The sequence below is a fragment of the Salvelinus alpinus genome, chromosome 35 (assembly GCF_045679555.1).
Source record: "Salvelinus alpinus chromosome 35, SLU_Salpinus.1, whole genome shotgun sequence".
Lineage (NCBI taxonomy): Eukaryota > Metazoa > Chordata > Actinopteri > Salmoniformes > Salmonidae > Salvelinus > Salvelinus alpinus.
In genome coordinates, this window is record NC_092120.1 from 6,537,156 (window position 1) to 6,664,625 (window position 127,470).

Genomic DNA, 127,470 nt, shown 5'->3' on the forward strand with positions numbered 1-127,470 from the left:
CCCTGATCTGTTTCACCTGTCTTTGTGATTGTCTCCACCCACCTCCAGGTGTCAGCTGTTTTCCTCATTAGTCCCTGGGTACTTATTCCTGTGTTCCCTGCTTGTCTGTTGCCAGTTTGTCTTGTTTGTCAAGTCAACCTGCGTGTTATTCCATTCGCCAGCTTTTTCCTTCGCTCTGTTTTTGCTAGTCCTCCTGGTTGTGACCCTTGCCTGTCTGGACTCTGAACCCACCTGCATAAAACTGTAATGGAAATGTCCCTTTTTAGGTAGAAGAATGTGCCTTACTGGTTGACTTCTTACAGAAAACAACTATTTGAATCATTGACACCTCATTGACACACATCTGACTCCAGTACTATATTTCAAGTTGTATGAACAGTAACAAGGAAAATAAATACATTATTTCCAGCACTGAATCTTGTACTGTGAAGTCCATTGTACAAAAGCAAACACATGATATCTGAAGCTTACCCTAAGGAATATAAAAGGTATTGGCGATGGTCCACTGTCTCTATGACAGGCTTATAAACTCAGGTTTTTAAGAAGAGCTGGGAAAATCAAACATTCACCTGGGTTATGTAAACTCTCTAGCCTATGCCTACCTATTAAAACGTTAGGCCCTCCCTCTCAAGTAAGGGGACCTCAGTAGAATGGGCAAGCGTTCTATAAACTCCATGCTATTTCTTCAACCATTGCAAATGTGTCTGACTCATACAGCCTCCTGTTGACACACGTTCCCTGTTTCCCATAGGACGCTGTCGTTGGATTTGTTCTATTATCCAGACAGGAGTGCCATCCCTACTCCCGGTACTTCAGACTTAGGCTGGCTGACTGTCAAGGTTGTCCACCGGCACCGCACTGCCACCAACTCGACCGGACCTGAACATTGGCTTGATTGTGTGCTCAGGACTCAACGATGGGGAAGGACGCCGCAAGAGCAGAGTGGGACAATCCCATGCAATTTGTCCTGGCGTGTGTATCATACGCGGTTGGACTGGGAAATGTGTGGCGTTTTCCATACTTGTGTCAAATGCATGGCGGGGGTAAGCAATATTTATTTGTTTAGGTGCAGCGCTTAGCCTAATTTAGGGTTTCATCCATAATATATTGTACATTTAGGCCTACAGTTATTTTTGATTAAATATCGAACTGCAATATTTTACACTGTGTAAAATGAATGAATACAATTAGTGTTTACTGATTAAAAGTGGTAACGTAGACTATATGAATATCCAGTCAGTGTCCAATTTATTCACCTTTATCTATGCGCAATGGCGCACTGATGTTGTGCGGTTGTAGAATGGGTTAGTTATTATTTTACCCTGGGTGAAACGTTATCAGTTTATTATTAATTTACAGGGAATCGGAACGATTACTGTATTGGTCAGAGTCAGTCACATTGTTAAACATTTCTAGTGAGTGAAGGTGTTACTGTGCAGACTTTTGTTTTCTTCCTCTAAAAGTTAATGGTGCAGGAAATGTGCAATGGTTTTTTAAATGATCTCACTTAGTTGTTAGTTCAATTCATATTTTTCATATTCCTCCCCATAAGTCACCGAGAACCGTTAGTTCACTCAAGAGCCCATTTTAACCCCTAACTCGCCCAGTTGTTTGTCACAGAATAACAATGGATCAACATTTGCTTTTGCATTTCGCTTTTCATGGTCTCAACTGATTGCAAAGTTTTACAATTAGTAGACTAACAGTCAACAGGTGTTTATGTTGTGTTGTTCCATTCATAGATTCCTAGAAAATGTTCACATACAAGACTCTTTGATGCCTCGGTTGCTTTAAGACCAATATGTCCAATCCATAAATACAGGTGTGGTATGCCAGTATAGTTGTTCTGTATTTATTATTGTAGAGTTATTCCCTTAATGTAACTGTCCAGTAACAAAAAAAACAAAAAAAAATATTCTGTTAACTCATACCCAAATAATATTGTTGTCTCATCCTATACTCGTATTTGTGTCCAAAGCATAAATTGAATAAAATACATTTCAAAAACCCAAACGTGTATCTCAAACAGACAGTTTAAAAAATGTTTGCTATTTCAAATCAATCAAATCAACAACAGAAAATGTCACATGCTTGGTAAACAACAGGTGTAGTCTAAAAGTGAAATGCTTACGGGCCGTTTCCAACAATGCAGAGTAATAAACAAGGAATAAATACACAATGAATAAAGATAACTTGGCTATATACACTAGGTACCAGTACCGAGTCGATGTGCAAGGTTACGAGGTAATTGAGATAGATATGTACATATAGGTAGGGATAAAGTGACTAAGCAACAGGATAGATAATAAACAGTAGCAGCAGTGTATGTGATGAGTCAAAATAGTTAGTTAAAAGAGGGTCAGTGCCGATAGTCTGGGTAGCTATTTGGTTAACTATTTAGTAGTCCTATGGCTTGGGGGTAGAAGCAGGATCCTGTTGGTTCCAGACTTGATGCATCGGTACTGCTTGCCGTGCGGTAGCAGAGAGAACAGCAGAGAGACTTGGGTGGCTGGTGTCTTTGACAATTTTGAGGGCGTTCTTCTGACACCACCTGGTATAGATGGCAGGAAGCTCGTCCCCAGTGATATACTGGGCCGTAAGCACTACCCTCTGCAGGGCCTTGCGGTCAGATGCTAAGCAGTTGCCATACCAAACGGTGATGCAGCCAGTCAAGATGCTCTCAATTGTGCAGCTATAGAACCTTTTGAGGATCTGAGGGCCCATGCCAGATCTTTTCAGACTCCTGAGGGGGAAGAGGCATTGTCTGCTGTGTTGAACCATGTTAATTCCTTAGTGATGTGGACACAGAGGAACTTGAAACTTTTGACCCGCTCCACTACAGCCACTTCGATGTGGATGGGAGCATGCTCAGCCCTACGTTTCCTGTAGTCCACGATCAGCTCATTTTTGAGGTTGTTGTCTTGGCACCATACTGCCAGGTCACTGACCTGTAGGCAGTCTCATAATTTTTGGTGATTAGGCCTATCACCGTCGTGTCGTCAGCAAACTTAATGAAGGTGTTGGAGTCATGCAGTCGTGGGAGTACAGGAGGGGACTAAGCACTCACTCATGAGGGGCCCCCGTGTTGAGGGTCAGTGTGGCAGATGTGTTGTTGCCTACCCTCACCACCTGGGGCTGGCCCGTCAGGAATTTCAGAGTCCAGTTTCAGAGGGAGGTGTTCTGTCCCAGGGTCCTGAGCTTATTGATGAGCTTGTTAAGGCTCTATGATGTTGAACGCTGAGCTGTGGTCAATGAACAACTTTCTCACATAGGTGTTCCTCTTGTCCAGGTGGGAGAGGGCAGTGTGGAGTGCGATTGTGTCATCTGTGGATCAGTAGGGGCGGTATGCGAATTAGAGTGGGTCTAGGGTGTCTGGGATGATGGTGTTGATGTGAGCCATAACCAGCCTTTCAAAGCATTTCATGGCTACAGATGTGAGTGCTACAGGGCAATAGTCATTTAGACACGTTACCTTGGTGTTCTTGGGCATAGGGATTATGGTGCTCTGCTTGAAACATGTAGGTATTACAGACTGGGTCAGAGAGAGGTTGAAAATGTCCATGAAGTTACCCGCCAGCTGGTCAGTGCATGCTCTGAGTACACGTCCTGGTAATCCTTTCTGGCCCTGTGGCTTTTTGAATGTTAGCCTGTTTAAAGGTCCTACTCACATCGCCTATGGAGAGCGAGAACACAGTGATGCTGTCATGACTGGTTCAGTGTTGCTTGCTTCGAAGTGAGCATAGAAGGCATTTAGCTTGCTGGTAGGCTCGCGTCACTGGGCAGCCCACGGCTGGGTTTCCCTTTGTAATCCTTGATAGTTTGCAAACCCTGCCACATCTGACGAGCGTCAGAGCCAACGTAGTAGGATTTGATCTTAGTCCTGTATTGACACTTGGCCTATTTGATGGCTCATCAGATGTTGTAGCGGGATTTCTTATAAGCGTCTGGATTAGTGTCCCGCTTCTTGAAAGCGACAGCTCTAGCCTTTAGCTCAGTGCGGATGTTGCCTGTTAGCCATGGCTTTTTGTTGGGATATGTACCTGCGGTCACTGTGGGGACGACGTTGTTGATGCACTTATTAATGAAGCCGGTGACGGATGTGGTAAACTCCTCAATGTTATCGGATGAATCCCGGAACATATTCCAGTCTGTGCTTGCGAAGCAGACCCTGTAGCTTAGCATCCGCTTCATCGGACCACTTCTGTACTGAGTGAATCACTGGTACTTCCTGTTTGAGTTTTCGCTTGTAAACAGGAATCCGGAGGATAGAGATGTGGTCAGACTCCATAGGGAGGGCAAGGGAGAGTCTTGAATGCGTTTCTGTGTGTGGAGTAAAGGTGTTCTAGAGTTTTGTTGACTGTAGTTGCACAGGTGACATGATGGTAAGAATGAGTCAAAACTCTAGGATTCCCTGCATTCAAATCCCCGGCCACGAGAAGCGCCCTTTCTGGATGTGGATTTTCTTGTTTGCTTATGGCCCTATACAGCGTGTTGAGTGCGTTTGAGTGCGATCTTAGTGCCAGCATCAGTTTGTGGTGTATGATTTCATACTACAGAGGAGGATGAGCTGGCCAATCAGCGGTCTAGAGGAGCATGAGCTGGCCAATCAGTGGTCTACTCGCATTAATATTTTTAATGACCGGTATACACCCACAACATTCTGTTGTTGGGGTATGCCCACACCAAAGGAGGTTGGTGGCACGTTAATTGGGGAGGACAGGCTCGTGGTAATGGCTGGAGTGGAATAAGTGGACTGGTATCAAATGCCATTCCATTCGCTCCGTTCCAGCCATTATTATGAGCCGTCCTCCCCTCAGCAGCCTCCACTGGCCCACGCCATTCCAACACAGAAAAGCTGCTTTTTAACATACCTAATTACAGTTTCTGGAAGGAAAACTGTTTCACTCATATTGTAAGTAATTGGAGAGTTTCCTTCCAAAATGCTATATACTGTATATATTTTCAGAAATGTTTGTAAATTAGGTCTTATTGTTTAAAGAACTTATGAAAGAGATTAGTGTGCTATTTCACCATCTAATCAGGGCATGGGCTTGTTCATTGACAGACATGTATTTGTTTAAAATCACTTAATGGTTTCCATTTCAGAGAAACAAATAATCATGTTTTTTTGCAAAACTTGAGAAATAAGTACTACTGCTGGGTTTTACACAGTTAAATGTGACAAATAACGAAATGTTTATTAAAGAACTGTACAAATTATACATTTGTAAAATCAATATTATATATTTTTTTATAAAAAATGAATCGCTATAGTAATGTGACATCTGTATGTAAAATATTTACATTTGACATTTTAGTCATTTAGCAGATGCTCTTATCTTATCCAGAGTGGCAGTTAGTGCATTAAGATAGGTGAGACAGCCATATATCACTGTCATATATACAGGATACATTCCAGCTAAACAATGGATATACAGTGTTTTGGAAAAAATAAAAACATTTGAATATACATCAAAAATATATGAATAGAAAATCTGACAACAGTAATATTTTACACACGAATGAAGTTACCCATAAGCAATAATTATTTGGTGAAAACCACAAATATGAAAAATGTGGGGATATAGCGTTTTGGAACTAAAGTTCAATTATGGGTGATATTTAATTGAATTCTGGAAACACTGGACAGTAACGTTAAGGCAATGCCCCACCAACTTGACACTGACAGAGATAAGATGACGGAAGAAAAATACACTTGAATTACCTCATGAAATGGTATACCTTTGTTATTCTACCTTGTAAATTGCTCTACCCTTGCATACCCCTATGCGGCTCTGGTTTAGGAGAACCTATTCAATACTAATAATCTACAGCAGGCTTACACCTAATGACAGGACTTCAAGCATACAGTAAAATGACATGTAGGACAAACAGTACATCATGAGCGTGGACAAATGACAGGAGGTCCCAAAAAGCCTGTAAAATGTCATGTCCCTCTCATTGTTAACAGATCACAACGTAAAACAGAAAAATGGGACATTAGAGGTTAGGGGTCTTACATAATACATGTTGAGGCCCCCCTTAAGTTCTATATTATGTCATCATTGCGTTGTGCATTATTTATTTTACAGTGTTCAAAAAATGATTTGTCATAGTGTAAATAATCACCTGATACACATCACAATAACGTGATTTTACAATCGTGTTTTTCTTGTGCAACAACTTGAGGAATGTGAGATTACAGTACAGGAAAAGCTATTGATCCCAATAGATCCAGCTATTTCAACTTCCGTCTAATCCTTATCCCATTATACAAGCTGTTTCTGTGTGAACACTCATTCGCAAGGGTTCATTACAGTCCAAGGAAGGTAGCATGAAGAATCTGAGAGCTAGAAGCATGGAATCTTCCATCTAACTGCTAAATTAGGGACAATGACATGCTTTTTAACACCATTATGTTCACCCACTGAATTAATTAATTAATTAATTAAAAAATGAATGGACGGATGGATGAGTAAATTAATGAACGAGTGAATTAATGAATCGCAAAACGGTTCCAGTGCCTGACCCTTCTCTAAACTCGCTTTGACTTTGTGTTTGTGTCACTGAGCATGTCATCCTGCTCCCCTGTCCCTCCTCACCCCCTGCCCCCTTCACTCTCTGCCCCACTGCCTGCTTACTGTAATTACTGTTGACGACTCAGACTAGCAGACTGGAAATCACAGTAGACAGGTCACTTTGCTTTCAGTTCACGGGGTAACCCAGGCCAGACTGTTTTTTTGTGATTGCCATGAATACTGAGAAAGTCAGAGAGAACAGAACCCAGTAGAAACATGAATAAAGCTTTGTTTAGATGTTAGACTTGATCAAAGAATAATGAAGGAAGCACTGCACTGCACCCTTTCTTTCCATTAATATATAGGGAGAAGAAATATGCAACAGAGTACAAGGACCAAGGCCACATTCATTATGTAAATGAAATAGAACTGTTAAAAATGAGAACACATTTTCTGGGTGTCATATGAATCTGAAGCTCAGTGTGTGTTTTTGTTTCTGCTACTGCAGGTCTTTTGAATGGTCAAATATACTGTATGTGTGTCCTTTTTCTGTCCTCAGGTGGGTTCCTGATCCCATACCTGCTTATGCTGGTCCTGTTAGGGGTACCCCTGTTCTACATGGAGTTAGCCATTGGCCAGAAGATGCGTCTGGGCAGCATTGGAGCATGGAGAGCTATTAGCCCCTATCTGGGGGGAGTGGGTGAGTACTGAATATACAGTACCAGTCAAAGTTTGGACACACCTACTCATTCAAGGGTTTTTCTTTATTTTTACTATTTTCTGCTGTAACGATGTGCGCTGAGAGTTGGGAAGCAAGTTCAGGGAGTGAGTGTTTTAATAAATAAACGCAACGTAAAACAAGTAACACGAACATTTGGTAAAAACTCAACTCGTCGTGTTTGGAGGACAAAGAATGCTGAGTTGCATCCAAAGAACACCATACCTACTGTGAAGCATGGGGGTGGAAACATCATGCTTTGGGGCTGTTTTTCTGCAAAGGGACCAGGACGACTGATCCGTGTAAAGGAAAGAATGAATGGGGCCATGTATCGTGAGATTTTGAGTGAAAACCTCCTTCCATCAGCAAGGGCATTGAAGATGAAACGTGGCTGGGTCTTTCAGCATGACAATGATCCCAAACACACCGCCCGGGCAACGAAGGAGTGGCTTCGTAAGAAGCATTTCAAGGTCCTGGAGTGGCCTAGCCAGTCTCCAGATCTCAACCCCATAGAAAATCTTTGGAGGGAGTTGAAAGTCCGTGTTGCCCAGCAACAGCCCCAAAGCATCACTGCTCTAGAGGAGATCTGCATGGAGGAATGGGCCAAAATACCAGCAACAGTGTGTGAAAACCTTGTGAAGACTTACAGAAAACGTTTGACCTCTGTCATTGCCAACAAAGGGTATATAACAAAGTATTGAGATAAACTTTTGTTATTGACCAAATACTTATTTTCCACCATAATTTGCAAATAAATTCATTAAAAATCCTACAATGTGATTTTCTGGGGAAAAAATTCTAATTTTGTCTGTCATAGTTGAAGTGTACCTATGATGAAAATTACAGGCCTCTCTCATCTTTTTAAGTGGGAGAACTTGCACAATTGGTGGCTGACTAAATACTTTTTGCCCCACTGTATGGAAGGTAATAAGGGAGGTGATGGAGTGCAGGTGAGTCTAACGATGGTGACAGGTGTGCGCCATAACGAGCAGCCTGGTGACCTAGAGGCCGGAGAGGGAGCACACTAGTGAACACTATAATAGTGAAGACATCAAAACTATGAAATAACACATATGGAATCATGTAGTAACCAAAAAAGTGTTAAATAAATTATTCAAAGTAGCCAACCTTTGTCTTGATGACAACTTTACACACCACATCTTCACCTGGAATGCTTTTCCAACAGTCTTGAAGGAGTTCCCACATATGCTGAGCACTTGTTGGTTGCTTTTCCGTCACCCTGCAGTCCAACTCATCCCAAACCATCTCAATTGGGTTGAGGTCAGGTGATTGTGGAGGCCAGGTCATCTGATGCAGCACTCCATCACTCTCCTTCTTGGTCAAATAACCCTTACACAGCCTGGAGGTGTGTTTTGGGTCACTGTCCTGTTGAAAACAAATGATAGTCCCACTAAGCGCAAACCAGATGGGAAGGCGATGCTGGTTAAGTGTGCCATGAATTCTAAATAAATCACAGACAGTGTGACAGCACCACCACACCTCCTCCTCCTTGCTTCACGGTGGGAACCACACATGCGAAGATCATCCGTTCCACAAAAAAATTCCATAAATGAACTTTTAACAAGACACACCTGTTAAATTGAAATGCATTCCAGGTGACTACCTCATGAATCTGGTTGAGAGAATGCCAAGAGTCTAGGCAAAGGGTGGCCACAGAATCTCAAAAATAAATATATTTTGATTTGTTTATCACTTTTTTGGTTACTACATGATTCCATGTGTGTTATTTCATAGTTTTGATGTCTGCACTATTATTCTACAATGTAGAAAATAGTAAACAATAACCCTTGAATGAGTAGGTGTGTAACGGCAGATTTCCTCCTCTTCGTCTGAAGAGTGTAGCAGGGATCGGACCAAAGCGCAGCGTGGTTAGTGTTTATCATGTTTTAATAATGACAAAAACGTGAACACTACAAACTACAAAACAATAAATGTGAAAAACCGAAACAGTCCTATCTGGTGCATAGACACAAAGACAGAAGACAACCACCCACAAAACCCAACACAAAACAGGCTACCTAAATATGGTTCCCAATCAGAGACAATGACTAACACCTGCCTCTGATTGAGAACCATATCAGGCCAAACATAGAAACGTGAAAACTAGACACACAACATAGAATGCCCACTCAGCTCACGTCCTGACCAACACTAAAACAAAGAAAACACAAAAGAACTATGGTCAGAACGTGACAAGGTGTGTCTATACTTTTGACTGGTACTGTATATATCATTCTTTCTTTATTACTTTTAATAATATTTTTGGGGACAGTGGACACTGCACGTGGAGTGCTACACATGTATGGGTGCACACTGCCATTGAATAAAGTACATACATTTGCCTTTAATTTATCACATTACACACATTTTAAAAATGGTTTTGTTACATTTAGGCCAGTACTTTTGTGTCAAATGTACAGTATTGGGGAAGCTACTTTAAAAATATAGTTTATAGTTTAAGCTACCAATTTCTTCACACTGGAATAAAAATATAGTTTACTTAACTAAAGTTACTTTGAAAAAGTAGTTCACTACATACAGATTATCATACGTAAATCTAAAATGTCATCGACTTCAAATTGCAAGAACAGATCACTTTGGGGTCATATGTTAACAAAATGTGTAATTTAGCTTATTAAACACAAAAACTATGCTTCAAGTGAGAATTAGGCAGGTCTGACCCCGAAAAAGGAAGGAAAGTATTGCCTACATATTGTCTATTCTTTTTGTAAAAAATGTAGTATGTAGTTTGTGTAGTTAACTACACCGCTACATGGCAAAAGTAATTAACTAGAGGGTTCTACATGGAACCCAAATGGGTTCTACCTGGAACTAAAAAGGGTTCAACCTGCAACCAAAAAGAGTTCTGCTATGGGGACATCCAAAGAACCCTAAAATGTAAGCTACTGTAAAATGTAATTAAATTACTAGTTGAACTACATGTAGTTTACTTCTTTCCAACACTGCAAATGTATTTCAACAACCTAATATAAGTATCCTTATCAAAGATGCAAATGAGAAAATATCTGCTTATAGTTTAAATGTATCTGTTCCTCTCTCTGCTGGTTCCAGGTCTGGCCAGTGTTGTGACCTCCATGTACCTATGCCTCTATTACAATGTCATCAATGCATGGAGTTTCTGGTACCTCTTTCATTCATTCCAGGTTAGTTCCAGTCTCACAATAGCAAAATGATCTTTATTTTCAATAGAGCAATTCAAAGTATTTGACCTCCATTCAGATGTATGATGCGATCATAAAATGTAGACAATCTTCAATATCTTGTTATAATCTTATTACAAGATGTATCAACAGGCTCACTCAGCTTAGAGGTCACACTATTGGTCCTGTGCAGACTGTTTTGTTTGGAATCTTAGAAGATGCAGTTCATTGCTCTAGTGCTATCTGTAATGTCCTGTGCCTGACCTGACCTGTGCTGTTTCCTCCCACTCTGCTCCAGTCGGTCCTGCCATGGGCAGAGTGCCCCGTTAACAGCAACCTGACTAGCCATGTGGAGGAGTGTGAGCGGGCCACGCCCACACAGTACTTCTTCTACAGAGAGACCCTGGACATCTCCGGGTCCATTGAGGAGAACGGAGGGATTCACATGGGACAGGCGCTCTGCCTCCTGCTGGCCTGGATGATTGTCTACCTGTTCATCGTCAAGGGGGTCAAGTCCACCGGGAAGGTGAGAGGTCAGAGATCAGCTCGGTAATGATGGACAGGGTCAAGACAGTTATGGTACCCTTATGTCATGCTAGCTGAAGATCTAGTGGACATAGGTCACTATCGTCTCCTATGTCACACAGGCAACTGCCAAAATAAATGAAACACCAACATAAAGTGTCTTAATAGGTTATTGGGCCACCGCGAGCCAGAACAGCGTCAATGCACCTTGGCATAGATTCTATAAGTGTCTGGAATTCTATCGGAGTGATGCAACACCATTCTTCCACGAGAAATTCCATAACTTGGTGTTTTGTTGCTGGTGGTGAAAACGCTGTTGCAGGCCTCGCTCCAGAATCTCCCATAAGTGTTCAATTGGGTTGAGATCTGGTGAATGAGATGGCCATGGTATATGGTTTACATCATTTTCATGCTCATCAAACTATTAGGTGCCACCTCATGCCCTGTGGATGGGGGCATTTTCATCCTATGGGGGCATAGCCATGTTGGCCAAAATAATGGCCTGCCCAGCATTTTTATACATGACCCTAAGCATGATGGGTTGTAAAATTGCTAAATTCACTCACCTGCTTTCAGTATACTTTGTGTCCCTCATTTAGTCAAGTGTTTCCTTTACTTTGGCAGTTACCTGTATTTTTACTGAGCAGAGGAAAACAGTCAGCTGAGAGGTGACCTCGATAACAAAGGAAAAGGTCAAGAAAGTTATTCGTAATGGCGAGACAAGGTACAAACAGTTCAATATTCTATATGGTCAGTGTCACGGCCGTTGTAAGGAGGAGACCAAGGCGCAGCGTTGTATGCGTACATTCTTATTTATTATAACGAATGAACACTGAACAAACAAACAAAATAACAAAACGAACCGTGAAGCTATATGGATAGTGCAGACAGGCAACTAAACATAAAACAAGAACCCACAAACACCAAAGGGAAAATGGCTACCTAAATATGATCCACCAATTAGAGACAACGATAAACAGCTGCCTCTGATTGGGAACCATATCAGGCCACCATAGACATATAAATCACCTAGACCTACAACAACCCTTGACGTACAAAAACCCTAGACAATACAAAACTATGTACCCCCTCTAGTCACACCCTGACCTAACCAAAATATAAAGAAAACAGAGATATCTCAGGTCAGGGCGTGACAGTACCCCCCCCCCCCCCCCAAAGCTGCGGACTCCCGGCCGCAAACCTGAACCTATAGGGGAGGGTCCGGGTGGGCATCTACCCTCGGTGGCAGCTCCGGTTCTGGACGCAGCCCCCCTTCTTTACGCTGATCCCTCCGCCTTTGTAGCACCGGACCGTGGATCATCGCCGGAGGCATGGGACTGCAGATCATCGCCGGAGGCACCGGACTGGGAACCATCGCTGGAGACCCCGGACTGGGGACCGTCGCTGGAGACCCCGGACCGGGGACCGTCGCTGGAGGCTCCGGACCGGGGAACGTCGCTGGAGGCTCCGGTTAGGGGATCGTCGCTGGAGGTTCCGGACTGTGGCCCGTCGTTGGAGGTTCCGGACTGTGGCCCGTCGTAGGAGGTTCCGGACTGTGGCCCGTCGTTGGAGGTTCCGGACTGTGGCCCGTCGTTGGAGGTTCCGGACTGTGAAACGTCGCCGGGAGCTCTGGACTGGGAACTGTCACCGGAAGCTCTGGACTGGGTACTGTCGGCGGAAGCTCTGGACTGGGTACTGTCGCCGGAAGCTCTGGACTGGGTACTGTCGCCGGAAGCTCTGGACTGTGGAAGCACACTGGAAGCCAGATGCTTTGTGCCAGCACTGGTGGTACCGGGCTGATGACACGCACCTCAGGGCGAGTGCGGAGAGGAGGCACAGGGCGTACTGGACTGTGGAGACGCACTGGAGGCCTGATGCGTGGTGCCGGAACTGGTGGTACCGGGCTGATGACACGCACCTCAGGGCGAGTGCGGAGAGGAGGCACAGGACGTACTGGACTGTGGATGCTCACTGGAGAACTGATGCGTGGGACCGGTACCGGTGGCACCGGGCTGATGACATGCACCTCAGGGGGAGTGCAAGGAAGAGGCACAGGATGTACTGGACTGTGGAGACGCACTGGAGGTCTTATGCGTGGTGCCGGAACTGGTGGTACCGGGCTGGGGACACGCGCCTCAGGGCGAGTGCGGAGAGGAGGCACAGGACGTACTGGACTGTGGAGGCACACTGGAGCTCTAGAGCGTATAGCTGGCACAATGCGTCCTGGCTGGATGCTCACTTGAGCCCGGCAAGTGCGAAGAGCTGGAATAGAGCGCACCGGGCTATGAATGTGAACTGGAGACACCGTGCGCATCCCTGTGTAACAGGGTGTCTGGCCAGTCACACGCTCCCCAGCATGCCCACTCTGCAGCGCTCTCCATGCTAGAACCTCTCTCCGGAATCTTGCGTTGAACTCCTCACCCGGCTCCCTGACTGGCTCTGGTTCGCTCCTCGGCTCCGCCGACTGCACCATGTGCCCCCCCCCCAAAAAAATATTGGGGTTTCTGTGGCCTCTCGTGCTTGCCTCGTTTGTATTTCTCCTCATAATATCACCGTTCTGCTTTCGCTGCCTCTATTTCTTCCTTCGGAAGGCGATACTCCCCAGCCTGCGTCCAGGGTCCTGCTCCATCCAAAATCTCCTCCCAGGTCCATTCCTCCTTAACACGCTGCTTGGTCCTTTTATGGTGGGTTCTTCTGTCACGGCCGTTGTAAGGAGGAGACCAAAGCGCAGCGTGGTATGCGTACATTCTTATTTATTATAACGAATGAACACTGAACAAACAAACAAAATAACAAAACGAACCGTGAAGCTATATGGATAGTGCAGACAGGCAACTAAACATAGAACAAGAACCCACAAACACCAAAGGGAAAATGGCTACCTAAATATGATCCCCAATCAGAGACAACGATAAACAGCTGCCTCTGATTGGGAACCATATCAGGCCACCATAGACATATAAATCACCTAGACCTACAACAACCATTGACATACAAAACCCTAGACAATACAAAACTAACGTACCCACCCTAGTCACACCCTGACCTAACCAAAATATATAGAAAACAGAGATATCTCAGGTCAGGGCGTGACAGTCAGATAGTTGTCCATCAAGGCATTGCGAATAAAACAATCAAAGTTTGTGGCTGCAGAGTTTGCCAACTCTGAATGATGGTGCAGGGGAAGGGAAGCAGATTACAATGGATCTTTACTGAACTGAGGAAAACATCAACTGAGAGAGTGAGGGGGCATCATAGGAACATTTTGAAAACCTTGGCCTACTTCATTACAAAACTATCTAGAGTGGGAGTCTCTGAGGAGACAAGCCAGGGTGAAAGTAAAGGATGCTGTGTCAACACAGACAGAGAACTGTTTTCTGGTCTGCTGTTCACAGTGGATTCATGGCAGAACTGGTGTTATGGGCATGCCCTGCCGTACCTCCTTGCCTGTCCAAATAAAATATTGAAATATTAATAATTTATTTGACCGAGATGCGCACAGACACAAAGACGCATCAATCTCAGATAAAGTATCCGAGCGAGCGAAACAGCACCCCTCTATCTCCGTACAGATTTTGGCGAGAGTGAACCCTCTGGATAAGAGTGTGTAAATGTAAAAATGTAGCAGATGTATCTGATGCTCTCTGGACAAAAGAAGTATGGCATGCCTCACTTTTTCTGGCCAGACAGCATCAGATACATCTGCTACATTTTTACATTTATATTTGAACATTTTTGTCATTTAGCAGACACTCTTATCCAGAGTGTTCACTCTCGTCAAAATCTGTCCTGAATAAGCCCAATGCGTTTCTATAGGCATAATATGCAGACCTAAGCTTGTAGCCTACATTCCTTTGGCAGAACGACTCGCATTGTTAGGGTGGGTATACAAATCTCTGATTTCAGCCACTTGCGAATTAGAAAGGAAAGTTGGCGGGTGCACAGTGCACTGTTCAGATGCTGGCTCCCCCTAAAGTAAATTGATGTTTTGCCAAAATTACATAATTACTCCTGTCTAAATAAAATCATTCAAAATACTTTACCAGAGAGCTTGACTTAGCCACAGAGGATCATTAGTTCTTCATTTTTTTTAAATCTATCTGTGGATTGTTTCAAATCACAAGGGCCTATGCCTATTTGGGAAGCCAGCAATTTTGGCAGCGCGCATGGCAATACAGTGCCTTGCAAAAAAAAAATTGCAAGACATTTTTCCTTTTTTGTTGAATTACAACCTGTAATTTAAATTGATTTTTATTTGGATTTCATGTAATGGACATACACAAAATAGTCCAAATTGGTGAAATGAAATGAAAAAAATGACTTGTTTCAAAGAATTCTAAAAAATTAAATATGAAAAGTGCTGCGTGCATATGTATTCCCCCCTTTGCTATGAAGCCCCTAAATAAGACCTGGTGCAACCAATTACCTTCAGAAGTCACATAATTAGTTAAACAAAGTTCACCTGTGTGCAATCTAAGTGTCACATGATTTGTCACATGATCTCAGTATATATACACCTGTTCTGAAAGGCCCCAGTGTCTGAAACACCACTAAGCAAGGGGCACCACCAAGCAAGCGGCACCATGAAGACCAAGGAGATCTCCAAACAGGTCAGGGACAAAGTTGTGGAGAAGTACAGATCAGGGTTGGGTTATACAAAAATATCAGAAACTTTGAACATCCCTCAGAGCACCGTTAAATCCATTATTAAAAAATTGAAAGAATATGGCACCACAACAAACCTGCCAAGAGAGGGCCGCCCACCAAAACTCACAGACCAGGCAAGGAGGGCATTAATCAGAGAGGCAACAAAGAGACCAAAGATAACCCTGAAGGAGCTGCAAAGCTCCACAACGGAGATTGGAGTATCTGTCCATAGGATCACTTTAAGCCGTACACTCCACAGAGCTGGGATTTACGGAAGAGTGGCCCGAAAAAAAGCCATTGCTTAAAAAATAAAAAAGCAAACACGTATGGTGTTCACCAAAAGGCAAGTGGAGACTCCCCAAACATATGGAAGAAGGTACTCTGGTCAGATGAGACTAAAATGTTGCTTTTTGGCCATCAAGGAAAACGCTATGTCTGGTGCAAACCCAACACCTCTCATCACCCCGAGAACACCATCCCCCCTGTGAAGCATGGTGTTGGCAGCATCATGCTGTGGGGATGTTTTTCATCGGCAGGGACTGGGAAACTGGTCAGAATTGAAGGAAAGATGTATGGCGCTAAATACAGGGAAATTCTTGAGGAAAACCTGTTTCAGTCTTCCAGAGATTTGAGACTGGGACGGAGAGTCACCTTCCAGCAGGACAATGACCCTAATTATGCTGCTAAAGCAACACTCAAGTGGTTTAAGGGGAAACATTTAAATGTCTTGGAATGGCGTAGTCAAAGCAACAGACCTCAATCCAATTGAAAATCTGTGGTATGACTTAAGGTTCACTGTACACGAGCAGAACCCATCCAACTTGAAGGAGCTGGAGCAGTTTTGCCTTGAAGAATGGGCAAAAATCCCAGTGGCTAGATGTGCCAAGCTTTTTGAGACATACCCCAAGAGACTTGCAGCTGTAGTTGCTGTAAAAGGTGGCTCTACAAAGTATTGACTTTGGGGAGGTGAATAGTTATACACGCTCAAGCTTTCTGTTTTTTTGTTTTATTTCTTGATTGTTTCACCCCAAAATATATTTAGCATTTTCAAGGTGGTAGGCATGTTGTGTAAATAAAATGATACAAACCCCCAATAAATCTATTTTAATTCCAGGTTGTAAGGCAACAAAATAGGAAAAATGGCAAGGGGGGTGAATACTTTCGCAGGCCACTGTAGGACTAGCTGATTATTGAGTTGCGGATGTCGGTGAAAAGCATCTAAAATGTGTGAAGATAATGTGTCTTGGGTATAATTGAAAATGTTGAGACAAGAATAAGGGGACGGGTGTGTGGCGAAAATATGGGCATCTGCGTCTCTCTCCAGAATGCATGCACTCAGCTCTCAATAATGTGCTCCAATGTCTCCCAACAATTCTTGCACATTCATTGTTTTATTATGTGAATTGTTTTCCCTATGTTTATTTTGATCAATTCCTCATTACATACAGTATGTAACAAGTAGGCCTAGTCAAGGTGCCGTTAATCCCCTGTCATTTGGTTATGAAAGGGGTTCACCTAGGGGTCATGATAGCGGCTGTACCAAATGTTTGATGTATTATAATAATTGATTATGTTGTATTAATGTTGTATTATATGTTGTACTTATGTTGTATTAATAGAAGGGGAGGGGTTATAAGACCCCTCCCTCCTTACATTTATAGAGTCCTAGACTACAGATTAACAATATATATATATTATGAGGTTTAATATTGTTCCAAAGTACTTTTCTAGTCTACGGGTGGGTGCTGCTATGGTGACCAGTGAGCTGAGATAAGGTGGGGCTTTACCTAGCATAGACTTATAGATGACCTGGAGCCAGTGAATTTGGCGACAAATATAAAGCGAGGGCCAGCCAACGAGAGCATACAGGTCGCAGTGATGGGTAGTATATGGGACCTTGGTGACAAAATGGATGGCACTGTGATAGAATGCATCCAATTTGCTGAATAGAGTGTTGGAGGCTATTTTGTAAATGACATCGTCAAAGTCAAGGATCGGTAGTATAGTCAAAATCTGAATCCCCCTGCTGTTTCGCCCCTCTCTAGGTGGTGTACTTCACAGCCACATTCCCCTACCTGGTCCTCATCATCTACCTCATCCGTGGGGTCACCCTTCATGGAGCCATCAACGGAGTGAAGTACATGTTCACGCCCAAGGTATGAATGATTAGATGAATGATTAGATGAATGAAAGAACATTATTGATCAAATACAATACAATTTGATTGTTCACATACACATGGTTAGCAGATGTTATTGCAAGTGTAGTGAAATGCTTGTGCTTCTAGTTCTGACAGTGCAGCAATATCTAACAAGTAATTTAACAATTCTACAACAACTACCTAATACACACAAATCTAAGTAAAAGGATGGAATAAGAATGTGTACATATAAATATATGGATAAGCAAAGACAGAGCGGCATAGATGAGATGCAATAGCTCTATGTTTTCACAGCCAAGGTATGGTAGCTCATGTACATTGTTCTGTTATGTTTAATCCTGCTTTACATACAGTGGCAAGAAAAAGTATGTAAACCCTTTGGAATGATCTGAATTTCTGCATAAATTGGTCATAGAATTAGATCTGATCTTCATCTAAGTCACAACAACAGACAAACACAGTGTGCTTAAACTAACAACACACAAATTATTGTATTTTTCTTGTCTATATTGAACACATAATTTAGACATTCACAGTGTAGGTTGGGAAAAGTATGTGAACCCCTATGACTTCTCTAAAAGCTAATTGGAGTCAGGAGTCAGTTAACCTTGAGTACAATAATTGAGATGAGTTAGTTAGACCTGCCCTATAAAAAACACTCACAACATTTGAGTTTGCTATTCACAAGAAGCATTTAGTTTAGTTTAGTTTATTAATTTGACCATTTAAAAAAAACAAGCACACATAAAACTTAAAAGCCATACATGCACATGAATAAAATCATTGAGGATAACACAATAAAGTCTGGGACTTATTTCCATTGTGGTCCTCTTGAGACAAGATGGCTATACAAGATCGAACACAGTATGGCAGTGAAATAATAAAACAAAAACATAAAAGAAGAACATCTCATCGTTCCAGTTACATCATAGGGGTTATTCATATGGGCACAGAGGACATCAAACATATTTGCCTGAATGAACCATGCCTCGAACAAAAGAGATCTCAGAAGACCCAAGATTAAGAATTGTTGATTTGCATAAAGCTGGAAAGGGTTACAAAACTATGTCTAAAAGCCTTGATGTTCATCAGTCCACGGTAAGACAAATAGTTTTTAAATGGAGAAAGTTCAGCACTTTTGCTACTCTCCCTAGGAGTGGCCGTCCTGCAAAGATGACTGCAAGAGCACAGCGCAGAATGCTAAGTGAGGTTAAGAAGAATCCTAGAGTGTCAGCTAAAGACTTACAGAAATCTATGGAACATGGTAGCATCTCTGTTAACGAGTCTACGATACGTAACACACTAAACAAGAATGGTGTTCATGGGAGGAAACCACGGAAGAAGCCACTCTGAAGTTCGCAAAAGAGCATCTGGATGTTTCACAGCGCTACTGGCAAAATATTCTTTGGACAGATTAAACTACAGTTGAGTTGTTTGGAAGGAACACACAACAATATGTGTGGAGAACAAAAATGCACAGTACACCAACATCAAAACCTCATCCCAAATGTAAATTATGGTGAAAGGAGCATCATGGTTTGGAGCTGCTTTGCTGCCTCAGGCCCTGGAGAGCTTGCTATCATCGACGGAAAAAAGAATTCCCAAGTTTATCAACACATTTTGCAGGAGAATGTAAGGCTATCTGTCCGCCAATTGAAGCTCAACAGAAGTTGGGTAATGCAACAGGACAACGACCAAAAACACAGAAGTAAATCAACAACAGAATGGCTTCAACAGAAGAAAATGCGCCTTCTGGAGTGGCCCAGTCAGAGACTTGACCTCAACCCAATTGAGATGCCGTGGCATGACCTCAAGAAAGCGGTTCAAATCAAATCAAATGTATTTATATAGCCCTTCTTACATCAGCTGACATCTCAAAGTGCTGTACAGAAACCCAGCCTAAAACCCCAAACAGCAAGCAATGCAGGTGTAGAAGCACGGTGGCTAGGAAAAACTCCCTAGAAAGGCCAAAACCTAGGAAGAAACCTAGAAAGGAACCAGGCTATGAGGGGTGGCCAGTCCTCTTCTGGCTGTGCCGGGTGGAGATTATAACAGAACATGGCCAAGATGTTCAAATGTTCATAAATTACCAGCATGGTCAAATAATAATAATCACAGTAGTTGTCGAGGGTGCAGCAAGTCAGCACCTCAGGAGTAAATGTCAGTTGGCTTTTCATAGCCGATCATTAAGAGGATCTCTACCGCTCCTGCTGTGTCTAGAGAGTTGAAAACAGCAGGTCTGGGACAGGTAGCACGTCCGGTGAACAGGTCAGGGTTCCATAGCCGAAGGCAGAACAGTTGAAACTGGAGCAGCAGACACTGTGGCCCCATCCGATGATACCCCAGGACAGGGCCAAACAGGAAGGATATAACCCCACCCACTTTGCCAAAGCACAGCCCCCACACCACTAGAGGGATATCTTCAACCACCAACTTACCATCCTGAGACAAGGCCGAGTATAGCCCACAAAGATCTCCGCCACGGCACAACCCAAGGGGGGGGCGCCAACCCAGACAGGAAGATCACGTCAGTGGCTCAACCCACTCAAGTGACGCACCCCTCCTAGGGACGGCATGAAAGAGCACCAGTAAGCCAGTGACTCAGCCCCTGTAATAGGGTTAGAGGCAGAGAATCCCAGTGGAGAGAGGGGAACCGGCCAGGCAGAGACAGCAAGGGTGGTTCATTGCTCCAGAGCCTTTCCGTTCACCTTCACACTCCTGGGCCAGACTACACTCAATCATATGACCCACTGAAGAGATGAGTCTTCAGTAAAGACTTAAAAGTTGAGACCGAGTCTGCGTCTCTCACATGGGTAGGCAGACCATTCCATAAAAATGGAGCTCTATAGGAGAAAGCCCTGCTTCCAGCTGTTTGCTTAGAAATTCTAGGGACAATTAGGAGGCCTGCGTCTTGTGACCATAGCGTACGTGTAGGTATGTACGGCCTGCACCAAATCGGAAAGATAGGTAGGAGCAAGCCCATGTAATGCTTTGTAGGTTAGCAGTAAAACCTTGAAATCAGCCCTTGCCTTAACAGGAAGCCAGTGTAGGGAGGCTAGCACTGGAGTAATATGATCAAATTTTGGGGTTCTAGTCAGGATTCTAGCAGCCGTATTTAGCACTAACTGAAGTTTATTTAGTGCTTTATCCGGGTAGCCGGAAAGTAGAGCATTGCAGTAGTCTAACCTAGAAGTGACAAAAGCATGGATAAATTTTTCTGCATCATTTTTGGACAGAAAGTTTCTGATTTTTGCAATGTTACGTAGATGGAATAAAGCTGTCCTTGAAACAGTCTTGATATGTTCGTCAAAAGAGAGATCAGGGTCCAGAGTAATGCCGAGGTCCTTCACAGTTTTATATGAGATGACTTTACAACCATCAAGATTAATTGTCAGATTCAACAGAAGATCTCTTTGGGACCCAGAACAAGCATCTCTGTTTTGTCCGAGTTTAAAAGTAGAACGTTTGCAGCCATCCACTTCCTTATGACTGAAACACAGGCTTCTAGCGAGGGCAATTTTGGGGCTTCACCATATTTCATTGAAATGTACAGCTGTGTGTCATCCGCATAGCAGTGAAAGTTAACATTATGTTTTCGAATGATATCTCCAAGAGGTAAAATATATAGTGAAAACAATAGTGGTCCTAAAACGGAACCTTGAGGAACACCGAAATGTACAGTTGATTTGTCAGAGGACAAACAATTCACAGAGACAAACTGATATCTTTCCGACAGATAAGATCTAAACCAGGCCAGAACTTGTCCGTGTAGACCAATTTGGGTTTCCAATCTCTCCAGAAGAATGTGGTGATCGATGGTATCAAAGGCAGCACTAAGGTCAAGGAGCACGAGGACAGATGCAGAGCCTCGGTCTGACACCATTAAAAGGTCATTTACCACCTTCACAAGTGCAGTCTCAGTGCTATGATGGGGTCTAAAACCAGACTGAAGCATTTCGTATACATTGTTTGTCTTCAGGAAGGCAGTGAGTTGCTGTGCAACAGCTTTTTCAAAAACAATTGAGAGGAATGGAAGATTCGATATAGGCCGATAGTTTTTTTATATTTTCTGGGTCAAGGTGTGGCTTTTTCAAGAGAGGCTTTACTACTGACACTTTTAGTGAGTTTGGTACACATCCGGTGGATAGAGAGCCGTTTATTATGTTCAACATAGGAGGGCCAAGTACAGGAAGCAGCTCTTTCAGTAGTTTAGTTGGAATAGGGTCCAGTATGTAGCTTGAAGGTTTAGAGGCCATGATTATTTTCATCATTGTGTCAAGAGATATAGTACTAAAACACTTAAGTGTCTCTCTTGATCCTAGGTCCTGGCAGAGTTGTGACAACTGAGCTTTGGAAGAATACGCAGATGTAAAGAGTGTAATTTGCTTTCTAATGATCATGATCTTTTCCTCAAAGAAGTTCATGAATGTATTACTGCTGAAGTGAAAGCCATCCTCACTTGGGGAATGCTGCTTTTTAGTTAGCTTTGCGACAGTATCAAAAATAAATTTTGGATTGTTCTTATTTCCCTCAATTAAGTTGGAAAAATAGGATGATCGAGCAGCAGTGAGGGCTCTTCGATACTGCACGGTACTGTCTTTCCAAGCTAGTCGGAAGATTTCCAGTTTGGTGTGGCGCCATTTCCATTCCAATTTTCTGGAAGCTTGCTTCAGAGCTCTGGTATTTTCTGTATACCAGGGAGCTAGTTTCTTATGACAAATGTTTTTTGTTTTTAGGGGTGCAACTGCATCTAGGGTATTGCGCAAGGTTAAATTGAGTTCCTCAGTTAGGTGGTTAACTGATTTTTGTCCTCTGACGTCCTTGGGTAGGCAGAGGGAGTCTGGAAGGGCATCAAGGAATCTTTGTGTTGTCTGAGAATTTATAGCACGACTTTTGATGCTCCTTGGTTGGGGTCTGAGCAGATTATTTGTTGCGATTGCAAACGTAATAAAATGGTGGTCTGATAGTCCAGGATTATGAGGAAAAACATTAAGATCTACAACATTTATTCCATGGGACCAAACTAGGTCCAGAGTATGACTGTGACAGTGAGTAGGTCCAGAGACATGTTGGACAAAACCCACTGAGTCGATGATGGCTCCGAAAGCCTTTTGGAGTGGGTCTGTGGACTTTTCCATGTGAATATTAAAATCACCAAAAATGTGAATATTATCTGCTATGACTACAAGGTCCGATAGGAATTCAGGGAACTCAGTGAGGAATGCTGTATATGGCCCAGGAGTCCTGTAAACAGTAGCTATAAAAAGTGATTGAGTAGGCTGCATAGATTTCATGACTAGAAGCTCAAAAGACGAAAACTTCATTTTTTGGTGGTAAATTGAAATTTGCTATCGTAAATGTTAGCAACACCTCCGCCTTTGCGGGATGCACGGGGGATATGGTCACTAGTGTAACCAGGAGGTGAAGCCTCATTTAACACAGTAAATTCCTCAGGCTTAAGCCATGTTTCAGTCAGGCCAATCACATCAAGATTATGATCAGTGATTAGTATATTGACTATAACTGCCTTTGAAGTGAGGGATCTAACATTAAGTAGCCCTATTTTGAGATGTGAGGTATCACGATCTCTTTCAATAATGGCAGGAATGGAGGAGGTCTTTATCCTAGTGAGATTGCTAAGGCGAACACCGCCATGTTTAGTTTTGCCCAACCTAGGTCGAGGCACAGACACGGTCTCAATGGGGATAGCTGAGCTGACTACACTGACTGTGCTAGTGGCAGACTCCACTAAGCTGGCAGGCTGGCTAACAGCCTGCTGCCTGGCCTGCACCCTATTTCATTGTGGAGCTAGAGGAGTTAGAGCGCTGTCTATGTCAGTAGATAAGATGAGAGCACCACTCCAGCTAGGATGGAGTCCGTCACTTTTTGAATGGTCAAAAATTCCTCCTGACCGTTGTGCAGGTCTGATCCGCAACTACAGAAAACGTTTGGTTGAGGTTATTGCTGCCAAAGGAGGGTCAACCAGTTATTAAATCCAAGGGTTCACATACTTTCCCCACCCTGCACTGTGAATGTTTAAACAGTGTGTTCAATAAAGACATGAAAATGCATAATTGTTTGTGTGTTATTAGTTTAAGCAGACTGTGTTTGTCTATTGTTGTGACAAATTTTATGACAAATTTATGCAGAAGTCCAGGTAATTCCAAAGGGTTAACATACTTTTTCTTGCCACTGTATGTGTGTGTGCTACTAATATGCTTTACTAATGTGTGTGCCATTACTAATGTGTGTGTGTATGTGTGTGTTTGCTGTCTTAGATGGAACAGCTGGCTAACCCCACTACGTGGATCAATGCGGCCACTCAGATCTTCTTCTCTCTGGGCCTGGGCTTTGGATCCCTCATCGCCTTTGCCAGCTACAACCAGTACAACAACAACTTTGAGAAGCAGGCCATCGTCGTGTCCATGGTCAACAGCAGCACCTCCATCTTTGCCAGTATCGTCACCTTCTCCATCTATGGCTTTAAGGCCACCTTCAACTACGAGAGCTGCCTGGAGAGGTGAGGGTGGGGTCGCGGTCTGGTTGGTTGTCTCAATGACTTTGGCATTGAACTTTCAACTCAAAGAAGTAGGTGACACCAGTCAGCAGCACTCACCAGTACAAACGTAAACAATTCTAGGTCAAACATATACAATTAATTTAACGTCTGTAGACTGTAGCAGTTTCTGCAGACATACAAATGGAAGAAATGGCAGGTGCTTAGACTGGGGAAGGCATTGAAATCTAGATCAGCAATGAGAGGAATTGTATAAGGGGCTAGATATATTGTATGATTCAGATCAGAAATGCCCTTTCCAGTGGCATAGCATGCAGCCACTTGGATAGGGCTGGGGGGGTCCCAACCCAAAATGTATAAATGTCATAAGCCATGGCAAAATGTTTAGAATTACAGGAAATTAGCTATAAAACTGCTACATTTTCAGTCAACTTCATGGCAAAATGCATAGAATAGCAGGAAATGTGCTTTAAAACTGCACAATTTTCTCTCTGCCCCATGGCAAAATGTGTAGAATTGCAGGAAGTTACCTGGCCCCCCCGCCCAACCTAAAAACAGTTCAGAGAAACTGCGCTATACCACTTGTCCTTTTCATGACACTGACATTTCTCTTCTTCTCCCAGGGTGCGACTGCTGCTCCTGAACACCTTTGATCTAGCAGAGGACACCATCAGTCTGGAGAGTGTCAACCACTGGATCGCTGAGCTGAACAGGACACACCCAGAACAGTTTGCCAGTCTGGGAGGTAGGCTGGAGACCTGTGACCTAGAGGCTGAACTAGACACGGTAGGTCATGATGACACACAACTCAAATGAACTAATAGGAAAACTTGTGCAAAATACTGATAAGACTATTTCATTTGCTACTTCTCTTAGGGCTCGATTCAATCTGAATCGCGGAGGTTCTGCGATATAGGGAGATTGCCTTTAAATTTCAATGTTCCCGCATTTGCGGAGACTGCATTCAGGGTAAATGCTGCATAAATCGGCTCAATCTGATCTTACCTTAACATTTTTGCACTATAGCTCAGAACTTCCGCAATATGGATTGAATCGAGCCCTTAATCTAACAACATACCTCTGGTTTCCTGACAATATGTTATCATGTAGCAACAAAATAAATTGATTTTACTGTGAGGCCATAAAAACTTCACTCACCATTCTATAAATCTTTAATATTTTAGTCATAGTTCAATGTCACCTATACAACTTTATTTGACTCTGTGGTGGTGGTAGTGAGATGTGGCAAATATCATTGGCTGTTGCAGTTACAAATAATGCTAATATTACATTTTCAAAATTTTCCATTTTGTCTTTAATAAACCAGCCCACTTAAGTTTCCAATGGAGGTAAGCAAAAAATGTAATACTGACTTCAGACACTTTTGCACTATTCTCTCTCTCTCTCTCTCTCTCTCTCTCTCTCTCTCTCTCTCTCTCTCTCTCTCTCTCTCTCTCTCTCTCTCTCTCTCTCTCTCTCTCTCTCTCTCTCTCTCTCTCTCTCTCTCTCTCTCTCTCTCTCTCTCTCTCTCTCTCTCTCTCTCTCTCTCTCTCTCTCTCTCTCTCTCTCTCTCTCTCTCTCTCTCTCTCTCTCTCTCTCTCTCTCTCTCTCTCTCTCTCTCTCTCTCTCTCTCTCTCTCTCTCTCTCTCTCTCTCTCTCTCTCTCTCTCTCTCTCTCTCTCTCTCTCTCTCTCTCTCTCTCTCAGGCTGTTGAGGGTACAGGCCTGGCCTTCATAGTGTACAGTGAGGCCATTAAGAACATGCCCGTGTCTCAGCTGTGGTCTGTGCTCTACTTCATCATGCTGCTGCTGCTGGGTATGGGCAGTATGCTGGGTAACGTCATCGCCGTCATCACCCCCCTCAGTGACTTGAAGTTCATCAGCCGCTACATGAGCACCAAAACACTTAATGGTGAGAGAGAAGGGGTGATGAGGGAAAGGGTGGAAGAGGGGGTTAGGGTTGAGGTTAGGGTTAGGGTTAGGGTAAGAGTACGGGTTAGGATTAGGGTTAGGTTTAGGGAAAATAGGATTTTGAATGGGACTGAATTGTATGTCCCCACAAGGTTAGCTGTACAAGACTGTGTGTGTGTGTGTGTGTGTGTGTGTGTGTGTGTGTGTGTGTGTGTGTGTGTGTGTGTGTGTGTGTGTGTGTGTGTGTGTGTGTGTGTGTGTGTGTGTGTGTGTGTGTGTGTGTGTGTGTGTGTGTGTGTGTGTGTGTGTGTGTGTGTGTGTGTGTGTTGGTGTGTCTGACTGACTGACTGACTGGTGTGTTGTCCCATCCTAAATTTTAGTCATTTAGCAGATGCTCTTATCCAGAGTGACTTACAGTTAGTGAATTCATCTTAAAATAGCTAGGTGAGATAACTACATAACACCGTCGTATTAAGTACGTTTTTTTTATGTCTTATTTATTATCTTATTTAAGATACTATTTGATGAGATAGGTTTTCAGAAGATGGATAGGGACTCTGCTGTCCTAACATCGGGGGAAGCTGGTTCAACCATTGGGTTGCCAGGACAGATAAGCTTGGACTAGGCTGAGTGGGCCAATCCTCTGTTATATGTGTGTGTGACTAACAGATGTGTTGTCATATCCTGTAGGTCTGGTGTGTGTGTGACTAACAGGTGTGTTGTCATATCCTGTAGGTCTGGTGTGTCTATTCTGCCTGCTGCTTGGCCTGGGCTTCACCACCCGTTCTGGGAACTACTGGTTCACCATGTTCAATGACTATGGAGCCACCTTCTCTCTGCTCTTCATCGTCCTCATTGAAGTTATCACCGTCTGCTACATATATGGCATCAAAAGGTGTGTGTGTGTGTGTGTGTGTGTGTGTGTGTGTGTGTGTGTGTGTGTGTGTGTGTGTGTGTGTGTGTGTGTGTGTGTGTGTGTGTGTGTGTGTGTGTGTACATTATTGACATTGAAGAATGACTCATTTCAGAAGCTTTCTAAGCAGCATCACCTTTGCTGTTCGAAATCAGAAAAACTAACACATCTTGTCATACAGTACCTTTTCTCCAAGAAACAATAGTTGAGCTGACATTATTTGAAACAGTTTCTACTTGAGAATGTGTAGCCCTACTGCAGTTGTGTTAGCAGCCAGTAGAGTTAAATCTTTAAAGTACCTCATAAAAGCTGTATTGTGTCCAGTAATGCCAAACAACACTTAGCATAATCATCCACAAATACCTCACATTCCTTTCACTCTTCTCAGGCTTTTGACTTGGCTGTACTGTAGTTTTTTAAGTTGAGCTTGTACTGTTTATTAAAAGCAAAATGGCTTATGAAGCATATAAGCAATTTCCTTTGAATGTTGAATGAATGTTTAAACAAAAATACCGTGGTTATCTTCTGCCCATACAAAATATATGAAAGTATTTTAGGAAGGGAACGGGGATACCTAGTCTGTTGCACAGCTTAATGTATTCAACCAAAATGTGTCTTCCGCATTCAACCCAACCCCTCTGAATCAGAGAGGTGCGGGAGGCTGCCTTAATCGACATAGTCATCATGTCAATGCTCCTGCAACCTTTCCCTCTCCAGGTTTGAGAAGGATGTAGAAGACATGTTAGGTCATCATGTCAATACTCCTGCAACCTTTCCCTCTTCAGGTTTGAGAAGGATGTAGAAGACATGTTAGGTCATCATGTCAATGCTCCTGCAACCTTTCCCTCTCCAGGTTTGAGAAGGATGTAGAAGACATGTTAGGTCATCATGTCAATACTCCTGCAACCTTTCCCTCTCCAGGTTTGAGAAGGATGTAGAAGACATGTTAGGTCATCGTCTTAACTGGTACTGGAAGATCATGTTGGCAGGAGTCAGTCCCATCCTCCTCATTACACTATTCATCTTCTACATCGTCAACTACATCCAGGGAGGAACACCCACATACCAGGCCTGGAACAAAGAACTGGTAAGGCCTCTCTGTTTTCTCCAATATCTTATCAATAACCCTGTCATTACACTAACAAGCACTCGGCCCAAAAAACGGGTAAGATAAGATTGTACTTTATTAATCCCCAAAGGGAGATTTGATTGTACCAGTCATACATGAATGAAAGAAAAGCACTGGAACAGAATATGCTGCACCCAGATACAATGTTGATCTCTGCCTGTCCTGTTGTCTTCCCTCTCCTCCAGGGGAAGTCTGTGGTGACGGAGTATCCTCCCTACGCCCAAGCCTTCATCGGCCTCCTCCTAGCCTCCTCTGTCTGCTGTATCCCTTTGACGGCCCTCTACACCTACTGTAAGAAGAGGAACCTGGCCAGTGGGAAGAGAGAGCGCACTGTCAGCACTGTGTCAGCGTAAAGACCGACGTATTGGTTGACAGACGGAGTGACACAAGGCAGAGCTGCTACATTACGGCTCTGAGACTGACTGGACCCGCTAGTTATAGGATCGACTGATCGACAGCCTACCGTCCGTATCATGGTTGTCTTAACAGGACGGTACCTCACCCTCCTGGTGCGGTGGTTCATGCCACACCACAAACCAAAGGCCCTCTTTCTCCCCCTGGGGCAGACTGGCTCTGCCGCTGTGCTGCTGGTGGACAGACGGGCAGATCTGTACCTAGCATTAGCCCTAGTCGTTCTTTGGCATCTAACACTTACTGGGTGATAATAGTGAACTTTTGTATTTTGTAGTTGTGGTTCTGAGCAGGGCTTAGAACTACATCCAAAATATTTCAGAAGTGAAAAACGATCAAATAATCTTGTCAATGGTTTATTGCATTGTTTAAAGGCCCAGTGCAGTAAAAAAAACATGATTTCCTGTGTTTTGTACATATTTCCAGGCTATGAGGTTGGAATAATACTGTAAAATTGGGAACATTATTATAATCCCCTTTTAGTGTAAGAGCTGTTTGGTGGGATGGAGCGTGGTAAATTAGTTAATAGACCAATAAGAAAGAGAGATCCAAACCTCTGCACATAACAGCTAGTTTTCCATTTTCCCTTCCCCACTCAAACCTCTACAAGACAGTCCTAGCAAAATTCTTGCTTGAGAAATTGCTCTTTGCTAAGAAGCTATTTTGGTTTCTTTTTGACCATTTTAAATGAAAACAATCACAGTAAGATACTTAATTGTAACCCATAAATTATATGATATTGAGATAAAAATGGCTGCATTGGACCTTTAATGTTTAGCTTTCAGTAGCAGATTTTTGAGACAGTGTGTCAACCATCTTTATTTAAAGCTTCACAAAATCTTTAAGATATTTTTTCCCTTAAATTTCAGTATGGTGAAGTATTTTGTATCACATTGTTTTACTTTAGATATTCTGGAGATTACTCAATGAGTTGTGAGATATGTTGAGTGCCTGGATGTACAAGGCAGACCTTGTGTTCAGATAGATATATATTCTGTAGAACAGACACTATTCTCTGTCATATAGAATAGGAAATCATGTCAGCTCTATAGGAAGCATTTCTTTCTGCAACATTCCAGAGCGTTTCACCTCCTGAACGTGTGAAAGATTTTGTGCTCTTCTAATTAGAAAGTATTGTAGTGTTGCACTGCTGTCATAGAATCCAAATCAACTGGACTTAGGATACAGCCCAATGGCTATGCACCAATGTGCTGTGCATATTCACAAACAAAAAATACAATGTAGACCTACTCTTTTTACAGTCAAATGTATGGGTTTGCACAGAAACAATTGCCAAACATGTTGTAATACTGTGAGCATTTTTCATGTGAACAATTTGAAACCATCCATTTATAATAACAGGGGCGCAACTTTCACTGGGGACGGGAGGACAGGTCCCCCCTACATTCTGAAATTGCATTTTTGTCCCCCGCTGGTTTTATCATTGGAATGTGATTTTAAAAAATGAGGCAACGGTGTGCTTTAAGACCATGCAGAGGTCTCCGAGCGGTCAGGTAGGCTGTTTGGACTGTTTATCCGACTGGATTAAAAAAACTAAAACATGTCCCCCCACTTCTAAAATCAAAGTTGTGCCCCTGTACAGTGATGGAAACAGTGTGTAAATATATTTGTACTATGTTTAATACAGGTTGGTGTTAGTGTGAACCAAGTATTGGTGTGAACAATTATTTGGTACTGCTGTACCACAATGATGTGTTCATGTTTTATAAGTAGTATTTTCTATGGTGAAATTATTAAAGACATGAAGACATTTGAACCATTGGCATTAGTGAACAAGATACACATACAGCAGCCAGCCTGTTGCAAACCAGGCATTTCATTCAGTCCTACTTGCAAGGATGACACATTTCAATGTTATGAAACCTGGATTTTTTTAAGTGCTTGGTTTGACAAGCTATGTACTTTATAATACCATTAAATGTTTAGACCACAAAAATATAAACGCAACATGCAACAATTTCAAAGATTTTACTGAGCTACAGTTCATATAAGGAAATCAGTCAATTGAAATAAATAAATTAGGCCCTAATCTATGGATTTCATATGACTGGGCAAGGACACAGCCATGGGTGGGCCTGGGAGGGTATAGGCTCACCACTTGGGAGCCAGGCCCACTCACTGGAGAACCAGGCCCAGCCAATCAGAAGGAGTTTTTCCCCACAATAGGGCTTTATTACAGACAGAAATACTCCTCAGCACCGCCTCAGACGATCCCGCAAGTGAAGAAGCCGGATGTGGAGGTCCTGGGCTGGCGTGGTTACACGTGGTCTGTGGGTGTGAGGCCCATTGAACCTACGTGCCAAATTCTATAAAATTACATTGGATGCGGCTTATGGTAGAGAAATGGACATTAAATTATCTGGCAACAGCTTTGGTGGACATTCCTGCAGGCAGAATACCAATTGCATGCTCCCTCAAAACTTGAGACATCTGTGACATTGTGTTGTAAGACAAAACTGCACAATTTAGAGTGGCCTTTTACTGTCCCCAGCACAAGGTCCACCTGTGTAATGATCATGCTGTTTAATCAGCTTATTGATATGCCACACCTGTCAGGTGGGTCGATTATCTTGGCAAAGGAGAAATTCTCACTAACAGTGATGTAAACAAATTTGAGCACAACATTTGAGAGAAATACGCTTTTTGTGCGTATGGAAAATATCTGGGATCGTTTATTTCAGCTCATGAAACATGGGACCAACACTTTACATGTTGCATTTATATTTTTGTCCAGTATAGCATGAGATTATATTTCTATGGGATAGACATGGGCCATCCGAGAACCACCTGCATTAAATGGCGTGTTTGTCTGAAGTTAAGCACTTATTTTTCTCTGTCAAAGACTGGAATGTAGTCTTGTCTTCAGCCTAGTGAGCTGAGGTTTAGGGCTGAATATAACAGGGTCGTTCTTCAAATAGAGTGCCTTTTGCGTCTCTTTGATATTTTAAGTAGACATTTTAAAGCCTGCTATATTAAATGAAGTGCCCTTTAATACAAACCACATGGAAAATGTAATATATCCTATTCTTTATATGAATAAAGACTCGCTAAGGTGCCAAAACTCTACATTTTGACATGGCCCACGTCATGTTTTGCTGACTTATATATATATTTTCTTGCATTAGTGATAAATTTACGTTTGTCCCACATTTTAAGGTCAACCCTGTAATGTAAACTAGACAAATGTTAATATGCTGAAACTATTTCTAGTAGCACAGTGGTCCCGAGTGGCACAGCGGTCTAAGGCACTGCATCTCAGTGCTAGAGGTGTCACTACAGACACACTGGTTCAAATCCAGGCTGTATCACAACTGGCTGTGATTGGGAGTCCCATAGGACGGTGCACAGTTGGACCAGTGTCCTCCGGGTTTGGCCGGTGTAGGCCGTCATTGTAAATAATAATTTGTTCTTAACTGACTTGTCTAGTTAAATAAAAAATAATTATAAGCTGGTTCTATGGTTTTTGGTCATTTTCTGTTGTTTTGTGGTAGAAAACTGTTGGCGTTGAGCATAACACTTCGAGCATGGGCTAGAAATGGGCTAGCATGGGCTAGAAATGTTTCAAGTTTGTTTTTGTTAAGCTTGGTTATGGCTGATTTAAGATAAAATTGTCAACCCTGTTACTTTAATTGCCATTTTTTTTATTAATTTGACCTCTTGAATAGGGAATTGGAATGTGTGCTCCTTATGACAGAATGATAATATTAGGTGAAATATGTTTTTTTGACAAAATAACACTACCCAAGTCACTCTTTTTGTGGAACAATCCAAAGGGTAATATAAACAGGAAAGTGTTCTCTCCCAAATCTCAATAGCCAGTAATAGTTCCATACTTCCAATAGAATGACCACCAAGGTACACCTTTTCAGTAGAAATTAATTTTGTGTATATGAGATTGAGTAGTTAAATTTGTAATATCTGTAGTCTGTTTCAATATCTGTATGGAAATAAAAGCATTTAGTACTATTTTGTGATGATGTGTCAACAATGTGACTATGCAATAACAGAAATGTACTGACACATGCTATGCAAATGTACTGACACATACTATGGAAATGTACTGACACATGCTATGGAAATGTACTGACACAAGCTATGGAAATGTACTGACACAAGCTATGGAAATGTACTGACGCATGCTATGGAAATGTACTGACGCATGCTATGGAAATGTACTGACACAAGCTATGGAAATGTACTGACACATGCTATGGAAATGTACTGACACATGCTATGGAAATGTACTGGCACCAGCTATGGAAATGTACTGACACAAGCTATGGAAATGTACTGACACAAGCTATGGAAATGTACTGACACAAGCTATGGAAATGTACTGACACAAGCTATGGAAATGTACTGACACAAGCTATGGAAATGTACTGACACAAGCTATGGAAATGTACTGACACGTGCTATGGAAATGTACTGACACGTGCTATGGAAATGTACTGACACGTGCTATGGAAATGTACTGACACAAGCTATGGAAATGTACTGACACGTGCTATGGAAATGTACTGACGCATGCTATGGAAATGTACTGACACAAGCTATGGAAATGTACTGACACAAGCTATGGAAATGTACTGACACGTGCTATGGAAATGTACTGACGCATGCTATGGAAATGTACTGACACATGCTATGGAAATGTACTGACACATGCTATGGAAATGTACTGACACATGCTATGGAAATGTACTGACACATGCTATGGAAATGTACTGACACAAGCTGTGGAAATGTACTGACACAAGCTGTGGAAATGTACTGACGCATGCTATGGAAATGTACTGACACATGCTATGGAAATGTACTGACACATGCTATGGAAATGTACTGACACATGCTATGGAAATGTACTGACACATGCTATGGAAATGTACTGACACATGCTATGGAAATGTACTGACACAAGCTGTGGAAATGTACTGACGCATGCTATGGAAATGTACTGACACATGCTATGGAAATGTACTGACACAAGCTATGGAAATGTACTGACACAAGCTATGGAAATGTACTGACGCATGCTATGGAAATGTACTGACGCATGCTATGGAAATGTACTGACACAAGCTATGGAAATGTACTGACGCATGCTATGGAAATGTACTGACGCATGCTATGGAAATGTACTGACGCATGCTATGGAAATGTACTGACGCATGCTATGGAAATGTACTGACACAAGCTATGGAAATGTACTGACGCATGCTATGGAAATGTACTGACGCATGCTATGGAAATGTACTGACGCATGCTATGGAAATGTACTGACGCATGCTATGGAAATGTACTGACGCATGCTATGGAAATGTACTGACACAAGCTATGGAAATGTACTGACACATGCTATGGAAATGTACTGACACATGCTATGGAAATGTACTGGCACCAGCTATGGAAATGTACTGACACATGCTATGGAAATGTACTGACACAAGCTATGGAAATGTACTGACACATGCTATGGAAATGTACTGACACATGCTATGGAAATGTACTGGCACCAGCTATGGAAATGTACTGACACATGCTATGGAAATGTACTGACACATGCTATGGAAATGTACTGACACAAGCTATGGAAATGTACTGAAACATGCTATGGAAATGTACTGACACAAGCTATGGAAATGTACTGACACAAGCTATGGAAATGTACTGACGCATGCTATGGAAATGTACTGACACAAGCTATGGAAATGTACTGACACATGCTATGGAAATGTACTGACACATGCTATGGAAATGTACTGACACATGCTATGGAAATGTACTGACACATGCTATGGAAATGTACTGACACATGCTATGGAAATGTACTGACACATGCTATGGAAATGTACTGACACATGCTATGGAAATGTACTGACACATGCTATGGAAATGTACTGACACAAGCTGTGGAAATGTACTGACGCATGCTATGGAAATGTACTGACACATGCTATGGAAATGTACTGACACATGCTATGGAAATGTACTGACACAAGCTGTGGAAATGTACTGACGCATGCTATGGAAATGTACTGACGCATGCTATGGAAATGTACTGACACAAGCTATGGAAATGTACTGACGCATGCTATGGAAATGTACTGACGCATGCTATGGAAATGTACTGACACATACTATGGAAATGTACTGACACATGCTATGGAAATGTACTGACACAAGCTATGGAAATGTACTGACGCATGCTATGGAAATGTACTGACGCATGCTATGGAAATGTACTGACGCATGCTATGGAAATGTACTGACAAGCTATGGAAATGTACTGACACATGCTATGGAAATGTACTGACACATGCTATGGAAATGTACTGGCACCAGCTATGGAAATGTACTGACACATGCTATGGAAATGTACTGACACAAGCTATGGAAATGTACTGACACATGCTATGGAAATGTACTGACACATGCTATGGAAATGTACTGGCACCAGCTATGGAAATGTACTGACACATGCTATGGAAATGTACTGACACATGCTATGGAAATGTACTGACACAAGCTATGGAAATGTACTGAAACATGCTATGGAAATGTACTGACACAAGCTATGGAAATGTACTGACACAAGCTTTGGAAATGTACTGACGCATGCTATGGAAATGTACTGACACAAGCTATGGAAATGTACTGACACATGCTATGGAAATGTACTGACACATGCTATGGAAATGTACTGACACATGCTATGGAAATGTACTGACACATGCTATGGAAATGTACTGACACATGCTATGGAAATGTACTGACACATGCTATGGAAATGTACTGACACATGCTATGGAAATGTACTGACACATGCTATGGAAATGTACTGACACAAGCTGTGGAAATGTACTGACGCATGCTATGGAAATGTACTGACACATGCTATGGAAATGTACTGACACATGCTATGGAAATGTACTGACACAAGCTGTGGAAATGTACTGACGCATGCTATGGAAATGTACTGACGCATGCTATGGAAATGTACTGACACAAGCTATGGAAATGTACTGACGCATGCTATGGAAATGTACTGACGCATGCTATGGAAATGTACTGACACATACTATGGAAATGTACTGACACATACTATGGAAATGTACTGACACATGCTATGGAAATGTACTGACACAAGCTATGGAAATGTACTGACGCATGCTATGGAAATGTACTGACGCATGCTATGGAAATGTACTGACGCATGCTATGGAAATGTACTGACACAAGCTATGGAAATGTACTGACACATGCTATGGAAATGTACTGACACATGCTATGGAAATGTACTGGCACCAGCTATGGAAATGTACTGACACATGCTATGGAAATGTACTGACACAAGCTATGGAAATGTACTGACACATGCTATGGAAATGTACTGACACATGCTATGGAAATGTACTGGCACCAGCTATGGAAATGTACTGACACATGCTATGGAAATGTACTGACACATGCTATGGAAATGTACTGACACATGCTATGGAAATGTACTGACACAAGCTATGGAAATGTACTGACACAAGCTATGGAAATGTACTGACACATGCTATGGAAATGTACTGACACATGCTATGGAAATGTACTGGCACAAGCTATGGAAATGTACTGACACATGCTATGGAAATGTACTGACACAAGCTATGGAAATGTACTGACACATGCTATGGAAATGTACTGACACATGCTATGGAAATGTACTGACACAAGCTATGGAAATGTACTGACGCATGCTATGGAAATGTACTGACACATGCTATGGAAATGTACTGACGCATGCTATGGAAATGTACTGACACATGCTATGGAAATGTACTGACACATGCTATGGAAATGTACTGGCACAAGCTATGGAAATGTACTGACGCATGCTATGGAAATGTACTGACACATGCTATGGAAATGTACTGACGCATGCTATGGAAATGTACTGACGCATGCTATGGAAATGTACTGACGCATGCTATGGAAATGTACTGACACATGCTATGGAAATGTACTGACACAAGCTATGGAAATGTACTGACACAAGCTATGGAAATGTACTGACACAAGCTATGGAAATGTACTGACGCATGCTATGGAAATGTACTGACACGTGCTATGGAAATGTACTGACGCGTGCTATGGAAATGTACTGACACGTGCTATGGAAATGTACTGACACATGCTATGGAAATGTACTGACACAAGCTATGGAAATGTACTGACACATGCTATGGAAATGTACTGGCACCAGCTATGGAAATGTACTGACGCATGCTATGGAAATGTACTGACACGTGCTATGGAAATGTGCTGACACATGCTATGGAAATGTACTGACACATGCTATGGAAATGTACTGGAGTGCTGACTGACATGCACTTAACTTTCCCTTTGTGTAGCTCCATGTCTCTGTTCCTCCTCAAATATTGATTCTTCACATCACTGGAAAGTGTGAAGTGAGTGAGGACATGCTCCAGATATATCGTACAAGTTTCATATTGGCTGCAGATTCAATAGCTGAGTATGCTAAATGTTTTTATTTTCTGAATATGGTCCAATAAGATAATGTTCCCAACATTTATTAGGGCTCAATTCAATCAGTAGCGCTGAAGAATTTCAATAGCACTATGGAGCTGAACTTCAGCTTTATGGATTAAATCGAGCCCTTAATTAAAGTACATTTTACCTGAAGAAATGTGATTCTTAACATAATTGTATACAAAACTGGCCAATCACATCTGTCAATAGTTTTCTTTTTGGATTTATTCAACACCCCTAGTACAACTACTATGACAAATACTACAGTAGACCAGTAGTCTGATAAATAACAAAGTTGAGAGGGAATCTAATTCATGCCATTTTTACAAAATGTGCTCTCCAGCCATATTTCTGGAGTAAAAAAAACACATCTATCATAAATAATAATTTTGAATACTCCACAAAATGATTGAATGGATCTCTCTGTGGCTCTTTAGCCACCACACATTCCTTCCTTAATAATCCCACTTAAATTACACCAATAGAACAGTCTTAATGAAACAACCTCCAGCTGCTTGCACTCAGCCCCCCAGTCGCCTTCTTAGACCCCAAGTCCCATCGCTCTGTTCAGCTGCTTCCTCAGCCTAATGTGGAGTGGCATTTTAAGTTTGTTTTTTCGCTTACAATCTGAAAACTTGCTTAATGAACCCAAAGCCAACAAAAATGTCCATGAGGAATGGGGAAGAGTATAAATATAAACTTAACGAGTCACCAATCAATCATAATAGAAATTGTTTTATTAAAAACATTAACTTGAGAGAGATAGGTGTTACATGAATACTTCGGGATTTTGGCAATGAGGCCCTTCATCTAATTTTGCGTACATTTTGAAGGAAGTTGCTAACTTGCGCTAGTGCAATTGCTAACTAGTGTTAGCATAATGACCGGAAGTCTATGGTATCTACTAATACTAGCCGATACCATAGACATACAGTCATTGCGCTAAAGCTAGTTAGGATTGGCTCACAAAACTACCTCCAACTTCCTGCATATTTTACAAGGAGACATAAAATGGTATCCACAAGTTAATCTGACTTTGGGGAAGATGATCATTGCCAAAATCCTGAAGTATTCCTTCGATTCTTCATTAAGACAACTGTTGAGAAATTCAAATTAAGGGAATAGAGCTGTGAAGTCTACTACCTAACTACCTACAGGAAAGGGAACGGAGCTGTGAAGTACACTACCTACAGGGAAGGAAACACGGGTGGTTCTACTAAGGTATATGGAATTGTTTTCAATAGGTCATTTTACAATTTGATTGGAATTTTAAGACCCCTTGAAATATATATATATTTTTTAAAGATTTTTTTGGCCTTACCGCTATTAGCCCTTACAAACGCATTGAATAACAGATTCACTACATGGAACAACAGATAGTCCCCTGAAAAATCAAAAGGAAGTTTGTTCTGAATTATCTATCCTATATCTGAGAGATACAATATAAGAAAAATCAGGAAACATTTGTATTTTATTTTTTTACACCCTTTATTTTTGCCACTAAACAGTCGGGGGGTTCTACTAAGCTATATGAATTGTTTTAGGAAGGTCATACCAAGGATAATTTTGCTATTTGATTTTGAATTTTAAGACCCATTGAAGTATCAAAAAAAAAAATATATATACAGTACCAGTCAAAAGTTTGGACACACCTACTCGTTATTTTTGAGCCCACAACTGAGCCCACAACTGTGCAGCTCCGCACAGTCACAGTTAAAGCAGCAGAGACTCATGGCTGCCCCCCCCTCCCCCACATCTGTGTGTGACTTTTCCCCAGCCCCCCTGTCACCTACGGCTGTGTGTTACATTCCCCCAGCTACCTCCACGACACAGCCCTCTGTGAGCCCGGGCAGCACCCCCCCCAGCCCAGCTACCCCAGATGGGAGAGGAGAGGACACTGTCTGCAGTGAGGGAGATATGGGGGAGGAACTGTGTTGGTCTTGACCCCGAGCAGCAGGAACGGTTGTGGCAGTTTGAATTCAGAGACAGCTTTGCGCTGAGTGAGGAAGGGGTGGGTCAGACTCATCTGGTGCAGCATGAGATCGACACAGGTGATGCTCGACCTATCAAGATGCGTCCCCGCCGTATCCCGCTGACAAGGCTGTGTTGGAGATGCAGTGGGCAGACTTCATCGAGCCCTCAGACAGCCCCTGGGCGGCGCTAGTCGTCATGGTTCCGAAGAAGGGGGGCAAGCTGAGGTTCTGTGCGGACTACAGGCGGCTGAATGAGGTAACCAGGAAGGACTCATACCCCATACCACGTATCGATGAGTTGCTGGACCTGGTTAGGGGGTCCTCCTGGTTCTCCTCACTAGACCTCCGCAGTGGCTACTGGCAGGTGCCCCTCTCCCCAGAGGCCAGAGCCAAAACTGCGTTCTCCACTAACAGAGGACACTGGCAGTTCAAGGTCCTGTGCTTCGGCCTGTGCAACGCTCCAGCTACTTTTGAGCGTTTGATGGACAGGGTGCTGGATGGCATCCCCCGACAGCAGTGTCTGGTATACCTCGATGACATCCTGGCCCATGGCAGCTCCTTCCAGTCAGCCCTGGTGGCGCTACGGCATGTGCTGGAGCGGGTGGCTGCCGCAGGTCTGAAGCTCCACCACGAGAAGTGCCACTTCATGAGGACAGAGGTGTCCTTCTTGGGCCACCGAGTGGGGAAGGAGGGGATCAGCACCATAGAGGACAAGGTGGGGGCTGTCCGAGACTGGCCCACCCCCACCGACCAGCGTCAGCTGAAGAGCTTCCTGGGCCTGGCCTCGTACTACAGGAGGTTTGTACGGGGCTTCTCAAGCGTCGCTGCTCCCCTGAACCACCTGCTGCCGAAGGACAAGGCCTTCACTTGGACAGTGGAGTGTGAGGAGGCCTTCAACACCCTCAAACGTGCACTGATCGAGGCCCCCGTGCTCGCCCCCCCTGACCTCACCTTGCCCTTTATCCTGGACACAGACGCGAGCAATGTGAGAATGGGTGTGGTGCTGGCCCAGGTGGGGCCAGAGGGGGAGAGAGTGGTGGTGTACTTCAGCAAAACATTTGACAAACATGAGCGCCGCAACTGTGTCACCCAGCGGGAGCTCTTGGCTGTTGTGGCTTCCGTCAAACACTTCAAGTACTACCTGGGTGGCCTGCCCTTTACTGTAAGGACTGACCACTCTGCTCTCCAGTGGCTCATGTTTTTCAGAGAGCCAGAGGGGCAAGTGGCTCGCTGGTTGGAGGAGCTTCAGCCGTATGACTTCACAGTGGTGCACAGGGCAGGAGCACGCCACTCCAACGCCGACGCCATGTCCCGTCGGCCCTGTACTGCTGACGGCTGCCGCCACTGTGCGGAGAGAAGGACGGGAGAGAGCGCTGTGTGCAGAGGAGGGGGTCTGTGCCACAGTGTGTCGGGCGAGCGGGCCTGTCTGCTGTGAGCTGCAGACTGTCGACGTGGTTGAATGGGGGCAGCAGCAGGGACGGGACACAGACATACAGCCAGTGCTACAGTGGGTAGAGGCGCAGGTGAGGCCACCATGGGAAGAGGTGACAGCGCTCTCACTCGCAACCAAAGGGTTGTGGTCAAAGTTTGAGCGACTGCGGCTGGCTGATGGCGTGCTACAGCGGGCATGGAAGGAGTCAGCTACGGGAGAGGAGAGGTGGCAGGTGGTGGTCCCAAAAGCATTGCGAGAGGCTGTGCTCCAGAGTACTCATGGGGGAGTGGTGACTGGACACTTTGGGGTCACAGAAACACTGCGCCGCCTCCGTCAGGGCTTTTACTGGGGGCAGCACAAGAGGGATGTGGAGGACTTTTGCCGCCGCTGTGACAACTGCACAGTGAGAAAGGGCCCCCCAGGCCGCTCTCATGCTGAGCTCCAACAGTTCCCAGTGGGGGCTCCCATGGAGAGGGTGGGAGTGGATGTAGTTGGGCCGTTCCCCACCACAGACAGTGGAAACCGCTGAGTGCTCACGGCCATGGACTATTTCACAAAATGGCCCGAGGCCTATGCTCTGCCTGACCAGGAGGCAGAGACCATCGTCGACGCCCTGACAACGGGGATGTTCAGCAGGTTTGGAGCTGCGGAGTCCATCCACAGCGATCAAGGCAGAAACTTTGAGTACAGTTTGTTCGCCACCATGTGTGAGAAGCTGGGTATGCACAAGACCCGCACTGCTCCTCTCCATCCTCAAAGTGATGGCCTTGTGGAGCGCTTCAACAAAACGCTTACAGCAGCTGGCCATCATCTCTGCCAAACACCAGCGTGACTGGGATAAGCACCTGCCTATGTTCCTCATGGCATGTCACTCCGCCGTCCAAGACAAAACCTCCTGCACGCCTGCCCTCCTCATGCTGGGGAGAGAGATCCGGACCCCTGCGGAGATGGCGTTTGGTCGGCCCCTGGATAGCCGTCATGTTCCCCCGGGGCCGGAGTATGCCCGGAGACTCCAGGCCCGCCTGGAGACAGCCCACACCTTCGCCAGAGAGCAGCTGGTGAATGCAGGTGTGAGGCAGAAAAGGAACTATGACGTGCACACCCGGGGAAGGCACTTTGTGGCTGGGGAGCTGGTCTGGGTCTACAGCGTCCTAAGGAAAAAAGGCAGATGCCCCAAGTTGGACAGTCACTGGGTGGGATCCTGCAGCGTCCTGGAGAGGGTAGGGGAGGTTGTTTACCGGGTGCAGCTTCCTCCCAGGGGGAGAAAGGTGGCACTGCACCGGGACAGGTTAGCCCCATACAGAGGGGCTTCTGCTTCCCAAACCCCAGGGACCCCCACAACCCTCTCTGGCAATGACATTCTCCAGGCACCCACCCCCAGGTGCCGCAGACAAGACTCCAGACAGCCCACTCCCCCTGTCTCCCTCCGTGTCACTGCGTGGCTCCCCGGAGCCACGGACTGTATTCCCTGTTCCCGCTTCCTTGTCCCCCATGTCCCTGCCTTCATCCCCTGGGTCCCAGAGAGGCAGCTCCCTGCCACGGATGGAGCCCCCTGTTTCACATCTGGACACTCCGCGACCATCACGGCCACGCAGGCAAAGGAGACCTCCGGGTCGCTTCAGAGACTTTGTTTGTTCCTTCGGGGACGAGGGACTTTGTGGTGGGGGGGGGGCTGTGTAGCGACCCGCACAGACAGCGGTGTGTTATGTGGTAGGCTATTAGTGGGTTGTGTTGTACTTACCAGTGTTCGCGGGGTCCGACATGCCAATCAACCTGCTTTCTGCCAATCACAGTGATACCTGGAATGTTCTGATGCCGGGCATCCTGGTGTTTGGCGGAGTGGCGTGGAGGGAGGTTGGGCAGGGGGATGGAGCATTGGAAGTTAAGACCAGGTTTAGCCATTGTTCTCTCTCTTACATCTGGTCTTCACAAGAGAAGGTCACGGTTGGCTTGTGGGGTATCTTTCATTTATTTGGCGTGGGCTACGGCCAAACAGTAGCCTGTGTAAAGTTGGGTTAATAAACCGTCAATTCGTAAACTCAACCCTCTGTCTGGACAATTGTTCCTTTATGATCTTGTCAGGTCATTACAATATTATGAGTACAGCGACTGCAATTAGAAGGCATCGTGTTAATCTTATTACTTAGCTTCGGCTGTTGGAAGTCCTGACGAACCATGTCCAGATAAAGTGTCCGAAGTGAAAAGTTGAATGAAAAAAAGTTGAGTGAGGGAAAAACTAAAAATATAAACGGTAATTAAAAAGTAAAAAACGTAAAGTTGTCAGGTAGCAAAGTAAAGTTGGCAACAAAACGCACAGCAACACGTGAACAAGTCTGCAAGTTGTGACCGGAAAATGACCAGTGATGCTGATTCCTGTGGTGAAGAAGAGAGCAAACTCCTATGTCACAGCAGAAAGCTTAAATTCTTGTTAATGGTAAGTTTACAAACATTGGTTGTGGTAAGTATAATTGAAACTTGAGTATCATTATGGTAAGTGGAGAAATAGGTATAGCAAGTTATAATTGTAATGGCTTAGCAGATCATAAAAAATATATATATGGATGACAGAGAAAGAATATTGTAACGGCTGTCAATGTCGTTCTCCTCCTCAGACGAGGAGGAGCATGGATCGGACCAAGATGCGGAGTAGGAGGTATTCATGATTTTAATGGCAAACCAACAAACACTACAAATTTAACAAAACAACAAACGTGACTAACCTGCAACAGTCCTGTGTGGCCCAAACGCTGACACAGGAAACAAACACCCACAAAACACCAGTGAAACCCTGGCTGCCTTAGTATGACTCTCAATCAGAGACAAACGATACACACCTGTCTCTAATTGAGAATCATACCAGGCCGAACACAAAACCCAACATAGAAATACAAAACATAGACTGCCCACCCAACACTCACGCCCTGACCAATAAAGACATACAAAACAAGAGAAAACAGGTCAGGAACGTGACAAATATAATATCTATTGTTTACAGGAAACTCATTTTACAAATATAGATGAGGTTGGGTGGAAAAAGGACTGGGAGGGAGAAAATATTTTTGTAATGGTCAAAGAAACTCAAAAGGGGTGATTATACTAATTAATGCAATCAAACAGGCCAAGTCTCAGTACAGAGACAAAATCGAGTCGAAATTCAACAGCTCAGACACAAGAGGTATGTGGCAGGGTCTACAGTCAATCACGGATTACAAAAAGAAAACCAGCCCCGTCGAGGACCAGGATGTCTTGCTCCCAGACAGGCTAAACAACTTTTTTGCCCGCTTTGAGGACAATACAGTGCCACTGACACGGCCCCCTACCAAAACCTGCGGGCTCTCCTTCACTGCAGCCGAGGTGAGTAAAACATTTAAACGTGTTAACCCTCGCAAGGCTGCAGGCCCAGACGGCATTCCCAGCCGCGTCCTCAGAGCATGCGCAGACCAGCTGGCTGGTGTGTTTACGGACATATTCAATCAATCCTTATCCCAGTCTGCTGTTCCCACATGCTTCAAGAGGGCCACCATTGTTCCTGTTCCCAAGAAAGCTAAGGTAACTGAGCTAAACGACTACCGCCCCGTAGCACTCACTTCCGTCATCATGAAGTGCTTTGAGAGACTAGTCAAGGACCATATCACCTCCACCCTACCGGACACCCTAGACCCACTCCAATTTGCTTACCGACCCAATAGGTCCACAGACGACGCAATCGCAACCACACTGCACACTGCCCTAACCCATCTGGACAAGAGGAATACCCATGTGAGAATGCTGTTCATCGATTACAGCTCAGCATTTAACACCATAGTACCCTCCAAACTCGTCATCAAGCTCGAGACCCTGGGTCTCGACCCCGCCCTGTGCAACTGGGTCCTGGACTTCCTGACGGGCCGCCCCCAGGTGGTGAGGGTAGGTAACAACATCTCCACCCCGCTGATCCTCAACACTGGGGCCCCACAAGGGTGCGTTCTGAGCCCTCTCCTGTACTCCCTGTTCACCCACGACTGCGTGGCCATGCACGCCTCCAACTCAATCATCAAGTTTGCGGATGACACTACAGTGGTAGGCTTGATCACCAACAACGACGAGACGGCCTACAGGGAGGAGGTGAGGGCCCTCGGAGTGTGGTGTCAGGAAAATAACCTCATACTCAACGTCAACAAAACAAAGGAGATGATTGTGGACTTCAGGAAACAGCAGAGGGAGCACCCCCCTATCCACATCGACGGGTCAGTAGTGGAGAAGGTGGAAAGTTTTAAGTTCCTCGGTGTACACATCACGGACAAACTGAACTGGTCCACCCACACAGACAGCGTTGTGAAGAAGGCGCAGCAGCGCCTCTTCAACCTCAGGAGGCTGAAGAAATTCGGCTTGTCACCAAAAGCACTCACAAACTTCTACAGATGCACAATCGAGAGCATCCTGTCGGGCTGTATCACCGCCTGGTACGGCAACTGCTCCGCCCACAACCGTAAGGCTCTCCAGAGGGTAGTGAGGTCTGCAGAACGCATCACCAGGGGCAAACTACCTGCCCTCCAGGACACCTACACCACCCGATGTCACAGGAAGGCCATAAAGATCATCAAGGACAACAACCACCCAAGCCACTGCCTGTTCACCCCGCTATCATCCAGAAGGCGAGGTCAGTACAGGTGCATCAAAGCAGGGACCGAGAGACTGAAAAACAGCTTCTATCTCAAGGCCATCAGACTGTTAAACAGCCACCACTAACATTTAGCGGCCGCTGCCAACATACTGACTCAACTCCAGCCACTTTAAAAATGGGAATTGATGGAAATTATGTAAAAATGTACCACTAGCCACTTTAAGCAATGCCACTTAATACAATGTTTACATACCCTACATTACCCATCTCATATGTATATATACTGTACTCTATATCATCTACTGCATCTTGCCATCTTTATGCAATACATGTACCACTAGCCACTTTAAACTATGCCACTTTATGTTTACATACCCTACAGTACTCATCTCATATGTATATACCGTACTCTATACCATCTACTGCATCTGCCATGCCGTTCTGTACCACCACTCATCCATATATCTTTATGTACATATTCTTTATCCCTTACACTTGTGTGTGTGTGTAAGGTAGTAGTGTGGAATTGTTAGGTTAGATTACTGTTGGTTATTACTGCATTGTCGGAACTAGAAGCACAAGCATTTCGCTACACTCGCATTAACATCTGCTAACCATGTGTATGTGACTAATAAAATTTGATTTGATTTGATTTGATTTAATTAATACAAATTTTGATCCGATTGTGCAAACTGTGCAAACAGATCCGCAAGGAAGATGGATTATTTTAAATGTTCTATTGGACCAAAAACAGATCTGGCTAATTAATCTTTATGGGCCAAATAATGATGATCCACACTTTTTAGAAAATATATATAATAATCTATTGAGCTCACAAGCAACGAAATAATCAATTATTATGGTGGGAGATTATAATACGGTTTTAAGTACCTCAATGGATTGTAAAGGAAATTATTCTACAAACGATCACCCTCAAGCACTTCCGGAGATTACAAAGATCATGGATACATTAGAACTAGTGGATATATGGAGGTTGAAAAACCCTGACCTAGTGAGATATACATGGAGGAGGCTTAATCAAGCTAGCCGTCTTCATTACATCCTAGTCTCGTTCTTGCTGGCATCAAAAGTTTAAAAAAAAGTGTTAATAGGAGACCGAATGCGATCGGACCACCATCTAATTGGCCTCCATATAACTCTTACAGAATTTCCACGTGGACTTGGATATTGGAAATGTAATCAAAGCCTATTGGATGACAATTTGTTCTTAACTAAGACAAAATAATTCATAATTGTCTTTTTTTTGTACAAAATAGGTACAGCAGATCCCCTTATTGTATGGGACACTTTTTGTATGGGACACTTAGAGGCCATTCAATACAATACTCATCATTAAAACAAAAGTAGTTTAGGTCAAAAGAGACTAGACTATTAAAGGAAATAGAGGAAGTAACAGCGCAGGTAGATGGTAACGGAAACTACTATAGAGGCACAAAATTAGGTTAGAGGAAAAACAAAAAGAAAGGGAGGCACTTATTAAAGAACGATCAAGTGTAATGTATTACAAAAATAAAGCGAATTGGATGGAAAATTGGGAAAAATTCACAATTTGTCTTGAATCTTCAACACAGAATTTCTACCAAAAAGAATTTACAGAAACTCGTTACAAATGATGGAGTTATCCATGATTCACCAAATTATACTTTGAAAATATTTTGAACATCTTTTCAGTCTCCTCCATTTCCACTGAATGATGTTAACTGTAAGGACTTCTTTCATAATAATTATAATAATAATAATTTTACATGTATTATTATTATTATTAACAAATTTACAGAAAGACTGCTGTGAAGGCTAACTTACAGAATAGGAACTTTGTGAGGAAAAATATCTGGAAAAACACCAGGGCTTGACGGTATACCAGTAGAGGTATATCAGACCTTTTTTGATGTACTCAAAGATCCATTATTAGCATGTTTTAATTACTCTTATACAAATGGTAGACTTTCAGGTACTCAACAAGGTCTAATTTCATTACTACTAAAACAGGACCCAGGTGGTAAGTATAAAGATCCAGTCCATTTAAAAAACTGGAGCCCTCTAACACTTCAATGTTGTGATGCGAAAATACTGGCGAAATGCATAGCATATAGAATAAAAAAGGTTATACCAGATATTGTTCATCCTGATCAGACAGGTTTTTTACATGAACGATATATTGGAGATAATATACGACAATTACTTGAAACAATTGAACATTATGAAACGTTGAAGATACCAGGTCTGGTCTTCATAGCAGATTTTGAAATGGCGTTTGATAAAGTACGATTAGAAATTATATATAAATGCCTGGAATACTTTAATTTTGGTGAATCTCTTATACAATGGGTTAAAGTTATGTACAGCAACCCCAGATGTAAAATAGTAAACAATGGTTACTTCTCAGAAAGGATTGAGCTTTTAAGAGGAGTAGAACAAGGCTGTCCGTTATCTCCATATCTATTTATTATGGTCATTGAAATAATAGCTATTAAAATTAGATCCAAAAAGAACATCAAGGGGTTAGAAATCCAGGGGATAAAAACAAAAGTGTCACTGTATGCATCTGATGACTCTAGTTTTTTCTTAAGTCCGCAATCTGGATCCCTGCATAGTCTCATTGAAGATCTTGATCACTTTTCTAGCCTCTCTGGATTAAAACCTAATTATGACAAGATTGCCATGTTACGTATTGCATCGTTAAAAAATACAGTGTTTACACTACCTTGTAGTTTACCAATAAAATGGGCGGATGGTGAAGTAGACATACTTGGTATTCACATCTCAAAAAATATAAATGAACTTACCACAATTAATTTCAATAGAAAGTTAGCACAAATAGATAAGATTTTGCAACCATGGAGAGGTAAATACCAAAAATTACATTGATTAACTCTTTGGTCCTATCACAGTTTACTTACTTACTAATGGCATTGCCTACTCTCGATGATTCATTTTTAAAATCATATGAGCAAATAATATTTCATTTTATTTGGAATGCTAAGCCAGACAAAATTAAACGTGCCTATTTCTATAATGAATGAGTTTGGGGGGCTAAAATGATTCAATATTAATGCTTTAAACCTCTCACTAAAAGGTTCACTCATACATAAATTATACTTAAACCCAAAATGGTTCTCCAGTAGATTATTAAGAAAAGCTCATCCTTTGTTCAAAAATTGCTTTTTTGCCTTCATACGGATTACAACTTCTCATTTCCGATTCATTGAAAATGAAATTTTGTTTAAAGTATCGCTCTTTCTTAAACAAGCCATACAAAGCTGGTTACAATTTCAGTTTTATCCTCCAGAAAAGAGGACAAATATTACAACAAATGTTATGGTTAAACTCAAATATATTGATTAATAAAAAAAACATTCTTTATGGAAAATTGTAAAAAAACATATATTAAATTATATTATATTATATTTATTATATTATATTTATTATTGATATTATGAATATTATGAATAGAAATTGAGGAGTTATGCAATTATTGAAAATATATGGGAATATCTGCTCAATCCAAATTTACAACTAAAACTGATTGCAGCACTTCCACAAAAATGGAGGAGGCAAGTGGAAAAAGGAAAAGGTAGGGAACTTGTTTGCTTGCCATATATTAAAGATACAAATTGGCTGAAAGGAACTGGCATAAATAGAAAAATGTTGACAGCTGCGCCATACAGATTGCAAAATAAATGGAAGGAGATTTTCGATGTACCAATTCCATGGCACATGGTTTATGAACTGGTACAAAAAACTACACTTGACTCAACACTTAGAGTTTTTCTATTTAAATTATTATATAAAATTCTTGCTACCAACAGAATGCTATATATATGGGCCATACAACAATCTCAGCTCTGTAGACTTTGTTGCGAAAAGACAGAATCAATAGATCACTTATTCTGGTATTGCCCCTATGTAGTTTATTTCTGGTCACAGCTTCAGGAATGGTTAAAAAATCACAACATGCACTTAAAATTAACCTTACAAATAACCGTGTCGGGCGATCTGGAAAGCCATAACCAATCAATAAATAATATAATAATACTCGTAGGAAAGGTTTTCATCTTTAGCTCACAATCTGTGGATAATATTAGATTAGAAAAATTCAAACGTTTTGTGAAACATCACAATTGAAAAATATATGGCACATGGAAACCAAACAAGGGCGGTCTATGGTGATAGGTGGGATGGGCTGTGAGTGGCTGAGAGTTGGGATTAAAGAGTTTGTTTAGTAATGTATGGTTGTTATATATAAAAGTACCATGTATGTAAAATGTGTATGCAAAATGTATAGGTAAAATGTATGTATATTTAGCAAAAAAGCGGTAAAAGAAAAACTACAATATTTGTCCTCCAAATGGGGTGGTGGAGGGGTAAAAAAAAAGGAAGGACACCTGTATCTTTGCAGTGACTGTGTGTACTGATACACCATCCAAAGTGCAAATGACTTCACCATGCTCAAAAGAGTATTCAATGTCGGTTTTTACTCATACTTCTTTGTGAGGCAATCTGTGTTTGAAATGTAATGCACGACTGAGGGACCTTACAGATAATTGAATATGTGAATATCTCTGATGTTATGTTGTAATGCCATGCTATTTATTGGGCTATGTAAATATCAAATTGTGTAGTTTGCTAAAAGTTGTTAATTTTTTATTTATTTATTTAACCATTATTTAGCTAGGCAAGTCAGTTAAGAACAAAATCTTATTTACAATGACAGCCTACCCGGCCAAACCCTAACCCGGACGACGCTGGGCCAATTGTGCGCCACCCTATGAAACTCCCAATCATTGTGATACAGCCTGGAATCGAACCAGGGTCTGTAGTGACGCCTCTAGCACTGAGATGCAGTGCCTTAGACCGCTGTACCCCTCAGGAGCCCCAATATGTATGTTTAGTTCTATTCTTCAATAGAAAGCACAAAAAACACTTTGTGTGTGTGTGTTGACTAAGAGTGTAAAACTCTGGACATGGACACATCTGCCTGGTTCTTGCAGGACATCTTGTAGTGGGTCAGACCAAAGTAGAATCAGCGGGTGAGGGCTCAGAAGCCAACTGCTCAGACGCTCCAGTTGGCTGTTTTAACACAGGTACACAGCGGGAGCGACACCAGTAGCTAGCTAGCTAAGACAACGGGAGTGTCCTTCGCCCCCGCCTGCCGCACTCTGCTATCTAGCAGTTTAACGTTACGGCAAGGGCAGGTACTCGGCAGGCGGGAGCAAATGACAGTATTCCAGTAACGTTACACATGCGTTCTGGCGAGAGCATCTGTGTCTGTTTATCACAGCTTTCATCACAGCTTGGATAAAGAGAGGGGTGAGGTGGCTGGTATATATGTTACATCTGCTATCCAACTCCTCAGCAGATAAAACATTACACATTAAAGTTAGACTCAGCAATGTGACATAGATGCAGAAAATAAACAGCATAGTGGGTCAATTTCCGCAACAACTAAGAGTGTTGAAACGCAAAGCTCAACTTCCACGCTGCGAAGGGAACCTGTGCACATGCAGATACTGTGTGAGAGCGATGTCTTGCATCTCACTCTTCTCAATATCGGCGGTGCTGCTAATGGCAAAGTCATTTTCGCTGTCTACGTTTAATTATACTACAATGACGGCAAAGCCGAAACACTATTGACTCTGTATCACAGATTATTATGAAATATACAAATTACTTATTCAAAATTTGTAACAGTCACACGAAAAAGTATAGCCTACTGCCTTTGAAATGCAATGAAAACTAAATTGTGTGGCGGACACCATTTTTTATATTTTTATCAAATATTATTTGTGATAGTTGGTTGACATTTCTCAAGGGATAAGTACGTTAATATTCAAGAAAACGATCTAATGAGATTGATCACTGAATATGAAAATTGACTGTTAAATGTTACCTTTCAGGTATTTTAAATGTCTCTAATGTCTACTTGTCAATGTTTCTTAATGTCTAATGTCTTTTTTGTTAAGTGTCAGACCCCAGGTAGACTAGCTGTCGTCATGGCGTCAGCTAATGTGGATCCTAATAAAATCAAGTAAAATCAACATACTGACATACTGTGCCTCAATGCATTATAGATGGAGGGAATAACACCAAGAGCAGGCTGTATATGCACATCCTCAAACTAAAGTATGAACATTTTGTTCAAAAAAATCAACTACTTTCTGTTATGTGTACCAGCACTAGTAAGGGTGGGTACTACTTTGTGGCACTATGCCACCTAGGGAAAAACTGCCAAGAAAATAGTTAAGGGCAGTTCTGTTGTTTTCTGAAAAGAAATCAGACAATGATGAACCATTATCTAATAAAGAATACACTTGCTAAAATGGACTGCTACACACATTCATAAACTACCTCCTAAAGGAAGGAAGGACATTGCTTCTTATTACGGTACCAATAGTATGCTCCATATTGTCACTTAAAACTTAACTAAACCAGAAACACTATGGACAATAAATAGGCTACATTTTGTGTAAAATAACAATTTCTATAGAACAATATTAGGAAATGGAACAGAATGACTGATGACACATTTATTACACATTCTCAGACACAATGTTTTAAGTGACAAAAAAACACAAAAACAAATTAAAATCCTGGAAAATAATACCCCCAAAATAAAATCCTCTGATAAACAAGTGACAATAATATAGGCCTATAAAACAATTAAAACTGGTCCAGCTTGTTTTCTTATTACTGCATTGAGCCAACAGTAGCACCCCATTTTCATTGGTAAAGCAGTCTAACCAAAAAGATTTGTCTAAAACCGCTCAAACATTACTCAGCTTAAATAGCACATCATTCTTACAAGCATACAATGCTTTGTCATTACATGAAATTGTATCTAGGTTTACATGGAACCTAAATCATCTGTTTAAAAACACAGATCAGCAAGAGACACTATGCTGGCTGATTCTTGAATTTGATAGGCTTATGGCTGATAATGCACAGCGGAATGTACTGTTGTCCATTTGCATTTGCATGGCATCCGATGGGTTATAGCTACAGCAAGTGAGCCATTTCAATATGTAGCTTTGAGAAGCATAATAACCAACTTATGCTTTATCATAGTAACCATACACCAATGTATTATTGGACCACTACATTTAAAGTTATAGGACATACGTACTCTCGCATTGTCGTTTTGTACCACTACAGTTGAAGTGGAAAGACACATAAGTGGCAATATAATCAATTTAATATTACATACTTTAACATTCTCAGATCAGCAGGTGCCACTCTGACAGCAGGTAAGGTAAGTGTGATCCTGTAATGATTATGTACACTATACACCAGGGTTGGGCTCAATTTAATTTCAATTCAGGAAGTAAACTGAAATTCCTATTCCAATTAAACATGTTCTCAATGCTTTTCAATGAGAATACAATTGTGAATTGGATTTTACTTCCTGAATTGAATTTATATGGAATTGGCCCCAATCCTGCTACTAAACACCCCGTCTCTTATAATGACCTGTGGTAAGGCAGCAGAATTTGACTTGGGGCTAGTGCTACAGAACAGCCAATAATCAAAGGATAAATAATATAGAGAAAGATTGTGTAAGAGAGGTCAACAGTTCACATTCCCACCCAGAGACACACTAAAACAAAGAAATCATCATAGGGGACAAGTGGCATTTAAAATCCCCAATGCCCCATGAGACTTTGGTTCGTTTAAATGCCCAGTTCAGTCAAAAACTATATTTTCCCGTGTTTAATATATATTTCCAGGTTGGAATAATACGGTGAAATTATAATGCTCTTCTAGTGTTAGAAAATACTGAAATTTCAGCCTGTTTTGGTGGGATGGAATTTTGACCTGCCTGGCGACATCACCAGACGGTAAAAATTAGTTAATAGATGAATAAGAAAGATTTCCAAACCTCTCTGCAGAATAACAGCTAGTTCAGTTTACCCCTCCCCTAAAACCATTCCCAGACAATTATTTTCTTTTCGTCCATTTTAATTGAAAACAATAACAGTAAGGTACTTAGCTGTTACCCAGAAATGATTTAATATTGAGATAAAAATGGCTGCATTTGGATGTTTAAATCCATGCTTCATTATTAGCCTAGGTCTGGGCCTCCCAGTCTACTGGTCAAAGACAGATCCTACTCACTATAGTATATAGTTTGATGCTCTCTCACACCTTTTAGTTGTCAGAAACTAATGAGGATTTGTCTTTCCAGCTGTTTCATGAAGCTTTCCATCCCTGGGAAGACTAGACAGCCAGACAGACAAACATTCCTCAGAGGAATCCTCATGTGAAACCCTTTGAGGGTCTGTCAGTGCACTCAGAAGTGCAGTGAGCGAGAATAGTATGGCCAGTTACAATGGCATTAATGGTGGTGGGACACCATAACTAAAGTTCCCTATTGAAACAGTACATCCCATTCTCTCCCCAACTATTGGCCAGCTAGAACATTCTCTCAACAACCATTGGCCAGCTAGCACATTCTCTATCTGACTGTTGGCCAGCTAGAACATTCTCTCCCCAATCACTGGCCAGCTAGCACCTTCTCTCCATGACTATTGGTGAGCTAGTTTTGGGATCATGGCTTGGGGTGGGCCGTCAGACAGCTGACATATTGGGTGCCAGTGGCTATCACACTAAGACACCACGTTCAGATCGACCCTTCAGGGGCAATGACACTGAAACAATATGGCAACCAACAGAGCAAATATGACATGATGTAGCTAGAAGGCGACAAATCAACAAAACAACAACAAAAAAGGCAAGATTTTTTTTAAAGTAGTTCCCGTGTCAAGGTTGCTATGGCAACAACAGCAGTGCCAGTTCATATGCATTCCGTGCAGAGGGGTAACTGTGTTACCGTAGTGGGGTATTGTATCATAAAATCAGACAGTTTTCAGCTTATACAGTCAGTCTATGGACAAGGGTAGGGATCTTCCCCAGCCCAAACAATGTGCTTAGTGGTGTAGACAGCAGCAGGCCAGTGCAGAGCGAGTCCCTGTATGCTTCACAGCCATACATCATACACCTGGTCTTTCTCTCACCCCACCCTCCTCCTCCTCCTCTTCCTCATGCCGTTGGCTCAGTAATCAGTACAGGCTCCAGGCCTGCTGATGCGGAGGGAACGATGATGAAGAAGAGTGGGATGAAGTGGACGAGGAGAAGTCTGTGGGGCGTAGCTGCTTTCCACACGCACACATTCAGTCCATCTTCTCCTTCTGGACCAGCTTGGGCGCGTCTACAAACTCCCGACCGTTGAAGAGGATGACGCCGGCCGTCACGAAGCTAGCTGTGCCCCAGAACAGCACATACGCCAGGGTCTCCGTCCACGTGTCACCTGAGGGGGGACACTGAGGGTCACTACGGGTCATAACTAAGTACCGAAAAAGTTCCCATTGATAGCACATACTTGCCTAGTCAATACCAGTTTAGTACAAGTGGAAACAGTATTGTAAAATGAAGTTCTGCAAAATGTGTTTATGCACCAAATCCTAACTTGAGATCGCTGCAGGTGTAACTAGAAATGTCAAACAAATTCCATGCCCCTAGTAGAATTCAATGCAGAATTGACAAGGGAGTCCACTGCGGTCTTACCAGCCATGAGGAGGCAGATGATACACATGGAGAATGCCACAACCATGATAATGGGCAACTAGAGGGGGAGAGGGGAAACAGGAGTTAAATAAGATAACGGAATCTCAATCTACCGCTTGTGACTGAAACCAACACATATTGTAGCCAATATATTGTAGCCAATATACATAGCACTGATCAAGCCTAGCCAATCAGATCTCACCGTGAGGAACTTCCAGTCTTTGGTCTCGTGAAGGGGTGTGGTCATGTCTGCCTCGTCAATGGCATAGTTACCCAGGAACAGATCAATAGAGTCCTGATGATCAGGAGAGATGTCTCAATTATCAGTTACCACACACACGTCAAGGATTTACAAAAACATGACTAATAACTGGCGCACACGCACACTAGACACACACCTGTCTGAAGCCGTCTGAGAAGTTGTTCTTGTAGTATCTGATCATGGAGTTCCAGCCGTCCATCACCAGCCCCCATTGTGTCCTCTTCCCTGTTCTGAGACATAAGCAACGCTTCAGTCATCCCTGTCATAATCATCTCTCACACATACTACAAATAATCATCATCATCGTCATCCTCCACCCTTTCCTGAGCGCGCTCTTACTCAGAGTTGTCTTCCTGGTTATCACAAAGGTCACAAGCAAAACATCCTACTCCTCCCTGTTCTTAGGGCACCAGTCCATTCAATACTCATCAGCAAAACCAGTACGATGTTCTGATGTAGTTCATAGCCAATAATGCATGGCCAATTTCATGGGTGTGGGGTGTGACTGACAGTGGGATGGTACTGTGCCAGCAGAAAGACAACTAGTTCTCTGTCATTGTATAATGAACAAGTTCTATTGGAATCCATAATATCCTCCTACAGCCAGGTGAACTCAGTGACTTCCTGATGGAATGGAGTGCGTTTCTATGAAGACAGCTAGTCCTTTGCCTTAGTTCGCTAATCACCAGATTAGCAAGAAACACGTGAGCCCTTCTCTCTCACCTTGTGAAGTCTGTCTTCAAGGCCCCTGTGCCAGCATACTGCTTGGCACACGCATTGGCATTGTCTGCCCACGCTGCAGCGAGCAAGGGTGAGAGAGGAAGAAAGAGAAATAAACAGATTTAGTCAGTGGAAAAAGGGGAGGATTTCAATCATGTTAAACCATAGTGTTGGAATAATCTCATAAGGAAGACAATGCTTTGCTCGTGGTGGCAGAGGGGTAGGAAAGTGTGCAGATTTCAGCTGAGGATCACCATTTTTGTAGATCTTCTCGAAGTCGGCCTGATCTTCAATTCTCTGGCCCATGTGGAGAACTCCCAGTCGCTGCAGATAAACAAAGATGTTTGGTGAGATACTGCAGTGGCCTGACTACAGGGGGCAAGGTGGAACCAAGATGGTCGCCATCAGATTCAGCACTGTTGTTCACCCGAAAGACCTTGATGCAACTTCACCTTCATCACCCCGTGGGTCAACCAGCAGGCTAACTACTACACTATTAATACATGTTTCAATGACAGTTTAACCCACAGTGCTAAAACAGTTTAATAAAAAACACAATGGTACCTGAAGTATTTATTGTACCTGGGTGAGATGAGACCTGACCTTTTCACAGCCCACATAGGGTCAGATAACTAAACAGCCCACAGTCAAAGTCCACAGAGACAGCAGCTTTAGTCAGAGGCCTTCAACAGAGTTTGGGTTTTCCAGTCTCTGTTTTGTCTGTTTGTTGCTCATTTGCAAATATGGGTCAAGTGAGTCAAGGTAGTATAAGTTGTGAAACGTATGACTTTGTCAAGTCAAAAGGTCTATGTTAGGTCAAAATGGACGAGCTCCTCATAAAATGTACTTTCCATTAAGATTTCTACCATTGCTTTTACAGAATGTAAAAGGGGAGGCTAGGTCTACACCTTTATTGAACTGTAAAACTAAAACTCCTGAGGTAGAACACAGAGGAACATGACATTACTCATTATGTCAAAGACATAGAGAGAGAGAGTGAGTCTAGATGTGGTGAAAGTGTATAGATCAGGGATGTCAAACTCATTCCATAGAGGGCCTAGTGTCTGCTGGTTTTGTTTTTATCCTTTCAATTAAGACCTAGACAACCAGGTGAGGGGAGTTCCTTACTAATCAATGATCTAAATTCATCAATCAAGTACAAGGGAGGAGAGAACCCGCTGCCACTTGGCCCTCCGTGGAATGAGTTTGACACCTGTGGTCTAGATGGATGTGGTAGAAGTGTCTAGAACTAGTGGGAGTGTCTATATATTGGACATGTCTAGTCCGTGTGGGCGTGTCTGGTTGGTGGTTCCCACCTCCAGCTGTGACTGCAGTGAGCGTCGTGCCAGCAGACTCTGGATGACGTTGGTACGGTCCAGACAGTCCATGCAGTTACTGCGGAACATCCCTTCCTGTTGCACCAGAACGTTCCCATCCACATCAACCAGGAAGTACCTGACCAACCAATCAAACAATTTGATTCCTATTTGATTTTACAATAACATTTGTCACAAAACAAAATCAGCAAACCACAGACAGAGATGAACACAAAGTACACAAACTCATCTCACCGGCCATGCAGACTAAATACTTACCCATACTCATCCTGCATCTCTGTCACCATATCGACTAATAACTGCAGGCGATGCCACCTCATCCGACTGCATTCCTTGTGGAAGTCAAACGCTATGTACCTAGAGGTGCACGGTACAGGGAGAAAAGTTATGTCAAATCCAATTAAATCATTTTCTTTAAGGGGTTATTTGGAGTTCCATTGGCTTTAGACAGAATGTTCACCCCTAAAAAAAAAATACATGAATGACGTTAGAAGACGGGCATAGTGGGATCAGAATGAATGATGGGGAAAAGCTATAGTCCTTACTTGACCATGCCGTTGCCCAAGCTGGACACCATTTTGTCAAAGGCCTGTTCCAATTGTTTCTCTGTGCCTTTCTGGTCGATCAGATTTAAAATCACTTGCTTTCCATAAATGATGATCTGCGAGTCAAAATGCCTTTGGAAGCCATCCAGCTGTGAAAGCAGGACAGGACAATAAAAGGTAAGAAAGACTTGACTCAGTATAGTAATACTCAATATCACATACCTCTACTGTATTTAAATGACTACTACTACTGTACATTAAAATGTTTTTACATTTGAACATTAAATATGAAAAATGATATGAATATTGTAACAGGTAGCTTACATGGTCGATGGTTTTACTGATCTGAGGTTTTGGTTTGTACTTGAGGTTGGGTCTTTGGGACCAGTAGAAGGGGATGGAGCCTCGGGTCTGTACGAATGAGGCCTTGCCCCCGCTGTACTGGACAATCTGCTCTGTCTCCACAAAGTTAGCTGCATGACCCTCTGAGTCAATGCCTGATGGATCAAATAGACATTATGTAATGATCCGTCTGAGTGAGGAGTGTTTGACAGTAAAAATATAAAGAAGTGGACAGGCCAATATTATCTGCAAAGGGCTGGAGTGTGTGCAGGGTTTTGTTCCAACCCAGCTGTAAAAAACCTGATTCCACTAATCAAAATATTGATTGAAGACCCAGCTAGCATATAACGTTCTGAGAACCATGTTTCTTAGAGCTTAGCGAGAGTGTGGTTGTCCTATGGTTTAGCAAAAAATCTTCCCACAACTATCCAGGAATGGTGCAGGATAGTTCATTGCATTGGAACCTTCTCAGCACATTTAAGGAACGACAAAAAAATAAATTATAATAATGTTATTTACTTGGTATTTCATTACCTTAACAGAAGATTTACTAAAAGTTAAAACATGGTTACATTGACTTTCAATGTTTGTAATGTTCTCCAAGTGGTTTGACACTGGGAATAATTCTAATCTAAAATGAACAATTTTGTATTTGTTAGAAAAATATATGGCATGCTAGCTCCATCCTGGTGGCGCAGTGGACTAATTCCATGGATCGAGAACAGAAGAGCATAAGTTTGAATCTAACTGACGCCATGCCACAATAAAATAAAATAAACGTTTGAATGATTAATGCCTAAGCATATGAATTGATGTGTTACATCTGTGCACAAAGCAGTTAACCCAAACTAAGATAGCAGTGTTAAAAGCCCTATTGAAATATTTGCCTAGAACGTTAATAAAACTTGGTAAAAGACCAAGTCCATATTATGGCAAGAACAGCTCAGTTAAGCAAAGAGAAACGACAGTCCATCAATACTTTAAGACATGAAGGGCAGTCAATACGGTATATTTCAAGAACTTTGTGCAGTCGCTATGATGAAACTGGCTCTCATGAGGACCGCCACAGGTAAGGAAAATAAGGAAGGTAAGGAAGACCCAGAGTTACCTCTGCTGCAGAGGATAAGTTCATTAGAGTTAACAGCCTCAGAAATTGCAGCCCAAATAAATACTTCAGAGTTCAAGTAACAGACACATCTCAACATAAACTGTTCAGAGGACACCGTGTGAATCAGGCCTTCATGGTCGAATTGCTCCAAAGAAACTACTACTAAAAGACATCAATAAAAAGGAGACATGCTTGAGCCAAGAAACACAAGCAATGGACATTAGACCGGTGGAAATCTGTCTTTTGGTCTGATGAGTCCAAATTTTAGACTTTTGGTTCCAACCGCTGTGTCTTTGTGAGACATAGAGTAGGTGAACGGATTATTTCTGCATGTGTTGTTCCCACTGTGAAGCATGGAGGAGGAGGTGTGATGGTGCTTTGCTGGTGACACTGTCTGTGATTTATTTAGTATTCAAGGCACACTTAACCAGCATGGCTACCACAGCATTCTGCAGCGATACGCCATCCCATCTGGTTTGCGCTTAGTGGGACTATCATTTGTTTTTCAACAGGACAATGACCCAACACACACATCCAGGCTGTGTAAGGGCTATTCGACCAAGGAGAGTGATGCATCAGATGACCTGGCCTCCACAATCACCCGACCTCAACCCAATTGAGATGAGTTGGGCCGCAGAGTGAAGGAAAAGCAGCAAACAAGTGCTCAGCATATGTGGGAACTCCTTCAAGACTGTTGGAAAAGCATTCCTCATGAAGCTGGTTGAGAGAATGTCAAGAGTGTGCAAAGCTGTCGTCAAGGCAAAGGGTGGCTATTTTGAAGAATCTAAAATATATTTTGAATTGTTTAACACTTTTTTTGGTTACTACATGATTCCATATGTGTTATTTCATAGTTTTGATGTCTTCACTATTATTCTACAAAAAAGAAAAACCCTTGAAAGAGTAGACGTGTCCAAACTTTTGACTGGTACTGTCTGTATTACTGTTTGGCTGGAACAAAACCCCCTGCACCAACACCGGTCCACTGTGTAAAAGATTGTCCATCATCCCTGCTCTAGTCAGAAAGCTCCAGTTAGACGTGCTGGTGGATGTGGAGTCAGTCACCTCTGACGTAGTAACGCACTCCAGCCCTGAAGCAGCTCCGCCTGGAGATGATGTTCCAGTCAAAGATCTTCCCATTGATGCAGCAGGACTTCATAATGATGACTGCACAACACATGGTTAGGGACAACACGATCTTAACCTTTAAAGCCTAACTTTACCTCCTGAATTCAACCTTTCTCTGCATCCTTTTCAGAAAATGTTTTGGAGTTGGGACTGTTGTGCTGCTTAGAAATGTGGGCTCCATCACAATATGTCAATGGATCCACTTTCCATTCATTGTCTGTGAATACAATATCCCTAATTTCCCAATTATAATGCGACGTATATGAATCTCTAGCTCCCCCTTGTGGCTAAAGGAGAAAACCGCAAGTTAACTTCTATTGATATTCATGGTGTGTCAAACAGTTTTCAAGTATTTCTCAGGGAAAAGAATCCAGAGTAATGGGCTCTACATCCAGTCACTCAGACCGCTAAATCCCATGCAAAATATGAACGTAAAAATTACCATGTGATCTAGTGTGCTCCCATCACATCGAGGGTAGATTTCCAACCAATGACAGATTACAGGGTTTAAACTGCAATGCTGTTTAACAGTTCAGTCACTCTAAACAACCGCCCCGTAAATGACATCTCTCACATGGGTAATATCTGTTGTCTTACAGGAAGTGGTAATGAGGTCTTCCTGTTTATGAGAATTGAAAAGGAGGGAAAAGTCTTCATCTGGAGTTTGTAACAAAAAAACCCTGAAAGGATACAGCCGTGGACAACTGGGAAAGCAAACCTGTGCAGCTGTCAAGAGAAGAACAGAGACAATGCAGTTTAGAAAGATCATAAGATCTGTACTAGAGCGTATTCATTTTATATTTACCACAAGTGGTTAACACGTGTCAGTTCTGTCCTTACCTCTGGCTGTGGCATGAATTCTCTCAACAGATGACCATTCCACACAAACCGTTGATCTGCCTAAAATGAGGGCAAGAAAACAACACATCTTTATCATACCATTCAACTTGTTTCCACATGCCCTGCATAGGAAATGTCTGCATCTGTATAGGACACAAGTACAAACACATTACTCGTCTTTTCATGAATGTATCTCCAAATGGAAACATGTTTTTACATTATTTTCCTCCCTCATACAGTTGAAGTAAGAAGTTTACATACACTTAGGTTGGAGTCATTAAAACTCGTTTTTCAACCACTCCATACATTTATTATTAACAAACAAAAGTTTTGGCAAGTCAGGTAGGACATCTACTTTGTGCATGACACAAGTCATTTTTCCAACAATTGTTTACAGACAGATTATTTCACTGTATCACAATTCCAGTGGGTCAGAAGTTTACATACACTAAGTTGACTGTGCCTTTAAACAGCTTGGAAAATTACAGAAAGTGATGTCATGGCTTTAGAAGCTTCTGATAGGCTAATTGACATCATTTGAGTCAGTTGGAGGTGTACCTGTGGATGTATTTCAAGGCCTACCTTCAAACTCAGTGCCTTTGTTTGACATCATGGGAAAATCAAAAGAAATCAGCCAAGACCTCAGAAAGAAAAAATTGTAGACCTCGACAAGTCTGGTTCATCCTTGGGAGCAATATTCAAACACCTGAAGGTACCACGTTCATCTGTACAAACAATAGTACGCAAGTATAAACACCATGCAGCCGTCTAGGTCACTCCAAAGCAGTCGTCATACCGCTCAGGAAGGAGACGCGTTCTGTCTCCTAGAGATGAACGTACTTTGGTGCGAAAAGTGCAAATCAATCCCAGAACAACAGCAAAGGACCTTGTGAAGATGCTGGAGGAAACAGGTACAAAAGTACCTATATCCACAGTAAAACGAGTCCTATATCGACATAACCTGAATCGCCGCTGAGCAAGGAAGAAGCCACTGCTCCAAAACCGCCATAAAAAAGCCAGACTACGGTTTGCAACTGCACATGGGGAAAAAGATCGCACTTTTTGGAGAAATGTCCTCTGGTCTAATGAAACAAATTAGAACTGTTTGGCCATAACGACCATCGCTTTGTTTGGAGGAAAAAGGGGGAGGCTTGCAAGCCGAAGAACACCATCCCAACCGTGAAGCACGGGGGTGGCAGCATCATGTTGTGGGGGTGCTTTGCTGCAGGAGTGACTCGTGCACTTCACAAAATAGATGGCATCATGAGGAAAGGAAAATTGTGGATATTGAAGCAACATCTCAAGACATCAGTCGAAGTTAAAGCTTGGTCGCAAATGGGTCTTCCAAATGGACAATGACCCCAAGCATACTTCCAAAGTTGTGACAAAATGGCTTAAGGACAACAAAGTCAAGGAATTGGAGTGGCCATCACAAAGCCCTGACCTCAATCTCATAGAAAATATGTGGGCACAACTGAAAAAGCTAGTGTGAGCAAGGAGGCCTACAAACCTGACTCAGTTACACCAGCTTTGTCAGGAGGAATGGGACAAAATTCACCCAACTTATTGTGGGAAGCTTGTGGAAGGCTACTCGAAACGTTTGACCCAAGTTAAACAATTTAAAGGCAATGCTACCAAATACTAATTGAGTGTATGTAAACTTTTGACCCACTGGGAATGTGATGAAAGAAATAAAATCTGAAAGAAATAATTATATTATTCTGACATTTCACATTCTTAAAATAAAGCGGTGGTCCTAACTGACCTAAGACAGAGAATTTTTACTTGGATTAAATGCCAGGAATTGTGAAAAACTGAGTTTAAAATGTATTTGGGTAAGGTGTATGTAAACTTCCAACTTCAACTGTATATATATATCCATCCCCTCATTCTCTCACCCTTTCCAGCAGGCTCATATCCTGGAACTCAGGGCTGGTGTTGGCAAGTCTCTGCAGAGTGTGGGTCAGGTCATAGTCTGTAGCAAAGTAGAAGCCGTCTGTGAGCAGAACACTGTTGATCATGGACAGGAAGGCTTTGTTGTCCTGCATCTGATGGGGTCAGAGGTCAAAGATGGGTCAGGAGGCAGGTTGAACAAGGAAAGCACAGAGGTCAAAGGTGAGAGGTCAGGAGGCAGGTTGAAGAAGGAACGCAAAACAGAAGTTAGGTGGAACAGTGGTTAGAAAGTATCAGATGACCACTATATTTCTAAAATAATATATACAAGGAATCTAAACTGATATCCTATAAATATCATATCCTCCAACAGTAATTCAACTAGAAGCGAACATAGAGATGCCCACTAATAGAGAAACACTTGTCTAGACTTGGGGACAGAACAGAGTGTTCTTTTAACAGCTACATGATGATGATACAGTCTGAAAGCAGTACTTGTTCTGTCTGTGAGAAGGGGTCTCGTTCTCTGACTGATAGACAGCTTTGCCCTTCACATACACTCGACTGTCTACAGACACACTGTCTGTCGTTGACCGGCTCCATAGCCAATTCAACACAGGGCATCTATGTCAGCACAGATGCCAAGCATTCTCTGTCCAATATGCTGCTTTTGTATTGGTCACATACAGTAATGAAGGAAAGTGACTTCTGCAGCTAGCAAATAACCCAGAGTATCAGGCTAGGGTTTTTGACTGGTCAACATCCACATCAAAACAACCCACTGTCATTAACAAGAAATCATTGTGAAACGCTCTCTTCTTGGCCTGAAACATCCAGTCATGTTGAGCTTGGGTGCTTGTGGGCTGGCACTGGGACCCCAACTCACACCTCCCTACCTGGTTGTCTGTCAGGTGCAGGACAGTCTTCTTGTAAGAGATAACATCAAAGTCCATAGCCTTCCACACGGCATGGCCCAACAGGTCACCCACCTTCTTCTTCTTTGTGATAATGATGAGGTACGTGCCTGGGGAGGGTAGGCAGAGGGGCACAGGTGTCGCTAAAGTAAACACTCACCGAGTTGAGAACATTTGTGTGTAATACACAGGTAAAGTCTTCTCAATGGATCATTTCACTGGAGAGTCTGAACTGACTCACGTTGAAAGAGTGCAAGATTGAACCTACCTGCCACCAGACGGATAGTTCCCATGATCCCACATATTGGCCTGGTGACCGCATGAGGAGGAATGTCCTTCCTCACTAGAGGGACAGAGACAAATAATCATACTTTTAAAAACATTTTAGTAATTTAGCAGACACGCTTATCCAGAGCGACTTACAGTAGTGAGTGCATACATTTTCCTATTTTTTTTGTACTGGTCTCCCATGGGGATCAAACATACAACTCTGCTGTTGCAAGTACAGTGATCTTCCAACTGAGCCACATAATATTTTCATTGCCTTTATGATCACAAACCACCATTCGCTCATCTTTTCAGTTACGACTGGAACGAGCTGCAACAAACACTCAAACTGGACAGTTATCTCAATCTCTTCATTCAAAGACTCAATCATGGACACTTACTGACAGTTGTGTCTGCTTAGCGTGATGTATTGTTTCCTCTACCTTCTTGCCCTTTGTGCGGTTGTCTGTGCCCAACAATGTTTGTACCCTGCTTTGTGCTGCTACCATGTTGTGTTGCTACCATGCTGTGTGTCATCTTAGGTCTCTCTTTATGTAGTGTTGTCTCTCGTCGTGATGTGTGTTTTGTCTTATATTTGTATTAAATGTAATTTTAATCCCATCCCCACAGGAGGCCTTTTGGTAGGCCACCATTGTAAATAAGAATGTGTTCTTACCTGACATGCCTAGTTAAATAAAATAAATATAAAGTGGACTTTGGTCAGCATAAGACAGTATCATGTCATGATGAACGAGCACAAACACAGCCTACTCAACATACCGGTGAGGATCATTTCTGTGGACACCCTGTCAATGGACAATACATCATTGGTGCCGTCATCACAAGCCTCAATGTAAAACTTCTCTGGGGTAGTGTGCCTATGGGGGAGAGTGGGCACAGAGGAAGGAGATACCAAATCAGTGACCTTAGTAGACGAACATCTGGCAAGGTGAATCCCGCCTTATACAAAGGGAAACCATTGGCTTGATTTGGCAAAGCTCAACTTAGTGGCTAACGTCACCACAAGCTAGCTCACACATACTAGCTGGCTCAATGGGCTAACTAACGCTAACAGCTAAGCTAACTGTATTTTTTAGCTAGCTAGCTGCTTCATCAACAAGATCGATTGCATTCTACCACTCATTAAATCGAAAGGCAGATAGCTAGATAAGTACTGTTATGGACAACACAACTACACATCATTGACATAACTGTAAACTATCTACAATACTGTAAACTGAAACAAATCCCGCATACGAATGACTGCAGCCTGTAATTGGAGTTGAACGTTAGCTAAATAGCTTATCATCTGCTAGCTAGCTCTAGACGTACACCTACGGCAATTTTCTCACATCAGAATATGGCAATTTTTTTCAGAAAAGTTGTAGTAGTTAGCTTCTGAAAATAAAAGTCTGAAAACGATATATATTTTCAAGACTTACAGGTTGAATTTCTCGTAGGCGGTCGCCATCTTTAGAGGAGGTCTGACCTAGTGACGTACCAATGAATGTGCACATTGTATATTATTGCTGGACCGGAGTTCGCGTCCAGGGTCAGACATTTAGCGTCGTAGTACATTTGCAAACTATGATAAAGTACAGGCAGCAACTTATTATGTAGCACACACAAATACATTAGTTGATCAAATACATTAGTTGATTACTGTACGAATCCTCATATCAGATCATGAAAGCTTTATAAGCCGACAGTCTCACACAACTGTAAGCGGGCTAGTGGCGCAATGGATAACGCGTCTGACTACGGATCAGAAGATTCTAGGTTCGACTCCTGGCTAGCTCGGTTCTTTTTTCTCTCCGGATCTTCTTGGATCTTTTTATTCTACGAAGATTAAGCTATAGGTTTTGTTTGTTGTCATGATGAAGGAAGACATTATTCTTTGTTTCGATGCTATCATGAGTTGTTGATTGAGTTCTACTCTTGGCTGATTCGGACTTTTTCCTCGCCAAGGGGCTACTGCATATTTGATTCTGCACTGCTGCGAGTTTGTTGAAAAAACAGCGCTGTCTGGTCTAACGTTACTGCTCATATTACAGTTGATCAAACTTTTGTATTCATGTTTTTGTGTGTCCTAATAGCAGCAGTTGCTATATCCATACATTAATGCTCTGTATCCATTGATTCTTGAAGAATATCATTTATAAGTGCCTCATAAATTTTGTTTAACTGTCGTACCCCATCAGAACCAAAAATATAAGCTTGTTTTATTCAAAAAATGTTTTTTAAGTAAATGTGAATAAACACTGTATAACCTCAAAACATGGGAAAAAAACTGATTTTGCATCCATAGCTTTGTCTATGGATAGGAATTAGATTTCTCCAGCCCAATCCATCAATTTTTTTACTGAAACAGTGGTGCAGAGGGCTTTGTTGTCGTTGCAACTGCTGATTGCCCCTTTAAGGCTACATTTATTTGGATTATCCTAAATACCCGTGTAAAGATATACCTACTACAGGTGTGCAAAAGGTTTTGTTGTATATAGGCTACTTGTTCATGAAGAAGAGACAGACAATTTGACAGGCTATTACAATGCATTTTTATATATATATATATATATATATATATATATATATATATATATATATATATATATTTCATATGGACATCTCTCAAATCATTTTTAAATGCAGTAAGCCACTGGAATACAAATGAGTAATGATCATGGGATTTTTTTTTAAACAAGCATAAATATAATAAATCATGAAATATGATAGACTAAACCTACTAAAACGGAATAATTTAGAGTCACTTTTTTATCACTGCAAACCAAAATAGGTTCAGGGCATTCGGGGGTTTATTGGAATAGAATAAACCTAGTTATCTATTTACTTAGGTGGTAATTGTGTGCAGGGATTTTGGAAACATTGTTGACTCGGACATAACATAACTGCCATATTTGGGTTAATAATGCAATAGAAATTATATTCTAGAAGTGGTGTATTAGCCCATTATTAGTTTTGGGAACAGAACATCCAGGGTTCATTTAACAATAGAAATGTAATACTAATACAACATGATTCCCACTGACATGGAATAATAAAGGACCATGTGCAGTATGTGTATTAAATTGCTAACTTTGACTTTCTAGACACTGCCTACATATTAGCTAAAATTAGCAATGCATGTATTTCTAGTATAAAATGTAATGGAAACACCATAAACCACACACAGAGACATACAACAAAACTGAGCAATTTCTCTATTAAGCCATGCAAACTATTTCTACTGTATCAGTATCTACAAATACATTGATTCAAACTGAGCAACTGAAATTGGTGGCACACAAAGGGGAAAATGAAGATCAGGATATTTACACAAGCACATGAAATGTATATTTATTTACACACAATGCACCTAATTGAGACTATGAATTGTATTGTTATAATTCCATGCTTAATTGTCTTGGTATCAGTCATTAAAATATAACTGTGCTTTGGCATTTAAATATATATATATTTAAAATGAAAAGTTTGTTATTTCCAGATTATTAACATTCGTGTCAGATGAAAGTTCAACACTTTACAACTAATAAACAATGTTTTCAATAGAGAAATAGATTTTTACATAAAAAATAATAACAGGTCATTTACAAGCACACTCCCACACACGCAATCAATCAATCAACAAATCGCACAATTAACGCTTACAGAGACCTCACTTACATCAGGCATGTACAGTAAAGGCATACTTTATCATCCAAACCATTATAGACAGATTTTTTGGGCAGATTGGTTATGGTTGGTTATTGGCAGTTAGTTCAGAGGGCCACCTGGTGGCACCATGCACTAGATCCTAAAACTAGAACTGGTGCTGGTAGGAGGCAGCGGTGGGCGAGGCGCAGCCCGGCTCGATGTGCTTCAGGTGGCAGGCGTGGCAGAGGAGGTGGCCGTCCAGCGGGTAGCAGCGGTGCCCCTCCTCGTCGTTCAGCTCCATCTGACAGTCCTACAGACCAACACAGAGGGATGAGGAAGATAAATAGGAAAAGCCTATAAAATAAATCTAATAACACTTGAACATTACCCCAAAAGGTGATTGTGATTCCATCTTCATCTATCCGATTCTATGGGATCTGAACTGCAAAATTTGCATTCAAAACACTGGTTTAAAATACACATTTGTCTATATCCCAGAGGTATAGCTATCTATGCCAGCAAGGTGAATTGTGGGCCATTCTATCCTCCAATGTAAACATCTTTGAGAACAAAACCTTGTCAAAGGCGAAATAACTTGAAGGGATTCTTAAATCCCCTTGAATTGCCCAGCAGGCTTGACAGACTAAACACTGTATGAGAAGGGCAGTGAGTATCCTCTTGTTCTCCATCCACTCTTATTAATTGTTTAACTGGCTTCCACAGTGGAGCTATTCAGAGAGACAGATCCTCAAAAGCTCTCGTCTCCACACGGCTCACTGCTGTTTGTTTTCAATTGCTCTCAGAACTCCATATGTCAATCAAATGCTGTTGAGGCGGGAGTCAGGAGAAGAGGCACTTGAGGAGAATCAGACAGTTGACGAGCGAAGCAAATTAACATGTGCTTGAGCTCCTCTTTCTAGCTCGCAATTACTACCAAGACTGTAATTAAGCACTGGGACCACCTTGTCTATGATCTGTGTGCAGTAAATAGCTTTCCAGAATATGTGACCATACGAAGTGAGACTATTCTCCTGACACTTTGATTTTCCTTTAAAATTCTGTTTACTTTATGAGGACTAATCTCAGAACCCATAACCAAATCTCTCTAACGTTTATTTTAAAAGACTAAATGATGACTGAAATATGGAGTTCTTGATATGATGAGAAGGCTGACATATGGTATAGGATCTACCCCCTGGTATTTAAGCATATTCATGTGGAGAAATAATGAGGCATTTTATAGTGGATATACTTACTAAGATGACAGCTTTAACATTTAGTCTTGTCACCAACAACACAGAACATCCAGTGTCTACAAGGATATAGGGAAAACAACAAGGAAATAGAAAAGGGAATTTGTATCTTAATGTTTACCCACTTCACAGTGATAGCACTCCACGTGGTAGTCTTTATCCATGGATACCACTCGGATGGTTTCATCAGAGCCCTGTGGAGACAAACAGACAGCCTTTTCAGTGTCCACTGAACTAGAGTAGCTATCAGTATAGGCTGGATCGGTTCATTTAAAACAGTTAAACATGGCGTGCATGGCCAGGACAACTCTCCAATTTTTCCTGCGGCCAATGTCAGGTGTGGGAGAAACATGTGACAGGTGGTTCTGTTCAGTGGACTTTTAAAATGATATTTAATTTTTTTTGACATTTAGCAGCCTCTGATCCAGAGCGATTGACAGTTAGTGCATCTTAAGATAGTTGAGACCATAGAGATCCTATTAAATGATTCTATGGCTGAGACAACCACTTATCACAGTCATAGTATGTACATTTTTCATCAGTAGTCATCACCAAAGTTGTTTTGTTTGTTTGTTTTATGGACAAAACCGTAAGTAGATGTTGGCAGTAACAGAGTGCATTCAATTCAGAGCACTTTTCATCTTCTGCAGGTGCAGGTGACAGTGGGAAATGCACCAGCCAATCAGAGTCCTGTAACCAAAGACATCCTATTCAAATGGGATTCCATAGGTCGTTATCAGTAAAGCGTCACAATAAGGTTCAGAGCGTTTGATTTTTAATTTTGGGTATTTTTATTTCACCTTTATTTAACCAGGTAGGCTAGTTGAGAACATTTTGATTCGCCTGCTGGGGGGCAAGGAGCCACCCAGCTCCACTAAAAGCATTGACAACTACTGTACATGGTGTTTTTAAGGGATTGTTAAATAAATGTTAGAACTATTTGGTTTTAATATCATCACCTTGAAGAGTATAGTCAGAACTACACATTTCAGATTATTCCACATTTAGCTCTATCAAAGTTATACAGCAAGTAACTGCATGTTTTTCATGATAAAGAAACATCAATTGATCATGTATTTTCAGATTTGTGAGGGTAGCCGATCCATTTGGCCTGTAGCTAGCTGTTGAAAAGAGTTAATGTTGGCTAACTTCACTAGGTAGGCCTACGTTGGTTGGAGAAAAAAGTACATTTTGTCTACTTAGCACTATGTTTAGCCAACTGTACAATGTTTCTACCGGTAGCTTGCAAAGTAAACATTATCAGCTAACAATAGGCTTACATCAGCAAATGTGCCCTTCTGCTGCTTGACAAGCAGAGCCCACAAAGGATGGGAAATTAACCTAAACCTCTCATTCTTGTAAGGTATAATTCACTTATATTTTAGATCACTCAAATATACAATTAATGGTGGACAATATTGAGAGATATCATGAGGCTACCCTCCTTGCCCCCCAACAGACAAATCAAACGCTCTGCACCTTATTGTGACGTTTCATTGATAACGACCTACAGTATTGAGATGCTGAGATCGTTAGATAGCCTACAGTACATTCGTTTTTTAATGCTGAGTGTCCATCGATAAAAATATCCCTTTGCAATATATGCCTCTGTCCATTGCTTTTTCATTTAGCCTGATTATTTTTAGGTACAGTAAGCTAATTACTGATGATATATCAACCAGCAGGCAAGCTAATTAGGCTTTGTCTTGACATCCATAGATGTCCTTTTACATCCAACCTTTACAAACTACAGCATTTGAAATAGGCCAAGATTGGCAAGATGGTAGTTGTGTAGAAACTTGTCCTTTGGCCAACACCAGCATTCTGAACAGTACTGTGAACCTTCACCTGAGAAAACAGCCAGGTGTCAAAGACCAAGGCTAAACCAACAGGCAGCATTTGACAGACAGTCTGGGTTCAGCCTGTGACAGCTTCAGAGGGCAGGTACTACAGCTGGAATGTTCCGTATATATCAGACTTTCACCAATTATTACCATCATCACACAAGCTATTCATCATGGACATGTGGTTATATACCATTGTTATGTGATAATGAAGTAAGGCTTGTCAGAATTGACATTATGATAGAATTAACTATTCGGCTAACTGACTTCTTATATTCTATATCAGCCAGACACAATCAGCAGGAGGGTACATGGAAGATTTTCAGCTATCTATCAACTCATTTAAAACCAGTTATACACATTAAATAAACCTATTCTAAACTCTCCCCCTTGTACTGCACTGTGGTCACTTCTACAAACCATCTGCTAGTAGGCATGAATTTATCTGGCCTTTTTCATAACAAAGTACATGCACGTGCAAAACAAACTACCCCGCTGCTCTGAATTCTACCCTTATAGCCTCAGTGAGGAGGGGCAACATTCCTGTAGAGTCAACTCTAATTTTGGACATTTTTTTAAGAGGGAGGGATAATGTTTAGGGTAACAGTCATGCACTGAGTGAGGCATTAGGGTGTAGTGCCTGCATCTGAACCACACACCAAAAAATGCAAACAACACCCCTCCCAAAACCACCCCACGTAATCCTACACACAGAGGTCTCCAATAGAAGCCCAGCCCTGAATCTACACCTCAATGGATAGTGTCCTAGTAGGGCTTCTGGTTCAAATAGTGCTCTTTCAGATACTTTGATAGTTTGATTGAGCCTGAATGGAGTGCCAGATCGTCTGGGTTTGCTCTTTTGGGACTATTCCAGTGGTTCCATTGCGCCAGCTCAATCAACCACTAAATAAATAAATAAAATGTTTGGGGGGGATGTCTGCTGACCTGCGTGTAACTATGGCAGCCATTACAACAAGAGATGTTCCCAGGTCTGTTATAAGGTTGGTTTATTGTTTCAGCCCAGACCTTAGACTGAGTAAATTGCTGTGAAAATTGATGTCTTCCTGAATCCTGAGTGTAGCTTGCTTGGCTCAGGAGAGAGCGTGTAACGTCTGCTTCCAACTCACACTCTCAAACACGTAGATCCCCTGAACGCAGCTCACTTTCCAGCCCACTTTCCAGCTCACACTCTCAAACACATAGATCCCCTGAACGCAGCTCACTTTCCAGCCCACTTTCCAGCTCACACTCTCAAACACATAGATCCCCTGAACGCAGCTCACTCTCCAGATCTCAATCACCTGAATTCTGATCACCTGTTCACACACCTGTATGTCATTATCACACACTATTTAGTTCAGTTCTTTGCACCCCATTGTTTGGTGAGGTATTGTTTGTTTTGTGACACACCTCTATTCGGAGCGCTGGGTTTCCCTGTAATTTAATCCTCCCATGTATGATAGTTTTTGCCTATTCCCTGCCTGTACTTTAGCCTATTGGATTTCCTGTTGTCAACCTATTGCCTGATCTCCCGGACGACGTTACTAGCCTTTTCCCTGCGTGTACTGTTGTCTTTTTGGACCCCCTGTGTATGACCTTCTGCCTGCTCCTGGACCCAGCTACCTGCCTCCTCCTGTGGTCTTTTACAAATACACAACTGCTGCGCCCTGCGCTTGAAACCAGCTCTCTATCTCCCATCGTGTTCATTACAGAGCGAGACTTCAGAGACGAGTTCCAAATGTTTAAAGAGGGAAAGCTGATCATCATGCCTGAGATCCCTTTCAAGTCCCTCTACATCCAAACAATTGCTTAAAGGGATACCTGTTCATGTGCAACATGTTAAAACACAGCACACCCCTTCCTCCTTCTCCTGCACTAGAGCCTGACCTAGGATATTAGCATACTTGATCGTTTGCTATTGCCTCAGTAGGATACTTGATCGTTTGCTTCTGCCTCAGTAGGATACTTGATCGTTTGCTTCTGCCACAGTAGGATACTTGATCGTTTGCTTCTGCCACAGTAGGATACTTGATCGTTTGCTTCTGCCACAGTAGGATACTTGATCGTTTGCTTCTGCCACAGTAGGATACTTGATCGTTTCCTTCTGCCTCAGTAGGATTCTTGATATTTTGCTACTGCCTCAGTAGGATACTTGATCGTTTGCTATGCCAGAGAAACTCTCTCCTCACATCTGGCTCCTGTCTCAGGTTCAACACTGGAGTTGGTTATCAATCTTTACCCTGAGGGAATCAGGTCAGGGGTTGCAATGTGACTGTCTATATCGACATGGGATGGGAGTGGAAGTGTTTGCATCGTAAACCATAATATATGCCTGAACATTTTGATTATCATTCATCATTACTACGGACAGGAGTTCTTCCTGTTGAAATCACTTTGCAGACAGGAACCATTCCGGGCCCTGTTAATTATACTATTAGTCAACCGATCAATTTGGTATTTTTATCATACATGACATGAAGATGATCAGAAAAACACCTATTTTATGGTTGTATACGTGTAAGTCCTTAGGCTATTACTTGAAGATGTTGTGTTCAAAGAGAGCTTACCTCTGAAGGCAGAATGGGCTGGTTACATGCTGCACATTTGGGGGCCAAGACCCTGAGAAAACGAGAGAACAAGAAGATAAATCAATTGATAGAAATAATAACAGTTTCAGACTGAAAATATACGTCTGGTTTATATTGGTTCCCTACAGAAAGACCACCAGGCTTGATATAGATACAGCACTTGTATATGTTATTCTTTTTTCTGGTTAATACTTCTAACCCTTCTTCCTCTCTGTCACGCTCGTTGTTGTAAGAATGGTCGGACCAAGGCGCAGCGTACTTAGAGTTCCACATGTTTAATAAATATGAAACTCACCAAAAACAATACAGAAGAAAAACTAAACGTGACGTTCTGGGCTGCTCACAGGCAGCTACACAAAAACAAGATCCCACAATCAACAGGTGGGAAAGGCTGCCTAAATATGATCCCCAATCAGAGACAACCGGCCTGGGAACCGTCGCAGGAGACTCCGGACTGCAGACCCTCGCTGGAGTCTCTGGACTGCAGACCGTCGCAGGAGGCCTGGTGCATGGAGCCTGCACAGGACGTACAGGGCTGGGGAGACGCACAGGAGGCCTGGAGCGTAGAGCCAGCACAGGACGTACCGGGCTGTGGAGGCGCACTGGAGGTCCGGAGCGTAGAGCTGGCACAACGTGTCCTGGACAGATGACAACCTTCGCACGGCAAGTGTGGGGAGCTGGCACAGGACGTACCGGGCTGTGGAGGCGCACTGGAGACACTGTGCGTAGAACCGGCACACATTGTACCGGAACGATAACACGCTCCTCAAAGCGAGTGCGGAGAGCTGGCACAGGACGTGCAGGGTTGGGGAGGAGTACTGGAGACCTGGTGCGTGGGGCAGGCACAGTCTTCACCAGACGGCTAGCACGCTCCTCAGGACGAGTACGGAGAGCTGACTCAGGTGGCATTAAACTGAGGACACGCTCCTTAGGGCGAATGTCGTGCCTCATGCACCAACACAACAGCTCTCTCATAACTCTCGCCTCCAATTTCCCCATCAACTCCTTAACTGTCTCTGATTCACTCCCTTCACTCCGCTCCAAGTTCAACTTCCTCTCCCAGACTGGCTCTGGTTCACACCTCGGCGCCGCCGACCACCCCGTGTGCCACCCCTCAATTTTCTTTTTGAGGCTGCCTCTCAGGTTCCGTTGTGGCCGCGAACCCCGGTGTCGTCGTTGTTGCTCCCTCGCTGCCTCCACCTGCTTCCATGGCAGGCTTCTGTCTCCTGCCATGATTTCATCCCACGTCCAGGATGTCCTCCACTCCTGGCTTTCCTCCCAGGCCCAGGATCCCTGCTCCTCCTGGGCACGCTGTTTGGTCCGTGGGTGGTGGGATCTTCTGTCATGCTCGTTGTTGTAAGAATGGTCGGACCAAGGCGCCGCGTACTTAGAGTTCCACATGTTTAATAAATATGAAACTCACCAAAAACAATACAAAAGAAAAACGAAACGTGACGTTCTGGGCTGCTCACAGGCAGCTACACAAAAACAAGATCCCACAAACAACAGGTTGGAAAAGGCTGCCTAAATATGATCCCCAATCAGAGACAACGATAGACAGCTGCCTCTGATTGGGAACCATACCAGGCCAACAAAGAAATAGAAAACATAGATTGCTCACCCTAGTCACACCCTGACCTAACCAAATAGAGAATTAAAAGGATCTCTAAGGTCAGGGCGTGACACTTTCTTTCACCAGTCCCCCCTTTGCCCCTTCTCTCCTCCTTTGCCCTTTCTCTCCCCTTCAGTGTGTGTGTGTGTGTGTGTATGAGAGCGTTGAGACTGCTAAGGAGAGGTGGTGAGTCTCCAGGTCTGCAGATGTGCTGGCTCAGCCTCACACGTGATTCAACCAATCCAGAAAAATACATTCATTCTTTCCCCACACAAACAGACACACACACCGTGTGCAGCTGGCTGGCACCTGAATGTCTGAGTCTGTAAAACAAAGGTCCTCTCAGTGTAGTGGGCATGACTAGGTCTGATTGAGAAACCACACACATTTCTTGTCCTAGATATATGCGTAATAGGGTATCCGTAATAAATTCCTGTTTATCCTGGACTCTGTGCAGTATTTATATGAGATTTATAGTGTTAATAGCCCAGTGTAACACCACTGACTTTGAATTGCGTTAAAAGGATAGTTCACCCAAATTACAAAATTACACATAGTTTCCTTATCCTGTAAGCAGTCTATGGACATGGTATAACAGCAATCCATGCTTTGGTTTAGTTTCATTGGCACTGTTTCCACATGCTAACGTTTTAGCATTTGTGGCACAAATACCATTCAAGTCATGGGACCAATATTAGCATTTTTGGGCATCATGTTCAAAGCATCTATAAGTGACTTTGTTGAGGATGCTGGTTTGAATCCCAGAGCCGACTAGGTGAAAATTCTGGTGGTGCGACCTTGAGCAAGGCACTTAAACCAAATTTCTCTTGTAAGTCGCTAAAATGTAGTCATTTTTAATTTTAATTTTTAATTTTTATTTAACCTTTATTTAACTAGACATGTCAGTTAAGAACACATTAATATTTACAATGACGGCCTACCCCGGCCAAACCCGGACGACACTACGGGACTCCCAATCACGGCCGGTTGTGATCAGTCTGGAATCGAACCAGGGTCTGTAGTGATGCCTCTAGACCTGAGATGCAGTACCTTAGACCGCTGCGCCACTCGGGAGCCAAATGATGATTCGGACATGATGCACGAAAAATGCAAATATACGGTTTCATGACTTCAATGGGATTGGTGCCACGAATGCTAAAATGTTAGCATGTGGAAGCAGTGCCAGGGAAACTAAACAAAAGCATTGACTGATGTCATTCCTTGTCCATAGACTGCCTGTAGATTAAGGAAACCAATGTGTCATTTTGTAATTTGGGTGAACTATCCCTTTAATCAAAGCAACAGTATGCTAGAGAATGAATGCTAGTGACGATTCACCATGAATAGGCGGGAAAAGACATCTGGTGGCTTCAGTACAGTGAGCTCTGATTGCTCTAACATAAGGCCCATGGCTCTTAGTTTCCACATGGTTCTGTCAGTATACTGGGCGGTTGCCCTGGTCTGGCCTGGCCGGCTGCTGTGGATTCCATTGTGACCAGATTCTTGATTCAGTGTGTTTGTTGTGCTTGGCTGAGGTGACCCCATGCTGCTACTCCTTTTGCTCTTCCACAGGAGACTCAGCTCTTCCTACCTAACATCTCTCTCCCCCTTCCTCTCCACGTGGCAAAAACCTGATCCTGCTATGTCCAAATGGAACTGCCGCTGACTTCTGTTATAGCAACATGACTTCTGGCCGTATTGTTAGCGCCAGTTAAACTAATATGTTTATGTTTTGCAGTGTTCATAACGGTTGTACCCACATACCTGTGGTAGTCTTTGACACAGTAAATCTTGTTCTCTGTGTCCACAGTGAAGGGCACTCCGTCCAGACTGTCGTTACAGATGACGCAACGGAAACAGCCAGGGTGGTAGGACTTCCCAAGGGCCTGCAGGATCTATAGAGGTGGAGGGGGAGAGATAGAAAGAGAGAGAGAAAAGAGAAGGGGAGAGAGAAAGAGAGAGAGAGGGTGGAGAGGGAGAGAGACAGAAAGAGAGAAGGGGAGAGGGAGAGAGAGAGAGAAGGGGGTGGAGAAGGAGAGAAACAGAGAGAATGGGTGAGGGAGAGAGAGACAGAGAGAGAGAGAGAGAGAGAGAGAGAGAGAGAGAGAGAGAGAGAGAGAGAGAGAGAGAAGGGGCGACAGAGAAAGAAACAGAGAGAAAAGGGGATCGAGAGAGCAAGAGAATGGTGAAAGAGTGAAAGAGAGAGAATGCGTTATCATATCGAACAGTAGTGGATTGCTGATCACTCATCCATGGAGCATAGAGTTGATTGTCTTACAGTGAGTTAGTAGCTGAGGGAAGCAGTGTGTTGGAGAGAGAGACAGTGATAATAGGAAAACTGAAAACTCCCCCCCCTGCTACAGCTCTGTATGATTAACATGTGTAAAGCCATGTCATGGTAAATCCTTCATGTGTTACTACACCTGCTGATGACTACTGAACTTGGGTTTTATATTCTCTCTATGTGTCCTGGTTTTACCCTAGTGTGTGTGTGTGTGTGTGTGTGTGTGTGTGTGTGTGTGTGTGTGTGTGTGTGTGTGTGTGTGTGTGTGTGTGTGTGTGTGTGTGTGTGTGTGTGTGTGTGTGTGTGTGTGCGCATGTCCTGAAACCCCCACTTCCTCCTAAGCTTTCTCCAGATGTGCCCACAGGTAGTTCTCTGAAGGAGGAGTGACTCCATGTTTCTGCTGCCCAACACACTGATGGAGGGCACACACACACACACACACACACACACACACACACACACACACACACACACACACACACACACACACACACACACACACACACACACACACACACACACACACACACACACACACACACACACACACACACACACACACACACACACACACACACAGAGGCAGCAGAAACACTCACCATATCCATGATCAGATGTCCGCAAGCGTTACACTTGTCTGCAGATTGCTGGAATCCAGAATACTGAAACAGGCAGAGGAGAGGGGAGGACAGTGAGGTTACGGCTGCTACATCATCTCATAGGAAACTGCTTGCATCTTAGACTGACTCCTAGTCTTCTTCTCATATGAGCCCAGTCCACCTCATATGATACATGGGGGAATTCTCCCACATCAACTTAATGTTTAATTAGGGATAAATACAACCATGTCCAGAAATAGTCCTCTAATACCAGGCGAGATAAGTTAGACTCATTAGCAGCACAAAGACAGTAGGACAAACTGTAATGTAATGGAGCGTGTTGTTGTGACAGGGCAGCAGAGGTAAACATGGATCCTCCTGCTTGTCCTTCTCTATACAAGGTGTCACTGTGCAATGCCCAGGGGCGTATGCCTCTAAAACATGGATAAGTACAAGCTCCAGTTACCCGACCCCCTCCCTAATGCCCCTACAGGAGTAAACTGATCCAGAATCTCTTAGAAACTTGAACCTGGGCCACGAGGTGAAGAAATTAAATTTAAACTATAATCTGGAGTCCAGAGGTCACGGTCACATATAGTCACGGTAGCACACGGTGGAAGACACATATCTGCTGTCAGAAATATAGATAATACCCTATTCACATACTGCTAAACTATGCAGGGTTCGAGATACAGTATCCAGACGGACTACTTACCAGAAAGTCCTCTTCACAGAACACCTTCCCACCGACGTAGTAAAATGCTTTCCCCCGTAGCCTTCTGCCTGGGACGAAGAACAGAGAGATGGGCTTTTAGAGTATAAACTTAACTGAAACAACACTGAACAATTTGGGCTGGGCCCAACCATGAGATCAAACTGTCTGACCATGATTAGACCAAAGAGTACTTTTACCAAATTGCAGCAGATCACACGGGAGGCATCTGGGAGTATTCGGAGAGATGTGTGAACTCCATATGAAATCCTAGCCTGGTCTCAGATCTTCTCGACCGCACAAACTGATCTGGGACCAGGCTAATGAGCCCTATACATCTCTCCTAAGCGCTGTGGTAACTTATTTCAGTTCAAAGGCTCCAGAACGTCAGACAGAATCCATTAAGTCTTGCTAATTCCCAGACACCAACTCAAATAAACACTGAGTCTAATACTGTAGCAGCCTCTTGATTTAATCTGCTTCAGAGAGACTGGCCTGGTTGGGCAGCTTTCTGCTGCACTGGGAACTACAGGGAATACATCTGGGGCATCGCTGAGACAATCACTAGCACATGAGGAGAAAATGGTGTGATTGAATACAATGACTAAACAGAGCGTAACTGACTAAAACAGAGTTCTCTAATGGTTTGCTTCACGTGGCAAAGAGAGAGAGAGACAGAGAGAGAGACCCAGGCCTCAGGCCCAGAGGCAGCGCTAGCTCTTCTTCTTTCCTGCTTTCTGTCTGTTCTCTCCAAGATCGCTCCACACACCGAGAGCACTTCCTGTCTGTCTTTCTGTCTGAATCCCCCATAATATACCCCCTTCTCCCCTCCCCTCCCTCCATTCCTACAGCCCATCCCACAGGAAGGGGAGACATTCCACACATGTTCAGGGAGGAGGTGAAGGAGGGAGGGGGGAGGGAGGGGTTAACACTAGTGAATGGTAGCCTTCTTCAACTCCTGTCTGCCACAGAGCTATTAGCTACACATGTTAGACTAATCAAAAATGGCGAAAGGCGAGTAGAGAGATGGTGCTAAAACAATCACTAACTGCTAAAAGAATCACTAACCAATTAGGAATTAATATGTTTTATTCACAGGTCTCATTGTCAGAAAATGGCTGGCTGAGGGAATGGGGGTCTTAACACAACAGGCCTGGGATGGAGAGAAGAGCAGAGCACCGGTTGCAATGATACCAGTGGTGACCTGAACATGGCATTGAGGAGGCAGCAGAATTCAGACAAACAGCTAGGGCACACTGTAGCGAAACCTTTTGCAATGGAAAACGGACATGTGTGTTCTTATTGACAGTTCAGGTAGTTTTGTCCAATAAGAACACTGAAGTTCAGGTAGTACCTTCCCGTTTCCCTGAGTTAAGGGTTTCTCCCCTACTGAACATGACCCTAGTGACCCCTCCCCCCAGGGAAAATAAGGAAAAATAAGACTTTCCACTGATTCCTCCTCTCTGGTACTTTAACTCTAAATCCGTGATAAACCCAGAACCCACATTATCCTAAAAACACCTAATGCCATGTGGGACCCTCTCAGGGGTAACAACAATAGACACTAAATCACAGTAGAGCTCCTGAAAGCCCACAGCAGCCATCTGAAGGGTCTGATCCTCTTAAGGACATGGATAGAGCCAAACAATGAGACATCCTGTACTGTACTTCTATCAAGGCTTTGAACCTACGCATGCAGTAGCATTATGAAACTGGCCAAGCTTCCTGACAAAACTCGGAACTAACGGTCTTATCATGTACAACATTTAATTGAATTACATTGAACTGATTTGAATGGAATGTAACATTCCTTTGTAATAAGTGCCATATGACATGCCTATCCTGCCTGTACTTCAGAGGGATAAACTGACAATATCAAGGTCAGAAAGGCAATCGTTACAACAACAAGATAAACATCTCTGCATCAGGAAAAGGTGCAAAACTGTCCCTTGAATAATCATAATTTAATAACCCTATTTTCCCTTTCATTTCCCTCAGGAACGAAGAAAAGAGTGATGGATGGAATGGGGGATGAACACTTCTTCACATTCCTGTCTTTTTAGAGAGAGAGAGAGAGAGAGAGAGAGAGAGAGAGAGAGAGAGAGAGAGAGAGAGAGAGAGAGAGAGAGAGAGAGAGAGAGAGAGAGAGAGAGAGAGAGAGAGAGAAAAGGCAGGGAGCCTTGTGAGAAGATAAGATGAATGAATGTCAGAAGAAGACTGTGCTGACAGTAATGACAGAGTTCCAGAAGAATGAAGACTATGTCCCCCCTAATATAAATAATAAATGCCTCAGAGACAGAAAACACACAGGCCTGGGCTGTTTTCTAGTGAAAACGTTCTTTAATACCTCAAGGTTGATTCTAAGAGCTATCTGTCCACTTCTCCAACACCTTTCATTAATTATGTATAAGTCTGTCTATTACTGTACTATAAACACTAGCAACCTATGAAGACAATCACAAGAGCTACGTGAGAAATGCACAGATCAGATGCCATCACAGCAAAAGAGAATGGACCACATTTCACATGTGCTGAAAACATTCATAATACCCATAACCCACTCTTCCTTAGAAAAGCTGTAAAAGTTCTCAAAAAGCATGTGAATTAATGTTCATTTAGTTGAATCCTTTCTAATACTTATTTCCCCAGCACAACAACATGTGTCCAATAGGGCCTATAAGTGTTAATTTGGAGGAAATTGTTACTCACAGCAATGTCCTCCCTTACCTCAATCACATTTATCAGATGTAGAGTGTGGACACGGGGACAGGGTAGGGTGTTTTAGCTTCACAAACTATCCACCATCTAAGACAGACAGCATTCAAACCACAGCAGTTTTCAGATCACTAACGTCTCCTCCAATCCATGTTTGTGTTCTATAACGGCAGAAGATTAATTGGAGAGGCTGATGTTGTAAGGTGGGTTGGGATTGGTTGGGCTAAGGACACAACAATTACACTTCTGTTCTCACAGAAAACCACATCCCCTCCAGTCTCACCTCAGCCAGATGCTCTAGTCCACACACACACTACACTACTCTCATCATGCCGAATCAAGTTCCTTGGGAAAAGCTGGGAGATGACTGCCTAACTGTGTGTCGTGAGGGCAGATTTAGACTCTACGTTTGTGAGAACAGGGCCTCTTTATTGAGGGAGACGTGGCAAAGACAACACTTACTTAGACGCAAATATCTCTAGTCGTGCTGGCATTAAAGGTGTTCCATTCTCTCTGGTCCAAAGGTGTGAGCATGATGAGTATTTGAATGAGAATGATGGTGCAAAATAAATAAAGGTCTTAAAAGGAAAGTAAAACATTACAATTCATGGTGGCGAAAATATCTTAGGCGTCACGGCGACCAAAACCACTTGCTGCCCATGTCATTTCCCGTCCAGTGCGCTTCCCAGCCGTCCAGTCTGCTGATCTGCCCTGAGGTTGAGATGTGTAATCCCCTACAATCCTTCACTATCATTCTCACCTACTCTGGTCTTTAGCGTCCTGCTGGAGCTTTGCTGTCTCTGCTCACCTTCTGGTTTCGTTGCTCCTTCTAACAGCCCATTGACTTGACCAACAGATTATTGTCATAGACTACCTGGAAGCCCACTCTATAGCCCACTTTACTTGACCTGGTAGCCCTTCTCCTCTTTTACAAGCCCATATCTCCCCTGGGTGAAGGGGAGTTCTGAAGGGGGTTGAGTGGTGTTTTGGGCTGCTGTGTGCTGGTGCTTTAAACAGGCATGCTTGTGACCATTCTAGAAGAGTCAATAATTAGCTGCTTTTAGCGTCTTCTGTCTTAGACATGCAGCTTGAACTATCCTCGTACCTAACAAAGGATGCACCCCCTGTCTCCCCCCTACCTTCCCCTTTAAGTATTTTAAGTTCAGGGTCATAAAGATTCTGTTATGCAGCAAAAGAACCATGAAGATGGTAGAAGGCCGTTGTTGTTGTTGTTGTTGTTGTGTGTGTGTGTGTGTGTGTGTGTGTGTGTGTGTGTGTGTGTGTGTGTGTGTGTGTGTGTGTGTGTGTGTGTGTGTGTGTGTGTGTGTGTGTGTGTGTGTGTGTGTGTGTGTGTGTGTGTGTGTGTGTGTTCCGGCATAGGTGGAACTTGACAGTGGGTGGTAGGTAGTTCTGAATGGTCCTCCTGTCCTGCTCCGTGCACCCCTACCTCCCTGGATCCAGCTGGCATAACACCAGTCTGTGTCCTCTCCTCGGACTCCCACCCGGAGGAGCCGGTGGAGCCGGCCGCAGCCTCTGTGCCCTCAGATGGAGAAGGGTATGGGAGGTATGTAGTTAGTGTGTATCCACCTAACTCCCCCCAGTTTAGACCCTACCAGCCTCCCTAACTCTCTCCATTCCGTGGCTCTTCTTTTTAGTGCCTTACACACACACACACACACACACACACACACACACACACACACACACACACACACACACACACACACACACACACACACACACACACACACACACACACACACACACACACACACACACACACACACACACACACACACACGGTTGGGCAGATAAAGGACAACACAGGGTGTGTTAATCAGCGAAGGTAGAGCATGAGCTTTCAGGTCAGGGGTCAGGAGGCCTCACACTGCCCTCTAATGGGCATGGGCGGAGGTCAGAGATCATCTCCGCAGGGGGATTTTAATTGGTCGACTCATCTATAGATACCAGAGCAGCAACCATCTAGACAGGATGGCTCTGGAATCCCTCTGAAGTTCTAGTAAGGAGATCACAGTGAAAACACAAGCTCATCTATGAGAGAAGCCAAGGTCAGGGGAGGTGCGGAGACAGACAGGCAAGGGCAGGGGGAAGCAAATTTGGTGCAGCCAGGGAACCATCCAAGCTGAACATCACTAAATCAGTGAGACACTGAACCATAAAGTTGGTGAACTACTGAATCACTGATTTTAAGAATCCCTGAGTAACTGAATCACATCGATTGATTTGATGAATCAATGAGCCACAAAACTGTATCTGTGGTGATCTAGCTTCATGTCCCAGGGTCTGTGTGTTCTGATGTGGCATTCTCTTCTCTTTGTGTGGGCTGAAGGAGAGACTGACACAACACGAAACTAAACACCACAGTTCCTTGGTTGTAATCATGGAGCTGACGGTGTGTGTATATGTGTGCAGTATTGTGTGTGTGTGTGTGTGTGTGTGTGCCTGGGGCGACATCTCTCCGAGTGTCAGAGAGATGTGACAGTTCCATTTTGTAGAACAGGAACTCAGCATACAATACAACTCATAGCAACATGATCTGACATGAGCTGCATGGGAGCCTGTTCAACACACTGGGTGGACTAGGTCAGGGTTTCCCAAACTCGGTCCTGGGGCCCCCACGTCTGGGTGCACGTTGTGGTTTTTGCCCTAGCACTACACAGCTGATTCAAACTACCAACTGATCATTAAGTTTTGATTATTTGAATCATGTGCACTCAGAGTCACCTAGGACCGAGTTTGGCAAACTCTGGACTAGGTGACTAGTGTGTGTATGTGTGTGTGTGTGTGTGTGTGTGTGTGTGTGTGTGTGTGTGTGTGTGTGTGTGTGTGTGTGTGTGTGTGTGTGTGTGTGTGTGTGTGTGTGTGTGTGTGTGCGTGCACACACACGCATGCACGCACGTGCTTACATGCATGTACACAGAAGGTGAGGAAAGAGTGAGTGAGGCAGGTTGGGTTTGTGTATATAGATCAGTAGGTTTGGGGGATGGCTGGCGTGGTCGTAGTAGTGGTCGTAGTAGTGGCAGTGGTCGTAGTAGTGGTCGTAGTAGTGGTAGTGGTCGTAGTAGTGGTAGTGGTCGTAGCAGTGGTCGTAGTAGTGGTAGTGGTCGTAGTAGTGGTCGTAGTAGTGGTAGTGGTCGTAGTAGTGGTAGTGGTCGTAGTAGTGGTCGTAGTAGTGGTAGTGGTCGTAGCAGTGGTCGTAGTAGTGGTAGTGGTCGTAGCAGTGGCAGTGGTCGTAGTAGTGGTAGTGGTCGTAGTAGTGGTAGTGGTCGTAGTAGTGGTCGTAGTAGTGGTAGTGGTCGTAGCAGTGGTCGTAGTAGTGGTAGTGGTCGTAGCAGTGGTAGTGGTCGTAGTAGTGGTAGTGGTCGTAGCAGTGGTCGTAGTAGTGGTAGTGGTCGTAGCAGTGGTAGTGGTAGTGGTCGTGGTAGTGGTCGTAGTAGTGGTTGTGGTCGTAGTAGTGGTAGTAGTAGTGGTTGTAGTAGTGGTAGTGGTTGTAGTAGTGGTCGTAGTAGTGGTCGTAGTAGTGGTAGTAGTCGTAGTAGTGGTAGTGGTCGTAGTAGTGGTAGTGGTCGTGGTAGTGGTCGTAGTAGTGGTTGTGGTCGTAGTAGTGGTAGTAGTAGTGGTTGTAGTAGTGGTAGTGGTTGTAGTAGTGGTAGTGGTCGTAGCAGTGGTCGTAGTAGTGGTAGTGGTCGTAGTAGTGGTCGTAGTAGTGGTAGTGGTCGTAGTAGTGGTAGTGGTCGTAGTAGTGGTCGTAGTAGTGGTAGTGGTCGTAGCAGTGGTCGTAGTAGTGGTAGTGGTCGTAGTAGTGGTCATGGTAGTGGTAGTAGTAGTGGTAGTGGTTGTAGCTTACATGCATGTACACAGAAGGTGAGGAAAGAGTGAGTGAGGCAGGTTGGGTTTGTGTATATAGATCAGTAGGTTTGGGGGATGGCTGGCGTGGTCGTAGTAGTGGTCGTAGTAGTGGCAGTGGTCGTAGTAGTGGTCGTAGTAGTGGTAGTGGTCGTAGTAGTGGTCATGGTAGTGGTAGTAGTAGTGGTAGTGGTTGTAGTAGTGGTAGTGGTCGTAGCAGTGGTCGTAGTAGTGGTAGTGGTCGTAGTAGTGGTCGTAGTAGTGGTAGTGGTCGTAGTAGTGGTAGTGGTCGTAGTAGTGGTCGTAGTAGTGGTAGTGGTCGTAGCAGTGGTCGTAGTAGTGGTAGTGGTCGTAGCAGTGGCAGTGGTCGTAGTAGTGGTAGTGGTCGTAGTAGTGGTAGTGGTCGTAGTAGTGGTCGTAGTAGTGGTAGTGGTCGTAGCAGTGGTCGTAGTAGTGGTAGTGGTCGTAGCAGTGGTAGTGGTCGTAGTAGTGGTAGTGGTCGTAGCAGTGGTCGTAGTAGTGGTAGTGGTCGTAGCAGTGGTAGTGGTAGTGGTCGTGGTAGTGGTCGTAGTAGTGGTTGTGGTCGTAGTAGTGGTAGTAGTAGTGGTTGTAGTAGTGGTAGTGGTTGTAGTAGTGGTCGTAGTAGTGGTCGTAGTAGTGGTAGTAGTCGTAGTAGTGGTAGTGGTCGTAGTAGTGGTAGTGGTCGTGGTAGTGGTCGTAGTAGTGGTTGTGGTCGTAGTAGTGGTAGTAGTAGTGGTTGTAGTAGTGGTAGTGGTTGTAGTAGTGGTAGTGGTCGTAGTAGTGGTAGTGGTCATAGTAGTGGTTGTAGTAGTGGTCGTGGTCATAGTAGTGGTCGTGGTAGTGGTTGTAGTAGTGGTAGTGGTTGTACTAGTGGTAGTGGTCGTAGTAGTGGTAGTGGTCGTAGTGGTGGTAGTAGTAGTGGTAGTGGTCGTAGTAGTGGTCGGAGTAGTGGTAGTGGTCGTGGCAGTGGTCATAGTAGTGGTCATAGTAGTGGTAGTGGTAGTGGTCGTAGTAGTGGTAGTGGTCGTAGCAGTGGTCGTAGTAGTGGTAGTGGTCGTAGTAGTGGTCGTAGTAGTGGTAGTGGTCGTAGCAGTGGCAGTGGTCGTAGTAGAGGTAATGGTCGTAGTAGTGGTAGTGGTAGTGGTCGTGGTAGTGGTCGTAGTAGTGGTTGTGGTCGTAGTAGTGGTAGTAGTAGTGGTTGTAGTAGTGGTAGTGGTTGTAGTAGTGGTTGTAGTAGTGGTCGTAGTAGTGGTAGTAGTCGTAGTAGTGGTAGTGGTCGTAGTAGTGGTAGTGGTCGTAGTAGTGGTTGTGGTCGTAGTAGTGGTAGTAGTAGTGGTTGTAGTAGTGGTAGTGGTTGTAGTAGTGGTAGTGGTCGTAGTAGTGGTAGTGGTCATAGTAGTGGTTGTAGTACTGGTCGTGGTCATAGTAGTGGTCGTGGTAGTGGTTGTAGTAGTGGTAGTGGTTGTACTAGTGGTAGTGGTCGTAGTAGTGGTAGTGGTCGTAGTGGTGGTAGTAGTAGTGGTAGTGGTCGTAGTAGTGGTCGTAGTAGTGGTAGTGGTCGTGGCAGTGGTCATAGTAGTGGTCATAGTAGTGGTAGTGGTAGTAGTAGTGGTAGTGGTCGTAGTAGTGGTAGTGGTCGTAGTAGTGGTAGTGGTCATAGTAGTGGCAGTAGTAGTGGTGGTGGTCATAGTAGTGGTAGAGGTCGTGGTAGTGGTCGTGGTAGTGGTAGTGGTCATGGTCGTAGTAGTGGTAGTGGTCGTAGTAGTGGTAGTAGTAGTAGTGGTAGTGGTCGTAGTAGTGGTAGTGGTCGTGATAGTGGTAGTGGTCATGGTCGTAGTAGTGGTAGTGGTCGTAGTAGTGGTAGTAGTAGTAGTGGTAGTGGTCGTAGTAGTGGTAGTGGTCGTAGTAGTGGTAGTAGTAGTGGTCGTAGTAGTGGCAGTGGTCATAGTAGTGGTCATAGTAGTGGTCGTGGTAGTGGTCGTAGTAGTGGTAGTGGTCGTAGCAGTGGTAGTGGTCGTGGCAGTGTTCATAGTAGTGGTCATGGTAGTGGTAGTAGTAGTGGTAGTGGTCGTAGTAGTGGTAGTGGTCGCGGTAGTGGTCGTAGTAGTGGTAGTGGTCGTGGTAGTGGTCGTAGTAGTGGTAGTGGTCGTAGCAGTGGTCGTAGTAGTGGTAGTGGTCGTAGTAGTGGTCGTAGTAGTGGTAGTGGTCGTAGCAGTGGCAGTGGTCGTAGTAGTGGTAGTGGTCGTAGTAGTGGTAGTGGTAGTGGTCGTAGTAGTGGTTGTGGTCGTAGTAGTGGTAGTAGTAGTGGTTGTAGTAGTGGTAGTGGTTGTAGTAGTGGTTGTAGTAGTGGTCGTAGTAGTGGTAGTAGTCGTAGTAGTGGTAGTGGTCGTAGTAGTGGTAGTGGTCGTAGTAGTGGTTGTGGTCGTAGTAGTGGTAGTAGTAGTGGTTGTAGTAGTGGTAGTAGTAGTGGTCGTGGTAGTGGTCGTAGTAGTAGTAGTGGTCGTAGTAGTGGTAGTGGTCGTAGTAGTGGTAGAGGTCGTGGTAGTGGTAATGGTCGTAGTAGTGGTAGTGTTCGTAGTAGTGGTAGTGGTTGTAGTAGTGGTAGTGGTCGTAGTAGTGGTAGTGGTCATAGTAGTGGTCATGGTAGTGGTCGTTGTAGTGGTAGCAGTAGAGGTAGTGGTCTTGGTAGTGGTCGTAGTAGTGGTAGTGGTCACAGTAGTGGAAGTGGTAGTGGTCGTGGTCATAGTAGTGGTAGTGGTCGTAATAGTGGTCGTAGTAGTGGTAGTGGTCGTAGTAGTAGTAGTGGTCGTAGTAGTGGCAATGGTCATAGTAGTGGTAGTGGTCGTGGTAGTGGTCGTGGTAGTGGTTGTAGTAGTGGTAATGGTCATGGTAGTGGTCGTGGTCATAGTAGTGTTAGTGGTCGTGGTTGTGGTCGTGGTAGTGGCCGTGATAGTGTCGTAGTAGTGGTAGTGGTCGTAGTAGTGGTCGTGGTCATAGTAGTGGTCGTGGTAATAGTAATGGTAGTGGTCGTAGTAGTGGTAGTGGTCGTAGTCGTGGTCGTGGTAGTAATGGTAGTGGTCGTGGTAGTGTCCATGGTCCTGGTAGTGGTCGTAGTAGTGGTAGTGGCCGTGATAGTGTCGTAGTAGTGTCGTAGTGGTAGTGGTCGTGGTCGTAGTAGTGGTAGTGGTCGTGGTAGTGGTCGTGGTAGTAGTAGTGGTAGTGGTCGTAGTGGTCGTAGTAGTAGTGGTAGTGGTCGTAGTAGTGGTAGTGGTAGTAGTAGTGGTAGTGGTCGTAGTGGTCGTAGTAGTAGTGGTAGTGGTCGTAGTAGTGGTAGTGGTCATGGAGGTGGTCGTAGTAGTGGTAGTGGTCATAGTAGTGGTAGTAGTAGTGGTGGTGGTCGTAGTAGTGGTAGAGGTCGTGGTAGTGGTCGTGGTAGTGGTCGTAGTAGTGGTAGTGGTTGTAGTAGTGGTAGTGGTCGTAGTAGTGGTAGTGGTCGTAGTAGTGGTAGTGGTCATAGTAGTGGTAGTGGTCGTAGTAGTGGTAGTGGTCGTAGTAGTGGTAGTAGTAGTGGTAGTGGTCGTAGTAGTGGTCGTAGTAGTGGTAGTGGTCGTAGCAGTGGTAGTGGTCATAGTAGTGGTCATGGTAGTGGTCGTTGTAGTGGTAGCAGTAGAGGTAGTGGTCTTGGTAGTGGTCGTAGTAGTGGTAGTGGTCGTAGTAGTGGTAGTGGCCATAGTAGTGGTAGTGGTAGAGGTCGTGGTAGTGGTCGTGGTAGTGGTCACAGTAGTGGGCGTGGTCATAGTAGTGGTAGTGGTCGTAGTAGTGGTCGTAGTAGTGGTAGTGGTCGTGGTAGTGGTCGTGGTAGTGGTTGTAGTAGTGGTAGTGGTCATGGTAGTGGTCGTGGTCATAGTAGTGGTAGTGGTCGTAGTAGTGGTCGTAGTAGTGGTAGTGGTCGTGGTAGTGGTCGTGGTAGTGGTTGTAGTAGTGGTAGTGGTCATGGTAGTGGTCGTGGTCATAGTAGTGTTAGTGGTCGTGGTTGTGGTCGTGGTAGAGGCCGTGATAGTGTCGTAGTAGTGGTAGTGGTCGTAGTAGTGGTCGTAGTCGTGGTCATAGTAGTGGTCGTGATAATAGTAATGGTAGTGGTCGTAGTAGTGGTAGTGGTCGTAGTCGTGGTCGTGGTAGTAATGGTAGTGGTCGTGGTAGTGTCGTAGTAGTGGTCGTAGGTGTAGTGGTCGTGGTCGTAGTAGTGGTAGTGGCCGTGATAGTGTCGTAGTAGTGGTCGTAGTGGTAGTGGTCGTGGTCGTAGTAGTGGTAGTGGCCGTGGTAGTGGTCGTGGTAGTGGTAGTAGTAGTGGTGGTAGTAGTGGTAGTGGTCGTGGTAGTGGTCGTGGTAGTGGTCGTGGTAGTGGTCGTGGTGGTGTTAGTGATCGTAATAGTGGTGGTGGTAGTGGTCGTAGTAGTGGTCGTAGTAGATGCGGAATTTTAGATGCTGTCCTCTTGGCCGCAGAGACAACATGTTGCTGTTTTATAGATAATTTCCTGCAATTCTACACATTTTGTCATGGGAAAGGCAAAGGAAAGAGGATACCTAGTCAGTTGTACAACTGAATGCATTCAACTGAAATCTGTCTTCTGCATTTAACCCAACCCCTCTGAATCAGAGAGGTGCGGATGGCTGCCTTAATCGAAATGCTGAGAGACAAATGTGCAATTTTAAAGCTAATTTCCTAGCTAAGTTCTTATGCTATCTGAGTAACTATAACGTTATAACAAAATCAATGGGGGCCCCATGCCATGCCATTTTTTGAATTTTAGGCTTTTCCTGTCTAGTTTTATTTTGGCTGATTGTTAGTTCTCAAAAGATGATCATATAAAAAAATGTATAGCTCCATTATATTTTCTACATACTTTATATCTGGTTTAAGTCGTTTAAATTAACACAGAATACAATTTACCATCCATTAAAAAAATATATAAAATAGTTTTAATAATTATAAAATGTTAATTATATATATATTTTTTAATATATATATATATATAAAAAACATTTATACATATATATTAATATAGGGGGGAAGTGGTAGGTTACTTACTTCAGGTGAAGTATGTCATGTTAGAGGTAAGGAGAGAGTAGGTGAGGTAGACAGGGTTTACTGTAGTAGTACTTACTGCAGGCGCTGCAGGTGAAGCAGACATCATGATAGAGGCTTCCCATAGCCTGGCAGGCCTCAGTGGCTCCGTACACTGCCTTGTTACACTTCACACAGCTCCCTGGAACACAACACAACAGCCAGGTCAGAGACATGAACACACACACACCACACACACACACTGTGCCACCATCATGTACTTTGGCACCACTACTGTCTCAGTCTTAAGCAGTTGTCCTGTTAGAATAGAAAGTTAGAATTGTACGCATTCCATAACATGAATAAAAACAGTCTGATTAAGAGGCTGGATCCATAACAAGCAGCCTGACAAAACCAGACACAAACAATGGAATGAAAAAGGCCTAACAACAGTCAAACGAAATGAGTTAGCCATGCTGTATCATTGAAAGGGGAAATATATTCCAATCTGCTTGTTTGGTTTGGCTCTGGGCTAGAGGAGTCTGTCACATGAACACAGTGATAAAAGACCTGTTCCTACCAAACGCTGCTCCTGGCACACACTGCTGCTAGACAGACGGCACACACACACACACACACACACACACACACACACACACACACACACACACACACACACACACACACACACACACACACACACACACACACACACACACACACACACACACACACACACACACTTCAGAAAGACTGAAAGACACAAACACAAACGTCCCTTTCGCCCTCCCCTTTATAGACCACCAGTCAGACAGGACAGGAAGTGAGAGGTTGGTGGTAGAGACAGACAGACAAGAGAAGGAAAGAGAGAGAAAGGAGTGAGAGAAAGAGGAGAAAGGGATAGAAAAGTAAGAGACTGTAATGCAAGTTGGAGAGCTGTCCCAGCTGGTGTGTATACCTGTGGTGGGTGAGGTTCAGTAGTTCATATGGGCCAACTGTGTTGTCACCCAGAACATGAACATGCCATGTCTTAATCAATGTATAATGTTGGGTCTTCACAGCCAGTGGTTTGTTCTGTCACCCTCTTCAATCATGCATGTGCATGCTGCAGTGCATAGCAACGTACACACACACACAGCTAATCATGCAGTATAATCTAGTCAGCTGACAGGCAGCGGAGGTGGAAAGTTCCATAGACTGATAGAGTGTGAGAGAGCGAGAGAAAGAAAGACAGAAAGAGTGAGAGAAAGAACGAGAAAGAGAATGAGAGAGTCCAGTGAAAATAGAAAGAGCTCTTGTGTCATGTGTCCTCTGAGATGTTTTGTGTGGTGTGGCCTTCTGACTGAGCTGAGAGGTTGGCAGTGTGCTGAGAGCTGAGAGAGATGTGGTAACAGAACAACATGAGCCCACAGCAGCATGGCCTGGCACTGTGCTGAAACAACAGTGTGTTACACACACACAACATTCCCCAGGGGGACGAAGTCCACGCCAGGGACAGTACCGCCTCGCCTGGCCACTCACAAAGAAGCTTCTGTCTCTGGCCTGCTCTCCTGCAGACAGACATCACCAGGCACTACGTCTGTACGCCTCCCCTAACCCACTGACAGCATCCCCAATGCTCCCCTACTCCCTACATTGGGAATAGGGGACCATTTGCAACACATCCACTGTCAGCCACAGACAAGAGACAACATTAAGTTTCACCTTTTCATACTGTAACACAATATAGAGCTATACACACAATATAGAGCTATTGTAACGCTCGTCGTTGGAATGAGGTGAGGACCAAAGCGCAGCATGGTAAGTGTTCATCATTATATTTATTAAACATAGAACACTAAACAAAATAACAAAGGAGAACGAAACGCAACAGTTCTGTAAAGTGACATCCACTACACAGAAAATATAATCACCCACAAAACACAATGAAAAACAGGCTACCTAAATATGGCTACTAATCAGAGACAACGACTGACACCTGCCTCTGATTGAGAACCATACTAGGCCAAACGCATAGAAATAGAACAATAGAACAAAACATAGAAAAAACAACATAGACTGCCCACCCCAACTCACGCCCTGACCAAACTAAAATAAAGACATAACAAAGGAACTAAGGTCAGAACGTGACAGCTATACACACAATATAGAGCTATACACACAATATAGAGCTATACACAGTTTATTATGTACACCACCATGTTCACAAAAATGGATCGCTCCTACAGACAGTGAGTCACGTGGCCGTGGCTTACTATATAAAGCAGGCAGACAGGCAGACAGGCATTCAGTTACTGTTTGATCGAATGGGCAAAGCGAGTGACCTAAGCGACTTTGAGCGTGTTATGATCATCGAAGCCAGGCGCGCCGGTTCCAGTATCTCAGAACGGCCGGTCTCCTGGGCTTTTCACGCAGGACAGTGTCTAGGGTTTACCGAGAATGGTGCGACAAACAGTCAGCAACAGTCCTGTGGGAGAAAACAGCTCGTTGATGAAAGGTCGAAGGAGAATGGCAAGAATTGGGTAAGCAAAGAGGCGGGCCACAGATAGCGGCGCAGTACAACAGTGGTGTGCAGAACAGCATCTCGCAACGCACAACTCGTCAGTCCTTGTCATGGATGGGCTATTGCAGCAGACGACCACACAGGCTTCCTCTCCTATCAGCTAAAAACAAGAAGAAGCGGCGGCTCCAGTGGGCACACGATCACCAACACTGGACAATTGAGGAGTGGAAAAACATCAATCCCGGTTCCTGTTGCGTCATGCTGGTGGCAGGGTCAGGATTTGGTGTAAGCAGCATGACTCCACGGCCCCATCCAGCCTGGTGTTAATGGTACAGGCTGGTGGTGTTAATGGTACAGGCTGGTGGTGTTAATGGTACAGACTGGTGGTGTTAATGGTACAGGCTGGTGGTGTTAATGGTACAGACTGGTGGTGTTAATGGTACAGGCTGGTGGTGTAATGGTACAGGCTGGTGGTGTTAATGGTACAGGCTGGTGGTGTTAATGGTACAGGCTGGTGGTGTTAATGGTACAGACTGGTGGTGTTAATGGTACAGACTGGTGGTGTTAATGGTACAGGCTGGTGGTGTTAATGGTACAGACTGGTGGTGTTAATGGTACAGACTGGTGGTGTTAATGGTACAGGCTGGTGGTGTAATTGTACAGGCTGGTGGTGTTAATGGTACAGACTGGTGGTATTAATGGTACAGGCTGGTGGTGTTAATGGTACAGGCTGGTGGTGTTAATGGTACAGACTGGTGATGTTAATGGTACAGGCTGGTGGTGTTAATGGTACAGGCTGGTGGTGTTAATGGTACAGGCTGGTGGTGTTAATGGTACAGGCTGGTGGTGTTAATGGTACAGGCTGGTGGTGTAATGGTACAGGCTGGTGGTGTAATGGTACAGGCTGGTGGTGTTAATGGTACAGGCTGGTGGTGTTAATGGTACAGGCTGGTGGTGTTAATGGTACAGACTGGTGGTGTTAATGGTACAGGCTGGTGGTGTTAATGGTACAGGCTGGTGGTGTTAATGGTACAGACTGGTGGTGTTAATGGTACAGACTGGTGGTGTTAATGGTACAGGCTGGTGGTGTTAATGGTACAGGCTGGTGGTGTTAATGGTACAGGCTGGTGGTGTAATGGTACAGGCTGGTGGTGTTAATGGTACAGGCTGGTGGTGTTAATGGTACAGGCTGGTGGTGTAATGGTACAGGCTGGTGGTGTTAATGGTACAGGCTGGTGGTGTTAATGGTACAGGCTGGTGGTGTTAATGGTACAGACTGGTGGTGTTAATGGTACAGACTGGTGGTGTTAATGGTACAGGCTGGTGGTGTTAATGGTACAGGCTGGTGGTGTAATGGTACAGGCTGGTGGTGTAATGGTACAGGCTGGTGGTGTTAATGGTACAGGCTGGTGGTGTTAATGGTACAGGCTGGTGGTGTTAATGGTACAGACTGGTGGTGTTAATGGTACAGGCTGGTGATGTTAATGGTACAGGCTGGTGGTGTTAATGGTACAGGCTGGTGGTGTTAATGGTACAGGCTGGTGGTGTTAATGGTACAGACTGGTGGTGTTAATGGTACAGACTGGTGGTGTTAATGGTACAGGCTGGTGGTGTTAATGGTACAGACTGGTGGTGTTAATGGTACAGACTGGTGGTGTTAATGGTACAGGCTGGTGGTGTAATTGTACAGGCTGGTGGTGTTAATGGTACAGACTGGTGGTATTAATGGTACAGGCTGGTGGTGTTAATGGTACAGGCTGGTGGTGTTAATGGTACAGACTGGTGGTGTTAATGGTACAGGCTGGTGGTGTAATGGTACAGGCTGGTGGTGTTAATGGTACAGGCTGGTGGTGTTAATGGTACAGGCTGGTGGTGTTAATGGTACAGGCTGGTGGTGTAATGGTACAGGCTGGTGGTGTAATGGTACAGGCTGGTGGTGTTAATGGTACAGGCTGGTGGTGTTAATGGTACAGGCTGGTGGTGTTAATGGTACAGGCTGGTGGTGTTAATGGTACAGGCTGGTGGTGTTAATGGTACAGGCTGGTGGTGTTAATGGTACAGGCTGGTGGTGTAATGGTACAGGCTGGTGGTGTTAATGGTACAGGCTGGTGGTGTTAATGGTACAGGCTGGTGGTGTTAATGGTACAGACTGGTGGTGTTAATGGTACAGGCTGGTGGTGTTAATGGTACAGGCTGGTGGTGTTAATGGTACAGGCTGGTGGTGTTAATGGTACAGGCTGGTGGTGTTAATGGTACAGGCTGGTGGTGTTAATGGTACAGGCTGGTGGTGTTAATGGTACAGGCTGGTGGTGTTAATGGTACAGGCTGGTGGTGTTAATGGTACAGGCTGGTGGTGTAATGGTACAGGCTGGTGGTGTTAATGGTACAGGCTGGTGGTGTTAATGGTACAGGCTGGTGGTGTAATGGTACAGGCTGGTGGTGTTAATGGTACAGGCTGGTGGTGTTAATGGTACAGGCTGGTGGTGTTAATTGTACAGGCTGGTGGTGTTAATGGTACAGGCTGGTGGTGTTAAGGTACAGGCTGGTGGTGTTAATGGTACAGGCTGGTGGTGTAATGGTACAGGCTGGTGGTGTTAATGGTACAGGCTGGTGGTGTTAATGGTACAGGCTGGTGGTGTAATGGTACAGGCTGGTGGTGTTAATGGTACAGGCTGGTGGTGTTAATGGTACAGGCTGGTGGTGTTAATGGTACAGGCTGGTGGTGTTAAGGTACAGGCTGGTGGTGTTAATGGTACAGGCTGGTGGTGTTAACGGTACAGGCTGGTGGTGTAATGGTACAGGCTGGTGGTGTTAATGGTACAGGCTGGTGGTGTTAATGGTACAGGCTGGTGGTGTTAATGGTACAGGCTGGTGGTGTTAATGGTACAGGCTGGTGGTGTTAATGGTACAGGCTGGTGGTGTAATGGTACAGGCTGGTGGTGTAATGGTACAGGCTGGTGGTGGTAATGGTACAGGCTGGTGGTGTTAATGGTACAGGCTGGTGGTGTTAATGGTACAGACTGGTGGTGTTAATGGTACAGGCTGGTGGTGTTAATGGTACAGACTGGTGGTGTTAATGGTACAGGCTGGTGGTGTTAATGGTACAGGCTGGTGGTGTTAATGGTACAGGCTGGTGGTGTAATGGTACAGGCTGGTGGTGTTAATGGTACAGGCTGGTGGTGTTAATGGTACAGGCTGGTGGTGTTAATGGTACAGGCTGGTGGTGTTAATGGTACAGGCTGGTGGTGTTAATGGTACAGGCTGGTGGTGTAATTGTACAGGCTGGTGGTGTTAATGGTACAGGCTGGTGGTGTTAATGGTACAGGCTGGTGGTGTTAATGGTACAGGCTGGTGGTGTTAATGGTACAGACTGGTGGTGTTAATGGTACAGACTGGTGGTGTTAATGGTACAGGCTGGTGGTGTTAATGGTACAGGCTGGTGGTGTTAATGGTACAGGCTGGTGGTGGTAATGGTACAGACTGGTGGTGTTAATGGTACAGGCTGGTGGTGTTAATGGTACAGGCTGGTGGTGTTAATGGTACAGGCTGGTGGTGTTAATGGTACAGGCTGGTGGTGTTAATGGTACAGGCTGGTGGTGTTAATGGTACAGGCTGGTGGTGTTAATGGTACAGGCTGGTGGTGTTAATGGTACAGACTGGTGGTGTTAATGGTACAGACTGGTGGTGTAATGGTACAGGCTGGTGGTGTAATGGTACAGGCTGGTGGTGTTAATGGTACAGGCTGGTGGTGTTAATGGTACAGGCTGGTGGTGTAATGGTACAGGCTGGTGGTGTTAATGGTACAGGCTGGTGGTGTTAATGGTACAGGCTGGTGGTGTTAATGGTACAGGCTGGTGGTGTTAAGGTACAGGCTGGTGGTGTTAATGGTACAGGCTGGTGGTGTAATGGTACAGGCTGGTGGTGTTAATGGTACAGGCTGGTGGTGTTAATGGTACAGGCTGGTGGTGTTAATGGTACAGGCTGGTGGTGTTAATGGTACAGGCTGGTGGTGTTAATGGTACAGGCTGGTGGTGTTAATGGTACAGGCTGGTGGCGTAATGGTACAGGCTGGTGGTGTAATGGTACAGGCTGGTGGTGGTAATGGTACAGGCTGGTGGTGTTAATGGTACAGGCTGGTGGTGTTAATGGTACAGACTGGTGGTGTTAATGGTACAGGCTGGTGGTGTTAATGGTACAGGCTGGTGGTGTTAATGGTACAGGCTGGTGGTGTTAATGGTACAGGCTGGTGGTGTTAATGGTACAGGCTGGTGGTGTAATGGTACAGGCTGGTGGTGTTAATGGTACAGGCTGGTGGTGTTAATGGTACAGGCTGGTGGTGTTAATGGTACAGGCTGGTGGTGTTAATGGTACAGGCTGGTGGTGTTAATGGTACAGGCTGGTGGTGTTAATGGTACAGGCTGGTGGTGTTAATGGTACAGGCTGGTGGTGTAATTGTACAGGCTGGTGGTGTTAATGGTACAGGCTGGTGGTGTTAATGGTACAGGCTGGTGGTGTTAATGGTACAGGCTGGTGGTGTTAATGGTACAGACTGGTGGTGTTAATGGTACAGACTGGTGGTGTTAATGGTACAGGCTGGTGGTGTTAATGGTACAGGCTGGTGGTGTTAATGGTACAGGCTGGTGGTGTTAATGGTACAGACTGGTGGTGTTAATGGTACAGGCTGGTGGTGTTAATGGTACAGGCTGGTGGTGTTAATGGTACAGGCTGGTGGTGTTAATGGTACAGGCTGGTGGTGTTAATGGTACAGGCTGGTGGTGTTAATGGTACAGGCTGGTGGTGTTAATGGTACAGGCTGGTGGTGTTAATGGTACAGACTGGTGGTGTTAATGGTACAGACTGGTGGTGTTAATGGTACAGGCTGGTGGTTTTAATGGTACAGGATGGTGGTGTTAATGGTACAGGCTGGTGGTGTATTGGTACAGGCTGGTGGTGTTAATGGTACAGGCTGGTGGTGTTAATGGTACAGGCTGGTGGTGTTAATGGTACAGACTGGTGGTGTTAATGGTACAGGCTGGTGGTGTTAATGGTACAGGCTGGTGGTGTTAATGGTACAGGCTGGTGGTGTTAATGGTACAGGCTGGTGGTGTTAATGGTACAGGCTGGTGGTGTTAATGGTACAGGCTGGTGGTGTTAATGGTACAGGCTGGTGGTGTAATGGTACAGGCTGGTGGTGTTAATGGTACAGGCTGGTGGTGTTAATGGTACAGGCTGGTGGTGTTAATGGTACAGGCTGGTGGTGTTAATGGTACAGGCTGGTGGTGTAATGGTACAGGCTGGTGGTGTTAATGGTACAGGCTGGTGGTGTTAATGGTACAGGCTGGTGGTGTAATGGTACAGGCTGGTGGTGTTAATGGTACAGGCTGGTGGTGTTAATGGTACAGGCTGGTGGTGTTAATTGTACAGGCTGGTGGTGTTAATGGTACAGGCTGGTGGTGTTAAGGTACAGGCTGGTGGTGTTAATGGTACAGGCTGGTGGTGTAATGGTACAGGCTGGTGGTGTAATGGTACAGGCTGGTGGTGTTAATGGTACAGGCTGGTGGTGTTAATGGTACAGGCTGGTGGTGTAATGGTACAGGCTGGTGGTGTTAATGGTACAGGCTGGTGGTGTTAATGGTACAGGCTGGTGGTGTTAATGGTACAGGCTGGTGGTGTTAAGGTACAGGCTGGTGGTGTTAATGGTACAGGCTGGTGGTGTAATGGTACAGGCTGGTGGTGTTAATGGTACAGGCTGGTGGTGTTAATGGTACAGGCTGGTGGTGTTAATGGTACAGGCTGGTGGTGTTAATGGTACAGGCTGGTGGTGTTAATGGTACAGGCTGGTGGTGTTAATGGTACAGGCTGGTGGTGTAATGGTACAGGCTGGTGGTGTAATGGTACAGGCTGGTGGTGGTAATGGTACAGGCTGGTGGTGTTAATGGTACAGGCTGGTGGTGTTAATGGTACAGACTGGTGGTGTTAATGGTACAGGCTGGTGGTGTTAATGGTACAGACTGGTGGTGTTAATGGTACAGGCTGGTGGTGTTAATGGTACAGGCTGGTGGTGTTAATGGTACAGGCTGGTGGTGTAATGGTACAGGCTGGTGGTGTTAATGGTACAGGCTGGTGGTGTTAATGGTACAGGCTGGTGGTGTTAATGGTACAGGCTGGTGGTGTTAATGGTACAGGCTGGTGGTGTTAATGGTACAGGCTGGTGGTGTAATTGTACAGGCTGGTGGTGTTAATGGTACAGGCTGGTGGTGTTAATGGTACAGGCTGGTGGTGTTAATGGTACAGGCTGGTGGTGTTAATGGTACAGACTGGTGGTGTTAATGGTACAGACTGGTGGTGTTAATGGTACAGGCTGGTGGTGTTAATGGTACAGGCTGGTGGTGTTAATGGTACAGGCTGGTGGTGTTAATGGTACAGACTGGTGGTGTTAATGGTACAGGCTGGTGGTGTTAATGGTACAGGCTGGTGGTGTTAATGGTACAGGCTGGTGGTGTTAATGGTACAGGCTGGTGGTGTTAATGGTACAGGCTGGTGGTGTTAATGGTACAGGCTGGTGGTGTTAATGGTACAGGCTGGTGGTGTTAATGGTACAGACTGGTGGTGTTAATGGTACAGACTGGTGGTGTTAATGGTACAGGCTGGTGGTTTTAATGGTACAGGATGGTGGTGTTAATGGTACAGGCTGGTGGTGTATTGGTACAGGCTGGTGGTGTTAATGGTACAGGCTGGTGGTGTTAATGGTACAGACTGGTGGTGTTAATGGTACAGGCTGGTGGTGTTAATGGTACAGGCTGGTGGTGTTAATGGTACAGGCTGGTGGTGTTAATGGTACAGGCTGGTGGTGTTAATGGTACAGGCTGGTGGTGTTAATGGTACAGGCTGGTGGTGTTAATGGTACAGGCTGGTGGTGTTAATGGTACAGGCTGGTGGTGTTAATGGTACAGGCTGGTGGTGTTAATGGTACAGGCTGGTGGTGTTAATGGTACAGGCTGGTGGTGTTAATGGTACAGGCTGGTGGTGTTAATGGTACAGGCTGGTGGTGTTAATGGTACAGGGTGGTGGTGTTAATGGTACAGGCTGGTGGTGTAATTGTACAGGCTGGTGGTGTTAATGGTACAGGCTGGTGGTGTAATGGTACAGGCTGGTGGTGTAATTGTACAGGCTGGTGGTGTAATGGTACAGGCTGGTGGTGTTAATGGTACAGACTGGTGGTGTTAATGGTACAGGCTGGTGGTGTAATTGTACAGGCTGGTGGTGTTAATGGTACAGGCTGGTGGTGTTAATGGTACAGGCTGGTGGTGTTAATGGTACAGGCTGGTGGTGTAATGGTACAGGCTGGTGGTGTATTTGTACAGGCTGGTGGTGTAATTGTACAGGCTGGTGGTGTTAATGGTACAGGCTGGTGGTGTTAATGGTACATGCTGGTGGTGTAGTTGTACAGGCTGGTGGTGTTAATGGTACAGGCTGGTGGTGTAATGGTACAGGCTGGTGGTGTAATGGTACAGGCTGGTGGTGTAGTTGTACAGGCTGGTGGTGTTAATGGTACAGGCTGGTGGTGTTAATGGTACAGGCTGGTGGTGTTAATGGTACATGCTGGTGGTGTAGTTGTACAGGCTGGTGGTGTAATTGTACAGGCTGGTGGTGTAATTGTACAGGCTGGTGGTGTTAATGGTACAGGCTGGTGGTGTAATTGTACAGGCTGGTGGTGTAATTGTACACGCTGGTGGTGTAATTGTACAGGCTGGTGGTGTTAATGGTACAGGCTGGTGGTGTAATTGTACAGGCTGGTGGTGTTAATGGTACAGGCTGGTGGTGTAATTGTACAGGATGGTGGTGTAATGGTACAGGCTGGTGGTGTTAATGGTACAGGCTGGTGGTGTAATTGTACAGGCAGGTGGTGTAATTGTACAGGCTGGTGGTGTAATTGTACAGGCTGGTGGTGTAATGGTACAGGCTGGTGGTGTTAATGGTACAGGCTGGTGGTGTAATGGTACAGGCTGGTGGTGTTAATGGTACAGGCTGGTGGTGTTAATGGTACAGGCTGGTGGTGTAATTGTACAGGCTGGTGGTGTTAATGGTACAGGCTGGTGGTGTTAATGGTACAGGCTGGTGGTGTTAATGGTACAGGCTGGTGGTGTTAATGGTACAGGCTGGTGGTGTTAATGGTACAGGCTGGTGGTGTAATTGTACAGGCTGGTGGTGTTAATGGTACAGACTGGTGGTGTTAATGGTACAGGCTGGTGGTGTTAATGGTACAGGCTGGTGGTGTTAATGGTACAGGCTGGTGGTGTAATTGTACAGGCTGGTGGTGTTAATGGTACAGGCTGGTGGTGTAATTGTACAGGCTGGTGGTGTAATGGTACAGGCTGGTGGTGTTAATGGTACAGGCTGGTGGTGTAATTGTACAGGCAGGTGGTGTAATTGTACAGGCTGGTGGTGTAATTGTACAGGCTGGTGGTGTAATGGTACAGGCTGGTGGTGTTAATGGTACAGGCTGGTGGTGTTAATGGTACAGGCTGGTGGTGTTAATGGTACAGGCTGGTGGTGTTAATGGTACAGGCTGGTGGTGTTAATGGTACAGGCTGGTGGTGTTAATGGTACAGACTGGTGGTGTTAATTGTACAGGCTGGTGGTGTTAATGGTACAGGCTGGTGGTGTTAATGGTACAGGCTGGTGGTGTTAATGGTACAGGCTGGTGGTGTTAATGGTACAGGCTGGTGGTGTAATTGTACAGGCTGGTGGTGTTAATGGTACAGGCTGGTGGTGTTAATGGTACAGGCTGGTGGTGTTAATGGTACAGGCTGGTGGTGTAGTTGTACAGGCTGGTGGTGTTAATGGTACAGGCTGGTGGTGTAGTTGTACAGGCTGGTGGTGTAATTGTACAGGCTGGTGGTGTTAATGGTACAGGCTGGTGGTGTAATGGTACAGGCTGGTGGTGTTAATGGTACAGGCTGGTGGTGTTAATGGTACAGGCTGGTGGTGTTAATGGTACAGGCTGGTGGTGTAATGGTACAGGCTGGTGGTGTTAATGGTACAGGCTGGTGGTGTTAATGGTACAGGCTGGTGGTGTTAATGGTACAGGCTGGTGGTGTTAATGGTACAGGCTGGTGGTGTTAATGGTACAGGCTGGTGGTGTAATTGTACAGGCTGGTGGTGTTAATGGTACAGGCTGGTGGTGTTAATGGTACAGGCTGGTGGTGTTAATGGTACAGGCTGGTGGTGTTAATGGTACAGACTGGTGGTGTTAATGGTACAGACTGGTGGTGTTAATGGTACAGGCTGGTGGTGTTAATGGTACAGGCTGGTGGTGTTAATGGTACAGGCTGGTGGTGTTAATGGTACAGACTGGTGGTGTTAATGGTACAGGCTGGTGGTGTTAATGGTACAGGCTGGTGGTGTTAATGGTACAGGCTGGTGGTGTTAATGGTACAGGCTGGTGGTGTTAATGGTACAGGCTGGTGGTGTTAATGGTACAGGCTGGTGGTGTTAATGGTACAGGCTGGTGGTGTTAATGGTACAGACTGGTGGTGTTAATGGTACAGACTGGTGGTGTTAATGGTACAGGCTGGTGGTTTTAATGGTACAGGATGGTGGTGTTAATGGTACAGGCTGGTGGTGTATTGGTACAGGCTGGTGGTGTTAATGGTACAGGCTGGTGGTGTTAATGGTACAGGCTGGTGGTGTTAATGGTACAGACTGGTGGTGTTAATGGTACAGGCTGGTGGTGTTAATGGTACAGGCTGGTGGTGTTAATGGTACAGGCTGGTGGTGTTAATGGTACAGGCTGGTGGTGTTAATGGTACAGGCTGGTGGTGTTAATGGTACAGGCTGGTGGTGTTAATGGTACAGGCTGGTGGTGTAATGGTACAGGCTGGTGGTGTTAATGGTACAGGCTGGTGGTGTTAATGGTACAGGCTGGTGGTGTTAATGGTACAGGCTGGTGGTGTTAATGGTACAGGCTGGTGGTGTAATGGTACAGGCTGGTGGTGTTAATGGTACAGGCTGGTGGTGTTAATGGTACAGGCTGGTGGTGTAATGGTACAGGCTGGTGGTGTTAATGGTACAGGCTGGTGGTGTTAATGGTACAGGCTGGTGGTGTTAATTGTACAGGCTGGTGGTGTTAATGGTACAGGCTGGTGGTGTTAAGGTACAGGCTGGTGGTGTTAATGGTACAGGCTGGTGGTGTAATGGTACAGGCTGGTGGTGTAATGGTACAGGCTGGTGGTGTTAATGGTACAGGCTGGTGGTGTTAATGGTACAGGCTGGTGGTGTAATGGTACAGGCTGGTGGTGTTAATGGTACAGGCTGGTGGTGTTAATGGTACAGGCTGGTGGTGTTAATGGTACAGGCTGGTGGTGTTAAGGTACAGGCTGGTGGTGTTAATGGTACAGGCTGGTGGTGTAATGGTACAGGCTGGTGGTGTTAATGGTACAGGCTGGTGGTGTTAATGGTACAGGCTGGTGGTGTTAATGGTACAGGCTGGTGGTGTTAATGGTACAGGCTGGTGGTGTTAATGGTACAGGCTGGTGGTGTTAATGGTACAGGCTGGTGGTGTAATGGTACAGGCTGGTGGTGTAATGGTACAGGCTGGTGGTGGTAATGGTACAGGCTGGTGGTGTTAATGGTACAGGCTGGTGGTGTTAATGGTACAGACTGGTGGTGTTAATGGTACAGGCTGGTGGTGTTAATGGTACAGACTGGTGGTGTTAATGGTACAGGCTGGTGGTGTTAATGGTACAGGCTGGTGGTGTTAATGGTACAGGCTGGTGGTGTTAATGGTACAGGCTGGTGGTGTTAATGGTACAGGCTGGTGGTGTTAATGGTACAGGCTGGTGGTGTTAATGGTACAGGCTGGTGGTGTTAATGGTACAGGCTGGTGGTGTTAATGGTACAGGCTGGTGGTGTTAATGGTACAGACTGGTGGTGTTAATGGTACAGGCTGGTGGTGTTAATGGTACAGGCTGGTGGTGTTAATGGTACAGGCTGGTGGTGTTAATGGTACAGGCTGGTGGTGTATGGACAGGCTGGTGGTGTTAATGGTACAGGCTGGTGGTGTTAATGGTACAGACTGGTGGTGTTAATGGTACAGGCTGGTGGTGTTAATGGTACAGGCTGGTGGTGTTAATGGTACAGGCTGGTGGTGTTAATGGTACAGGCTGGTGGTGTTAATGGTACAGGCTGGTGGTGTTAATGGTACAGGCTGGTGGTGTTAATGGTACAGGCTGGTGGTGTTAATGGTACAGGCTGGTGGTGTTAATGGTACAGGCTGGTGGTGTTAATGGTACAGGCTGGTGGTGTTAATGGTACAGGCTGGTGGTGTTAATGGTACAGGCTGGTGGTGTTAATGGTACAGGCTGGTGGTGTTAATGGTACAGGCTGGTGGTGTTAATGGTACAGGCTGGTGGTGTTAATGGTACAGGCTGGTGGTGTAATTGTACAGGCTGGTGGTGTTAATGGTACAGGCTGGTGGTGTAATGGTACAGGCTGGTGGTGTAATTGTACAGGCTGGTGGTGTAATGGTACAGGCTGGTGGTGTTAATGGTACAGACTGGTGGTGTTAATGGTACAGGCTGGTGGTGTAATTGTACAGGCTGGTGGTGTTAATGGTACAGGCTGGTGGTGTTAATGGTACAGGCTGGTGGTGTTAATGGTACAGGCTGGTGGTGTAATGGTACAGGCTGGTGGTGTATTTGTACAGGCTGGTGGTGTAATTGTACAGGCTGGTGGTGTTAATGGTACAGGCTGGTGGTGTTAATGGTACATGCTGGTGGTGTAGTTGTACAGGCTGGTGGTGTTAATGGTACAGGCTGGTGGTGTAATGGTACAGGCTGGTGGTGTAATGGTACAGGCTGGTGGTGTAGTTGTACAGGCTGGTGGTGTTAATGGTACAGGCTGGTGGTGTTAATGGTACAGGCTGGTGGTGTTAATGGTACATGCTGGTGGTGTAGTTGTACAGGCTGGTGGTGTAATTGTACAGGCTGGTGGTGTAATTGTACAGGCTGGTGGTGTTAATGGTACAGGCTGGTGGTGTAATTGTACAGGCTGGTGGTGTAATTGTACACGCTGGTGGTGTAATTGTACAGGCTGGTGGTGTTAATGGTACAGGCTGGTGGTGTAATTGTACAGGCTGGTGGTGTTAATGGTACAGGCTGGTGGTGTAATTGTACAGGATGGTGGTGTAATGGTACAGGCTGGTGGTGTTAATGGTACAGGCTGGTGGTGTAATTGTACAGGCAGGTGGTGTAATTGTACAGGCTGGTGGTGTAATTGTACAGGCTGGTGGTGTAATGGTACAGGCTGGTGGTGTTAATGGTACAGGCTGGTGGTGTAATGGTACAGGCTGGTGGTGTTAATGGTACAGGCTGGTGGTGTTAATGGTACAGGCTGGTGGTGTAATTGTACAGGCTGGTGGTGTTAATGGTACAGGCTGGTGGTGTTAATGGTACAGGCTGGTGGTGTTAATGGTACAGGCTGGTGGTGTTAATGGTACAGGCTGGTGGTGTAATTGTACAGGCTGGTGGTGTTAATGGTACAGACTGGTGGTGTTAATGGTACAGGCTGGTGGTGTTAATGGTACAGGCTGGTGGTGTTAATGGTACAGGCTGGTGGTGTAATTGTACAGGCTGGTGGTGTTAATGGTACAGGCTGGTGGTGTAATTGTACAGGCTGGTGGTGTAATGGTACAGGCTGGTGGTGTTAATGGTACAGGCTGGTGGTGTAATTGTACAGGCAGGTGGTGTAATTGTACAGGCTGGTGGTGTAATTGTACAGGCTGGTGGTGTAATGGTACAGGCTGGTGGTGTTAATGGTACAGGCTGGTGGTGTTAATGGTACAGGCTGGTGGTGTTAATGGTACAGGCTGGTGGTGTTAATGGTACAGGCTGGTGGTGTTAATGGTACAGGCTGGTGGTGTTAATGGTACAGACTGGTGGTGTTAATTGTACAGGCTGGTGGTGTTAATGGTACAGGCTGGTGGTGTTAATGGTACAGGCTGGTGGTGTTAATGGTACAGGCTGGTGGTGTTAATGGTACAGGCTGGTGGTGTAATTGTACAGGCTGGTGGTGTTAATGGTACAGGCTGGTGGTGTTAATGGTACAGGCTGGTGGTGTTAATGGTACAGGCTGGTGGTGTAGTTGTACAGGCTGGTGGTGTTAATGGTACAGGCTGGTGGTGTAGTTGTACAGGCTGGTGGTGTAATTGTACAGGCTGGTGGTGTTAATGGTACAGGCTGGTGGTGTAATGGTACAGGCTGGTGGTGTAATTGTACAGGCTGGTGGTGTTAATGGTACAGGCTGGTGGTGTTAATGGTACAGGCTGGTGGTGTTAATGGTACAGGCTGGTGGTGTAATGGCACAGGCTGGTGGTGTTAATGGTACAGACTGGTGGTGTTAATGGTACAGGCTGGTGGTGTTAATGGTACAGGCTGGTGTTGTTAATGGTACAGGCTGGTGGTGTTAATGGTACAGGCTGGTGGTGTTAATGGTACAGACTGGTGGTGTTAATGGTACAGGCTGGTGGTGTTAATGGTACAGGCTGGTGGTGTTAATGGTACAGGCTGGTGGTGTTAATGGTACAGGCTGGTGGTGTAATGGCACAGGCTGGTGGTGTAATGGTACAGGCTGGTGGTGTAATTGTACAGGCTGGTGGTGTTAATGGTACAGGCTGGTGGTGTTAATGGTACAGGCTGGTGGTGTTAATGGTACAGGCTGGTGGTGTTAATGGTACAGGCTGGTGGTGTAATGGTACAGGCTGGTGGTGTAATTGTACAGGCTGGTGGTGTTAATGGTACAGGCTGGTGGTGTTAATGGTACAGGCTGGTGGTGTTAATGGTACAGGCTGGTGGTGTTAATGGTACAGGCTGGTGGTGTTAATGGTACAGGCTGGTGGTGTAATTGTACAGGCTGGTGGTGTTAATGGTACAGGCTGGTGGTGTTAATGGTACAGGCTGGTGGTGTTAATGGTACAGGCTGGTGGTGTTAATGGTACAGGCTGGTGGTGGTAATGGTACAGGCTGGTGGTGTTAATGGTACAGGCTGGTGGTGTTAATGGTACAGGCTGGTGGTGTTATTGGTACAGGCTGGTGGTGTTAATGGTACAGGCTGGTGGTGTTAATGGTACAGGCTGGTGGTGTTAATGGTACAGGCTGGTGGTGTAATTGTACAGGCTGGTGGTGTTAATGGTACAGGCTGGTGGTGTAATGGTACAGGCTGGTGGTGTAATGGTACAGGCTGGTGGTGTAATGGTACAGGCTGGTGGTGTTAATGGTACAGGCTGGTGGTGTTAATGGTACAGACTGGTGGTGTTAATGGTACAGGCTGGTGGTGTTAATGGTACAGACTGGTGGTGTTAATGGTACAGGCTGGTGGTGTTAATGGTACAGGCTGGTGGTGTTAATGGTACAGGCTGGTGGTGTAATGGTACAGGCTGGTGGTGTAATGGTACAGGCTGGTGGTGTTAATGGTACAGGCTGGTGGTGTAATGGTACAGGCTGGTGGTGTAATGGTACAGCCTGGTGGTGTAATGGTACAGGCTGGTGGTGTAATGGTGTGGGGAATGTTTTCCTTGCACACGAGTAGGTCCCTTGAAACCAATTGAGCAACGTTTCCATGCCTTGAAGAATTCAGGCTGTTCTGGAGGCAAAGGGGGGTCCGACCCGGTACTAGATGGGTGTACCTAATAAACTGAATGTACACGGAGTATACAACACATTAGAAACACCTGCTCTTTCCATGACATAGACTGACCAGGTGAATCCAGGTAAAAACTATGATCCCTTATTGATGTCACTTATTAAATCCACTTCAATCAGTGTAGATGAAGGGGAGGAGACAGGTTAAAGAAGGATTTTTGAGACACGGATTGTGTATGTGTGCCATTCAGAGGGTGAATGTGTCACGCCCTGATCTGTTTCACCTGTCCTTGTGCTTGTCCTTGTGACAGTTCGTCCTGTTTGTCAAGCTTACCAGCATTTGTCCTGTCAGCTCCTGTCTCTTCCCATCCCTGAGCCTGCCAGCCGTCCTGTACCTTTGCCCCTACTCTGGATTACCGACCTCTGCCTGCCTTGACCTGTCGTTTGTCTGCCCTTGTTGTTACAATAAACATTGTTACTTCACACAGTCTGCACTTGGGTCTTACCTTGATACCTGATAGAATGGGCAAGACAGATGATTGAAGTGCCTTTGAACGGGGTATGGTAGTAGGTGCCAGGCGCATCGGTTTGTGTCAATAACTGCAACACTGCTGGGTTTTTCCACGCTCAAGAATGGTCCACCACCGAAAGGACATCAAGCCAACTTGACACAACTGTGGGAAGCATTTGAGTCAACATGGGTCAGCATCCCTGTGGAACGCTTTCAACACCTTGTAGAGTCCATGCCCCAACGAATTGAGGCTGTTTTAAGTGTATATACTCAATTGAATCAACATCTCCTGTTAACTACAACACAGTCCTCTAGTCTGGCCTTATAACCTATGACTGGCTTTAAGCCATATGTCCTGCCTATCATGACTCTCAGATACTGTAACACAATACAGGAATACCTCTGATACTTTAACACAATATAGGAACACCTCTGATACTGTAACACAATATAGGAATACCTCTGATACTGTAAAACAATATAGGAATACCTCTGATACTATAACACAATACAGGAATACCTCTGATACTGTAACACAATATAGGAATACCTCTGATACTGTAAAACAATATAGGAATACCTGTGATACTGTAACACAATACAGGAATACCTCTGATACTGTAAAACAATATAGGAATACCTCTCATACTGTAAAACAATATAGGAATACCTCTGATACTGTAACACAATATAGGAATACCTCTGATACTGTAACACAATATAGGAATACCTCTGATACTGTAACACAATATAGGAATACCTCTGATACTTTAACACAATATAGGAACACCTCTGATACTGTAACACAATATAGGAATACCTCTGATACTGTAAAACAATATAGGAATACCTCTGATACTGTAACACAATACAGGAATACCTCTGATACTGTAACACAATATAGGAATACCTCTGATACTGTAAAACAATATAGGAATACCTGTGATACTGTAACACAATACAGGAATACCTCTGATACTGTAAAACAATATAGGAATACCTCTCATACTGTAAAACAATATAGGAATACCTCTGATACTGTAACACAATATAGGAATACCTCTGATACTGTAACACAATATAGGAATACCTCTGATACTGTAACACAATATAGGAATACCTCTGATACTGTAACACAATATAGGAATACCTGTGATACTGTAACACAATATAGGAATACCTTTGATACTGTAACACAATACAAGAATACCTCTGATACTGTAACACAATACAGGAATACCTCTGATACTGTAACACAATATAGGAATACCTCTGATACTGTAACACAATACAGGAATACCTCTGATACTGTAACACAATATAGGAATACCTCTGATACTGTAACACAATATAGGAATACCAGTGATACTGTAACACAATACAGGAATACCTTTGATACTTTAACACAATACAAGAATACCTCTGATACTGTAACACAATATAGGAATACCTCTGATACTGTAAAACAATATAGGAATACCTCTGATACTGTAACACAATATAGGAATACCTCTGATACTGTAACACAATATAGGAATACCTCTGATACTGTAAAACAATATAGGAATACCTCTGATACTTTAACACAATATAGGAACACCTCTGATACTGTAACACAATATAGGAATACCTCTGATACTGTAACACAATATAGGAATACCTCTGATACTGTAAAACAATATAGGAATACCTCTGATACTGTAACACAATACAGGAATACCTCTGATACTGTAACACAATATAGGAATACCTCTGATACTGTAAAACAATATAGGAATACCTGTGATACTGTAACACAATACAGGAATACCTCTGATACTGTAAAACAATATAGGAATACCTCTCATACTGTAACACAATACAGGAATACCTCTGATACTGTAAAACAATATAGGAATACCTCTGATACTGTAAAACAATATAGGAATGAGCTATATACACACCTTATTGAATTAACCCTCCACTCAAAATGACAATAAACCACTGTAGCCTACCACACAGCCACATCTACCTATCCCCTTATATCACAATGTCTGGAGATTAAGGGCCTACTCCTCTCATCATGTGTTCCTCCCTCCTCTCCTCTCCTCTTCCGCTACCCCTCCTCTTCCTCTACCCCTCCTCTCCTCTTCCTCTACCCCTCCTCTCCTCTTCCTCTACCCCTCCTCTCCTCTCCTCTTCCTCTACCCCTCCTCTCCTCTCCTCCAAAATCTGGCCTCAACCCTGGAATTCTAGGTTAAATCCATCATTAGACAGACTGACAGACAGTCAGTTCTACTGTATGGACTCAACAGAGTTGGGTTTGTTTAGCTCAACTTTGGTTTTACTTGGTGACTTTTCAAAACTGAGAATTGTATGATTTTCTACCAGAGTTGAAAGTCACAGCTGTTGTTTGTAATGCACATGCCATTGAAACGATAAAATGCACTGAAAAGTAAGAGGGATACATAAACAACCAAACAAACTGGTTCCTGTTTAGGACAAACATTCTTAGGTAAAGAAGCAACATTTTCCTCCCTGATTACAGTCCCATATTCCAAAACCCCTGTGATTTTATAGGGGAGTGCTTTCTTTAACGGTTACGACGGCATGGGTGAGGGGGGAATGGAATCAAAACACAGAGCCAAATCTTCACCCCCCATCCTCCCCCTCACCTCACCCCCCAAACACCAGCCCAGCAGCCCAGCAGTCAAAACGTCTACTGCTTCCCAATGGCTCACAACAAGCCTCTTCATAAACCTCCACAATCTCTGACAGGAACTTGATATTATGGTAGTTGACTTGTCATGTTAGAAGCCAAATAAGACTACTGCACTTAGTAATAGTCCTTATGGTAGTACTAGTTATTGTTTTGTGTGTATATCAATATGGCAGTATTAGAATCCAAGGCTAGGACATTATGAAATCACATCAACACTGGTCCCACCCAAAACAGCAGCCTAACATCACAAGAACATTCTCCCACTACACTAACACACATTTACATATACAACCAATCAAACACTGAAGCAAGGCCCCAGGCCCAGACACAGAGAGATAAAGAGGGAGGAGAGAGAGGAGAGAGAGGAGAGATGCACACACACACACACACACACACACACACACACACACACACACACACACACACACACACACACACACACACAAAGGCTTCCTGCAGGACTTGTCAGGGGTACAGATTGAGTGCCAAAGCAGAAGCCAAGACACCCTGGGAAGATGGAAGTCTGACAGAACCCATCTCTAAGTACATTGATTACTTTATTAAGCCTTTTCTGTTGTCACTTCCAGCCTATCTTCAAGATACCACAGATGTGTTGAACAAAATTAAGGAATTGAAGAATATAGGTACAGCTTCCTTTTTAGTCACCATGGATGTGGAGTCTCTATACACCACCATTGAGCATCAACAAGGTTTGGCAGCGATGCACCATTTCTTGAGTACCCGGCCTGAAACTGAGATGCCTCCTACAGAATTCATTGTATCACTGACTGAATGGACTCTTAATCATAACATCTTTATCTTCCAGGACCGTATTTTCAAACAGGTCAAAGGATGTGCCATGGGAGCTTGCTACAGCCCTTCCTACGCTGGTTTGTACTTGGGTAAATGGGAAAATGACTTCATTTTGGATCCTTCTAATAACCATTTCTTTGACCGGATTATATGGTGGGGACGCTATATTGATGATGTTTGCCTGTTTTGGTCCGGCTCAGAAGATGAACTTATTTCCTTCCACCAATACCTTAACAGCATTAACCCTAACATCAAACTAACTATGGAATACAGCAAGGATAACATTCATTTTTTGGACCTCGATATTAGTAAAAATGACAAGGGTTGTTTGCACACATCAATCTTTAGGAAGCCTTCAGATGGGAATACCATTCTGAGGGCAGACAGCTTTCACCCCAAAAGGCTAAAAGAGAATATTCCATATGGCCAATTCCAAAGAGTCCGTAGAATTTGCGATCAGGAAACAGACTACAGTGTCAAATCTGCAGAATTGGAGAATCGCTTTTTGGATCGGGGCTACAGCGTTCAGGTCCTGAAAGATGCAGGTATAAGGGCTGGATTACTTGACAGAGAGAACTTGTTACGAAGAGGAGTGCCTCGTGATACATCAGAGAGAGTGTATTTTGTTACAAAATACAGCACTGAAGCAGAGAACATTAAAAGAATCATTAAAAATAATTGGGGAATCATCCAAAGTGATACGCTACTACGCCAAGTCTTTCCTGAACCACCAGTCATAAGCTTTAAGAGATGTCCTACCCTAAATGACAAATTAGTCCACAGTTATCTTCCGGGTGACTCTCAAAAAACTTGGCTTGACCACAAACCCAAGGGCTCTTTTAAATGTTACCAGTGCAACCATTGCAGTAATATTGCACAGAAAAAGTATTTTGTTGACACAGCTTCTAAAATGGAGTATTACCTCAAGCATTTTATTAACTGCAAAACCACTCATGTCATCTATAGACTGGAATGTCCACAGTGCAAGGTGTTCTACATTGGACGGACAAAGAGACGCCTTCAAGATCGCTTGGCGGAACACAAGTACGCCATACGGGTAGGCAATGAAGACTACCCCATGGCAAGGCACTACAAGTCCTTACACCATGGTAACCCTGCCTCCCTACAAGCTATGGGTATTGATCATGTTCCGGCCTCTATTAGAAAAGGGGACCGTCTTAAACAGTTAAACCAAAGGGAAAGTTTTTGGATTTACAAACTACAGGCCACTAAGTACCCTGGTTTAAATGAAGATATGGATTTCTCACCCTTCCTGTAGGGTCGTGATGGGTCCATTTGCTGTCATCTAGTGGACATTTTGCTTAATTGCCCTCTAGCTATGTTTGGACTGTTGTTCATGTTTTGCTGTGGTCTGGAGTACTGTGGAATATATTGCTTTCTTGTTCTGGACACTTCTCCCAGTCATGGTTAGGGTTGGAACTGCCTCTCTGGGTGTTCTGATGCTTCTAGTTTGGAGTTGTATGCTCATGATAACATAGCTACAGTATTTCACCTTTTCATGTGTATATTATTGCTTACTAGGTGTGTCCAATTTGGTAACCACTCCCTCTTCTAATTAGGGCTAATTGGAAAAGCCTTTCAAAAGAGGACATTGTATTCTCTTTTTTCTGTACTCCCTGACGAAGGCCATGCAGCCGAAACGCGTCGGTTTTTAAACAACTTTGTTTCTATTGAACATGCCATACTAATAAAGGCATTTTAATTAATTATATGAAGAGTGCCTTGGTCCTCCTTTCTTTTTGATGACCAATTTACACCTTTTACCAAAGAGCACCTTCTATCTACCAAAATATACTATAGTGTACCTTAGTAGCGCTTCCCTTCCTCCTCTTTCTACACCCTGGGAAGAGTTAAGGCAAACTGTCCAGTCAACAGACAGACTACAGCCTGATAGGAGAAAGCCATCCTTAATCACAACACAATACAAACCACTCAACCTCTACTATCTGTGTGTGTGTGTGTGTGTGTGTGTGTGTGTGTGTGTGTGTGTGTGTGTGTGTGTGTGTGTGTGTGTGTGTGTGTGTGTTTGTGTGTGTGTGTGTATGTGTGTGTGCATGCGTGCGTGTGTGGGGACAGTGATCCCCTCCACCCTCTGTCCTGTCCCACCACTCACCCTTTCTGTCTGACCTCCCACCCATAAATCTGATCTCCGCTCTGCCTCTCTTTCCCTCTACATCTCGCCCTCTCTCTCTTACAGCCAAAGGCGCACCAAAAGGTTCTATAAATTAGCCCGAAGTACCTTCTGCTAATCTAATCATTTATGAAACTAAGTGTGCTCCCCACCCGCTCTTTATATTCCTCAGCGCCGTCCCGTCCTCCAGACATTCCTCTGTGTTCCCCTGGTGCAGCCGTTTGGCACCACACTCAGTTTCCCAGACATCTAGCTGCAGCTCTGCCAATCAGAACAGAGAGTATATGATATGAGAGACCCCAGCCCTAGCTGGCTGGAACTCACTAGGCATGGATCTGAAATGGCACCCTATCCCCTATACAGTGCACTACTATATGGGCCCTGGTCACAAGTAGTGCACTAAATAGGCAATAGGGTATCATTTTGGAGGTGACCCATATGAGCCTTTAGGATGGCCACATTAATCTCCCTTTTACATGAACCTACTAAATCACTAGGTATATGCCCCCAGTGTAAATATGGCTTACATACTTAATAGTCTATCGTCACATTGGTAAATAATATACTGTATCATACAAATTAGGCAATCCTTTAATAAATGACACCAAATATTGAACTGATAACCCTGGAATAGAACATCATTCCCATAGTATTATGGTTCTTCATTTAGCCATAGTTTAGCTTGGTAAAGAGGAGTAGCTCAACACAATCTGGCCTTAATGACCATATACTCTTATAAACTTCACCCGACACAGCCACCCCTCGGCACCTGGTTCCTCTCTAGGTTTCTTCCTAGGACCCTGGCTTTCCAGGGAGTTTCTCCTAGCCACTGTGCTTCCGCTTTGAGTATCCAGACCTATGGATCAGGCTGAGAGAATACTCCTCTCCTTTCAGTGGAAAAAGCAGGTCAGGGATGGAGCTTCTCATTCAGTTCAGTATGTAGACCAGGCCAGGAACTGCATCTGTCTGTCACGCAGGCTATTTTCTGGCACGACAGCATGACGCAGAAAATGAGTGTGTGCTGGGTGTGTGTGCTGTGAGCGTGTCAGCATTACAGTATTGTCATACACAAAGGTTCTACCATCTTCCACTGCGGCCCCCCACAGGAATCTCTATAACATGTTAACATGTGTGCTTATGAATCTGTGTGGGTGTGTTCAGCATGACAGCGACATGCCCCAGAACATCTTCCCTTACATACTGAATGAGTGGACTCTGGGACGGGGTTTGAATTACAATCCTGACTGACATCGTTCCTGCAGGAAATTCCTTTTACGAGGCGGCAGTGAGATGCTTTATGACCGAAGGACAAGTGCACGCGCTCTCTCTCTCTCTCTCTCTCTCTCTCTCTCTCTCTCTCTCTCTCTCTCTCTCTCTCTCTCTCTCTCTCTCTCTCTCTCTCTCTCTCTCTCTCTCTCTCTCTCTCTCTCTCTCTCTCTCTCTCTCTCTCTCTCTCTCTCTCTCTCTCTCTCTCTCTCTCTCTCTCTCTCTCTCTCTCTCTCTCCCTCTCTCTCCTCATACTAACTGTATGTATGAAAATGTAGCTTATTAAGGACCACCTTATAGCTACTGCATTTGACAGTATCTGGTGATTGGGAACTCTCCTGGACGTCCCGTTTTGATGACTGGCCTTGCCTCAACATGCCGAACCCAAGCATCCATGTGAACTAAACTTTCTCCCAAATCAACATTGTCAGTCACACACAAGTCTTAATTATGACTGTACATACATGGTAGTACATACTACGGACAAGGAGTCATAACCTTGTCATAACCTATGACAACTAGCGTCTGTAGTTTTTCCTGAAAGGGTCATCTGGTGAGGAGGAAAAACTCCTGGCCTTACCTACAGGACATAGTATACCGTACGCATATTTTCCATGGGTACCGTTTCAGTGTGAGTAACAGGACTAGCCTGGAACTGGGGTCTCAGAGCAGAGTAATAAATACCTTGTCAGCAGTTTATAACTGCAGCACACAGAGTACAGGTCTGGTACGGTACAACAGTACAGCAGTATAGCTGGGGGAAAGACAGCCAAGCACTTATTTTCTCTCCCTTATTTCCAGATAACAATTTCCAGAGAGCGCGCAAACTGGGTGCTGCGTGGCACTAGCTTAAAAAAAGGATCAGAAAGCAATGCTCTTGGGCCTTTTACGAATCTGTTTCTGCTGACCAGTTGAATTCCTCCTCCTGCCCTACATCTTTCTCTCTTCTCCTCCTCCTGCCCTACCTCTTTCTCTCTTCTCCTCCTCCTGCCCTACCTCTTTCTCTCTTCTCCTCCTCCTGCCCTACCTCTTTCTCTCTTCTCCTCCTCCTGCCCTACCTCTTTCTCTCTTCTCATCCTCCTGCCCTACCTCTTTCTCTCTTCTCCTCCTGCCCTACCTCTTTCTCTCTTCTCCTCCTGACCTACATCTTTCTCTCTTCTCCTCCTCCTGCCCTACCTCTTTCTCTCTTCTCCTCCTGCCCTACCTCTTTCTCTCTTCTCCTACTCCTGCCCTACCTCTTTCTCTCTTCTCCTCCTCCTGCCCTACCTCGTTCTCTCTTCTCCTCCTGCCCTACCTCTTTCTCTCTTCTCCTCCTGACCTACATCTTTCTTTCTTCTCCTCCTGCCCTACATCTTTCTCTCTTCTCCTCCTGACCTACCTCTTTCTCTCTTCTCCTCCTGCCCTACCTCTTTCTCTCTTCTCCTCCTGCCCTACCTCTTTCTCTCTTCTCCTCCTGCCCTAGCTCTTTCTCTCTTCTCCTCCTGACCTAACTCTTTCTCTCTTCTCCTCCTGCCCTACCTCTTTCTCTCTTCTCCTCCTGCCCTACCTCTTTCTCTCTTCTCCTCCTGCCCTACCTCTTTCTCCTTCTCCTCCTGCCCTACCTCGTTCTCTCTCTCTCACTCTCCTTTTCCTCTTTCTTTCTTAACCAGTTATATATTAATCTGTACTTAAACTAAAGAGACTGATGTCATGTATCCTAGGGCAGCTACAGGCTACATGGAAAAACACTAACAGGTGCTGTTATTCAGTTGTCATTGTCTGTATTCCCCAAACTGTGGCTGCATACAAAAGGTGTGTGTGTGTGTGTGTGTGTGTGCCTGTGTGACTTTGTGTGTGTGTGGATGCATGTGTGTGTGCGTGCATGCACATGGTGGTTTAGAGCAAGAATGTGCAAGTCCGGGTCTGTGCTCGGCCATGTGATGATGTTATTTGGAAAGACTGAGTCAAACAGCCAAACACATGACAAGAGAATGGATGTGATCGGGGAGAGAATGGATGTGATCGGGGAGAGAAGGGATGTGATCGGGGAGAGAAGGGATGTTATCGGGGAGAGAATGGATGTGATCGGGGAGAGAATGGATGTTATTGGGGAGAGAAGGGATGTGATCGGGGAGAGAAGGGATGTGATCGGGGAGAGAACGGATGTGATCGGGGAGAGAAGGGATGTGATCGGGGAGAGAAGGGATGTTATCTGGGAGAGAACGGATGTGATCGGGGAGAGAAGGGATGTTATCTGGGAGAGAACGGATGTGATCGGGGAGAGGAGGGATGTGATCGGGGAGAGAAGGGATGTGATCGGGGAGAGAAGGGATGTGATCGGGGAGAGAACGGATGTGATCGGGGAGAGAAGGGATGTGATCGGAGAGAGAACGGATGTGATCGGGGAGAGAAGGGATGTGATCGGGGAGAGAACGGATGTGATCGGGGAGAGAAGGGATGTGATCGGGGAGAGAAGGGATGTGATCGGGGAGAGAACGGATGTGATCGGGGAGAGAACGGATGTGATCGGGAGAGAAGGGATGTGATCGGGGAGAGAACGGATGTGATCGGGGAGAGAAGGGGTGTGATCGGGGAGAGAACGGATGTGATCGGGGAGAGAAGGGATGTGATCGGGGAGAGAAGGGATGTGATCGGGGAGAGAAGGGATGTGATCGGGGAGAGAAGGGATGTGACGTGGAGAGAACAGATGTGATCGGGGAGAGAAGGGATGTTATCGGGGAGAGAATGGATGTGATCGGGGAGAGAAGGGATGTGATCAGGGAGAGAAGGGATGTGATCGGGGAGAGAAGGGATGTGACGGGGAGAGAACGGATGTGACGGGGAGAGAACGGATGTGATCGGGGAGAGAAGGGATGTTATCGGGGAGAGAACGGATGTTATCGGGGAGAGAAGGGATGTTATCGGGGAGAGAAGGGATGTGATCGAGGAGAGAAGGGATGTGATCGGGGAGAGAACGGATGTGATCTGGGAGAGAACGGATGTGACGGGGAGAGAACGGATGTGACGGGGAGAGAACGGATGTGATCGGGGAGAGAAGGGATGTGATCGGGGAGAGAACGGATGTGATCGGGGAGAGAAGGGATGAGAGAAGCGCTGATCTAACAAAAAGCAGCCTGCATTCTGTTACTAATGAATTTAGTTATTGATGTGTCCTCCACTTAATCCACCAGGCTTATTACAGCTGAGAGGAGAAGACAACCTTCGCCTGGTTGGCCCTGGGCCGAGCCTCAGCCGGAACTATTAAAGACATTATTATTACTGAGAGGTAGGCGGGCGGGTGGCAGTCAGTGACATACACAGACGGGAGGATTTAAGGAGAACGAGAAGAAACAAATTAGACAATTATTCATTCTAGACTAAAAGACGGAGAAGAGAATAGAAGAGAGGCCTCTGGCTAAACGCTCTGTCTGTCTGTCAAGTTCAATACTGAACAACAGTATGAGCCATGATGATCAGAAACATACACAGACTGGCCGCTAGGACGCCCTCACAACTATTCCACTTGATCCGGCATGAGCAAACCAAAACATACACACGCATACACAAAGATAAGGTTAAATGAACGAGGTGAAAAGTTTTGAACAGTGGGCCATTTTCGCACTCAGTGACCCACACAGAGACATAATGAATTTGATTAAAGAGAGACACCAGGTCGATCAAAATGTCAAACTAAGCTTACCGAAGTAGTCTGCCTTTGGCTGGGCGTCCATCTCCTTCTCCAGACGCTTGGTCAGGGCTTCTAATTTGATCTCGGCGGCAGACGGCCCCTGCTCCGGCTGAACATGGAGAGTCTGGCTGGGCAGTTTGAGAGACTGGGGCTGGGGTTGGAGCTGGCATGCCTCCCCACCAGAGGACAGCTGGCTGTCTAGGCCAGAGGGCACATCCACCCCCATGGCCACTTGCCTGCCCTGCGCCTGGCCTACACCTTGACCCTGGCCAAAGCTTCTAGAGACACTGATTCCAGAGGGAGAGGCAGAGGCAGGGAAGTAAGCTCCAGCTGTGGCTTTGGGCTGGGCTGCCTCAGTTGGGGGTGCAGGTGGGGCTGGGACAGCCACTTGAGCAGGGGTGGGGCTGGGGGTGAGAGCCACAGGACTCTGAGAGAGCCCGTTCTGGCCTAGATTTCCATGGTTGGCTGTTGATCTTGGGCTCATAGAGGATGCTGCTGAGTAAGGACCTGTTGGCGGTGTAACAGGGGCAAGTTGGGGAGACAGCTGCTGGTACAGGTCAGCTCCACCAGTGAAGGCACTCAGAGGGAGCGGTGCTAACAGGTCTGGGTTCCCCAAGCTCCGCATCCAGTCTGCTGCAGCCCCAGCATCAGCCACCGTGGGGGGTCTCTGCTGCACTAGTAGAGTGGCAGCCTTGCTCTGGTGCAGTCTAGTGGGGCTCGGAGACTGTAGGCTGTCAGAGAAGGAGGGATATGGTGAGTGGTGTGGGCGCTGCTGAGATGGGCTAAACATAAGGCCTGTTGATCCACCAGGGCTGGAGGATCCTGAGGAGGCCTGGCCACCCCTGGAGGAGTAGGAGGCCGAAGTGCCCGAGGGACTGGCAGGGTGACCAGAAGCATGTGTGTGTGCGTTCCCAGGGCTGATGGGACTCAAGGTGTGGTGGTAAGAATGCGGTTCAAAACGCTCCTTGTTATCGTAATTGTTTCCGTAGCCGTATGACTGTTGACTGGGTGAATGGTGTTTCAGAGCGTCATTGGGCGCGTACTGACTCGCGCCACTGGCGGTGCCTGGCAAAGGGCCAGAGAGTATGGGAGGCTTGGCTGCAGCTTCTTCTGCCTGTCTGTAGCTATTGATAGGCGGCCTGTCTTTGGTGTAAAACGTGCTGTCTGCCGCTCTGTTTTGACCCCCGTTCATTCTCACTACCAAATTGTTTTTGGCAATTTCCTCTTGCTGTTTCTGTATGTGGATTTTTGTCATTTTGGAGGCAAAAACTCTCCTGGTTTCTTCAAAGTCGGAGTTGTTCCGTGCATCCTTCTTCATTCGGAACAACCCGTCCCTAGATGCCTCATACATATTGAGGTCTTCTAAAAACTTACTTGCCTCAAGATCCAAATCGTCGTATTTATCCATCTTGAAGTGAATTACAAAATGTGTATAAACTATGATCTGATGTAAGGTTCGAGCCACAACTTTCACAAAAAAACGTTCTGTCCAATTATTTTTTAAGTAGGCTAGCCAATAAAAACAACGTTAAACACAGTAAACAATTGAAACGAAAATATTAAATACAAACCCTCGTTACTCCCAAAGTAAAATATTACCGCAGTCTATTGTCCAGTCCAGGCAGCGGAGAGAGAGCACTGTCACGCGGTATTCTGACGTGGAGATCCCAACCCGAAGTTAAAGTACAGTTTCTCCCGTAATGTGTCAGCTATCCCGCGGAAGCAATTATGCCTAGGCCTACTCCGGAATGGACAAAGATCCGAATAATAGCGAGAAGAAGCTCCGTCCTTTCCTCCGTGAGCCAGCTGACTCTGCTCGCAACAGGATACTGTCTGGTTATAAAGTCAGATCAGATAGCCTACGACCCAGCCTGCGCCCCCTTTCCGAACTTCACTATGGCGCTCACAGCCGAAGCCTCCATTCAAAAAACGTTGTTTGCAACTTTGTAGCGAGTGAATAGGTTCCAAACTTTTCCTGCAAGTTGCTGAACAAATTCCACGGTGGTCCTCTCACAACGCCAACTAAGCTCTCCTATAATTAAACGGTTATTACAAGTGCGTAGGCATAACACTGAACTAAAGCAAACCTCTTGATCCGAGGGTGGATAGTGTGGAGTCGACCGTGGGATTAGGGTGCGCTATTTGATTTTAAAGGCGCAGTGTTCACTTCATTCTGGGGTAGATTTTTTCATGATATCCGGACCCCCAGATATCTCAAGGCACATAGCATAACAAACATTTACCTTTAGGCTATGTTCTTTTTTATCACACATTGTTTATTGATAAGTTTACTTTATACCCACAATCTCTTTGGCTACCTTGTTGGTGCAGGACCAACTGAATTCAAGTTAATTATGAATCAACAGTGTAATAGCTAAGGAATCATGTAGGGCTACAAAGTGTGATTTGCAGTCTAAATTAGTATTATAGTCCCTATAAAAAAAATTGTCCACATATGGTTCATGTGGATTTATATGTTCAGATGACTCAAGTTCATATGATGTGCTGACAGATGCATATCGGCTGCTTTGACATGTTCACATACATGTTTTTAACAGATGTTATTGCGGGTGTTGCGAAATGCTTGTGTTTCTAGCTCCAACAGTAAAGGAATGGAATTAAGAAAATATAAATATTTGGACGAGCAATGTTGGAGCGGCATAGACTAAAATACAGTAGAATGTAATAAAATACAGTATATACATATGAGATGAGTAATGCAAAATATGTAAACATAACTAACTGTGTGTGGAAAAGGAGGGGGGGTTCTTTCTCAAACTGACAAGTTGGGATACATCTGTATTTTTCTGTGTCCTTGGTGGGGAGTTTAAGTACTGTGTATGAATCCCAATGTCTGTGGAGCCGAGCTGTATACATAGAAGCATGGAGACTGTGAGAGGGGTGGTTGGCTGTCTCAAAAGAGAATGTTTATAAGGCACCGTCAGTAACCATCTGTACATTAATTAGGAAACAGTCACCACAAACAGCCATCCTCAAAAAGGAGCTGAGTACACTTGTTTATAACGTTCTCATGCAAATACCCACCAACAACAGACAGGCACTAGTTTGAGCTAATTAAGATTGTGATGGAAATCTTGTTGGAGAAAATCATTACATTTACATTTACATTTAAGTCATTTAGCAGACGCTCTTATCCAGAGCGACTTACAAATTGGTGCATTCACCTTATGATATCCAGTGGAACAACCACTTTACAATAGTGCATCTAACTCTTTTAAGGGGGGGGGGGTTAGAAGGATTACTTTATCCTATCCTAGGTATTCCTTAAAGAGGTGGGGTTTCAGGTGTCTCCGGAAGGTGGTGATTGACTCCGCTGACCTGGCGTCGTGAGGGAGTTTGTTCCACCATTGGGGTGCCAGAGCAGCGAACAGTTTTGACTGGGCTGAGCGGGAACTGTACTTCCTCAGAGGTAGGGAGGCGAGCAGGCCAGAGGTGGATGAACGCAGTGCCCTTGTTTGGGTGTAGGGCCTGATCAGAGCCTGAAGGTACGGAGGTGCCGTTCCCCTCACAGCTCCGTAGGCAAGCACCATGGTCTTGTAGCGGATGCGAGCTTCAACTGGAAGCCAGTGGAGAGAGCGGAGGAGCGGGGTGACGTGAGAGAACTTGGGAAAGTTGAACACCAGACGGGCTGCGGCGTTCTGGATGAGTTGTAGGGGTTTAATGGCACAGGCAGGGAGCCCAGCCAACAGCGAGTTGCAGTAATCCAGACGGGAGATGACAAGTGCCTGGATTAGGACCTGCGCCGCTTCCTGCGTGAGGCAGGGTCGTACTCTGCGAATGTTGTAGAGCATGAACCTACAGGAACGGGTCACCGCCTTGATGTTAGTTGAGAACGACAGGGTGTTGTCCAGGATCACGCCAAGGTTCTTAGCACTCTGGGAGGAGGACACAATGGAGTTGTCAACCGTGATGGCGAGATCATGGAACGGGCAGTCCTTCCCCGGGAGGAAGAGCAGCTCCGTCTTGCCGAGGTTCAGCTTGAGGTGGTGATCCGTCATCCACACTGATATGTCTGCCAGACATGCAGAGATGCGATTCACCACCTGGTTATCAGAGGGGGGAAAGGAGAAGATTAATTGTGTGTCGTCTGCATAGCAATGATAGGAGAGACCATGTGAGGATATGACAGAGCCAAGTGACTTGGTGTATAGCGAGAATAGGAGAGGGCCTAGAACAGAGCCCTGGGGGACACCAGTGGTGAGAGCACGTGGTGCGGAGACAGATTCTCGCCACGCCACCTGGTAGGAGCGACCTGTCAGGTAGGACGCAATCCAAGCGTGGGCCGCGCCGGAGATGCCCAGCTCGGAGAGGGTGGAGAGGAGGATCTGATGGTTCACAGTATCAAAGGCAGCCGATAGGTCTAGAAGGATGAGAGCAGAGGAGAGAGAGTTAGCTTTAGCAGTGCGGAGCGCCTCCGTGACACAGAGAAGAGCAGTCTCAGTTGAATGACTAGTCTTGAAACCTGACTGATTTGGATCAAGAAGGTCATTCTGAGAGAGATAGCAGGAGAGCTGGCCAAGGACGGCACGTTCAAGAGTTTTGGAGAGAAAAGAAAGAAGGGATACTGGTCTGTAGTTGTTGACATCGGAGGGATCGAGTGTAGGTTTTTTCAGAAGGGGTGCAACTCTCGCTCTCTTGAAGACGGAAGGGACGTAGCCAGCGGTCAAGGATGAGTTGATGAGCGAGGTGAGGTAAGGGAGAAGGTCTCCGGAAATGGTCTGGAGAAGAGAGGAGGGGATAGGGTCAAGCGGGCAGGTTGTTGGGCGGCCGGCCATCACAAGACGCGAGATTTCATCTGGAGAGAGAGGGGAGAAAGAGGTCAAAGCACAGGGTAGGGCAGTGTGAGCAGAACCAGCGGTGTCGTTTGACTTAGCAAACGAGGATCGGATGTCGTCGACCTTCTTTTCAAAATGGTTGACGAAGTCATCAGCAGAGAGGGAGGAGGGGGGAGGAGGGGGAGGAGGATTCAGGAGGGAGGAGAAGGTGGCAAAGAGCTTCCTAGGGTTAGAGGCAGATGCTTGGAATTTAGAGTGGTAGAAATTGGCTTTAGCAGCAGAGACAGAAGAGGAGAATGTAGAGAGGAGGGAGTGAAAGGATGCCAGGTCCGCAGGGAGGCGAGTTTTCCTCCATTTCCGCTCGGCTGCCCGGAGCCCTGTTCTGTGAGCTCGCAATGAGTCGTCGAGCCACGGAGCAGGAGGGGAGGACCGAGCCGGCCTGGAGGATAGGGGACATAGAGAGTCAAAGGATGCAGAAAGGGAGGAGAGGAGGGTTGAGGAGGCAGAATCAGGAGATAGGTTGGAGAAGGTTTGAGCAGAGGGAAGAGATGATAGGATGGAAGAGGAGAGAGTAGCGGGGGAGAGAGAGCGAAGGTTGGGACGGCGCGATACCATCCGAGTAGGGGCAGTGTGGGAAGTGTTGGATGAGAGCGAGAGGGAAAAGGATACAAGGTAGTGGTCGGAGACTTGGAGGGGAGTTGCAATGAGATTAGTGGAAGAACAGCATCTAGTAAAGATGAGGTCAAGCGTATTGCCTGCCTTGTGAGTAGGGGGGGAAGGTGAGAGGGTGAGGTCAAAAGAGGAGAGGAGTGGAAAGAAGGAGGCAGAGAGGAATGAGTCAAAGGTAGACGTGGGGAGGTTAAAGTCACCCAGAACTGTGAGAGGTGAGCCATCCTCAGGAAAGGAACTTATCAGGGCGTCAAGCTCATTGATGAACTCTCCAAGGGAACCTGGAGGGCGATAAATGATAAGGATGTTAAGCTTGAAAGGGCTGGTAACTGTGACAGCATGGAATTCAAAGGAGGCGATAGACAGATGGGTCAGGGGAGAAAGAGAGAATGTCCACTTGGGAGAGATGAGGATCCCAGTGCCACCACCCCGCTGACCAGAAGCTCTCGGGGTGTGCGAGAACACGTGGGCAGACGAGGAGAGAGCAGTAGGAGTAGCAGTGTTATCAGTGGTAATCCATGTTTCCGTCAGTGCCAAGAAGTCGAGGGACTGGAGGGAAGCATAGGCTGAGATGAACTCTGCCTTGTTGGCCGCAGATCGGCAGTTCCAGAGGCTGCCTGAGACCTGGAACTCCACGTGGGTCGTGCGCGCTGGGACCACCAGGTTAGAGTAGCAGCGGCCACGCGGTGTGAAGCGTTTGTATGGTCTGTGCAGAGAGGAGAGAACAGGGATAGACAGACACATAGTTGACAGGCTACAGAAGAGGCTACGCTAATGCAAAGGAGATTGGAATGACAAGTGGACTACACGTCTCGAATGTTCAGAAAGTTAAGCTTACGTTGCAAAAAATCTTATTGACTAAAATGATATAGTACTGCTGGCAGGTGAAATAGGCTAGCTAGCAGTGGCTGCGTTGTTGACTTTGTTTGAAAGTGTAGCTGGCTAGGTAACCTCTAACTGGCTAGGTAACCTCGACAATTACTCTAGACTACACAATTATCTTGGATACAAAGACGGCTATGTAGCCAGCTAAGATCAAACAAATCAAACTGTTGTACTGTAATGAAATGAAATGTAATACTACCTGTAATACTACCTGTGGAGCAAAGCGGAATGCAACTACTCGCTCCAAACCAAACCGGAAGTGCGTATCGAGGGAGAGGCAATAGAAGTGTTGTTTCTTGTATTATTGTCTTTTGTGTCTTTAGAGGACTGCTTCACCTTAATGTCCCCTTTCCCTTTTCTTCTGTCCTTATTTTGTCCCACTTTGTCCCTTCTTTGTCCCTTCTTCTCTTCTGCCAACTAGACACTCCTTGTTAGCTAGCTAGCTTCTTTCAGGAATGTCCCTAGCAACTGCCTAGCAACAGGTAAACAACTTAGCTAGCTAAGAAAACGGTATAATTTTATGAAAAATTGTTACTTTTTCAAAAGCCTTTCTTCTTTGTTTGCTGCTTGTTTGGTCTCCTATTCAGTTTGCAGTTTTCTTTTGATTTTTTTCGATGTACTTTACTCTAAAAAAACATTTTCATTTTCAAAATCATGTTGTTTTACTGCTCGGATTAATCAGCTCTAACAATTAAAATATGGATATTTATTAAGGCAGAGCTCTCCCTTCCCAGCAAATGGTACAGTTTCTGGCAACAACCATTAGCGGTGCGTGGGTAAAATCACTGGGAAAGCCAAGCCATAATAGGTTGTTTGCTCTATAACCTGTTAGTTCATATGCCTTGACACCGTGAAATATACGCCTAAGGCCGAGACAATAAGAAGACACAATGGCAAAATAAATTCAACAACACATTTGTTTCATCACAAAACCAGAGAGCAACCTCTGTCCACAAAGCATATTGCATGTAACAAACAGTTACATGACCTACAGCATGGTCAAGCAAGTTAATGTTTCCCACATTTTCGGACCACTAAACAACTATTGATTTAGAACCACTGAGAGTTACTGCAGGTCCCAAAGAAAACAGGAGCTGCCTCCACTTTTCCAGCAACATTTTAACATCAACATTTCAACATCAAATCACCTATACTAATACAGTGACATCTAAAAGATACCAAAAACAATTTAGTTCAATCAGTGTAAGGTAAATATGATTTGGCTGTCCATGGTTCTGATGTCCCTGTGTGTGTGTGTGTGTGCGTGTGTGTGTGTGTGTGTGTGTGTGTGTGTGTGTGTGTGTGTGTGTGTGTGTGTGTGTGTGTGTGTGTGTGTGTGTGTGTGTGTGTGTGTGTGTGTGTGTGTGTGTGTGTGTGTGTGTGTGTGTGTGCATTCGTGCAAGTAGAAAAAACATGTCGACTCACCCCACTTGTAGAAAAATGCCATCCTCCTCTCTTTCATGTTGACAAAATGGTCTATGACTCTGTCGTACAGTACACAGTTTTAGTTTTTGTTGTCCTAGACTACCTGGCTAAAATGCTTGCTCACTAGCCTAACTTCCTTTCATGGAGAACGAAAGGGCCAGCTAGTTAACATTAGCCTACTACATCTAGCTACACATTCAACTTCCATCCTCTCAGGCCAGGGGCACAATGTACGAATTTTTGGTTGGATCAGAATTACCGTTATAATCATTGGCCAGTATGGAGAAATAAGTAAAACCTCAAGTCCAAATCTCTATCTCCATCCATGGCTAATTTAGGAAAGGGACAATTTTATCTACAGTAGCTAGCTAGCCATCAGGACAACAACACAACGAGATACAACAATTTAAGTTGTTTCTGTCAATTACATTTTGCTCTCAATGTGATGTGATTGGTGTGAAGTCAAATCCAAACTGGCTTCACTTGACACTTCTTTTTGGTGCGCCAAGACCATTCACAGTTGAGCTCACTCAGTTTAGCGCAACTCTGATTGGCTCTTATTTTATGTCATACTATTTTTGACCAGACAGCATCAGATAGATGAGTTACACATACAGACAAAGGGGGACTGTTTCGGATGCTTTCTCCGGTGAGATACAGTACATTCAGCCTCTTGCGAATTTAAGGAAAATTATGAAACACAGAGAGACTCATTTGTTTTTTAGGAAACCTGGCTTCCCTTGGCTTTCATGAATACACGCCACTGGCAACAACAGAGATTGTCACACCCTGACCGTAGAGATCTTTTATTCTCTATGTTTGGTTGGTCAGGGTGTGACTCGGGTGGGAAACTCTATGTTCTGTGTTTCTATGTTTTGGCCGGGTATGGTTCTCAATCAGGGACAGCTGTCTATCGTTATCTCTGATTGGGAATCATACTTAGGCAGCCTTTTTTCCTTTTGTATTTGGTGGGTAGTTGTCTTTGTTAGTGGCCTGTATAGCCCTAGTAAGCTTCACGTTCGTTTTTGTTGTTTCTTGTTTTGTTGGCGACATTTATAATAAAGAGAAATGTACGCTTACCACGCTGCACCTTG

The 127,470-nt window shown here is 44.5% G+C and overlaps 3 protein-coding genes and 1 non-coding gene across 5 annotated transcripts; 2 read left to right on the forward strand and 2 right to left on the reverse strand.

Moving 5' to 3' along the window:
• The first annotated feature begins 451 nt into the window (after positions 1–451).
• LOC139564247 (sodium- and chloride-dependent transporter XTRP3A-like) lies at positions 452–32,617 on the forward strand. Of its 2 annotated transcripts, XM_071383610.1 has the most exons (11): positions 651–1,043; positions 7,078–7,218; positions 10,330–10,421; positions 10,717–10,944; positions 17,636–17,746; positions 24,030–24,271; positions 24,892–25,054; positions 25,974–26,178; positions 26,913–27,072; positions 28,012–28,177; positions 28,405–32,617. In XM_071383610.1, exons 1-11 carry the CDS (start codon positions 917–919, stop codon positions 28,570–28,572), a joined length of 1,803 nt encoding a protein of 600 aa, XP_071239711.1. In that variant the 5' UTR covers positions 651–916; the 3' UTR covers positions 28,573–32,617. The 2 variants fall into 2 exon arrangements, with proteins under 2 accessions (XP_071239712.1, XP_071239711.1); XM_071383611.1 differs by lacking the exons at positions 28,012–28,177; positions 28,405–32,617 and adding an exon at positions 27,808–28,001 and having other exon boundaries at positions 452–1,043.
• A 19,116-nt stretch (positions 32,618–51,733) lies between these two features.
• LOC139564042 (phosphatidylinositol-3-phosphatase SAC1-B-like) lies at positions 51,734–65,696 on the reverse strand. The gene is made up of 18 exons (XM_071383239.1): positions 65,581–65,696; positions 64,919–65,016; positions 64,140–64,214; positions 63,854–63,981; positions 62,963–63,112; positions 61,065–61,124; positions 60,917–60,950; positions 60,162–60,263; positions 57,971–58,143; positions 57,647–57,795; positions 57,360–57,458; positions 57,081–57,219; positions 56,019–56,088; positions 55,768–55,840; positions 55,181–55,274; positions 54,985–55,077; positions 54,783–54,840; positions 51,734–54,525 (listed from the first exon to the last, which is right to left on the reverse strand). The coding sequence occupies exons 1-18, from the start codon at positions 65,607–65,609 to the stop codon at positions 54,389–54,391; spliced, it is 1,761 nt and encodes a 586-aa protein (XP_071239340.1). The 5' UTR covers positions 65,610–65,696; the 3' UTR covers positions 51,734–54,388.
• A 169-nt stretch (positions 65,697–65,865) lies between these two features.
• trnar-acg (transfer RNA arginine (anticodon ACG)) lies at positions 65,866–65,938 on the forward strand. Its single transcript has one exon. It is a non-coding gene; the product is annotated as a tRNA-Arg (tRNA).
• A 1,263-nt stretch (positions 65,939–67,201) lies between these two features.
• On the reverse strand, positions 67,202–120,738 carry LOC139564258 (Wilms tumor protein 1-interacting protein-like). The gene is made up of 8 exons (XM_071383632.1): positions 118,614–120,738; positions 90,450–90,551; positions 78,685–78,752; positions 77,970–78,032; positions 76,851–76,981; positions 73,454–73,505; positions 69,168–69,236; positions 67,202–68,099 (listed from the first exon to the last, which is right to left on the reverse strand). The coding sequence occupies exons 1-8, from the start codon at positions 120,007–120,009 to the stop codon at positions 67,956–67,958; spliced, it is 2,025 nt and encodes a 674-aa protein (XP_071239733.1). The 5' UTR covers positions 120,010–120,738; the 3' UTR covers positions 67,202–67,955.
• Between the last annotated feature and the right edge of the window lie 6,732 nt (positions 120,739–127,470).

Bases quoted from the DNA above. Each gene is read 5' to 3' on its own strand.
- LOC139564247 (XM_071383610.1), top strand. From the start codon at position 917: ATGGGGAAGGACGCCGCAAGAGCAGAGTGGGACAATCCCATGCAATTT. The intron at 24,272-24,891 runs GTGAGGGTGGGG...TTCTTCTCCCAG, and splicing joins TACGAGAGCTGCCTGGAGAG to GGTGCGACTGCTGCTCCTGA. The intron at 27,073-28,011 runs GTGTGTGTGTGT...TTCCCTCTCCAG, and splicing joins TACATATATGGCATCAAAAG to GTTTGAGAAGGATGTAGAAG.
- LOC139564042 (XM_071383239.1), bottom strand. From the start codon at position 65,609: ATGGCGACCGCCTACGAGAAATTCAACCT. The intron at 57,796-57,970 runs GTAAGCTACCTG...CTGCTTTCACAG, and splicing joins TCAGTAAAACCATCGACCAT to CTGGATGGCTTCCAAAGGCA. The intron at 54,841-54,984 runs GTGAGATCTGAT...CTCCCCCTCTAG, and splicing joins AAGACTGGAAGTTCCTCACG to TTGCCCATTATCATGGTTGT.
- LOC139564258 (XM_071383632.1), bottom strand. From the start codon at position 120,009: ATGGATAAATACGACGATTTGGATCTTGAGGCAAGTAAGTTTTTAGAA. The intron at 90,552-118,613 runs GTAAGCTTAGTT...GTTGTGTTCCAG, and splicing joins GCCAAAGGCAGACTACTTCG to GGAGCTGTGTGAAGTGTAAC. The intron at 69,237-73,453 runs GTAAGCTCTCTT...TTGTCTCCACAG, and splicing joins AGCCCATTCTGCCTTCAGAG to GGCTCTGATGAAACCATCCG.